General features: G+C 48.3%; 3 protein-coding genes across 6 annotated transcripts; 2 read left to right on the top strand and 1 right to left on the bottom strand.

Annotated features, from left to right (window-relative positions):
* Positions 1-774: 774 nt before the first annotated feature.
* Positions 775-34,331, bottom strand: LOC146337639 (cell adhesion molecule CEACAM16-like). Of its 3 annotated transcripts, XR_014784909.1 has the most exons (4): positions 34,156-34,331; positions 15,542-15,707; positions 2,626-2,997; positions 775-1,288 (listed from the first exon to the last, which is right to left on the bottom strand). XR_014784909.1 is itself a non-coding variant. In XM_084814330.1 (3 exons), exons 1-3 carry the CDS (start codon positions 10,019-10,021, stop codon positions 1,284-1,286), a joined length of 435 nt encoding a protein of 144 aa, XP_084670456.1. In that variant the 5' UTR covers positions 10,022-10,078; the 3' UTR covers positions 775-1,283. The 3 variants fall into 3 exon arrangements, 2 of the variants coding, with proteins under 2 accessions (XP_084670456.1, XP_084670454.1); XM_084814330.1 differs by lacking the exons at positions 15,542-15,707; positions 34,156-34,331 and adding an exon at positions 9,964-10,078; XM_084814328.1 differs by lacking the exons at positions 15,542-15,707; positions 34,156-34,331 and adding an exon at positions 4,812-5,519.
* A 545-nt stretch (positions 34,332-34,876) lies between these two features.
* On the top strand, positions 34,877-62,225 carry BCL3 (BCL3 transcription coactivator). The gene is made up of 9 exons (XM_084815033.1): positions 34,877-36,361; positions 37,953-38,118; positions 41,897-42,005; positions 50,384-50,585; positions 51,950-52,038; positions 55,072-55,149; positions 57,052-57,219; positions 58,933-59,053; positions 59,842-62,225. The coding sequence occupies exons 1-9, from the start codon at positions 35,869-35,871 to the stop codon at positions 60,357-60,359; spliced, it is 1,944 nt and encodes a 647-aa protein (XP_084671159.1). The 5' UTR covers positions 34,877-35,868; the 3' UTR covers positions 60,360-62,225.
* A 24,088-nt stretch (positions 62,226-86,313) lies between these two features.
* On the top strand, positions 86,314-113,121 carry CBLC (Cbl proto-oncogene C). 2 transcript variants are annotated; one of them, XM_084815032.1, is made up of 11 exons: positions 86,314-86,753; positions 89,473-89,619; positions 91,499-91,655; positions 97,220-97,341; positions 100,600-100,737; positions 101,428-101,515; positions 102,878-103,009; positions 108,545-108,718; positions 108,841-108,957; positions 110,673-110,840; positions 111,920-113,121. In XM_084815032.1, the coding sequence occupies exons 1-10, from the start codon at positions 86,419-86,421 to the stop codon at positions 110,811-110,813; spliced, it is 1,551 nt and encodes a 516-aa protein (XP_084671158.1). In that variant the 5' UTR covers positions 86,314-86,418; the 3' UTR covers positions 110,814-110,840; positions 111,920-113,121. The 2 variants fall into 2 exon arrangements, with proteins under 2 accessions (XP_084671158.1, XP_084671157.1); XM_084815031.1 differs by having other exon boundaries at positions 108,470-108,718.
* Positions 113,122-121,896: the final 8,775 nt, after the last annotated feature.

Below are 121,896 nucleotides of genomic sequence, written 5' to 3'. Positions count from 1 at the left end.
CTAGGTGGCACTGTGATATAGCAGAATAGCACAAATACACAAGCAAAGAAACAGTTTCTTTCACTTCAACAATTAAACGCCGCATTTTCCCTGCTCTAAAAAAAACTCACTGAAAGTGCTCATTAGACACAGAAGCGAAACTGGAGGGTCATGAGAACATAAGAAGAGCCATTCCTCCCACATGTGCTTGCTTGGACCCTTTAGTAATCTTCAGAGGCCCTCTTCTGAGTTCCCCCACCAAGGAAAGCTAGGCAGATGGCTACAAGTGAGTGAGGGGGCCTTCTTAGTGGTGGCACCCCACTTGTGGAATAGACTCCCAAGGTGTGCCTGGCACCAATGTTGTTATCCTTTCAGTGCCAGGCAAAGATCTTTCTTTTCTCCCAAGCATTTTAGAGACCTAGTTCTAGACTTTTATAGCTGATTTAGTGATTCCTGTGCTGTTTGTAGTATTATATTGTATTCTTTTACATATTTGTATTGTATTTTATCTTTTTAACTGTTCTATGGGGTTTTAGTTTTTTAACTGTTTGTAATCCACCCAGGGAACATTAGTTTTGGGGTGGCTTAGAGATGTAACAAACAAATGCTGCTGCTTGGAGGAAGTACAAAGAAGCATGAGAAGACAACCTTGAACAGCGAAGGCTGGCTTAGGGAAAGACCCCTCCTCCCAAATGCATCTGCCCATTGGTTGAGATCTTCTTTAGAGGCCCTTTATGTGGTAGCAGAACATGTAGGTGGCAGAGAAAACATTCTTATTCCACTTCTAATGGTTTTCAATATCCGCTTTTAATGGTTTTTAATATTTCAAGGTTTTAACTCTGCTCCTTTTGATTTTAAAGGTGTTCATTTTGATTTGTCATTATTCAATGTTGTTCGGTTTATGAACCACTTTGGGCGTGGGGGTGTGGGTCTTAGCACCAAAAGCAGTATATAAAAATTACTGTAATGATATAATATAATATAATTAATATAATATAATATAATATAATATAATACAATACAATACAATACAATACAACACTTGAAAAATAATGTACACAAATGATCCTTCACAGGACTGTATTCTGAATTGCCAAGGTTGATTTTAATTGGAAGATTATTATTTTTTTATTTTTGAAGAAGGCAAGAAGTGATGAAGAGAGCACAGAGGAAGGTGGCAAAATTGGAAAACAGATTTATCCTTGGGATTTACTGACCCGTAGATTGCAAACCGTGTTTCCTAAGAGATGGGGGTCTTCAAGCAAGGGAACCCATACACAAGATGTAAAATCAAGGTGAGCTTTTTAGCCTGTAAAAACAATGTCAGAGTCAGTTTATGGAATGAAGAGGAAACTCCCTCCAGCACTGGGGTTGCCAACTTCTTTTACTAGCCTCTCCTTTTGTGTCTTTAACGGCAGCTCAATATGCAGCCATGAGTAGGTCACCGCTTTTCTGTGAAAAGTTTCACCTGCTCATTTCTTCCAAGCAAGCCACTATTAAAGACACAAGAGCAAGTCATGCTGTACTTTTTCTGGTCAATTGGCATCCCTGTTGCCCCAAAGTAGGTGCCATATTGTTTTCTTGCTCTGCTCCTGTGTCTTGAGTGATGTGACACACAGACATTTTACTATTCGAGGCTTAGGAGCATGGCCAATCAAATTCCTGGCAAACAAAAGAGATCTGACATGCAGTGGTGTGCAGTATTTGACAACATATGACCTTTCTTGCCTGAGGCCTGTCAACTTTTAGGACAAATAAGAGCCAGCAACAAATCCAGTGTCATTATCACTGGACTAGGATGAGGGAGACTTCGGATCAAATAAATGAAGTGCTCAAAGTTTACATTTCCTAGGTTAACCATTTACAGTCTGAATAGCACTAAGTAGCTGTGAGTGAACTTTGACTATCTGTGAACATATGTTTCATTTCTACAGTTAACAGGCCTACCCAGAGCATGGGGGCGGGGGGGGGGGCAGAGGGTAATTTGCCCTGGTCCCTGTTAAGCAAGGGGGCCCCTGCCTCAGCTCCTGTGCATACCGTCAGCCCCCCACCTCACCCCTACCTCATTGCTCAGCGCAATGAGCTCCTTATTTGTTACATTTATATCCCGCCTTTTCCTCCAAGGAGACCAAGGCGGCGTACACGGTCTTCCTCCTCTCCATTTTACCCTCACAGCAACCCTGTGAGGTAGGGTAGGTGGAGAGGCAGTGACTGGCCCAAAGTCACCCAGTGAGCTTCATGGCAGGGTGGGGAGTAGAACCCAGGTCTCCTGAGGCCCAGCCCAACACTCCCACCACTACACCACCGTGGCTTCCATTATATGGAAGATAATCATTAGGAGGAAGCGGATGAATGCTTTTGCGCACTGAAGGCACGTCGAAAGGGATCGCGAGGTTGCGTGAGCGCCTCAACACGAGGGGGGATCCTGCGCCAATCAGGATCCCCCCCCCATCATGTGGAGGAGCACAATGCACCTATGTTGGCGCACCCCCGCGCCACAGTAGTTCTCTCCTTGTAGCAGGCAGCAGCCAGGCCCCCCAGTGTCACCTCAGTCCCGGGGCCCATATACCCTCTGCGCGGTCCTGAGCCTTAGCCCTGTCGCTCAGAAGAGTCTCCGGTCCACCAGCGCTACCCTTGTGTACTCACCCCGAACAGCCAGCTGAATTACAGCTTCTCCAAGCATTGGGTTATATGGATTATAATTATACAAATCTTCCAGTATGATCATCAGGTAGGGTCCAGAGTCACCCTTCTGCAACCCTCGGATGGTTAAGGAGCAATCTCTGGCCACGCTTTCACGCCCCGTATAGGCTCTGCCTTTTGTCTTCACATTTCCATCCTCGGAGATAACGATTATGTTGCCGTCGTTGTTGCTGGTGCCCCGGTACCAAAAGCAAAGGGCTGGCAACGCGACGTCCCTCACGGAAAGGGTAACCGTTTGCCCCACGTGAGGTTGCGAGGGGACAGGGACAACTTGGAAGGCTCCATTCAGCTGGATGCAGGAGGTCAAGGCAAAGGCTGTAAAACAAAGCCCCACAGAGGTGGTTAGGCCAAAGTCACCCTTGTTGCCAAAGGCCTCTCGATGAACCTAATGGTGCCACCTGGCTAAAGCACACTCCTCATGGCCTGCTCCTATGCTTTTAAACACAGCTCGGTCTGTGGGACATAGTGAGGGTGGGGTTTTTTTTGCAGATCCCATACATTTCAAGGGGGCCTACAGAGGAGAATACCCCAGTAGCTTATGCCCCACGGGTCCAACCTGATGGTCTGTCACTCTGCTTGCTTCTAATCACAGTGAATGGCTTTACCAGGACTTTCCAACCCTAGTCCTTTAGGGGAGGGAGGTTGAAGTAACACCTCACAGGACTGATCCAGTATCCAGTGCTCTTTACTAGTTCTCTCTCTCAGGAACAAGGATTGTCACTAGCAGCAGACAGTCTAGCAGGCAGAGAGAACCAAGGGAAATGAAAATGGGAAACGAAAATGGAAAACAGGGCCAGTCCACCAGCCGTGTTGAAAGGCTTAATTTTTTCCTCTTCTTTCTTCATTTCTTTTTCCTTGTGCGTCGTGTTTGTTTAGATTGCAAGCTTATGGGCAGGGAGTGTCTTCTTTCACTGATTATATGTAAGCCACACAGCCTTTTTGGCTGAGCAGCGGGTTAAGAATACTCTAAATAAATAGATAGATAGATAGATAGATAGATAGATAGATAGATAGATAGATAGATAGGTTTGATGGATTCTGTGGGGCCTGGGAGGGTGTAGCATTGAGTGTTTGCTTGGAAAATGCTGGATGTCCAATTCCTTTTGCCTCTACCACTGTATGGTCCACATCCATCACCCACCGCTATCCTACTGTGAGTTTAGGGCCAACTGGGCCAGAAACAAAAAGTCTTAAACTGCTTTTTTCATTCACTGCAACTCCCAAGACCCCACACCTATCTTTCCGAAATACCGCCTCTATGACATTTGCATACAAATTGCCAAAAAAAAACCAAGGAGGGGGATAAGCAAAAGGGAATCACTATGTCCACCCACCCCCCGCACACGCACACACACCACATTTGAATACTTCTGAAATTTTGCAAGTTGCCTAACTAGGGCCACCTCTGTGCTGCATGTCATTTTCATAACAATTGCCCACAAAGAGAGGGGTGACACATGCATCCTTCTTTGGAAACCTGCAAACTGTAAAGGCTGCTCTTGCACAAAGCTCCCTTGCACCTATTCATCTGAGACTCAGCTGGTTTGATCCCCTCAGAATGGGCAAGTCTCCCTGCAAATTTTATCCACTTCTGCCAAGAAATAAAAAATGTTATCATCTGGCCCCTTTTAATATATATAAATTTAAAGCAGTGGAGGCTGGTAGCTCTGAGGGCAGTGGGCAGTGAATCTTTGGATAGCTTTGCACCTTGGAGAGCTCCTTTAGAGTTCTGACTGATACCCAGAGCAGATTCACTGCCCCACTGACATCAGAGCCACCAGCCACCCCTGTGCATGACAGGCTGCCACTAAACACACAGGACCTGGTTCAGTTAAAAAAAAAGAGTTGGCAACCCAAAGTGACAAGCCTATGTAGAGTTACCAACTTTTTATCTGGCAAGGCTTCTGTATCTTTAAACCTGCTTGACAGACAGCAGTTCATCAGGTGATTTTTCCCCCAGCAGACATTTGCTATGCTAGTGAAAGCTTTACCTAATGAATTTCTGCCATCACTTAGCTATTAAAAACACAGAAGGGAAAAACATGGCAACACAATTAGTCTGTGCTACTCCCCCAGCAGCTGTGTGAGTAGATGCAAAAGGGGGGGGCACCTGTCTTCCTACAACTCACCTGCCAGAACTTGTCCCTTCCACTGCACAGTGGGATGGAAGGTGCTGAAGAGACCCATAGCATACATGGGTGGTGTGGAGTTTGGGGCAAATGCTACCCTGCCAGGATCTTATATACTATGCAGAAGGGGAAGTTCCCAGAGGAGGAGGATTGCCCAAAAGGCCAGTTGAAGAAGGACAGCAGATATCCAAGACTTAAAAGTTATACAAAAGCCTCTCAGAGACAAAAGGACTGGGAAATAGGCAGAGTCCTTATCAACAAACAAGGATTTTCAAGAGGTAAGTCCAGGATATCGCCAAGGTCAAGCACACAGGCAAACAAGCAAGTCTAATCAGAATCCAGAGGCAGTGTCAGGCACAAGTCCAAGGTTGATAATACAGGGGCCCAAACATCAGTTAAGATCCAGACACAAGAATCTGGGGCTGAAAACCAGTGTTATTTTCAGCACACTCCAGACAGAACATGCGGGCTTATATTCCCAGGGCCTCCTGAGCCCTGCCCACAGCTCAGCTGCTGCATATTACAGTCCTGAAGAGTTCCTTAGAATTGGGTACTTCGTTTTAAGGAAGATTTACTCCTCTGCCTTTAAGGCAACAGTGTTCTCTGGGCCTGGGTGGACACTCAGCCTCTGAAGGAGAACTCCCCTATTCTGGCAAGGGCAGAGCCATGGTCTTCTCCCCTGAGGGCCCAGGCTCCCCATGTCTCCTGACAGAGGTGCCTGAATGGCTTCATCTGTCCCACGGAGTTCTAGCTCCTCAGAAGAGGAGGAGGTTCTCACCAGCTGAGGCATGACAACTATGGCAAAGTGTTTCACCCACCTGAAGTTCCAGCCCTGCCAGCAGATGCAGACCCTGTTCCACAGAGGGCGTATGAAAAAATAGGCACTGATCTCTTAATTGGAGTTCACAGATGTACTTGATAGTTACAGATTATTTCTACCTATATCTGGAGATCTGCACTCTGCACAGTACAAGCAGTGTATAAGTGACAGTGGACCTGAAAGGGGTGTTTGCCAGGCATGCATGGAATTCTGAATAAACTCTTTAATGACAATAGACCTCAGTTTGCCAGTTCAGAGTCCAAGCTGTTTGCAAAAGAGTGGGACTTTTGTCATAGTGCCTCCAGTCCCCACGGCCTTGTGGACAGATCTATCCAAACAGTAAAAACCTTAATGGGGAGGGGGGAGCAGCTGCTAGTCAAGGAGACTTTTATAAGGCATTATGGGCATACTGCAGGATACCATTAAGCAATGGATGGTCCCAGACTCAGTTACTCTGAAAGCTTCCTACCATTGCTGAGGAATTACTCATGAGTATGACAATGGGGATGGACAAAGGGAGAAAGTAGCACTAAAACAGCAACAAAAATGGCACTTTGACAAAAAGCATGGGAGCTTCCAGGTCTACAATCAGGTGACAACGCGTGCATGAGAAATTACAGCTCCAGTGTCTGGGATCAGAGGAGCACAGTTGAGCAGATAGTGTGCCTTCGGATTTATCTAGTTCAGACAGATCAGGGTGAAACCTTTCAGTGTAATCATGATCTGCATGCACTCTCAAGAAAACTTAGAAGATACTCAGAAAGTGGAAACTTGGTGTGCTCACAATCAATACCTTTGCTATCTCTGCAAGAGCAAGAATTCCAAACTGAACCTCAGCAAGGCAACTCTGAAGACCATAGGGAGGCGCAAGGCCTCCCATGGTCAGGGAGGAATGTGTAAGCTCCACGTAAACTCACAGAAACTTACAGAGGAGACCAGCAGAAGGTAAGAAAGTGAGTGGTGAAATCTCACTCCAGAATGATGTGCTGGTGATCTCTCCTCTGTAGGAAGTCTTTCTTTCTTTCTTTCTTTCGTCATGTCATGTCATGTCATGTCATCTAATTTCTATACTGTCCAATAGCTGAAGCTCTCTGGGCTGGCCACAAAAATTAAAACCACAAATACTTGGATTAATGTAGTTGTGTGTGTTTGTTGATACTTCCGGTTGGGAAAAGGGGAGATGTAGTGATTTATTTATTTATTTATTTATTACATTTATATCCCGCCTTTTTTTCCTCCAAGGAACTCAAGGCGGCATACATAATTCTCCTCCTCCTCCATTTTATCCTCACAACAACAACCCTGTGAGGTAGGTTATTTATTTATTTATTTATTTATTGCATTTATACCCCGCCTTTCTCCCTCTCGCAAGGAACTCAAGGCGGCTTACATTATCCTCCTCCTCACCGTTGTATCCTCACAACAACAACCCTGTGAGGTAGGTTGGGCTGAGAGTCTGTGACTGGCCCAAAGTCACCCAGTGAGCTTCCAGGGCCAAGTGGGGACTAGAACCTGGATCTCCCAACTCCCAGTCCAGCACTAAAGCCACTACACCACACTGTCAGTGATTGCTGTAATTTAGACACACTTCCTTACAGGGAACATAATGAGGAGAGCTTGGAGACAACCCCTGGAGGAAGGGGGTGGAGCCAGGAGCAGACTGAGACAGGGCCTCCAACAGAAGCTGTTCCGTATAATTCTGCCTGGCAGTAAACGATCATACTAACTTCTCCTTGTATGGTGTGACCATCATATGAGTGAACCCCTAATTTATTACAAATAGAATGGCTGCACAATGCCTTTTGAGTACTAGGGACGGGAGCCCCTCTGTTTGAAAGCACCCTTGAAGTTACACTGTAGTTGTTTGGGTGATCAGATGTCATGGAAACAGTTCAGGGAGAGGAGGAGTCCGATGGAGCTGGTTTCTCAGCAGAGCTGGTGGGTGGCCTCCCGACCTTTGGATTGCTCCTGCAGACAGTCCATCTAGCCCAGCATTCTGTTTCCAGCACCGTGGGCAGCCACTGTTCCCAGAAACTAGTCCTCAAGCAGCCAACAAAGCCTTCCCCTCCCCTCCCCTCCCCTGCTGTGGGGGCCCAGCAACCAGTGCTCAGGGTTATTTGGCCTTTGAACCCACAGGTTCCATGGAGGAAGTAATCCTATGGCATTGTCTGAGGGACCATAAGAGGATTTTCCCCCTCCAAGGTCTGAGATAGTGCTCCGAACTCAGAAGGCGGAGTCAGAGATCACACACACACACACACACACACACGCCACAGCTGGCGCAAAGAGAACCATGCCAGCTGCCTTTCCAAGATCAGAAAAGCAACCTCAGAGATGAGAAAGAGGGGGAGCTTCCATGGGCGGGGCGGGGCGGGGTGGGGCTGGAACTGGAGTGGCCAGGATACAAGCTATCCTGAGGCCTCTCCAGCCTCCTCCCCTGCCCTTCAGAAGCGCCCTTGCTAGATGGGCAAAACATGCAGGGCAGGGAGGCGAAGATGCCCTCCACCATTTCTCCTGCCCTGCACTGGATGATTGGAATCCTTCCAGTTCAGGGGCGTCCGATCATCAAGAATGCAACCAGTAGGGATGTGCCCTTAGTTAGCATAGTCAAAGAGCTGCTGATTGACTTACCCTCCTTCCTGAATTTGTCTCCAGAAGCCCTTTTAAGGCCATCAGAGCCCACGGCCACCAACACACAGATCCAGTTCAAAATGCTGGCCTTAGCCCTTAAAGCAGGGATGGGCAGAAGGGAGATCATGGTGTACCAGTACAACCTTCCCCAACCTGGTGCCCTCCAGAGGTGTGGGACTACAATTCCCACCACCCTCAGCCAGCTAACATCTCTTTAGCTTCATGAAAGAAGGGGCTGACATACAACGTGGCCAGTGGAGGCTAGTGCTGCGATTTCGGTGGGGCTGTAAATCCATTCTGGGCTTTAGTCAGAACCAGCCAGAACTCTAAAGGAGCCATCCAAGGTGCTGAAACTATTTTGGGGGACTGGGTTCAGCACCTTGGATAGCTCCTTTAGAGTTCTGGCTGGTTCGGACTAAAGCCCAGAATGGATCCACAGCCCCACTGAAATTGGAGCCACCAGCCTCCACAGAGCATGGCCACCCTTAGTGCACCTGCTACCGTCTGATGTTCCTTGCCCGCCTCTTGACTTCAGTGTTCTAGGAGTCCTTTTGGACTGAACCAGTGCAGGGAAACCCCCTCCCTGCTCCTTTGCACTGCGTGACTCAAAGGCTTCCCTAATGCTGGTCAATATTTACATTCCCGCTGCTCTCCACCGCCCTCCCTCACCACCGCCGCTCCACACAGACATGTCCTGCCTTGAAACATTCAGGCCCAGGAACCAGAAGATGCCATCGAATGGAGAAAGCTTTGAACGATGGCTCGATCTCCCCGACATATGCGCTCACTTACAGTAGGAAAGGAGGAAAGTTGCGGTTCTGCTGACCCAGGGGGGACAGGACTGCAGTACTGTGACTGGTAGCGCATAAGGGGGAAGTTCAGCAGTGGGAGCTTTTCTCCACTGGCATGACAAGCTGTCCCTGCCCCAAATTCTCTCCCCTGCTTTTAAACCAACTGATTTTTAGGCATGACACAAATATTTGTAAAGTTTCATGTAAGGGTAGTTTTCCAGTTTTGCCTGTTGGAATTACGACAGTCACATCGTGTATTCAAAATCTGCGCTTAGGGATGGGAAAAAATCGCATTCAAAAATGAGAAATGCAAGAGCTTTAAACTTGAAAATATACCTCCAACCTCTATTGTGAAAATACAAAAGAGAAACTGCTTCCTTCTTAGAACAGGCAAATCAGGTGCTTGGCTGGGCAACAACCTCCAAATTTCTTCATGCTCTTGAGAAACAGATTCCTTTCTAGGGCAGGACAAACAGCTCTTCTCCCTCTCTTGCTTAATACTCCACTCCTGTGCTCTCCTCCCGCACAGGCTACTTGAGCAATGCCACTCTTGCCTGTGGAAATCCCTCCCCGCCCCCCCCCACACACACACTCTGCACAGTACATAAGACCAAGCAGGAGACCACTAGCCCCAAAGACAGTGCTCCACAGTCCCCAGGGTGTTCTTTCTGGTACCTTCCGTCCCACAATGCAGCAGACTGGACTGGTAGTTCTGTCAGGTGAGATGCAGGAAGTGGGCAGAGGACAATGAAAGAAGCCAGGAACATATGAACATCAGAAGAGCCCTGCTGGATCAGGCCAAGGGTCCATCTAGTCCAGCATTCCATTCACACAGCGGCCGACCAGCTGTCAACCAGGAACCCACAAGCAGGACACAAGTGCAACAGCACTATCCCAGCAACTGACGTACCTGGGCATACTGCCTCTGATACAGGAGGTAGCACATAGCCATCAGGACTACTAGCCATTGATAGCCTTCTCCTCCCGGAAAGACACCGGATTCCAGTGTCTTTCAAAGTTTTGTAAAAGAGAAAGAATTTCAGCAGTTTTTCTTACCCAACCCGTTGATCAGCTGCACCGGCCCAACTTTCCTGTTCTACATAATTGTTAAAGGTGCAGGAACCCTGATATGAGACCCAGTGTGATGTAGTGGTTGGACTTGCAGATGCCTCTCCATAATGGACTGGTACTCAGGAAATCTGGATTCTAGTCCCCACTACGCTATGAAACTCTCTGGATGACTCCCAGACAAACCCACACAGGGTTGTTGTGAAGATAAAATGGAGAGGTGGAGGATCACTGACGCTGCCTTGGAGGAAAGGCAGGATATAATCATAACAAGCAAACAAGTAATAATAATGTCAATTTGGGAAGCATTTGGAAATTAATTGAATGGTATTAATTAAACAAAGTTGGCAAATAAGTTTTCATTTGTGCAGGGAGTAGGGAGGGAATAGAGTTGCCAACATTTTAACCGGCCCCTGCTCCTGCCCCTTTAGCAGCTTGATCTGCAGGAACAAGGAGGTGATGAGTTTTATTTCCATCTTGTGAAAAGGTTCCCCGGTCCACTCCCATTGATCCAGCTGTTTGTTTATTTCTTTATGACTTGCAGATGCCTCTCCATAATGGAGTATTCCCTAGGCAGCTCAGGAGAGAGCCAGGGTGACCATATGCTAGACAGCTGGCAACTATACTTTCCCAGCTGCACTGGCTGCCAGTCCCTTTCCAGGCCAGATTCAAAGTGCTAGTATTAACATTCAGAGCCCTAAATGGCTTGGGGCCAGGCTACCTGAAGGATCCCTCCTCCTATATGTACCTGCTCCAACCCTAAGATCATCTTCAGGGGTCCTTCAACAGGAGCCCCTCCCAATGAAGTGAGGCAGGTGGCTACCAAGAAAAAGGCCTTTTCTGCTGTGGCACCCCGGTGTGGAATGAGCTTCTGAAAGCTATTCACCTGGCACCTACATTGTGCTTGTTCTGGCCCTAGGTGCCAGGCATTTTAGAATTCCAGTTTTTTAGGTCTGTTGTTTTAAATCTGCGACTGCATTTTAAATCTCTGCATTGCTGCTGGGTTTTACTCTGGTTGTACGTTTATACTGCAGTCTTAAGCTATTATGTTTTATATTGTATTTTATGCTGTATGTTGTGGTTTTAATTTTTGTGAACTGCCCAGAGAGCTTCAGCTATTGGGTGGTATAGAAATGAAATCAATAAATAAACCTTACGGGCGGTAGGAAGGAACCTTGGGTGTGGCATGAATTGAAAGAGGGACCTCTCACCCCAACTTGGGTCCTAACAACTCCACCTGGTCCTTCTCTTGCAGTCTTGGCCTTGGCCTGCGTCCTCCACCCAGCCAAAGCCGTCCACATCATTCCCCTTCCGCCGAGCCCTCGTGTCGGGGAAAGGGTCGCCCTTTCCGTGCAGGATATAAAGCACCAGACAATCTGCCTTTGGTACCGGGGTAACAGGATTAACAAAGGTAAAATGATCATCCAGGCTGAATATGGAAAAGTGATCAAAGGGGGGGGGGGCAACTGCACCTTAGTCATCCAAGGCCTGCAGCCCTCAGACACGGGAGAATGCTACTAGTTCAGCCTGCAAGGGTGGTGCTCAGGTCAAAGTGAGAGAAGGACTCCTCTGGGAAACGTGGCTATGGCTGGAGCCACAGGAAGGTCCACAAATCTTCAAAATTCCCTCACACCTTTGACTTTCCCCACTCAGACTGCAAATGTGAGATTTCCCCCGCTTCACAATGTAAGCATGTTGCGCCCGCTATCTTCTCTTGATTTTGTTGCTCTTGGCAGGCCTTGCGTATGAAATTCTGTAATTGAGGCAGAGGGATTGGGCATGGAACAGGAGATTAATCTGTACTCAGCCCTGGGCCGATCCTGATCCACTCACTTACTCTCATTGTGACCTACCTTGCAGGTTGTCGTGAGGATAAAACAAGGGGGGTTGTGGAGGAGGCAGAGGATAAACATGTAATAAAGAATAAATAAATGAAATGAGCAGCTCATGGTCAAATTCAAAATACCATTGCATGTCAGCTATCTTTGTGGGTGTGTGCCATAACACAGGCCTTCCTCCTGTGCACTGAACAGCAGGCTGTCTTATGGAAACTGAAGGGTGCAATACTATGCACGTTTAGTCAGAAAAAGGTCCTACAACTCCCCAGGATGCCCCATAGTGGCTGGGGCATGCTGAGAGTGGTAGGACCTTTTTCTGACTAAACATGCATAGCATTGCACCCTTAAGCATGTTTGTCATTTATGCCAGGGAAAGGCTTACCTGCCAAGTTCTGCAAATCAAGTGGTTTGTGGCCCAAGGCACAGGAGCAGGGACAGAAAACAAGACAGCAGCTAGTGGCTGGCACATGGGCAGTTGGATTGCTCTTGTGCCTTTAACAACAGTTTAATTGGCAAAAATCACTAGGTCCTGCTTTCCATGGCATGGAGAAAAGTGTTTCTTGGCTACTAATGGCTGCACAGATCATGGCTATTAAAGGCACAGCAACAAGGGCCAGTAAAAATGTTGGCAACCCTGGCAGGTTCAGTGTTAGACACTCTGTAAGAAAATCCGATGCTGTAAAGAACAATATTGTTTAGGAACCTGGAATGTAAGAGCAATGAGTCAAGGTAAGCTGGAGGTGGCCAAACATGAGATGGCAAGATTGAACATCGACATCTTGGGAATCAGCGAACTACAATGGACAGGCATGGGCGAATTTAATTCAGGTGACCATCATATCTACTACTGTGGGCAAGAATCCCTTAGAAGAAATGGAGTAGCACTCATAGTCAACAAAAGGGTGGGAAAAGCAGTACTGGGGTACAATCTCAAAAACGATAGAATGATCTCAGTACGAATCCAAGGCAAACTGTTCAACATCACAGTAATTCAAGTCTATGCCCCAACCACTGAGGCCGAAGAAGCTGAGGTTGATCGGGTCTATGAAGACCTACAACACCTTCTAGAACTAACACCAAAAAAGATGTCCTCTTCATCATAGGGGATTGGAATGCTAAAGTAGGAAGTCAAGAAATAACAGGGATAACAGGCAAGCATGGCCTTGGTGTACAAAATGAAGCAGGACAAAGGCTAACAGAGTTTTGCCAAGAGAACATGCTGATCATAGCAAACACTCTTTTCCAACAGCACAAGAGGCGACTCTACACATGGACATCACCAGATGGTCAATATCGAAATCAGATTGATTATGTCCTTTGCAGCCAAAGATGGAGAAGCTCCATACAGTCATTCAAAACAAGACCTGGAGCTGACTGTGGCTCAGATCATGAGCTGCTTCTTGCAAAATTTTGGCTTAAATTGAAGAACGTAGGGAAAACCACTAAACCATTCAGGTATGACCTCAATCATATCCCTTATGAATATACAGTGGAGGTGAGGAATAGATTTCAGGGATTAGACCTGATAGACAGAGTGCCTGAGGAACTATGGACAGAGGTCCGTAACATTGTTCAGGAGGCAGCAACGAAATCCATCCCAAAGAAAAAGAAATGCAAGAAAGCAAAGTGGCTGTCTGATGAGTCTTTACAAGTAGCTGAGGAAAGAAGGGAAGCGAAAAGCAAGGGAGAAAGGGGAAGATATATCCAACTGAATGCAGAGTTCCAGAGAATAGCAAGGAGAGACAAGAAGGCCTTCTTCAATGAACAATGCAAAGAAATGGAGGAAAACAACAGAATGGGAAAGACTAGAGATCTCTTCAAGAAAATTGGAGATCTCAAGGGAACGTTTTGTGCAAAGACGGGCATGATAAAGGACAAAGAAGGCAGGGACCTAACAGAAGCAGATGAGATTAAGAAGAGGTGAAAAGAATACACAGAAGAACTATAGAGGAAAGATCTTAATGTCTCTGATAGCCATGAGAGTGTGTTCACTGAACTTGAGCCAGACATCCTCGAGAGTGAAGTCAAGTGGGCCTTAGGAAGCATTACTAACAACAAAGCTAGCGGATATGACAGTATTCAAGCTGAACTATTTCAAATCCTAAAAGATGATGCTGTTAAAGTGCTGCACTCAATATGCCAACAAATTTGTAACACTCAACAGTGGCCACAAGACTGGAAAAGGTCAGTTTACATTCCAGTTCCAAAGAAGGGCAATGCCAAAGAGTGTTCAAACTACCATACAATTGCGCTCATTTCACATGCCAGCAAGGTTATGCTCAAAATCCTACAAGCTAGGCTTCAGCAGTATGTGAACCAAGAACTACCGGAAGTACAAGCTGGGTTTCGAAGAGGCAGAGGAACTAGAGATCAAATCGCCAACATTCGCTGGATCATAGAGAAAGCAAGAGAATTCCAGAAAAACATCTATTTCTGCTTCATTGACTACACTAAAGCCTTTGTGTGGATCACAAAAAACTCTGGCAAATTCTTAAAGAGATGGGAGTACCAGACCACCTTACCTGTCTCCTGAGAAACCTGTACGAGGGTCAAGAAGCAACAGTAAGAACTGGACATGGAACAACCGATTGGTTCAAAATTGGAAAAGGAGTATGACAAGGCTGCATATTGTCGCCCTGCTTATTTAACTTATATGCAGAGTACAACATGAGAAACGCCGGGTTGGATGAATCACAGGTCAGAATTAAGATTGCTGGGAGAATTATCAACAACCTCAGAGATGCAGACGATACCACCCTAATGGCAGAAAGCAAAGAGGATCTCAAGAGCCTGTTGCTGAGGGTGAAAGAGGAGAGTGCAAAAGCTGGTTTGACACTCAACATTAAAAAAACGAAGATCATGGCATCTGGCCCCATCACTTCCTGGCATATAGAAGGGGAAGAAATGGAAGCAGTGACAGATGTTATTTTCTTGGGCTCCAAGATCACCGCAGACAGTGACTGTAGCCCTGAAATTAAAAGACGCTTGCTCCTTGGGAGGAAAGCTATGGCAAACCTAGACAGCATAGTAAGAAGCAGAGACTTCACCTTGCCGACAAAGGTTCATATAATCAAAGCTATGGTTTTCCCAGTAGTAATGTATGGCTGTGAGAGCTGGACTATAAGGAAGGCTGAGTGGCGAAGAATTGATGCTTTCGAACTGTTGTGCTGGAGAAGACTCTTACGAGTCCCCTGGACTGCAAGGAGGTCAAATCAGTCCATCCTAAAGGAAATCAACCCTGAGTGCTCATTGGAAGGACAGATACTGAAGCTGAAGCTCAAATATTTTGGCCACTTAATGCAAAGAGAAAATTCCCTGGAAAAGACCCTGATGCTGGGAAAGATTGAAGGCAAAAGGTGAAGGGGATGGCAGAGGATGAGATGGCTAGATAGCATCACCGATGCAATGAATATGAACTTGAGCACACGCCAGGAGAGAGCGGAGGACAGGAAGGCCTGGCGTGCTATGGTCCGTGGGGTCACGAAGAATCGGACACGACTTAACGACTGAACAACAACAAAGAGGAAGTTTGCTTCTCACCCATAAGCTGACCTCATCTTTTCACAGACTGAAGCCGCTCACCTGGGATTCTTCACTCTCCATTTCTGGATCCCCTCCCTCGGAGTTCCCAGCTTGTGTGTCTCAGGAAGCCGAGGCCACAGCCTGCTTGCCAGCAGCGGATCCCAAGGACGAATCAGCTTTCCAGTTTTGCCTTCTTTCATCCTCTTTGCTCCGCTCTTGCCTTTCCCTAAAGAAATAAAAAGCCTCAATAAAATCCACATTGCCAATTCAAAACGTAGTAGCCTGGAGATGTGCTTGAGTCAATGTGTACAATTTTTCAGAGATCATATTGGGAGCGGCTCTTAGGTTGCAAACAAGCAGGACCAAAATGTTGCTGTCTACATGTCCTCATGTTTGGGATGCTCCATTCCATTTCTGCTTCCTCCGATTTTTCCGTTCTCAGCATTTGGCAATATAAACTGCAGGCATGTCCCCCTTCCCTGCCCCGATTTGGATCAGGACCACAGCTTGGGGAGGGTTGAAGCCCCCCTACCCCCATGCTTGGGTCCCAATCTAGTCCCAGCGTTTACTCTAGAGTAAAAAGGGGGGACAGATGTAGCTGCTATGTCTTTAATGTAATGACTGCTTCGGGTGTGACTGCATCGCCTGAGAGTTTGACAGATACTCTGGTTCTAAAACTGTCCTTTCTCTTATCCCAAAGGTTCAAGCCCCATTAAACACACACACACACACACCGCTCCACTGTGTTTAAAATACTCGTTGTGCTTTTTTTTAAAGCCCCCCCCCCATTATTTAGGGATCATTCTGACACCCACAGCAAAGCAGACGTAGGAGACACCAAAGGATATCCCATGGCACAGTATGCAATTTAGAAAGGAAAACTGAACTTAGTTTAAAGGAAATCAAACATGTACATAGCACTGAAAAGAAAAGAAAATACTTCCAAAAGTGGGTCTAGGAAAAAGAGAGAGAGAGAGAGGGTGGGACTGAAGGTTGAAAAATGGCCGATCAGAAAACTGTGGGCAAAACTCATACTCATCAAGAGGAATTCATGTATGTATGTATGTATGTATGTATGTATTTATTTATTTATTTATTACATTTACATTTCTGTACCGCCCCATAGCCAAAGCACTCTGGGCAGTTTGCAGACGGTATTCTCAACTTGTCTGTACATCCCAGCTACGGTGGCCACTTATGAAATGCCAAAAAAGAGGAAATGCATCACAAAAAAAGAGAACAAAAGAGGATGGTGGTTTACATAAATGTTGCCTATGCTAATATAGAAGTATAGATGTACATTTGAGGAATGAAGATTATAATTTAAATACAAGTGTAGTCCATCTCATCACAGCATGGAAAACGGTGACCAGTGGACCTGTGTGCCTGCCTGTTCCGTCAGCTGTCCAGGTGCAAACTGTGGATGGGCAACAATTTTTATGGTTCTTCCTTTTAAAATCAGGCTTGGACTTCAAATAGAGGACAGTCCTCTGTAAAAAAAAAAGACACATGGTCACCCTAATTAGCTGGCTGGGGAATGCTGGGAGTTGTAGGACTTTTTTCTGTCTAAACATGCATAAGATCGCACTCTTATTTATTCTTTATTGCATTTTTATCCTCCGCTTCCTCCAAGGGGCTCAGGTAGAAACAGACTACATCATCCAGTGAGATTAGTCCCCTGGTCTACATCCAACCCTATGACCACAACACCATTCTGCCTCACTTACTGGATTTCATACGCAAGGCCTGCCAAGGTCAGAGACATGAGGAACAGGTAAACATGTGCAGCTCACTCCCATTTTAAATATCTAGGTGAAATATCACTTCTGTAATCTGAGTGGGGAAATCCAAAGGTGTGGGGGAATTTTGAATAGTTGCGGACCTTTCGTGGCAGCTCCAGCTTTAGCCACATTTCCCAGAAGAGTCTCCCTCCCACCACCCTGACCTCGTGTACTTCTGGAAACCTGCAGCCATGCCAAGGCATCTGTCCAATCTTGACCCAAGCACCGCCCTTGCAGAACGGCCAAGTAGTTCTCCCCGGTATCCGAGGCCTGCAAGCCCTCAGCGACAAGGGCAGAGTCATTCCACAAGCTTTCGTGGCCTGTGAAGCCCCCGCTTCTTTGGATCACCGTTCCAACCAAAAGTTGGAAGATCATTTGACCTTTGTCAATCTTGTTACCTCGAAACCAAAGGCAGGTGGTCGGGTGCTCTCCATCCTGCACAGAAGGGGTGACCATTTGCCCCACATGGGGGTTTGGGGTGATGGGGATGATGGGGATGGCTTCAGCTGGTCGGAGGCCAAGGTGAAAACTGTATGAGAAGGATCAGGTGGAGCTGTTAGGAACCAATTTGCGGGGGGGGGGGTCCTCTTTAAATTCATGCCACACACCTAAGCTTCCTTCCTTTGGCCTCTAAACTTGTTAGACGCACTCCTTATTTCCCAATGCTCCTCAAATTCAGATTATCAGTGATTGGGGCACTTCTGCCTTAATACGTATGTGGAAGAGCAAGGCCAGCATCAAGGGTTGGCATGGCCATACACCTGCCAAGGGCCCACACCCCAGCAGGGGCCCACTGACAAGAGCCCCTTGGGTTGCTCCTCCTCTTCACCACTGCAACCTCCTCGTACCTCTGCTTCTCACTCTGGCCCAGATAGCTGTGCTGGCGAGGAGGAGGAGCAGGAGATGCCACAGCCTGCTTGCTCACCGGCTCTCTACCTGTCAAGTGAGCAAGCGGTAGTGTGAAATATGGATTTCAATTTACCCAGGACCACTCAGTTGATCAGGCTTGGGATCTTATGAGGTAGAGAAGAACACGCACACAACCCACGTAGATGAAAGAAAAGGAGATTTATTGAAATAAAGGAAATAAGCAAAAGTAGAACCTCCCCAGAGAGTTGCACGCTCTCTGAGGCTGAAGAGGTCACACACCTGTCAGGCACAAACTTAATTACAAAGAAATCTCAGAGAGTTTCAGGCTGTCCGAAGCTCAAGACTGAAGCGGTTACACGCTTCTTAGGTACAAACTTAATTACGAAGAAATCTCAGAGTTTCAAGCCCTTTGAATCTCAAGAGGTTGCATGCCTCTTAGATAAGAGCCCCAAACCAACAATCCTCAAGAAGTTGCACCCTTCTCTGAGGCTTAAGAGGTTGCATGCCTCTTAAGGTAGAAACTTAGTTACCCAAATGTGGTGCATTAGATGACTAAATATACAGTTAGCCCCTGTTTGTTGCTCAGCTCCAGATTGGTCCACTGCTGCAAATGGCCCACTGAGGCAACGGTGATACAGTGTCAGCGAGACCCAAGCCTAAGCCTGCTGTCTTATATCCTAAACCAAACAGTTAAGCATGACAGAACAAAGATAGCTGCACCCACAGCTAAGCCCTGGACAGTAAAATCCTTTCCATGAATTTTACCCAACATATACTCATCACAACGCTATCAAGTACTTGGCCAGAGCACTTAATACGTGTCCCGTGGATTGAGGGTACTGTTGGTATGTGCACATACGAACAATCCAGATGCAACCCCCCCCCCCCGCCAACAATGGCGGATTCAGGGGTTTTATACTCTTTTTTCCCTTGTTGGGGCTCATGAGATCAAAGAGGGGTTCAGTATGTTCTTTGTTGATAATACATCATGTTCCCAATTCCCAAGATTGACATTTGCTGTAGACCGCCCAGCACCTCCTTCCGACTCCCCAACATCTCTATGGTTATGAAGTGCCATCCTTGTTATCAGAACATCTGCAGATACCCCTCTTTTATTGGCCCATGTCCCTCTTCTGTAACTGATACTTTGGCAATCTTCAGCACATACCAGAGCACCCTCATCTGGCCAATAAAACCATTCACTCTCCATTCACACCTCCCCTTCCTGGTCTGGGCTACTCACATGAAATGGACTGGTTTAGAATGTTGACCTCTTTACATTTCTTAGTGTTTTGAATTAACACTCAGATCTCACAGATTACATCTCAGCATGTTTACAATTCAGGCTTGTATTCAGGGTCAAACTTTGCATTCTACTTCTTTTCACGCCACATCTGTTACATCGCAGAAGAAAACAAGAGTGCATTGTGGCGCCTGAAGTCTTACAAGATTCTCTACTGCCAGCAAGGGGAGGGGCGTTAGAGTGGGAAGCAATTTGCATTGACAAAAAAATCAAGCAAAGGTGGGTTTAAGAAATGAGAGAAATTAATAAAAGGGATAAAATGTTAGAAGTAAATATTTAAGGGAAATATAAGTGGATATGAGGAGACACTGGAAAGACAACTTGAAGAAAAACAGGAAAAATAAAATCACACTGCATCAGTAGCAACTATGAGAAAGAGGACGAGCAAGAGCAGCTGCTGACTATGGCAGTGAGATGGCAGACTCACGGGGGGCTGGGGGGGCTGGAAGGTAACTTATTTTCCATTTATTTATTTAAAACATTTATATCCTGCCCTATATCATTAAGATCTCAGGGCGGCGTACAGATAAAACCAATTCAGGGAGCAATCCTATGCGGATCGACGGTGGCCTCCAACCCCAGGGGCGACCGCCTATCCACGGCAGGGTGGGAGGAGTGGGGAGGAGCACATCTCCTCCACGCTCCCCCCGCCCTGCTTTTGTGGCTAGACAGCTGATTTCAGCCATCTCGCCGCAGGACCTCGGAGCACAGGGATGTGTGGCCAGACAGCACATAGGAAGTGTCACGCTTCCAACCTCCCTGCCCCAGCCCGCCCCCAGGCATGCCCCGTTTCCCCGCTCCACGCTGCTCTTAAGAGCACAGAGCGTGGGGCTGATCCGCACTGCCTACAAAGCGGTGCAGGCAAGGGTGGAGGTCAGTTTTCCAGGAAACGACCTCAGAGCGCGGGCTCCGAGGTAGGTTCCCAGGAACTGACCAATCCTATGGCCATCTAGCCGCTGACTAGCGGCCATAGGATTGCACCCAATAAATAGTTTAAATAGCTATAGCAATAAATGCCTTGCCCGACGGCCCTCCAAAACCTGGAGCAGGCCCTGTAAAAGAGGGGATTTGAGCTAGCGCAGCTCATCACGGGGTTAGCTGAGAAAAACTGCTGAAATTCTTTTCCATTTTACAAAACTTTTAAAGATGCCGGAGGCCAGGCCTCTTTCGCTGCCTCCTTCCTCTTCTCACCTGCCAGGGCTGCTAGTGCTTTCCAATGCATTGTGGGATGGAAGATGCCAGAAAGAGCGCCCGGCTTCTGACTAGCCCTGTAGTCTTTGGGGCTAATGGTCTCCTGCCTTGGTCTTTTATCCTGTGCATGGGGGGGGGGATTCCCTAGGCAAGGGGGACATTGTCCAAGTAGCCCCATGGAGGAAGGAGAGCACAGGAATGGTGCATCCGGCAAGAAAGAATGAATAACTGTCAGTCCTTAGAAAGGAAACAATTTCCCAATAGCATGGAGAACAGAAGCATGCATGTTGATAACTCCCCTAGTCCCTCGCCTCACCACCTGCTGGGCCTATTCTAAGGAGGAAGCCATTTGTTTTCTCCACAGGAGGTCAGAGGCATATTGCTGACTGATGCAGTCGCCCCTCTGCACGCTTCGACTGCCCCCTGCAGGCCGCTGCATCGGGTCTTCCCTTTGGTTGGCCGTGCTCTTGGGACAGCACGCTGGATCAGACCACAAGTCCATCTAGCAGGGGTGTGAATTGGCTGTGGACAAATCCTGAATCCAGTACTGAAATGGGCTGATTTGGAAAGATTCGGGAGATGTCCAAATCAAAGCAGAACTCCTCCAAAGCTGACCGAGCCAAATCTGGACCTTCCTGAAGCTTTGTCAGCAATTTGGAGGAGTGCAGAGACACAGACGGTATGTCTGCGAAGGGCTGATAAAGTTCTCCCGGAGCTGGCTCCCCGTGTTATCAAGCGTTAGCGCTTCAGAACTCATCATTCCTCATTCGCAGTTGTTTACCGGTGCTTTAGACAACATCACCATCCAGTTTCATTTCTGTTTTCTAAAAGCAATTTCATGGGGGGGGGTGTTCTGGGGGGAATCCAGTATTTTTTGCCAAACAAAGTGCGAGTCCCCACCAGTGCAATGGCTTTATTTTGCTATACCACAGTGCCAACTAGAGGTTATGTAGCTGAAAATACAGAAAGGCAGGAAAGGAAAAATAACTTCATGTAGAGCTCCAGTCTTAATTCTGCAATGGAAGTAGAAACAGCAGGTTAAACAGCCTTGTCCAGAAAACTCTGGTGTCTTTGTCATCATTCCCTCCAATAGCGAATTCAGTGCTGCAGTGCTGATAGAATGGGAGCCAAAACAGGGCTACTGAGCTATGAGCTATTAGCAGGCAGGCATCAGCACACTCAGCGGCACCCTGAAGTTTGCAGTTTCTAAGGACATTCCGCATCATTTTATTGCAGGGCCCGTTTCTACCTTTTGTTGTCATTTTTGCAAATATACAAGCAGAGCATAATGCAAGGAAATGGACTCCTACACCACTGCTGCCCAGTTTCAGGTTCCTGGGGACCCAGCATTGCAGGCAACATTTTATCTTCACAATAATCCTGTGAGGTACTTTCGGCTGAGAGACAGAGGCTGGCCCAAGGCCACCTGATGAGTAGGACGCAATCTGCTAGTTCCTGTGCATGGCTGGTTGGGGGTGGGAAGTAGTTGTCCAACACATCTGGAGAGCAGCACTGGGTTGGGTAAGCCGCTCTCTCCTTTCCCCTGCATCAGATTTCTACTTAAGTTCCTTGGGGCAAACACCAATGAATAAGACAGACAGACAGATCCTGGGTCTCCTTAGTCTTTTTTGTACCCTCTAACTTCCCCAGTCTAGTGCACTCCAGATGATTTGTGCTTCATCTCCCATCAGCCCCAGCTAGCATGGCCAATGGTTAGGAATGCTGGTAGTTGCAGTCCAAAACATCTGGGGGAGCATGGTGTAAATGGAGAGGACCGGGCGTGGGGTGTGTCCTCCTTACATACTGTCTTGCCCCTTTAAATAATCATACCTCCCCCATTCCCAGCTGATTGGTCCTGGGAACAGTCCAGGAGCCTATGATTGGTGCTCAGCTGCTCCCAGGGCCAATCTGCCCACAGGCAAGGATTCCACTTCTTCTGCCTTTGGCTCCGCCCACCAGCAGCATGCAGCCACCAACCTGCCCCCACATTGCTGCATGCAGCCCCTGGGAGCAGAAGGATTGCCCACCCCTGGTTTAGTAGCTTGTGGCTTTTCGTTTGCATGGTGGGTGTATTGTGAATGTGTGTGGCAGGTGGCGGGGGTCAAAAATTTTTCCAGCTCATTTTAACCTGCTGGTTTTAATCCCGGCTCCCCACGGCTACCTCAAGAAGTTCCAGGGAGGGAATCGCGGACTGTACTTGCCTTTCCACTGGAGATCCTGCTGGAGATGGACCTCGTCTGGGGGATACCTGCTGTTCTTACAGGCAGAGAGCGCGCGATGGAAGCAAAAGAGCTCCCGGGAAGCCTGCTGGCTTCCACAGCCATTGCTCCAATCAGCCACTAGGTGTCACCACCGCCATTTCCAACCCAAACGCTAGCGGCAGCAGATAGGGTTGCCACCTTTATTTCCTAGCCCTTGCTCCTCTGCCTTTAACAGCAGCCTGGCCCACAGAAATTTGTTCGCGAGGCATGGGGGGGGGGGAGGGCTACGTGGTAGCTCGGTTTCTGCATGTCAGGCGGCTGTTAAAGGCACAGAAGTAGGTCCGATAAAAAAACAAAACATGGCAAGCCTTGAAGAGGGTTACGGAGGCCTCTAACAGTCGCTTCGTTTTCGGACAGAGCAAGCAATGATGCTTATATCTCCGTGCCATGAAAAGCATCACCTGCTGATTCCTGGTGTGAAGCTGGTGTTACAGGCCCAGGAGCAGCCCAGGCCCGTTTTAACTGGTCAGTTGGCAACCTTGTCCTAGCATCTACGCTCGCTAATATCCTTGCTGATCCTTTTGTCTTTTAGCAGGAGCTGGGCAGGCGCTTCCCCCGCAATCGCTTCCTGGCAGGGGCCATGAAACCGTGGAACGGGACTTTCCAAACGTCTGGCTTCTGGGAAACCTGGTGTTTGGGTTTTGGGGTGGAAACAATTGTAGGAACTGGCCCCGCGCACTTACTGCACGGCTCCTTGGGAGCTCGAGGGGCCTCGTCTTGCCGGGCTTCGTAAGGAGAACATGCAAATGAGAGCAATCGAAGCCCCCCCCCCCGCCATGTGACATCCCGCGCCCCCGTCTCTGCTGCTTCTCTCATAATGGGGAAAAAACGACGCCGTGGATTTCTTAATATCTGCATGGATTCAGATCCCATCAGAATGCAAATACAGGAGTCCTGTGCCTTTACAAGTCCAGTCGGAGACGGAATGTCAGTAGGTGGAGATGGGCAGGCAGGGCTGGGATTCTCCAGCTGCTGAAATTCCTCTTAAAGGTACAGCTCTCTCCCCTCCTTCGCACCTCGGAGGCCGAGGGCCAGCTCCCACGTCTTCCAAGGGCCCGAGAGACAGGCCAAACTAGGCGGATAGGAAACTGCCTCAAACCGAATCGGGCCATGGATCCACCTAGCAAAGCATTGTCAGCACCGGCGGGCAGCAATGGCTCTCCAGGGTTTCAGGCTGGGTTTTTCTCCTGCCCTGCCTGAAGATGCCAGGTACTGAACCCGGATGCTGCTGCATGCAAAGCGTGTGCGCTACCACCGAGCCTCAGCTCTTCTCCAAAGATGTGACGTTATGCACATCTTTAGCTCTCACATGGTTGGCTTTTCTTTAATAAACAGCAAGCAGGGGGAGGGGGAGGGGTGACTAGAACAGGACTGCTGGGGATGATAGGGGTTGTAGTCCAGCACATCTGATGGGCACCAGGTTGGGGAAAGTTGGGTTAGAGTTGCCAACGGTGGATCTTCACCCAGCCAGAGAAGTCCATTTCTTCCTTCCCCACTTCGCAACAACACAGGACAAACCACAGCATGCACAGTTAGCAGAAGCAAGCAAGTGGTAAAGCTTTTCCTGGACTGAACCACTTAGAACTTGGGGGGGGGGGGTAAGCAGCAGGTTCTAAGTTTGAATTTGGAAGGATGGAAATACTCCCTGCATATGTAAATATTTATTTATTTATTTATTTATTTAAAAATAGGCTTAGCCTTCTCCCTGACAGTTTTCTATGAACATGTTTTGAGTGTTCTCTGGGAGTATTTAAATCCTAATCCTAACCTTTTGAAGCCTGGAGTGATACAGTCAAAGAAAAGCCTTCCCGCTTCATTCTACCAATCATATAAACCAGGCTTCCCCAAACTGGCGCCCTCCAGATGTCTTGGACTACAACTCCCACCTTCCTACAGTCACCCTGGTTGGTGGCTGGGGAACATGGGCACTGTAGTCCAAGACACCAGTTTAGGGAAAGCTGCTATAAGCCGGCCCAATAATATGTTCATTAATCTCCTATGCATTTCTGAAGGCACAGGACAATCTGGAAGGAAAGAAAGAAAGAAAGAAAGAAAGAAAGAAAGAAAACACAGAATACAACTACATTTCAGCAAGCATTTAGAGATCAGAGACCAGCAGGAAGGTCTATTGTCATTTCATTATAAGATATATATTTTAGCATTTTATTTTCCATTCTGCTGTCTGCCTTGTATCAAGATGGGTAGGGTTGGTTAGAAATCCAAAAATAAAATTGAAATGATAACAGATCATCTTGCTTCCATTAAAAAACAAAACCAAACCATGTTTCTAGACCTCATGACTTTGAAAAAATTTAGACTGAAAATTCAAGGGTAATGTTTGCTCAAGGCTTGGAACAATAGTTTCTGCTACTCTTTTGGCTTTTATCTCTCCAAAACCTTGATTGCTGTAGGACAAAACACAGATATCAAATATGGACATCAGGAAGTTCCTGATGCATTCCTGCCCTTGAAGCTAACCACGTCTTGTCCTGGCTAGTACGTGAAGAGCAGTTGGGAACCTTATCAGCTCCTTGGAGGAAAAGCAGGACACATCAAATGTTGCCATATCGATATCCAGAGATCTGGCTAAGGTTGCCACCTTTCTGGCCCTGCTCCTATGCCCTTAATGGCAGCCTGACACAAAGAAACGGGGCAGGTAACCCTTTCTTCGTCACTTTACCTCCATCCCCAAACAATCTTTTATCAGCTTAATTATTTTGTGCAAAGCTGATGTTAAAGATACAGGAGCAGAGCCAGAGCATACAGCTGGTAATCCTGAATCTGCAAATCATATATTTTTTAAATCCCGAGGCAGGAACAGGAGACGATTCAGCCTTCTGCCCTTGTTCCTCCACCTCTCTCTTCAGCCTCCCTCTCTCTGCCTGCCTTCAGTGGCGTAAAACCAGAGGCCTGCTTGCCACAGCTGCTGGGCAAAGTTGGCTCATTCCCCTGCTTAATTTCTGCCTATCAGGCTGCCGCTAAAGGCACAGGAGGAAGCCTAGAAAAGTAAGATGGTGACTCTCCAAGGGGACATCCCAAGTGTAAGAGTAATGGCTCAGGATGGGCCTTCTGGGCTCAGTTCTTGGTTCCCCAGCAGGCTTCCCTACGTAAGCTGTTAAGTGACTCATGCCCTCTGTTTCCCCTGGTTGCGCTGGAGAAATCTTCCTCCCTGACTCATCCAAGGTTCTCCAGCTTGCAAAAGCAGAAAGCAATGAAGAATGTCTCAATAGGAATGATGTGGGTGAAACCCAGCAGGCCAGGAGTTCAGGCATGAACCCACTTGGTTAAAAAGAGATAAAACAAGATAATTGTCAGCAAGATTCCTCTACTTTTTTGCTGCAGGGAGCAAACAACAGCTCCCCCCAAAGCAGCCCACTTTGCCTTCTCCCTTCCCTTAAAAGGGGGGGGGGGAATCTGTATAGCACCTTTGCAAAAAGGATACCAAGGCCAGTCTTCCCAACCTGGTGCCCTCCAGTGGTGTTGGACTACAACTCCCAGCATCCCCCAGCTGGGGGGGGAATGCAGCCTGTGCTTCAAAGTCAGCAGCACAAGCTGCATTTAGGGAAATGATTAAATGAATCGTCACTCTGGATTTGGAATGACCATGAATTTGGTCACTTGATCCCTTAGTCACATCCGTGTTAACGAGTAGCAAGTAACCTTTGATTTCACACATTTACAGGCTCCCTGGGCAGGGCTGAGTGTGTGTACAAAGCCAGCATAGGCAGTGGTGGAGCTGGAGCCATTCATCCTTGGGGAAGGACAACACCTCAGTGGCACAGCCTGTCATTTGTGAGCAGAAGGTCTCCGGTTGAAGCCCTGCTGTCTCTAATGCCCAGATGTTAAGCCAACCACCTTCCTGAGACCCCGAAGAGCAGATAGCAGCCTGAGTAGACATTTGCTGAGCCAAGGGTAGTCTGACTCGCTCTAATGGCTGATGCCCTCCAGATGTTTTGGACTATAGCTCTCATCAGCCCCAGCCAGCATGATTGGGGATGGTGGGAGTTGTAGTTCAAATCATCTGGACAGCACCCACTGGGGCAGGCTGCCATAGCTGCTCTGGGGTACAGCTGGAGCACACTTTGGTTAGGTCTCAGCTGATGGAAATTGGGATATGCTGATTTTCCAAACCGCCTTACTCCTCCCCAGTACAGCTCTGATTGTCAATAGTTTTCAGCCCTGTGTAAACGGGCCTTTTGGGGAGTGGACAGGCGGGGGAAGGGGAGGGAGAAACAGATTATAAAATCATAGAGTTGGAGATTGCCTTGCAGGCTGTCTACACAATCCCTGCTCAATGCAGAAAATCCAGAACTGAGAGAAGCTCTGCTTGAAAACCTCGAGGAAAGGAGAGTCCATCATGCCCCCCTAAGAGCCTTTCTACATGAGGCATTTGTTATGTGCTTGTGATTCTTTACTCATGGTTGCTTATGGGTTCTTTAGATGACATCATGTGATCCTCCAGTTTCACTTCTGTTTTTTAAGAGCACTTTCCCAGGGTTTTTTTAGAATGTGGAAAATGGAGTATTATTTCTGAAAGCGAAAGGGAGGGTATTTTCCTACTTGGGTAACTGTGATATTCCCCTATGGCACAGCACCACCTACAGGTTAAGTAGAGGAAAAGCAGGAAAGGAAAAGTTCTTTGTGTAGAGCTCGGATCTCAACTTTGTGATGAAACCGAAAGTAGATGTAGCGATTAACAGCCTTGTGTACAAAAGCCCTAAGTAAGTGGTTCCATTGGCAAACAGCACTATCAAGGAGTCCCTCCTAATGTTCAACAGAAATCCACCTTCCAGTAATTTAATGTGTTTTATTATTTTTAATCAAGTTTCATTTATGATCATAAGCCTCGAATGTCATTTTTCTTGATAGAAAGGTGGGGTACAAATCAAAGAAAGAAAGAAAGAAAGAAAGAAAGAAAGAAAGAAAGAAAGAAAGAAAGATGCAATCCTATGCATGTTTAGATGGGAAAAAGTTCTACAATTCCCAGCATTCTCCAGCCAGCCATGAAGGAATTGTAGGACTTTTTCCTGTCTAAACATTCATAGGATTGCACCCTAAATAAATAACTTCAGTACCTTTTGGATCTGCTCCTGCTGTTTGGGGCAGCAGCAGAGGACACGTCGTTGATTTGACTTCATTAATTATTTTTACCCCTTGCAGACCCACGAAGGGGCCTACAGCATCCGAAGCATAAAACATAAGAGATAATTATCCTGAAAATGAACAGTTTGAGACAGCAGGAGAGCAAAACCAAACAACTATTCGCCCCCTGAGCTACCTTTGGAGATGGTGAAATCTTGGAAGACAACACCAAGGACTTGGTACCGAACTGATGTCCGTAGGAACAGGACCGCAACTCCCCCCTGCAAACTGCTACTTGATTGAAGCAAGTTGTTTGAAGCAAGCAGGCACCCTCCAGATGCGCTGGACCACAACCCGGTCCTGGGAATGATGGGAGTTGCAGTCCATCACATCTCGAGAGGGGAACCCGATTGGGGAAGGTTATTTGAGGGCTTCTTTTAAGCTGAAAACAGACCATGTTAAGCAACTTTTGCTTTGAACACTGTTATCACTTCTAGGGAGCAATCCTATTGGGATAGGCGGCCACCTCTGAACACGGAGGCGACCGCCTATCCAATGCAGGGCAGACAGAGTGCGGAGGGGATCTTCTCCTCTGGGCTCCAGCCACCCTGTATTTGCAGCTAGACGGCCGATGTTGGCTGTCTAGCTGCGGGACATTGGAGCGGGAGTGGCAAGAGGCCAGCCAGCGCATGGAATGCGTCGTACCAGCACTTTTGCACTCCCCGCCCCTGGGAATACCCCCTTTTGCCCTACTCCACACTGCTCTTCCGAGTGCGGAGCCCAGGGACGAGCCACACTGCCCACAAGGGGGTGGGGAGGTGGCTTTCTGGGAACCGGCCCTGGAGCACAGGCTCTGAGGTCGGTTCCCAGAAACCAAACAGTCCTATGGCCATCTAGCCGTGGCCATACATTGCGCCCTTAAAGGCTTTTGTAGATGGATGTTTGTAAGCTTATTGTTTAAAGATTTGCTTCTTTTTGGGGGGACCTTTGTCTGTATTGTTTGCAAACCTGAAAAAGAAAGAAGGGAAGAAGAAAACACAAAATAAAACCTGAGGGCCCTTTGGATCCCTTTTAAATGTTGTCATTTAGAGGGAAATGTGCAGCGATACCCTTCTCCTTTAGGGGCAACAACTGGCACCACCCACAAGGGATATCGCATGCACAAAATCAATTGCACCTTTGTGATTCGCACCAGTTTAATCTGGAATAACTACCACCACCTTTTGGTTCTGCGCTAGCATCCATCAGCATGCACTGAATGGTGAATACTTTTACTGCAAGGGTCCAGAAGCTCAGGCCCAGGCAGCAACGCTGGCCCACCTGGGGCCCTGATCCGGCCTTCAGGAGTTCCCCAGAGGGAACTCCTTTGCCCCATACATCAATCATTTTGTGGCTTCCCGGCTTTGCGAAGTTTTCCCTCGCATTCTAAATGGTTGAAATTCCTCTCCAAAGGCATCCTTATTGGCAGGAAGAGCTTGAAGCTAAAATATACTAATACTTTTGGCCCCACCCACCACTGGATCTGGGCCCCGAGAGCTTCTCCAAAATGGAATCTGGCCAACAGGCTGAAAGGGGTTCAACCTCCCTGTTTTGCCATTCCTGTTTTTGAATACAATTTAGCGGGGTTAATAGGTGTTGATTAAGGCTGGGGCTACCTTCCCGTGGAGGTTATCTGTCAAGGGCTACCTGCTGGGGGTGGGCGGAGACAGTGCCACCTGTTTTCTCCCTCTTCCTCTCTGCCATCCCCATCTGACCGTGGGTCCTTCCTCTTTCTGATACTCCCTCCCTGTCCCTTCTCTCTCCCTTTTCCTCCCCGCCCAGCAGGCTGCCAGGAGAAAGACAGATCACTCTGGCCAGAAGTCTGAACAAATTGCTTGCAGGAGGCTTTTGAAACGAAGCCAAGGAAGCTACCTTTGGCCTTAGGACTGCAGGCTGCCCACTCCGTTGGCAGTAAGGGGTTAATCTCTCCTAAGTGATCTTCAGCATTTATCCCTCAGCCATCATTATTTAGTGTGATGAAAACAAAAAGGGATTGCCAGGAGCTCCAAAAGGATTTCTCCAAACCTGGAGAATGGGCATCTAAACGGCAAATGTGGGTCAATGTAAGCAAGTGTAAAGTGATGCACGTTGGGGCAAAAAATCCCAATTTCAAATATAACCTGATGGGATCTGAGCTAGCAGCGACTGACCAAGATAGAGATATTGGGGTTGTGGTGGACAACTTGATGAATATGCCAACACAGTATGCGGCTGCTGTAAAAAATGCAAACTCCATCTTAGGCATAATTAGAAAAAGACTTGAGAATAAAACTGCCAATATCATACTGCCCTTAAACCAATCTATGGTGCGACCACACTTGGGATACTGTGTACAGTTCTGGTCACCACACCTAAAAAAAGATATTGTAGAGCTGGAAAAAGTGCAGAAAGGGGCAACTAAAATGATCAAGGGGCTTGGAGCATCTCCCCTATGAGAGAAGGTTACAACAGCTAGGATTGTTTAGCTTGGAAAAAAGGAGGCCAAGGGATGACATGATAGAGGTCTACAAAATCATGCATGATGTGGAGAAAGTGGATCGGGAGACATGCTTCTCCCTCTCTCACAATACTAGAACCCAACGGGGTCATCCCATGAAGCCGATGGGTGGGACATTCAGGACAGATAAAAGGAAGTCCTTCTTCACACAGCACATGGTCAAACTGTGGAATTCGCTACCACAGGAAGTAGTGATGGCCATCAATTTGGATGGCCTTAAAAGGGGATTTGGACAAATTCCTGGAGGAAAAGGCTATCAGTGGCTACTAGTCCTGATGGCTATGTGCTGCCTCCAGTACCAGAGGTGCTATGCCTATGTACACCCGTTGCTGGGGGACATGGGTGGGAAGTGCTGCTGTGCTCATGCCCTGCTTGTGGGTTCCTGGTAGGCAACTGGTTGGCCACTGTGCAAACAGAATGCTGGACTAGGTGGACCCTTGGTCTGATCCAGCAGGGCTCTTCAAGAGACAACTGGGCAAGCAACACTTTAAAAACCAGGTGGGGGGAGGAATTATCCCTCTGGAGAATGAGGCTGAAGACTGAGCCCTTTGTGTGAGCACTGAAAAATCCCAGCAGCCCCCTTCCATAGTCCAAAAATGTTTGGATCCATCAGAGAATGCAAATAAGGGGCAGAGGTACCATGGGGAAACGAGAGCCTGGAATTGGTGCTGGAGAAGACTCTTACGAGTCCCCTGGACTGCCTGCAAGGAGGTCAAATCAGTCCAACCTAAAGGAAATCAACCCTGACTGCTCACTGGAAGGACAGAGCCTGATGCTGAAGCTCAAATATTTTGGCCTCCTAATGCGAAGAGAAAACTCTGGAAAAGACCCTGATGCTGGGAAAGACTGAAGGCAAAAGGAGAAGGGGACGGCAGAGGATGAGATGGCTAGATAGCATCACCGATGCAATGAATACGGACTTGAGCACGCTCCGGGAGAGAGAGGAGGACAGGAAGGCCTGGCGTGCTGTGGTCCATGGGGTCGCGAAGAGTCGGACACAACGACTGAACAACTGTGATGGCGATATTTAAAGAGCACTATCATGTCCCCCCCCCCCCGGCCTGACCTCAGTCTTCTCTTCCCCAGTCCCCTCCCCACTCTTTCCCCATAGGACCCTTTTCCTTGCTCCTGACCATCTTTACTGCCTTCCCCCAAACCCATTCAGATCTGCCGACATCCTTCTTAAAGGGTGACCCACAAAACTGGACACGCTACTGCAGATGAGGTCTGACTAGTAGTAGTGCAACTAGGTAATGTTAGACCCTGGACTTAAGGCGCAATCCTACGCATGCTTAGACAGAGAAAAGCCCTACAACTCCCAGCATTCCCCAGCCAGCCATGTAGGGCTTTTTTTCTGTCTAAGCATGCGTAGGATTGTGCCTTTAATGATCTTATCGGGGCTTTCTTTTGATGACCGTGTGGATTATTTCAGTTGTGAGGCACACAACGTACATTTCTCTTCTCCTCCCCGCTATATCCCGGGCCAACCACCATTCTTTGCTTTACAATGGCTTCTGCATTCCTGACGTATTAGAACAGCATGACCACTTGCCAAACCTGATTTTTTTAAAAAATAATACTATCGAGCACTGCAGTTTTGCATTTTAAACTCACTTAAAGCATAGCACCATCAGGACTGCAGGTATACAATGGAGTTTGCTTCTTGTGCCCATATCACCTCCTGCTCTCTGAGTGGTCATTTGGGGGAACCCCTGGACTGCAGAGCTCTGGGCTTTGGCCCCAAAGTCCAGCCTTAGCTGCACCAGTGCTGACGCGGGCAGAATAAAGTTGAACTATTACTTCTAATGGCTTGCAAACTATGACCTAAAATCACATTAGCCTTTTTGGCTGCTAGGCCACATTGCTGGCTCCTATTCCACTTGTGAGTGACTGTAATCCCAAGATCCTTTTCCCATGCACTGCTGCCAAGCCAGGTCCCACCCTATCCTTGTGCATTTGATGCTTTGTTTTTTGCTGTTGCCTAAAACAGAGAATGTTGCATTGGTCTCTGCTGAATTTCATGTTGTTAGTTTCATCTCAGTTTTTCATTGTATCAAGGTCGTTTTTAATGTTATGATTAGTCAGATGTTCCAGACTGTTGCAATGCATGGGTTTTAATGAATGGTGTGAGATTCGTAACAGCGTTACAGATTATGAATCAGAGTGGCAATTATTTCAGATTAATTAGTATGTGAACAGTAGGAAGCTGTCATATACCAGGCCAGACTGCTTGTCTATCTAGGGACAGAGGAAGCTGTGTTACACTGAGTCAGATCCTTGGTCCATCTAGCCTGGTATTGTCAACACTGAGCAGATCTTCAGGGATTCTGGCAGGGCTCTTTCCTAGCCCTACCTGGAGAAGCTGGGGATTGAACCAGGGATCTTCTGCATGCATAGCAGGGACAGAGTTACCACTGAGTTACAGCCCCTCCCCAAATAACCCGGTATTGTCTACTTTGACCAGCAGTGGCTGTCCAGGATCCCAACAGAAAGGAGATCTGGTGACCAGCAGTGGTTGTCCGGAATCCCAACGGAAAAGAGATCTGGTGACCAGCAGTGGCTGTCCAGGATCCCAAAGGAAAGGAGATCTTTCCCAGTCCTGCCACCTGATCCTTTTAACTGGAACTGCCAAGGCCTGAACCGTGAACCTTCCATGTGCAAAGCGCGTGCTCTGCCACTGAGCTGCTGTGGATGCCGTGCTGTATATATCTGAACAATATGATAGGTTTGGGTGTATAGCAATTATTGCCAGAGTCTGTGCCAGGACACATGAGTGCCCCATGGAAAAAGTGCCACCACTCCACTGTGACAGATAGATAAGTTAGGCACCTGTGAAGCTACAAACAACCAACGGGGGGGGGGGGCTGACCAGTGCATCTCTCTGTGCCTTACTATGGTGGCCATTTCTCCCCCACATCAGCTGCGGCAGAGGGTTGCATAATCCCGCTGCACCGGGTGGGGAACATGCTCCTGTCAACCATTCCCCACAGCAAGGGCAGGGCAGTATGAGCTGCCCTTAGGGGAGACTTTCTGGCACACCCCTGCAGGAGTCCCTGTGCACCATCCAGGCCTGCTTCCAAACCGGAGAAAGGTTCACGGAGGAATGCGAGAGGCGGCGGAGCTTAGCTGTGGGCAAGCCCTGCAATTTCCCAGCCTCAGAAAGTGGAAGTGTTTCAGGAACCAGGAGGGCCTCCATGTTTCACAGGCAAGAGAGGCATGCGCTTGAGCAACCCAATATTTGGAGAACGCTCACGCAGAAGAAGGAACACAGGCTCCACTCCCATTATGTACGAGGACGTTTCTCAGCAATCCCCCCGCCCCGTTGGCACTAGGGAGACCTCTTCCTCCCACAGTTCCTCTTCCTGAACAAACACCTTTAGTCATATATTAAGCTGACTTTGAATTCCACTTAACCCTCTCGCGCCCGAGCGGCTGCCTCTCTTCCCTCGGCCAGCAGGGGGCTCCGCAGCACAGCTCCGAGCGACCTCGCCTGCCCTTTGGTCCAGTTCTGGGGGAATCCCACCCCGTCCTCCCCCTGCTCCCCCCCCCCCGCCCGCAAACGGCACGTCACTCGCACGCCCATTCCGTGCAGCCTGGGGCATCGTTGTGCCTGGAGAGAGAGAGAACCGGCTGGTCCGGTTTCTACGTACCTCGGGCTCTTCCTGCCATCCTACGCCACTTGCTGGCCAGCTTCTGCCTTGAGGGCTAAGAAAGGCGCAGGTTGCCACCTTTTCTCCTCCCTGGCCCTGCTGCTGCTCCTGGGCCTTTAACAGCAGCCTGCCTGTCATGGAGGAATCTAGCAGACGAAGCTTTTCCTGGCATGGAGACAAACGGAAGCTTCACCTGGTAGCTTTCCGCAGGCCAGGTTGCTGTTAAGAGCACAGTGAAAGAAAAGAAAAAGTTGGCAGCCCCATTTTCTCACCACAGAGCAACCTCAGACACCTGAGGTTTCCAGCTGCACACTAGAGAGTAAGCCTCGTTGGACACCGAGTCTGTTGTTGTTGCTGTTTTAATATATATAGTACTGGGCTGCGCTGGGCTCCAGCCCCTTTACGAGCTTGGTGGCAGGCAGAATTTCAACAGGTGCGGCTTATTCCATCGCTACATGTGGGTGTGGAAAGTGTTAACCTCCCAGGAAAAAAGGGGCGGAGGGGTTGCCCTGCGAAGGCTGCGCAGCAGCACGGCCTCTTTTCTTCTCCGGCCGCTCCTCGCTGCGCGCAATCCAAACTCGGGGCCAAGGAAAGAGTTGGATGGATGTCTCTCGCAGACGCCCCTGGCCTCCTCGCCCTCCCCCTCTGGGGCGTTTCCGGCGGAGAGGGAAGAGTCCGGGAAAAGGGCCACTCAAGCGAGGCGCCGCCTCCAGCCAGCCTGGGAGCTGGCGATGCGCCCAGGGCGCACCTGGCACGGCTGGCAATGCGCCCTGGGCGCGCGGAACGGGGCTCCCTTCGCCACCCTCCTCCTGCGGCTGCCGGGGAAGAGAGGCGCAGGAGGGGCTGGCGGCCAGGAGTAGGAGGGGCTGGAGGCGGAACTCCCCTAGGGAGGGGAGGCTGGTAAGAGGCGTCTGTGAAAGTCCCTACTGTTCAGCTGAGCGGACGGGGAAGTCCCGGCTTCCTTCCTCCTCTACCGCGGAGGGTGGGCGAAGCGGGTGTCACCGCTACCACTCGGGATTCACTCGTGGGCGCCCACGGGGCACTGAGGTCGCTGCCGACCCACCCGGGACCGACGTGTTTTGCAGAGGACTTCTGCCGAGAAAGAAAGCAAGAAAGCAAAAGGATGACTTGGCAAAGGAAGCAACAAGGAGATCGGGCGGAATTGCACTGGTGACTCTCTTCTCAGGAGTACATTCAAGGGACCGGGGAGCCTGGGGGGCGGCGGTTGCGGCTCTCCTGCACACACACGCACCCCCGCTCTCTGCAGCTCTTGGAAAGGACGGGCCTGCCGGCTTCCCGAGAAGGGGATGACACCCCACCCGCTCTCCACACCCTGTGAGGACAGGACTCAGGTGTGATCACATGGCGCGTCTGTGCTGGTAACCGGGAGAGGATCGCCAAGAAATCGAAAGCGGCCCTGGGGTGCTCGGGCAGCCCGCGACACCGGTGCCCTTCTTCTCAGAAGCCGGGGGTCTTGGAGACCGCGTTGAAAGAGGAGGGGGGTTCCTTGGTGGGCGAATTCGGAGCCAGAAGGGGAAAGAGGCTGTGGTTTGCAGAGATGATGAGCTGATGGTGACGGCCCCCTGCCCTGTTTGCTCAGCACCAAGGAAAGCTGACCGGGTGGGCCACCCACACAGTGCTGGGGCTGCAGGAACCTGGAGAAAGTTCGGTCTGGTGGCCCATCCGCTTTGGTGACGAGGAGGAACCGGCACCATGGCAGGGGAGCTACCTGTGGACTTGAGAACCTGGCGGAAGGGCGGTGGCCCAGGCAGATGGGTCACGTCGGATGGAGAGGCTGCTGCTGCTGCTACCCCCTTTGGAAGAGAGCCGCCCGAGGGGGAGGTCTCTTTGGGCTCCAGGGGCCCACTGGCTCCCAGGCACAAGCCCTCCAGAGAGCCAGAGGGAGCGCCGAGTTCTGTCTGCCAGCTCGGCCCCGGGGCCCTCCTGCCAGGAATGCAGACCGCGGCTTCCCCCCAGGTGGGGCTGGAGGGGGAAAAGAAGGCGGAGACGTGCCTGCCCCTGCGGAAACGCCGCTACTGCGCCCCAGAGGGGGCAGGTGGGGACGCGCAGGGGCCGCTGGCCGGCAAGGTCCCCAAAACAGAGAGCGGCGAGGGGGAGACAGGACCCTGGGGCTCCCACTGCAATGGCTACTGCTCCCCTTGTATCCCGGTTAGCTATCCCAGATTGTCAGCTGCATATTATCCAGGTAAGGACTCCAGCACCCACCTGCCCACTGGGCGGGGCTTTATTTTCTTCCCCCCTTCCCTAATTTTCATTTGCACGCACGCACGCACACCCTTGTCGCTTTGGGAAGAACCCCAAAGCAATTCCCTGCCACCGTCCTTCCCAGCAACCACCTGGCACCCTTCACTTTTACAAAATTCCAGCCTTTAGGCCAGCCGCCCCCAATCTGATGCCCTCCAGATGTGTTGGACTGCACCTCCCATCATCCATGCTGGCTGGGGATGATGAGAGTTGTGATCCAACATCTGGCGGGTGCCAGGTTGGGGGAAGCTGATTTAGAGCACCCCTTTTTTTGATAGGAGGGCCCTGTTTACAAACCCCCTGGGGTTAGGAGGAGACCTTTGGCTCCCTGAAGGTAAAAAAAGAAAGAAAAAAAGTTGTCCAGCTGCAGGGGACAGGAAGAAGGAGCCCTTCAGCCAGGAGAAAATGATGCTGGCTGTGAGATACCACTGCAAGGCCGGGAGGGTGGATACCTGTGAAACTGGTAGATGGAAATGTTGATGGTTCTCACTTCTGCCCCAAAACTATTTAGGTGTCCGTAGCCAAGTTGCTATTTCCTCAACCCAGCCCCCTATCTGCAATGTGCTACTAGATGCTATCTTACCAGATGGTTATAAGTATTGAGACAGCATATGCAGAACACTGTCAGCATATAAGCGCACGCACGCACGCACACGCACACACACAATGTGCTATGTAAATGCGTTATGATTATGATGCTGTATTATCGAACCGACCAGCATGGTGCAAGATTCCAAATGCAGAGGACTCTGTCAGGCTTGAGTCTGGCCCAGTGATGTGGTGGACTGAAGCCCTTGCCTCAAGTGGGGGAACTGGAGAGCAGCAAGGTTTGTCAGAAATCATGCTGCCCATCAGACCCAAACTCTCCCAGTATTGTGACATCAGGAGCAGCGCCTGTAAGGCGGCTCTAGGTCTGCAAGCTTCTTCTAGCACGGGTGCTATCTTGACCAGCTTTTTTACCTCAGGTAGCAAAGAAGCCAAGGCTGGACCAAGTGACAAATAGGGCCTAACTCTAGCTGGAGGTGGAGCAGAAATTAATTTTGGAACAACATGGCCCAGGGCAGGTATTCTTGAACAAAGTACTTCTAAAGAAACATAGTTTCTTACCCTCCTTAACTGGCATGCTTTGAGCTTTCTTAGTATGGGTGCCCTTTAGGGAGGGTATTTTTAGACCACATCACCAGGAGCACCTGTATTTCTGGTTCTTCTGAGGTAGCACACCCCACAAATGTTCTTTCACAGCTTTTCAGTGTGACTTATCATTGGCTTCCTGAACTCCTCAGTCAACCTTCTCCAAGCCAGCGCCCTCTGGATGTGTTGGGCTACCACACCCATTATCCTCAGCAGGCTGTGCCTGATGGGTGCTGTAGCCCAACACATTTGGAGGGCATCAGATTGTGGAAGTCTGTCCAAGATTGATAAAGAGGAGTGAGAGTCTCAGATGCCTGGGTTCTTTGGGGTCAGCCTAGCTTCTCATCGCAACCTGTTCAGTTTTTCTCTCTGTCTTGTTTTCTCCCACCACCACATCTCAGGTCTGGCTGGCCCCTTCCTGAGCCCTGAGCTGTCTCCTCTTTTGCACCCCATGACCCCGCACCCATTGGTGGGGATCCCCACGTGCTACTCCCTGCATTGCCCGGTAGAGGCCCAGTTGGCCTTGGACATCGCCACGGCAACCAAGCAAGATGAAGACGGAGACACGTAAGAGGGGAAGTGTCTTTGGGTGGTGTGACTGAGAGAGAGGGAGAGAGCTGGAGGGGAAAAAGCCAGCACCTCTGTTCTAAGGTCCTGGAAGTATAGGGTTTTGGCAATTCTGAAAAGGGGTGTGTGTGTGTGAGTAGATTCCCATGGTCAAAAGGCAGTCTGTGCATGCTCAGAGGCCATTTTTATTTCTCCTTTCCCAAAGGTGAGAGTCTGCTGGCACTGAGGATAAGTCCTGGGCTACGTCCTGGGTGGAAACTGAGTCACGCACACCCCTAGCAAATACAGCCAGATATTAACCCGGCACAGAGCTGTGGATTAAAGAACAGGGTTGAGCGGCCCCATTTGGGGAAGCTGGGGAGTGGGAGGAAGAGGGATCATTGCCCCTACGTGCTGAATCGGGCCTGGTGTAATTATTCATCAGTAGTACCTGTATCTCTGGGCAGTTTGCTGGTTCTGAAGACTAAAGCTGCAGTGACACATTATTGCTGGCAAGCGCTGGTTCCTGGCCTGTGTTTGGCTAAGAGAGAGCAATTGCAGGGAGCAAGAGGCTGGGAAGGGCTGCTTTCCGCCTGAAGGGCTTCCTTCTGGTCTCGGAGCCTGGTGGTTGGGACGTGGCATGCCGGAGAAGGGCTGAGCCTTCTCTGGCCCATTGCTTCTTCTCTGGAAATGCCACAGCCAGTGACAGCCTCCGCCCCTCCTTGGATCCACATCACATACAGTTCCAGCCTCAGTGGGAACATTGCTGTAATCTGTTAAATGGGCCTATGCACTTGCTACCCATGGCAAGGGCACAAAATCTGCTCATTTAAGAAAGAGGGAGAGCGCGACTGTTATTATCCAGCATGGAGAGCGTTGCTGAAAAGAGGGAAATAATTGTAACAAACGCACTTAAAATACACTGGGCTGAATCCAGACTTGGTCATACTTGGAGAAGAGGCCCATTGGAATCCACCGGATATATGTGAGTCCCTGGCTCGCTTAAGTCCTATTGATTTCAGTGGGTCCCATCCAGGTTCGGGGCCAATGAAAAAGGAGCGTTTTCCTCCAAAGGATGCATAATTAATGCATGGAATTAATTACCGCCGTATGTGAGTGATGGCCACGCGTTTGGACCTCTTTTTAAAATAGAATCGACATGCTCACAGACAACTGGTCTATCCGTAGCTGCTGGCCATGAAAGCTAAGTGGAACCTCCCCTTTCAAGGGCAGTATACCAGCCACCAGAGACAAACACAGGGTGCCTATCGCTTCCACACCCCTCATGTGACCTTCCCTGCTGCCAGGGAAAAGCGTGGACTCAACGAGCCTTGAATCTCACCCAGTGAGCTCACTTTGACGTACTTCAGTGTGTTATTTTCTCTCCTTGCTTCCGCCCGGGGGCCATTTGGAGCAGAAAGCATTTCAGCTTCGCTTCTGTTGTCACTCTGAGAGCAGTTCCTGCTGCTCTTTAATCAGAGCCAACTTAAGCTGTGAGGGGAATCCCCTCTCTGCGCTGCCACTGAGCACTCCCCTCCCGCACACACATGCACACGCTCCCCGACCTGCTCCTCCCTGTCTGCTGTTTCCCCCTCAACGTCAGGCTTGGCAGTCCTGCCCCTTTACTGGAATGGGGCAAAGGGAAGATCTGAGCCGTTGCCTGGCCCTGCCGGCGGGAGGGAGAGAACCACAGGCTTCCTGGCCCCTTCCTCCCCACCCCCCTTGAGGCTTTCCATATCCACTGGAGTCCCAAATTAGGATCTTTCTGGAGCACTGCTCAGAAAGAAGCTCGCAACCTCCCGCTGGACCGTGTGAGGGAGCTCCGAGGAGAGGGGAGCTGTTGGCAAAGTGGCTCTTTGGGGACCCGGCTTTCACACTACAGGGAGGAAGTTGCAGCGCTGGGGGCTCCTGCGGTGAGACAGGACACAAAGGTTGCGGTGTTGCCGGCTGTTCTTACTGGAAGTCTGTGCCCTGGGAGCCCTTCCTTTGGCTGTGGGTTTGGCCCCGAGACGATATGGCAGTTTCGTTTTATTGTAAGCGGGGAGTCAGAACGTTTCTGTGAAGTCATATGGAGCTGGATGCAGCATTGATTGACTTGGGGGGGGGGCGGATTTGCAAATAGTTGTGGTGGGGTGGGGGGGACAAGAAAGCAGAACTGTGTCAAAGAGTGAAACAGGCTGCAACTAGGGGTTACCCCTTAATCTTCTTTACACCCCCCTCCTTGACTTCTGAAATAGTTGTTGTTGTTGTTGTTGTTGTTGTTACATTTATATCCCACCTTTTATCCTCGTGCAAGGAGACCAAGGCGACATACACCGTCTTCCTCCTCTCCATTTTACCCTCACAGCAACCCTGTGAGGTAGGGTAGGTGGAGAGGCAGTGACTGGCCCAAAGTCACCCAGTGAGCTTCATGGCAGGGTGGGGAGTAGAACCCGGGTCTCCTGAGGCCCAGCCCAACACTCCCACCACTACACCACCGTGGCTTCCATTATATGGAAGATAATCATTAGGAGGATGCGGATGAATGCTTTTGCGCACTGAAGGCACGTCGAAAGGGATCGCGAGGTTGCGTGAGCGCCTCAACACGAGGGGGGATCCTGCGCTACTCCATTGTGGGCGGGAGCACTATGCACCTATGTTGGTGCACCCCTTGGGTCCCTTCATGTGGCCAGCGTGGGTGTCGGGCGCAGTGGTGGGATGTAGAGCTTAGCCTCTACGACCCCCTCCCACATGCCTTTAATGTGTGGCAGGATTTGGCGGCTTTCCATTAGCCTGGTCCGCTTTTCAGCCTTGTTTTAAGGATTAGTATTTACATTGTACGTCCCACGTTTCTTCCATAATGGAGCCCGGGGCAGGGAGAGTGTCATGGGGTCCTTGGGCCGTCGCCCATCCAGGCACTGACCAGACCCAGACCTGCTTAGCTTCAGGAAGGTCGCCGTCTCCTGGCTAGGCCCTAAAACCGTGATCAGTTATGCATGTTCACTGCGTGAACAGAATGCTGGACTAGATGGTCCCTTGGTCTGACCTGGCAGGGCTCTCCTTATGTCCTCATGCAGTCCCTGTGCATAGCATGTTACCTTTGCAGGGTAACATCAGCACTCCAGAAATGAAATCCCTGAGTCAAGGCATTTGCAGGCTAAAATGTGGTAAGTGAGGGTGGGAGGGAAGGATAATCAAAAGAGAGGGGAGGGCAGAGGTTCCACAGATCACCTTGCCATGTCGCTGCCAGTGGCCACCCCCTCCTCTGCAGACCGCCCATGCCCTGTATGACCAGCACAAAGAAGCCCTCTCTTCCCCCTTCCTGCATGACCTCAGGGCAAACGGAAGAGAGCTTTTTCCTGCCTCTGCTTTGGGCTTTTGCGGAAGGCAGGGAAGGCAGCCAGGGCGCAAGACGAAGGCAGCGAGAGGGACACCCCCTCCCCTCTCTCCCAGTCCTCTGAATGCACCATAGGACTCCGAGGAAGGGGCTGCGGTGGATAGTGAGAGCCACAAATCTAGTCTAACTTGATTTTATCTGTATGCTGCCCTGAGATCTTAATGATATAGGGTGGGATACAAATGTTTTCAATAAATAAACAAAATAAAATACATAAGCCAGGTGGAAATGCATGGGCCTCCTCTGGAGACTCAAAGAGTAACAATGAATAAAAACTGTGAGAAAATGTACTCATGGAATTCCTTCTGGATTGGCCAAAGGCTGGCATCCAGAGTTTGTGAAGTGTTTGGAAGAGCTGGGGACGAGCTGCAGCTCCAGTCCGGAGAAGTCCCTCTTTGACTCCCTTTCTCTGCCCTTTTCTAGGCCCCTCCACATTGCCGTAGTCCAGGGGAATGTTCCAGTGGCCCAGCGTTTGGTTGCTCTCTTCCGTCAGGGACAGCGGGACCTGGACACCTTCAACAACCTGCGTCAGGTAGGCGCGTGGGACAGGGAGGGCCATTGCAGGGGATGCAGGCTTGAGGGCTGCAGGCCGGGCTGTTGGGAAGTGCTGCTCCGTGGCAGAAGTGATCTTCCTTCCCCGACTGATGGCGTCCTGTGGGACCCCGCTGAGGTGGCAGGAATCTCACAGGCAAGGCATGATAGTGATACCGCCTGCTGTTTGTCCCCTGCATCTGAGATTCAGAGCTATACTGCCACTGAATATGGACACTCCATTTAGCTATGATGTCCGAGTGGACTTGGAGGAAGGGCTGGCCCTACCATTAGGGAGAGTGAGGCCCCTGGTTTTAGGTGTTGTGAAAGGGCAGCAAATCACTGTATTTAATTTAGGACTATTCTATTTGTATTGCAGGAGGGGAGGGGAGGCACTTATGGGATTTTCTGCCCCAGGTGTCAAAGTAATTTGACTGGCTTTAGGTACTGTGCACTTTGTAGCAGGAAGGTGGGGGGCAACACCCACTGCTCTGCCTCAGGCAGCAAAATGTCTTGGGCCAGCTCTCCTTGGAAGGTTCCTCCGTCTGGATGTTCACAGCTTGAGGGCATGAATCCCCCTCTGACGCAAAGCCTGGCTGGCTTCTCCCAGGCGAGGTCCAGTGGGCACGGTATTGTCTGCATTGACTGCCAGTGACACTCCAGGGTTTCAGGCAGGGGGGCTTACCTGGAGACACTGGAGATTGAACCTGGGATCTTCCACATGCAAAGCGGGCTCTGTGCTGAGCTGCAGCCCTTCCCACTGCTCGTCGGATGGGAAAGTGGATTCTTAAGGTGTAGAGCCCCTGGAGAAAGCCGCTCGCTTTCCTCTTTTTAATCACATAAGACCATAAGAAGAGCCGTGCTGGATCAGACCAAGGGTCCATCTGGTTCAGCATTCTGTTCCCACAGTGGCCAACCAGCTGTCGACCGGGAACCTACAAGCAGGACACGAGTGCAACAGCACCCTCCTGCCCATGTCCCCCAGCAGCTGATGCACATAGGCCCACAGCCTCTGGTACTGGAGGTAGCACATAGCCATCAGGACTAGTAGCCATTGCATGGCAGGCTTTTACATCCCAGCGTGGCTCCAGGAGGGGATGAGGGGAGGAGAAAAAGAGATGATTTAAAAAATAAAAAGTAGCAGCTCCAATCGTTGGTGGTACAGGCAGACTGAGGACAATCCCTCCAGGCCAAGTGGCTTTCACACTCTGTTCTGGGGAAACCTGAGTTTCCCTGGAAGCTGGTCAGGCTTCCCTGAATGGTTGGCAATGGCAGATGAGCATCCCTGGGAGGTGGCTTGCACACAGCCATGGAGGAGTAGTGGGTGTGCTCCAAGGGGAGAAGAGAGGCCAGGATCTACCAGTAAACTGCCGGATGGTTTGCAGCAGATCAGCTAGGTTGACTTATTTCATGACAGCAGCAACACAAAGATGTGTTTCCCCCACCCCCCACCCCATTTCTAAATTAGGCCGTTACTCTCATCCAGTGGAGGCTGGTGACTCCGATGTCAGTGGGGAGGTGAATCCCTGCCAGGTTTCAGTCAGAACTCTGAAGGAGCTCTCCAAGGTGTTTAAGCTGAAACAGCTTGGAGAGCTCCTTTAGAGTTCTGATTGAAACCCGGAGCAGATTCATCGCCCCACTGACATCGGAGCCACCAGCCTCCTCTGCCCTTGTCATTCCCAGCCAGCATGGCCGTCTGGAGGGAGCTCACAGTTGGGGATAGCTGGTGTGTTAGTTTCCCTGATCTCTACTAACACAGATTCCTAGCCATGCGGCGTATATTCCAGTCATCCCAGTGGGGTGCAAGAGGCAACTGGCTCCATTTTGCATCCAGCTGAGCTGCCCCCCTCCCCCCCCACCAGCTATTCCTATTGTATCTAGCTCTGATTGGTGGACTTCAGGGATCTAGTACAATTGCATATTAGATCCCACAAGTCTGAAGTCTGCCTGTGCCTGTTCCAGGGTAGGCTTTTACTTCATACAGGGTAATGGCAAGGCCCGCTTTGGAAGGAACACACACTTTTCACTGCCTCCCAGAATCCTCTGCTACACATGGAGATGGTTCCATGGCAGAACACGCAGGGATCCATCAGCTGGCTCATTGCTGGGAAGAGAGTTCCATGAAGGCTGCAGTGCACGCTTGAAAATGGAGGTCAAACACACCAAAGCCCTTCAGCCTGTCCTCATAACTGAAGCTGTGTGCATCCTACAAATCTTGTCAAACACAGGGCGGTGGGGAGGGGAGAACCCAACTTTGAGCATTTGGAATTGAGCACAGAAATCAGCTTCCTAAGAATGGATTCTGTTCATTTTTTAAAAAAGCAAGTTTCTAGCCCTTATGGCTGAGAAGATAAGCTTAACTGTGTGCAGGCAATGCCTGAAGTCTCAGTGAGGGTAAGGCATTGGTACTACGCTTAGCTCCTTGCCTCTCCCCACAACGAGTGGAAGCAAACCAGGAGTGATGCAAAATAAGCAAACGTAGGCAAACGGGCTTCACTTCTATAATCCACAGCGGTTGCAGAATTCTGCTTTCTGCGCCGTGGAAGTTTGGTTTTAAAAACAAACCCGACACAAACGCGAAGTGTGAAGGCAGGCCCTTGCCAGAGCAGGGAGAGGTGAACTCGAGCAAGGTTTTCTCTCATCCCAGGAAGGAACGGCTCGCTTGAGCCATACGCAGCAACAGCAGAGGGACGGTCGGTGTTTTCAGAATTCCGAGTGGAGGGTGAGGGAGGGGGGATTGTGGCTTAGCAGCAGAACTTAACCCATTTGGTGGAGATGGGACTCTTGGGCCACAAGCCAGCCGAGGAAGCTCCCAAAGCCTGAGGCTCTTGGCAGGCAGTGACAGAGAGGAAGAAAGAGATGGGTTAATTCCCGGCAGCCACTTGGGCCTTCACCTCTCCCGCCCAAGGGACTTTCCCTCGCCCCAGCTGGCGGCAAGCCCCGGGCAACTTCCCCAATGCATTACTCAAGAGCGACTGCTCTCCCTGGTCACTGCTCTCCCTGACTCAGAACAGCAGGAGCGAGTGGTGCAAGGGGAGGAAACGGGGGTTGTTTGTTTATTTTGTGTTTGTGTCGTGCATTAGGGCAAGCCCCCACCAAGGCAGCACATCACACTGGGTCGTGGATTTGGGCAAGCCCCCACCAAGGCGGCTTACATCAACAACAAAATTGAAAACAAGACAGGCAAATGTTCTAAAAGCAGCATCAGATGGGAAACATATGTGGGGGGGGGCACAGTAACATCGGTAAAAAGCATGATAGAATTAACAAAAAGTCCTTCGGGTCGTGTATTTAAAGGCCACAAGATAGGAGCCCTGCAGAGTTCTCAGGGGAGGGAATTGCATGAGTGTGGGGCCACCGCTGAAAAGGCCCTGGAACCTACCAATCTTAGTGGTGGGCCACAAAGCAGGCCCCTTGTGGTCGACCTTTGGGGCTGGGAAGGTTCATACAGGGACAGGGCAGTGCGAATCGGCAAACCTCGACCTCGCCGATGTGCTCCAAGTTCCACCTTGAAGTTCATTCTGACTTGAGTCCATATCAGATTGCGGGCTCTGTGTTTTTTTTCTTTTTGCATGAAAATCTGTGTGTATTTTTGTGTGTGTTATTCCAAATGTACGCAACCATTGTGCGCATCCTTGAAATGTACGCATTCTTCCCCCATTGATTAAAGTATATTTGTGCACATTTTTCAAATATATGCAGCTTGTCGAATGCATTTTGGGGTGGGGGGAGGTCTGAAAATCACATTTCAAGCTTGGAAATGTATGGACTTTGACTGCAGATTGTGTCTGAATCTGTGTTCAGTTTGGAAGGTGCGAACTGGATAAATCCTGATTAAAAACGGACTGAAATGAATTTCTCATATATCCCTATGTGGGGATAGGTGGTCTTTCAAAGAATTTGGTCCCAAGCTGTTCAGGGCTTTAAAGGTTAGTATTACAAAGAGAGAGAGAGAGAGAGAGAGAGCGCATCAGGGCCTAGTGGCACAATATGTGTTCACATGGACACATCCCCAGCTTTGCCTGTGTAGCTTTCAAGCTGTTGCAGAAGCACTTTCACACCTTACATTCCTTCCTGCCAGTCTGTGACTGAGGACCAGGTATTTCATATCTATAAGACAAGACTTGGGCCTCACTCAGGCACTGGTAGACAGGTATCTAGGTTGCAAAGGTGTTTCCATAATAGGTAGAAAGCTGGAATTGTGTACTCATTTACTCCAAGGCAGGGGTGAGTAACATGTGTTATTACCTTCACCTTAAAAAGCTCACAGTGGCGGTGTTCAGTCTTTCGATAAACAAAGTAGCCCATCCTCTCGCTAGGGCTCAAGGCAAGTGATACTATTTTTCAAAAACTGGAGGGACGGAGGCAAAAGAATAAGATACTCTTCAAATGCCCTGGACCAAACCTCCCAATCGCTTTCGGCACCTGTTTAAGCCTGTCCCCTCCCATTCCTGCCATAAAGTCTGGCTGAAGAAGAATGACTTCTAAAAGACACTTGGGCCTGGCTTTGTAGGACCTCCAAAGGAAAGAACTATTTATAGGAACAATCCTTCTCTCTCTTTCTCTCTCTCTCTTTCTCTCTCTGGGTGCTTCCGGACAGACGGCTTCTGGCACTACCAATCAAAAAGCATAGTGCAGCTATTCCATCTTTTCCTCCATAATGGTTTTTTTCGGGGGAGGGAAAAAGACGGATGAAGCACTGAGAATATATGGGAGGGTTATGCATACAAGAAGACGTCTCTGCCGCCCCCCCCCCCCCCCAGTAAAATTCCATGCTTGGGTGATTGCAGGAAAAAAGACTTGTCTCGAGGCCTCCCCCCTCTCTCTAGAAGGCTCTTCTTTTGTGCCAGCATTTTTGGAGGCAGCAAAAAGCACCGTTCTGGGGTCAGGTTATCCTGATCATTGGAGCAAATTCTGTAGAATTGTTTGTGTTGTGTGAGTCAACCGGGGCAGGGGGAGTGTGTCCTGCCCTAGCATCAGGGCTGCGCTGCCCACGTCTCTCTTCTTGATGCTCACAACCTGTGCCTGACCTGTTGTCATTTCCTCATCTGTTTCTCATAAACCCTGATCTCGAACCAACCCCATCCCTTTCTGAGAAGCGTCTGATGACGTCCGCCCAGGCAGGTGCTGGTAGATGCGGTTTCTTCTGTGGGAATCAGCTGGGTTTCCTCGGTTAGCTGGGTGCGTAAGAGATGTTGAGCTTAAACCCCGCCTCCCCCCCCCCCAGCACTTGAGAGTCTTTCTGCACTTGTTCCTAGCCACAGATGTCACTGCAGCAGAGTGTGTGCGTGTTCAATTTTCTCTGCACTTGTTTGCCTGAAATTACCCAGAAATGACCTACAACAAGGCTGTAGGATTTCTCTCCACGCTCAGCGGCGCCCGCATGGGGATGCCTTCTGTCTCCCACCCACCCACCTGCCCCCAGCAGTAATTTAAATATGTATGTCCAACTGGGAGATCTAGTAGCGATCATAAGAAGATAATAATAGCAATAGGACTGATTATATGCATGCATATAAACAAAGATCAGGGGTGTTGGCTTGTGAGCCAAATCTGCCACACCCCTTTCCTCCAACTGCTACTTGTTTGGTGGTTTCCTGGTTTTTAGTTTTGCCCATTCTGAAAGGTTGAAATTTCAAGAGGTTGAAATGCCTCTTGAAAGACTTAGTTACTGGCTGTAACTAAGCTGTAAGCTAAAGTATGTTAGTATTGGGGTTGGGGGGTACCCATTTGGGCTCTGGCCATGCCCACCACTGCAATGCAGGTCCCGAGAGTTTTTCTGAAACTGGATTTGGCCCTCGAGCTGAAAGAGGTTTGGCACCCCTGATATATAGAAAGGGAGACAACAGAGAAAGGGAGAAGAAATAACCGGGGGAAATAGGTGTGCGCTTCAGTTTTCTGAACTGAAATTTAGAATACAAATCCTTATACTTGAATGTAATAGTACAGAAATATTACTGGATACCTGTCATGCCCCAACTGGAGAGGTCCTCCTCAGAGGAGGAGCTAGAGGCCCCAGAAGCCCAGGGCACCCCAGACCAGGGGCTGCCACCAGACCCACAGGAGCCTGAACCCTCAGGCCATCCCTGTCAGGAGAGAAGCAGAGGCTGAGCCACCCCCTGATCCCCAGGAACATCATCTCCTCAAGTGACAGGCCAGCAGGGCTCCTGTGCGAAGGAGTGCTCGCCTCCAGAAGAGGTCTCCTCAGGAGAAAGGGACTCTGCAGGAGTAGGCTCTGGGAAGGGACCTCTGATTGCTGCAGCTGAGCTCTGGGTGGGGCATGGCTGGCTGTGGGCTTAAAAGCCTTCACTGGAAAGCCAGTTGGTGGTGGAACAACTTGGTCCATCCAGCCTCTGCCGTGTGCCTTGTCTTCCGAATTGTGCCCTGCGCCTGATGCTCTGTTTCCTGACCTTTTGCACTGCTCAACGACCCTGCTTCTGGGCTGCCTGATGTACCTGACTGATTTACTGTGTTTGACTTCTTGCTTGTTGCCTTGACTACTCCTGCTGCTGCCTGACCCTTGTTGCCTGCCTGCCTGCCTGCCGGTGTTCTGACCTCTGCCTGGATTTTGAGCGCTCCCGCCTTAGCTTAAACCTCCTTGGACTGAAACCTGCGTGCTTGACCATTTGCTTGCCGACTTGACTGCTCTGTTGCCTCGCTCCCTGTACTCGCTTGCAAACAGCCAAGACTCGATCTAGAGCAGGACAATAACATGCTGGATAACGTACATAAAATACAGGATAACAACAAGAAGAGTGCCATTGGTCAGTGAAGATAGTTTTATTCCAGCATGTATCCATTTACCCCACAATCCTATGCGGATAGGCGGCCACCTCCAAACATGGAGGCGACCGCCTATCCAATGCATGGTGGGAGGAGTCTTCTCCTCCGCGCTCCAGCTGCCCTGCATTTGTTGCTAGATGATGACATTTTCAGCTGTCTGGCCACAGGACGTTGAAGCGGGGCGGAGGCCGGGTGATGCAGAGGAGGCGTCGTAGTGGCACTTCTACCCTCCTCGCCCTGGGAACGCCCCCTTCTGCCCCTCTCCGCGCTGCTGTTATGAGCACGGGGATGATCCACACCACTTATGAGGCAGCGAGGGAGGGGGCAGGGAGGCGGTTCTCTGGGGACCGACTTTGGAGCATGGGCTCCAAGATCAGTTCCTGGAAACCGACCAGTCCTATGGCCATCTAGCCGTTGTCTAGTGGCCATAGGATTGTGTCCTTCACTGACTTTTTCCTCTCTTACAAATACTGTCAATGGCTTCTGTTTACTTGTGGGTTTTTAAAATTTTCATTTTATTGTCTGTTTTTGTATTGACGGTCTTAACTGCATTTGTGAGTTCCAGTTGAGTGCACTTGTGGCATAGAGATGGGAGAGAACACCTTGTAATGAGTAACAAGAATAGAAACCTACCCTAATGTCCAATCACATGAATGTTAATTTACTTCTAAACCTGAAATATCGAATTAAAATCTGATAACAAATAGATATTGTTCAAAAGAATCCTTTCTTTCTTTTTAATGAAAAATTAACGCTTTGAGGAATCCAATTAATGTCCAGAGCTTTGTACTGGAAGCCTAATGGAATGATCCTGAACAGGTTTACTCCAAAGTAAATTGGACTGTATTAAATGGGGCATACCCTCTAGTTTGGCCTTCTCCCAACCTGGTGCCCTCCAGATCTGTTGGACTGCAGTTCCCATCATTCCCAGTCAACATGGGAATTGCAGTTCAACACATGTAGAGGGTGCCAGGTTGATGGAAGACTGGACTAGTTAGTGGCCTGGGTCACACGTAATGGGAAACCATGGTTTTTTGCTATACGAATGAGCTACAGCAGTCCTCACAGCCATTTTCTCCCCCCCCCCGCCCCCATCCCCTTTCCTCTTCTCTTTTGTATGCCAGAACGGGAGATCAGAAATTTCCTCTTCCAGTTTTAAGCTACTCACAGTTCTCCATGACATCCGAACAGAAGGAACTGTGGTTTGTTTAGACTATGGTTTGAAAATAAGGCAGGTTGTGAAACCAGGGTTTGATCCTGGATCATTCATGCTAACCAGAGTTTAAACAAGCCAGGGTTTCCCGAATTCAGACATTACAGGAGCAGTAGTAGTTACTTTCTGGTGCCCAAAAGAGAAGGAGAGGGGAGGGGTGAGCGTTTGAGCTCAAGGGCTGCCACAGTTCCTTCACATAGTAGGAAAACCTGGTTTCCCATTACATTTGGACCATTCCAATGGTTTAAGGTCTGCAGCCTCAGTCTATTACAGAGTAAGCCAGGAGCCTCAGCGATAGGACTTTGGCTGCTGTAAACATCCACATATACAATCCCCACCAGCGATCAATATTCAAGCGAAGTGTTTTGTCCCCCACCCCCCAGACTCCCCTGCACTTGGCAGTCATCACAGCCCAGCCAGCCCTGGTGAAGTTGCTGCTGTCCCATGGAGCATCGCCAATGGTGCTGGACCGGAACGGGCAGACCGCCCTGCATCTCGCCTGTGAACACACCAGCCTCCATTGCCTGCAGGAGCTGCTGGATGGAAGCCCTGCCCCACTCGATCTGGAGGCCCGCAATTTCGAGGGTGAGCACAGACGGGTCACAGAGGTGTCAGGCTGGTGCGGGGCAGCTCTCCCCAACACCTAGCACCCTCCAGATGTTTTGGATGACAGCTCCTATGAGTTATCGTCCCAAACATCTGGAGGGCACCAGGTTGGGGAAAGCCAGTGTGGGGGAAACGCATGCACGCACACGCCCCTCTCGGGTGAAGGGTGGTGGCTGTGATATCAGTGAGGCGGCTTCAGTCAGAACTAGGTGGAACTCTAAAGGAGCTATCCAAGGCATGGAGCCTCACCGCCTCCACCGTCTACATCTCCAGTGGAGTTAGGAGCTTTCGTTACTGTTCTTTACGCAACGCCATCAACCTCTGTGGTGCTTTTCAGCTTCAGCACGATAGACCTGTCCTTATCCCCTCTCCAGGAGCTTATACTTTAAAGCAGGATACGGCCCTCTAGATGTTTCTGGACTCTAATTCCCATGAGCTGCAACCAGCAAGGCCAGTGGTTGGGATGATGGGAATTGTAGTCCAACAACATTCAGAGGGTCACAGTTTTCCCACCCTTGATTTAAAGATTGACACCAGTGAGGATTAAACGGAGGGAAGGGGAGAAACAAAAGGTGACGAGGGCCCAAATATGAGCTTTGTTCCCCTCCACGTCACCCTGACTGTGGCTGCATCTACACTTGCAATAGGATAAAGTGGTAAAGTCCTGACATCATGTGGCTGTACCACTGCACGTTGCCGGTGAGTTACACTTTTAAAAAAATGTTCGATCACGTAAACAAACTACTCCCTGCAGACAGAAATGTAGCACATCAGGGAGGGAGGTTCTGGTCCAGCCCTATGCCAGGAACCTTTCACATTCAAAAATGTGGACCCACCACCTGCGAACTGATGCAGCCCGTTCAAGTCACCTCCTTTCCACCGAATTCTGGTGCAGTGTGCATGTCCAGCCTGTGCCAAGCCCTTCAGCAATGTTTGTGCTCCACGCTTCTGGCGCTTGTTCCTAAAACTGGCTATGCTGAGTAGGGCTGATGGGAGTTGTAGGCCACAGCATCTGGAGGTCCACAAGTTTGCCCACCTCTGAATTATACGATATGATATACAACATCTGAAGGGCCACAAATTTGCCCACTCCTGCTCTAGAGTAACACAGATGTTAATTTCAAACTGCTAATAACTACCTAGGTGAGCCTTCCCCAACCTGGTGCCCTCCTGTTGGCTGGGGTTGATAGAAGTTGTAGTCCATCACATCTGGAGGGCATTGGGTTGGGAAAGCCTGATGTAGAGTTTGTTTTATGATTGCCTGGTTGCTGGGCATCTCCCTGATAAACTCACAATGGTATTTCCATCCTTCAAGTGTCCCAATTCTCTCTCTCGCTGACCAGGTTTTACCTCACTCCACGTGGCTGTCGGAATCTCCAATCGTGACGTAGTTCTCAGTCTGCTGGAGCACGGGGCTGATGTAGATGCTGTGGTAAGTACAAGGTTCGAGAAGAAGCAAAGACTGTGTGCTTTGATGGAGCAGGGGGGGTGGAATCAAACTTCCCCAAGTGAAATTGAATTCTGCTGCCTAAGCAAACTGTAAATTTAAGCAAATGAGCACCTATTAGCATATCATTTATTTCTATAGCACCATGAGCATGTTCACAATGACTTACAAAGTGGACGAGAACAGGCTCCTGCCCCAAGGAACATGCAATCTAAAGCTCAGGGACATAGGGAGCTGCTTTATATTGAGTCAGACCATGGCTCCATCTAGCCCAGTACTGTTGACATGGACTAGTGGAGGCTTTCCAGGGTTTCAGGCAGGACTTTTGCATCTCTACCTGGAGAAGCTGGGGATTGACCTGGAACCTTCTGCGTGCTAAGCACCTGCTCTACCACTGTGCCAAAGCCCCTCCCATGGGATGTGGGTTAACGTCAGGGGATTTAAACATTCTGTCTGCGATGATGAACCTGAGCTCAGCGCAGGAGGAGGGAAATGGTGGCTGGGGTGAACATATGCTCAGGATGGAGACTACAGGGCTACACCCCAGGCTCAGTATTTTGAAGGAAGCAGGAGAAATGGCATGAAAAGGAGGAAGTTCTGTGCACAAAAGGCAGCAATGGAGGTGTCTGAAGAAGCAGGGGAGCTTCAGGTGACTGAGAACAGAGGGTTCTTTGCTTCTGCAAGCCGTGGAGGGGCAGTTGGCGATGCCGGGTGACCGCGTCTCCTCACCTGCTAGCCACCAGAAGTCCTGTTCAGGCTCCTTTCTGGTCTGTGAGGTCTCAACATTGTTCAAAGACTTTTGGCCCTGTGGGCGTGTCCCTCCACGAATGTTCATCTCCCATCAAGACCTGACCCGCTCATGTGAACGGCCCAGCGCAGGTTCATCGCCGCAGATGGAACGTTTCAACCCTCCGACATTAACTCGAATGCAGTGAGCTTCTGATTGGCAGAGGGGCGTCGGAGGGGCAGCCCACACATTCGGCTGTCCGTCAGCCAGTGCTGAGTGACCACGTTGTGAGCAAACATGTTGGAACCAGCCCTTCCCTCACAGCTTTTATTGTTGTTCATAAAGCGCCTCGAAGCACTAAGCACTGTACAAAAATTAAAAATAAAAAGGCCCTGCCCTGCCAGCTTGCAAACTAAAACAAGCAACAAAAAATATTGGTTCCCCCAAATGGCCACACCTCTTTCCCAGTTTTTGCACAGTTTTTCACCATTCAAAAAGGTTGAAATGCCTCTCCTAAGGCTTAGCTACTGGCATGAGGAGCTTTAAGCCAAAATATCTTTGGCATCTTTCCCTGCTCCTGTTGCCTTTGGCCGTGCCCCCCCAACTAGAATGTGGCCCCCGAAAGCTTATATGAAATGAAATTCAGCCCTCAACTGAAAGAGGTTCAGCACTCCCATTTTAAATGGGAGCTTCTGCTCTCCCGATTCTTAATCCGGTCCTTCTACTTCTGCAAGATTACAGAATATATAGATTTACTGCTCAAAGTTCTTTGTCTTTGCCCATGACTAGCAGAAGAAAAACACATTATGTGAAAAACACATTCTGTGAAAAACACATCTGCAAACTTGCGTGAAATTTATATACGGATATTGTTTTTTGTTTTATTTTAGTTGAATTTTATTGGTATGTTCTTGGGGTACAACAGGAGGTATAAGCATACAAATAAATGGCATACGCAGAAAAAAGAAGGCCTGTTCAGCCATGGCCACTAAAAATGTGCAGGGGGAAAATACCCAAGCCCCACCCCCAATGTTCCTGGGTTCATGGGTTCCTCTTCAGACCTTCGGGCATTTGGTGAAAGTTCTGGAGAGGGTTTCTAAGTGCGTTCAGCTGAACATACTTAGAAGCCTCCATGTGATCAGGAACTCTGCCTTATGGTCTCTACAGTTCTATAAAGCCCAATGTTCCTACTGTTCCTCTGTCTGTGTTTTTATTTTTCTTGTTAGTATCCTAGTTTCTTGCTTCCCCACCCCCAGAGATCAGAAAGAAGGAACTAGTTTCTTTTTCTGCTTAATTATCCCCTTTCCCTTTCTGAAACAAACTTCCCCAACTATTGTGAATCTTCCCCAATTTCATTCAGAAATTGCCTTACTTTCACCAAAAAGAAAGACAAGATTACATCTAAGTAACCTTATAATTCACCGGCATTTCACCACTCTTCCTTCTTAATTGTTCACAGCCATAATGAATTGCTTTGAGTCTTCCTTTCCACATTTCTTTCCACCCTTCATCAATGTACTTCATGTATTCAAGAAAGCGGTGGGATCAATTGCAATACTTTCAATCAATTATATCAATTTCAGCAAATATTTCCTATCCTTCTGTTTAACTTAATCAGAGGTTCAGCATAGGGGGTAGATAACCTGGTTCCCTTAATGTTTTGGACTACAACTTCCATATTCCCTGACCATTTATCATGTTGGCTGGGACTTATGGAAGTTATAGTCCAAAACATCTGGAGGGTGCCAGTTTGCCTATTCCTCCTCCTCCACCCCTCCCTCTTTCTCTTTTTTCTTCTTTCTTTCAGACACTTTAGCTAATCTTGGCTTATTTTGGTTCTCCATTTTCCTTCCTTATTTCCCATGTATATACACAAAATTAATCCGTTCTGTGGTCATAATCTTAGAAGTTGCCAGTTACAAGCTTTCCCTAATATTGTTAACGCTTGAGCTTGCTTCATGCACACTGCCTCACTGGGTAATGGGATAGTTTGAAGAACGGATGAATGGAGTAAAAACGATTCAGCAGACTTCCAGCAGGACACCTTTATATGCTTTATTATGGTTACAATTCAGGAGAAGACAGAAGTATTTGTGGGGAGAACGTCACATTTCATGGGATATGGAGATCCTGGAGAAAATTTAGTAATGTTCTGAGCCCACCACAATCACATGCGGCGGCCTCACCCAACTTGGTGCTCGCCAGAAGGGTTGCCTTGCAACTCCCATCATCCACAGTCAGTGTGGCCATAGATTTGGCTCTGATCTGACTTGTTGCACCCTCTTTTTCAGGATATTAAGAGTGGGCGATCCCCACTGCTTCATGCTGTGGAAAATAATAATCTAGAGATGGTGGAGCTGCTCCTGCAGGTAAGGATGTTCTTCCGCCTCACTCCTACCCATCATTCATGATCTTGGCTAGACTTGTGCACCCTTGTCAAGATCACCCCATGTTGAAAATGGGGGGACCCATACAAGGCGAATGCAGTGGCAGCATTTGCACATCACGCTAAACCAGGAGTAGGCCACAGATGTTATAGACTACAACCCCCATCAGCCCCAGGCAGCATGGCCAGTAGTGAGCAGTCATGGGAGTTGTAGTCCAAAACATCCAGAGGGTACCAGGTTGCCTACCCTGCACTAAACCATACTGTAGTGTGACGTAAATGAGTGGGACTGAGCTGCAGCGAGCCTCAGGCGCCCATACTCCCCGCTTCCCCTCTCCTCCTCCTCCCCCCTGCTTGGCTAGAGGGAGGGGTTCGCAAACTTAACCACAGCTTGCTGTGTCATCTGGGCCAATAAATCATGGTTAACGTTAACTATGGGCAATTGAAACAAGCCGGCTTCAGTAACTATAGTTTGATGTTTGCTTGCTTGTAACTAACCAGTGTAGTTACCACTGGTTAGAGCCAGTGGTAACCAGTGGTAACTAACCAGAGAGCCAGTGTAGTGTAGTGGTGAGAGTGACGGACTGGGAGCCGGGAGATCCGGGTTCTAGTCCCCACCTGGCCATGGAAGCTCACTGGGTGACTTTGGGCCAGTCACAGACTCTCAGCCCAACCTACCTCACAGGGTTGTTGTTGTGAGGATACAATGGTGAGGAGGAGGATAATGTAAGCCGCCTTGAGTTCCTTGCGAGAGGGAGAAAGGCGGGGTATAAATGCAATAAATAAATAAATAAATAAAAAACCATGGTTAATGTGAGCCACACTTTGTTGGTCTGAATGACACGACAAACCGCAGTTTTGTGAATTCTGAATTCCTCCCAGCTGCACCACCAGAGAGGGGGAAGGAGAAGCCCAAGAGCCCAAAGCTTTCTGTGACTCATTCCTGCTAATTCATGCCATGCTAAACGATCGTCTAGCATAGCTTTCCCCAATGTCATGCCTTCCAGATGTTTTGGATTGCAGCACCCATCAGCCCTGGCCAGCATGGTCAGGGGTGATAGGAGTTGTAATCAAAAACATCTGGGGGGCACCAGGTTGGAAAAGTCTGGTTTAGCTTGATGTTCAGATGCCTTACCCTCTGAGGGTAAAACTGCACATTACATTAATTCCATAGCATGTAGTTGAGCCTTATCTTCCTTTTTACTCTCGAGAAGGTGTGTGCAGCCCAATTCAGATCAGGACCACCATGCACCATGAGCCGCTGCTCCACAAACCAGTTGCTTCTCAAAATTCTCCACACCTGCACAGGGTTAAAAAGAAGAAGAAAATCCTCCATTGATGCCAGTTGAGGCTTTTCCCCCCTTTTTTTAACCCTCACATCAGGGGGTGGATTTTGGCACACAAATGGCTGGGCGGCGGGTTGGGGGGACGTTTAATCATCTCCTCCTGGTGTACTGTGGTCCCAGTCTGAATCAGGGCTGCACGCACCTACTCCAGAGTAAAAAGAAAGATCAGACTCAGCTTCAGGCTAGGTAATTTATATAAGGTGTAGTTGGACCTTGAGCTGCCATATACCCCAGCTTCAAGAACCCAGACCTCTGACGCAGGCATGTTCCTGAATCACAAGGGCTAGAATCTTTTCTTCTAACATTTTAAAATGGGAACTATGATGTTTCACAACTCTGAATTCAGCACTAGAGGGTCACCTTCTCCATGTGCTGAACTGCAGATAAACAAAGAGGCCTGTCTTTGAACTAACGTCGGCGCGTCCTGACTTTTTCTCGCCCAAGTGGATCCTTTGTCTCGTGATCTTTTCGGACAGAAGCATGGGGTGTTGTATCTCCCCAACCACTGTACAAATGTGTGTGTTTTCCCCACAATGCAGCACGGAGCCAACGTAAATGCCCAGTCGTACGGGGGCAACACGGCTCTCCATGCAGCCAGCGGCCGGGGCCTCTTGGACACCCTGCGGCTTCTGGTGCGCAGCGGGGCAGACGGCAGCCTCAAGAATTACCACAATGACACCCCCTTGATGGTGGCCAAGAATAAGAGGGTGAGAGGATTTGGAGAGAGAGACGGAAAGAGGAACATCATAAGGCCGCAGTTAGAGCTCGGTATTTAGTTCTGGGCACTGCAGCCCAAGAATAATAACACGTAATTTGTTATGCCATTTTCGGAGCATTCAGAGCATGCCACATCCATCATCCCAGGTGTCCCCAACCTTTTTAGGTCAGTAGGCACATTTGGAATTTTGAAAAGGTGTTGTGGGCTTTCTCACAAAATGGCTGTCATGGAGAGTGGTCACCCATTCATAGAAATGGCTGGAAACTCATTTTTCAGAAGGCAAAACCACTCTTTTGAACCCATATAAAGATAGTGCTGGGGAGTGGGGGCAGCCGTTTCCTGTGCAGCATGCCAGCCTCTTTTAAAATTAAAAAATCTTAAGAAACAGAAGAAAAATCAGGAGGGGCAGGAAGCTTGGCAGCCACCAAGAGCAACATCCATAGGCTCCCTGGTGCCCACTGGCCACACTTTGGAGACCCCAGCGTTATCCAGTGCCTCTGCAATGTCCGTTGGTGTTGCTTTCCCCACGTTGCAAGTGGGAAGGCTTTCTTTTTAAGCCAAGAATTTCAGAATGCTGAATCCTGTACTCAGTAATCCCCCTTTTTCTGTGTTCACACATCATAATCACAGGCCACCCGGAGCTCCGAGTTTTAGGGCAGGCCGAATGCTGAGATATAGTTTGCCAGATGGTGTGTGTACAAGGAAAGGCTAGCGGGATTAAGTAATGCATGCACCTGTCCATCCGTGCATGTATGTGTATATATTTAGCCTCGGCGAAAGATTATGAAAGGAATGTGGACAGGGACATCCGGAAAGATGAGACAAAACTTTTGCTCGCCCCGTGCACTGAGGACAGGAAGAGAATTCAGACTTTACGATTACAGGAACGTCATTTCAGGTTGAACTGGTTGAACAATATCCTTGAAGTGAACAGCAGTTCAGTGGTGTGCTAGTGGTGTTGCTCAGCTTCCAGTTAATTCTGGCAAGGCCTGCAACATCAGGTTTTCCTGGTGGATTGTTCCCTGTGTTCCTATATGAGTGCTTTCTTTGGGGGCAGCTGCCACCCAGGTCCTATTACTTTCCCTTAGGCGATTAGAATCAAGGGAGGGAGGATGTGATGAGCATCACCCCTTGAAAGTCAAGGTTCTAGATCATGCAGGGGGCCTGCACACGAGTCGAGCGAGCTCCCTGCGGCAAGCAGTTGTCCTCAAACTCATGGAAGGGAACGGTGGGGGATGGAGTTAGCACCCTTGTCCCTGCCCAACCTCTCTGTGCAGGGGACTGAGAACGCCTGAATAGAGCTTTAGGTTTTCCTCACCTGGCTGTCCTCTTGTCAGGCAAAGGATGGTCCTCACCAGTGGAAATTGGCGGCTCTGATGTCAGTGGGGCAGTGAATCCACTCCGGGTTTCTGTCAGAACTTCTGCACCTTGGACAGCTCCTTTAGAGTTCTGATTGGTTCTGACTGAAACCTGGAGCAGATTCACCTCCCCACTGACATCGGAGCCACCAGCCTCCAGTGGTCCTAACTTGAGGCATTTGTGACCTCTTGGCCTCCTCTGAATTCAGGGGGAGGATGTTTGCATTATGCTATGGGCACAGGGCGCCCCAGATTTGATCTTCAGAGCAAGCTGAGCTATTGGGGAACGGGAATTGCAAGCAGTCTCACATATGAAAGCCTCTCCTTGTCTCTCCAACCACCAGGTGATCGACATCCTGAGAGGGAAAGCTTCCCGCCCCGGACCGCCAGCTGACAACATCCGTGACGGGTCATCCCCAGCAACCAGCACCGCCAGTTCTCCTGGCATCCGGCCTGCCCATGCTGGTGAGTGAGCCCTCTCCGAGCAAGAGAGCGGCATCCATCTTGTTCTGCACCCCAGCAGCCAGCTCAGTCTGAATTAAGATGGTGCACATGAGGCAACAGATCCATGTGCATATGTCAAATTGGGGGAGGGGGAGATAGCACGGCAGGGGAAGAACTGGCTTCAGGGACTATCTCACATTTAGGGCCGCACCCTTTAATCTCAAGGTAAATCAACGAAACTTGTAGTTGATTAATTGGTGGGAGACCATTTTTTAAAAACTGCCCTCACCAGCCCTTGGCGGGAGAGCGAGTTAAGGACATACTTGCTTGGTGTGATTTTGGTTCTGGTGCGAGATTTGTAATAGCGACATTGGGTAGTATGTTAATGCTACGTAGAGTAGACCCATTGAAATGAATTGGACTTATGTTAGTTATGACTAAAATCCCATTCATTTTAACGGGTTTACTCTATGTAGGACTAACATTGGATACTACCCAGTGCCTTAATATTTTCTACCAAAATATAGTAGTGTTTAGTAAGTACCAAGTAATTTACTTATTTAAACTGATCTTGAGGCTGCCTTTCGGGATAGCACTCTTAATCTTACATTTCCTTCAGCACCTCAGAAAGGTATCTATGTTGAGGTTTTGGTAAGAGACAAATTTACTTCTGTTTATTTTAATCATTGAATGTATCCATCTTTAACCAATTAATCGTCAAGTAAAAGTTATTTCGGGCGCAAACATGCATAGGATTGCGCCCTGAATTGGTTGACAGCCTGACCCACGGTGCTTCTGCCTCCCTCCAGGTTTGCTCCGAGCTTCGCCTGACTCCTGCCCCACCACTCCCAGCCCAGCCCGGACCCCAAAGCCCCTCCGGGCAGCGCAATCCCCCAACTCCACCATCCAGAAACCAGACAGCATTATATCAACCAACGGGCCTTCAGCACCCGCCTCCTTACATGGAGTGAAACTGGAAAGGAGCCCAACTCCGCCCACGCTGGAGCAGCCAATGGGTTTCCCGGGGACAGCCACGTACTTCCTGCCAGTGGCTGAGAGCATGATAGACCCCGCCTTCCATCATGCTGCCCTCTACCCTTTTCCGACGTCCGGCCATAACCTCTCCTCCCATCACCTCCAGCTGCTTCCAATTGGTATGAACCATTCCGTCCTACCCCTGCCCCCAGCGTCCCTGGCCAATCGGATTCACCCGAGGGGCACGGAGATGGACCAATCGCGGACGCTACCGGACTCTGAGAACCCGCCAGCTACTGACCGTGAAGGGCAATGGCTCCATGGCCACGACAGCGGGCCTGGTAGTAGCTGACAGGAGGAGATTAAGGGACTCCCGTTGGCTTTCCGTAACTGGGAGACTTCCCAAGGAAGGCTGTGCTTCACAAGGCCGTAGGGCCAGGCAGAGTGCCAAGGATTTTAGACTTTGCTGCTATGGATTCCCGGCACGAATTCAGCACTTCTTGGCTGCTTTGGAATCCAGAATGCCCATGCCTCCTGTGGGCCTATGTTCCTACCCCATACCTTTGTGCATAGCAACACATGACAAGCCTGAGATGATGCTTCAGGCTGTGCTAAGCCAGGGGTATGCTGGTCTGCTTGATCCACCAACAGTCCCACCCCCACACACCCCATCTGCAGGTCCATCCTCTTCAGGTTTTGCTTCTTCTTAGGTCACTAGCTAGGGCAGGTTTTGTTTGGGGTGGGGGCACATTTCTAGGAAAGGAAATAGCAGCAGTGGAGCCCACGCGCACTCTCCTCCCCCCCTCAGCTCAGCACTAGCCGCGGCTGCTAGTGTGGTGAGCGGTTGTGGTGCTATGTCTCCCTCCAGTGGAGGGGTGTTGAATTGCACTCCTAGTAATCAAGTAGCACTATTGCCTGAGATAAACCAGCACTTTCGACGTGGGAAAATTCTTCCATGTTAAGAGCCAGGAGACACGTGTTTAACCCTTCTTCCTTCCCTCCCTCCCTCCCTCCCTCCCTCCCCGCCCCCCAGTATTGCCAGTCTTCCTACTGATTACAAAATAATAAATTTCAGGAAGTACAGTTGAATTGGTGTGTTGTTGCGGTGGGGTGGAGGACAAAAATGCCACGAGGTGTGTGGGGTGGGGGAAAAACTTGGGGATTTTCTGAAAGCTTGAGCAGGCCAAGAGGAATGTTGGGTACATTTGTAAGGATGGAAATTTCAGAAATTCCCAGGCAGATCCTCGTCATTAGAGGAAGTTGTAGAGGTGGAAATGATTAGTCAGCGGGGTGAGATGGTTAGAGGGGAGTATGAAGTGTAGCCTGCGGGGGGGGGGGGGGGGAGGTCCTAGCTAAGAGATCTGTGGTGTGTGGAACCTCCTCCTTCCGACCCAGCTTGGGAGTGACAGTTTTTTCTTAAAATCTCTCCCTTTGAAACCCGCCTCTTAAGCACAGGACAGTTTGTCATGCTTTCTGCTTGGGAACGGGGGGGGGGGGGCTCAGCGGTAGAGCACATGCTTTACATGAGAATGGTGGCAGGTTCGATCCCTGGCATCTCCAGACAGGGCTGGGACAGAAAGACTCCTGCCTGAAACCCGGGAGAGCAGCTGCCAGGCACCTTTCCCAAACCTGGTACCCTCCAGATGTTTGGGACTGCAATTACTAGCATCCCTGCCCATTGGCCATGCTGGTGCTGTAATGCAAAACATCTGGAAGGCACCACTCAGGGGCAATGGAGGCTGGTGGCTCCGATGTCAGTGGGGTGGAGAATCTGCTCCGGGTATCAGTCAGAACCAGTCCCAGAGCAGATGCACCAGGTCACCGGCATCAGAGGCACCAGCCTCCATTTTATAGGGGAAAGCTGTGTTAAAGCAGAGCCCCCAAGACCCAGTGGATACCAGGTTGAAGAAGGCTGGTGTGGATGATACTGCGCTAGATGGTCTGACTCAGTACAAGGTGGATTCCTATGTTCCACCTCACTATCATTGATATCAACCCTTCTACCCCCGCCCCCACCCCAGAACAGGAACTATGTCTCTGGTGTGTGTCCCCCAACTATGTCCCCCCCGCAATTTTCTTGCCAGACATTCTCTCTCTGCTTTTAAGGGGAACAATACTTGAAAAGTAGCACCCTCTAATCATTCCATGGTAGGAAACAGCGGATGGAGAGGGGTCTTTTTTTTTTTCTAATTTGTCAATAAAGTATTTTTCTACTTTCGAGGCCTGCATGTGTGCGTTATTATGGGTACAAAGTTAAGACAGCCCTCAACATGGAGAAAGTGGGCACAAAATTAGGGATCTTCTTTTTCAAAAGGCTTGTCTTGCTGTTCCTACAGTATTCAGTGGAATGACAAGCCCACCCGCCTCCCACACCCTGTTCGTTAAATTGGCCGGTCTTGTCTGGGAGCCACCCACACCCATGAGCACATTCACAGAGTCATGCTGCGTGCAAGTGTATGCCACACAAGTGTGGTGGGGCTTGACTCCTTTGAAGAGATGCAAACCCAGAACATGTTGGGGCTACTTGCATGACATGACGGCCCCCCATGATGTGACAAATGGTGTGTACCCACCATTTTATTTATTTGTTGCATTTATATCCCGCCTTTTTTCCTCTTGCAAGGAAGCCAAGGCAGCTTACATTATCCTCCTCTCTGTTTTATCCTCACAACAACAACCCTGTGAGGTAGGTTGGGCTGACAGTCTGTGACTGGCCCAGAGTCACCCAGAGAGCTTCCATGGCCAAGTGGGGACTAGAACCCGGCTCTCCCGGCTCCCAGTCTATCACTCTCACCACTACACTGGCTCTGTAGTGTAGTGTATCTGTAACCCCCACTTGGGGTTGAATCTGTAACCCCCACTTGGGTTACAGTGCGAACCTGGTGACTGTGGGGTATGTGAAGATTAAACCACCCGCAGTCTGTTTTGAGCTGTGGCGTATCATCTGAACCCTGTTGTTGCATTACTGTTTCCCCACTCTAAAAGGTTGAAATGCCTCTCCTAAAGCTTCGATACTGGCAGGAAGAGCTTCAAGCTAAAATATGCTGTCATTTTGACTCTGCCTCTGTTTCCTTCCTCACGGCCCACCACTGAAAGGTGTCCAAAGCGTCTCCAAAATGGAACTCAGCCCTCAGGCAGAAAAAGGTTCAACACCCCTGATATGCAATATTAAAAAATCTCTTAGTGGTCTGTATATTCTTATAATGAGTCAGTGGGAAAACAGTGGGGAGTATTGAAATACTATATGTAATCAGTTAAATACAGTCACCAAAAGAAAAACAGCGGATGCAAGTTGCAAGGCAAGCTTCCCTCACTATAGAATTCCAAAGAATGGGAGCCACCACCAGGAAGGCTCTTCCCTTCCATCTATCTTCCAAAAATATTAAGAAGATATTCTGCCCTCACAAGACCCACGCACCCACTTACCGCACACTGCATTTCTACGCAAATAGCTATTTTCCATGTTCCCCCTGATTGGATGGAGGCAGACCCCGAGCACTGACTCACACAGAGAAGCACTGGGCATACTCACCAAGCATGAGTTATCCTGCTACACCAGGAGCAAGTGAACATTACACTCCATGCAGAAATGCAGTAGACTTGCCCACTCCTCGCAGAAGCTGGTGGGAGGCTCAAACAGCATATCATGTACAGAGTACAAGGGTGAATGTACTTTGCACACAAGCTGGCGATTTACTGTTGCAGGCCTGTTGGTTTGACCCAAGCTATGAGCAGGGTGGAAAATTATCATTATTATTATTGTGGTAGCGCTGGTGCTTATTACTGGCCTTTTGTTCTTTAAAAGAAACCCTTGGGCTAGCCTCTCTCAGCTCGCCTGCATCACAGGGTTGTTGGGAGCATGTAATGAAAGCACTCTATGTACGCTACCCTGAGATCCTTGAAGAAGCAGGCTTAAAAAAAAACCTTTGTGAACTTTGCTACCTAGAGTCCATACAAATTCTGTAATTGGCAAGCTGCTTCCTCCTTGCAGTTCTGCATGCAAAACATAGCCATTTCGGAGAGTGTGTTCTCCTATGTTAATTTAGTTATAGCTAATCTCCCCTTCACTCCCTTTGCTGCTGTTCATGCAATGAGTGTGGTTGACTGTGGTTGATAATAATAAACCATGGCTAAAGAGGTGGGCTGCTGTGAACTGGGTACAAATTCTACCTTTCTGAATTTACACCATGCAACACTGGGGCTTTTTTTCTCTTTCATACTTTTTCGATGGACCTAATAAAGGTATCGTATCAGTATTTTGATATTTTTGTTCTAACAGTCCAACACAGCTGCAAATCTTATAAATGGACCAATTCACTTCAAAGCTTTCTTTTTCTGGCCATTTTCATTCCAAAACCATGAATTCTCTCCTCAAAGGCAATTTCTCTTGCAAGTTCACATTTGATAGACAAGATAGATAGGTGCCAAAACCATTAAAATGCCTTCAGTTCTGATGAGTGCTAGCTGGCTGAAACGTCTTTCAGCTTCTGCCAGTCATTGGCGATGTGCAAACAAATTCATAGGGCTATCCACACTTCACCGAAAATTAGTTCCAGTTGTTTTGTAAATCTCTTAAGAACATAAGCCGAGCCCTGCTGGATCAGACCAAGGGTCCATCTGGTCGAGCATTCTGTTCACACAGTGGCCAACCAGCCCCCTGTGGGAAACCCACAAGCAGGACATGAGCGCAACAGGACTCTCCCACCCATGTTCCACAACAACTCGTGTACATAGGCATACTGCCTCTGATACTGGAGGTCGTATATAGCCCTCAGGACTAATAGCCATTGATAGCCTTCTACTCCAGGAATTTGTACAATCCCCTTTTAAAGCCATCCAAAGTGGTGGCCATCAGTATCATAGAATCACAGAGTCACAGAATCATAGAACTGTAGGGTTGGAAGGGGCCTACAAGGCCATCGAGTCCAACCCCCTGCTCAGTGCAGGAATCCAAGTCAGAGCATCCCTGATAGATGGCTGTCCAGCCTCGTCTTCAATGCCTCCAGTGTGGGAGAGCCCACCACCTCCCTAGGTCATTGGTTCCATTACCATATTGCTCTAACAGTCAGGAAGTTTTTCCTGATGTTCAGCCGGAATCTGGCTGCCTGTAACTTGAGCCCATTATTCCGTGTCCTGCACTCCGGGATGGTTGAGAAGAGATCCTGGCCTTCCTCTCTGTGACAACCTTTCAAGTACTTGAAGAGTGCTATCATATCTCCCCTCAGTCTTCTCAAGGCTAAATATGCCCAGTTCTTTCAGTCTCTCCTCACAGGGCTTTGTTTCCAGTCCCCTGATCATCTTTCTTGCTCTCCTCTGAACCCTCTCCAGTTTGTATGCATCCTTCTCAAAGTGTGGTGCCCAGAACTGCACACAGTACTTAAGATGAGGCCTAACCAGTGCTGAGTAGAGGGGAACTAGTACTTCCTGGGATTTGGAAGCTATACTTCCATTAATGCAGCCCAAAATAGCATTTGCCTTTTTTGCAGCCACATTGCATTGTTGGCTCATATTCAGGTTGTGATCTACAACAATTCCAAGATCCTTCTTGCTTGTAGTATTGTTGAGCCAAGTATCCCCCATCTTGTAAGTGTGCATTTGGTTTCTTTTTCCTAGGTGCAGAACTTGGCATTTATCCCTATGAAATGTCATTCTGTTGTTTTCTGCCCAGCACTCCAGCCTATCAAGATCTCTCTGAATTTTGTTTCTGTCTTCCAGGGTATTAGCTATCCCGCCCAATTTTGTGTCATCTGAAAATTTGATAAGCATTCCCTGCACCTCCTCATCCAAGCCATTAATTAAAATGTTGAAGAGCACTGGGCCCAGGACTGAGCCCTGCGGTAGCCTGCTCATTACCTCTCCCCAGTTTGAGAAGATCCTATTGATAAGCACTTTGAGTCCAATTCTGTAGCCAACTGTGGATCCACCTGATAGTTGTTTCATCTAGCCCACTTTGAGCTAGTTTGCTAATCAGGATGTTATGGGGCACTTTGTCGAAAGCTTTGCTGAAGTCAAGGTATATTATGTCCACAGCATTCCCACAGTCCACAAAGGGAGGTTACCTGATGAAAAAATTAGATCAGATTCATCTGGCAGGATTTGTTCTTGACAAATCCATCTTGGCTTTGAGTAATCACTACATTGTTTTCAAGGTGCTTACAGACTGATTGCTTTATAATCTGTCCTGAATCTCCCACCAGTCAGTTTCATGGGATGACCCCACTGGGTTCTAGTATTGTGAGAAAGGGAGAAAAATGTCTCCCTATCCACTTTCTCCACTCCATGCATAATACTGTACAGCTATATCACGTCTCACTCGCCTTTTCTCTAAGCTAAACAGTCCCAGCTGTTGTAACCTTTCCTCATAGCGGAGTTGCTCCAGCCACTTTATCATTTTAGGTACCCTTTTCTGAACTTTTTCCAACTCTACAATGTCCTTTTTTAGGTGCGGCAACCAGAACTGTACACAGTATTCTAAATGTGGTCACACCATAGATTTGTATAAGGGGACTATGATCATTGCTCACTCCTAATTCCGGATGATTTATGAACAAAGTGAAAAGCATTAATCACAATGCAGATCCCTGTGAGACCGTACCTGATGAGCAAACTAGCTCAAAGTGGGCTAGATGAAACAATGATGTGGTGGATCCACAGTTGCTACAGCGGACTCAAAGAGTGCTTATCAATGGGACCTTCTCAAACTGGGGAGAGGTAATGAGTGGGGTACCACAGGGCTCAGTCCTGGGCCCAGTGCTCTTCAACATTTTTATTAATAACTTGGCTCCCCTCTCCGTCTCTCTCTCCGAATCCTCTCACCATCTTATTCTTGGCCACCATCAAGGGGGGGGGGTCATTGTGGTAATTCTTGAGGCTGCCATCTGCCCCGCTGCGCACCAGAAGTCGCAGGGTGTCCAAGAGGCCCCGGCCGCTGGCTGCATGGAGAGCCGTGTTGCCCCCGTACGACTGGGCATTTACGTTGGCTCCGTGCTGCATTGTGGGGAAAACACACACATTTGTACAGTGGTTGGGGAGATACAACACCCCATGCTTCTGCCCCTTCATGGATCACTGCCTTGTTGTGGTGAAGGGGCTTGCGTAACTCAATGAAGCCATAAGCTATGCCGTGAAGGGCCACCCAAGACGGACAGGTAATGGCAGAGAGTTCTGACAAAATGTGGTCCACTGGAGAAGGAAATGGCAACCCACTCCAGTATTCTTGCCAAGAAAACCCCATGGAATGTATCACAAGGCTAAACGAGATGACGCCGGAAGATGAGCCCCTCAGGTCGGAAGGTGTCCAATATGCTACTGGGGAAGAGCAGAGGGTATTTCCAAGTAGCGCCAGAAAGAGTGAAGCGGCTGGGCCAAACCCGAAAGGACACTCAGCTGTGGATGTGTCTGGTGGTGAAAAGAAAATCCGATGCTGTAAAGAACAATATTGTTTAGGAACCTGGAATGTCAGATCAATGAATCAAGGTAAGCTGGAGGTGGTTAAACATGAGATGGAAAGATTGAACATCGACATCTTGGGAATCAGCGAACTAAAATGGACAGGCATGGGCGAATTTAATTCAGGTGACTATCATATCTACTATTGTGGGCAAGAATCCCTTAGAAGAAATGGAGTAGCACTCATAGTCAACAAAAGGGTGGGAAAAGCAGTACTGGGGTACAATCTTAAAAATGATAGAATGATCTCAGTACGAATCCAAGGCAAACCATTCAACATCACAGTAATTCAAGTCTATGCCCCAACCACTGATGCCGAAGAAGCTGAGGTTGATCGGTTCTATGAAGACCTACAACACCTTCTAGAACTAACACCAAAAAAAGATGTCCTCTTCATCATAGGGGATTGGAATGCTAAAGTAGGAAGTCAAGAAATCACCGGGATAACAGGCAGGCATGGCCTTGGTGTACAAAATGAAGCAGGACAAAAGCTAATAGAGTTTTGCCAAGAGAACATGCTGATCATAGCAAACACTCTTTTCCAACAGCACAAGAGGCGACTCTACACATGGACATCACCAGATGGTCAATATCGAAATCAGATTGATTATGTCCTTTGCAGCCAAAGATGGAGAAGCTCCATACAGTCAGTCAAAACAAGACCTGGAGCTGACTGTGGCTCAGATCATGAGCTGCTTCTTGCAAAATTTCGGCTTAAATTGAAGAACGTCGGGAAAACCACTAAACCGTTCAGGTATGACCTAAATCATATCCCTGATGAATATACAGTGGAGGTGAGGAATAGATTTCAGGGATTAGACCTGATAGACAGAGTGCCTGAGGAACTATGGATGGAGGTCCGTAACATTGTTCAGGAGGCAGCAACGAAATCCATCCCAAAGAAAAAGAAATGCAAGAAAGCCAAGTGGCTGTCTGATGAGGCTTTACAAGTAGCTGAGGAAAGAAGGGAAGCGAAAAGCAAGGGAGAAAGGGGAAGATATACCCAACTGAATGCAGAGTTCCAGAGAATAGCAAGGAGAGACAAGAAGGCCTTCTTCAATGAACAATGCAAAGAAATCGAGGAAAACAACAGAATGGGAAAGACTAGAGATCTCTTCAAGAAAATTGGAGATCTCAAGGGAATGTTTTGTGCAAAGACGGGCATGATAAAGGACAAAGAAGGCAGGGACCTAACAGAAGCAGATGAGATTAAGAAGAGGTGGCAAGAATACACAGAAGAACTATACAGGAAAGATCTGAATGTCCCTGATAGCCATGATAGTGCGGTCACTGAACTTGAGCCGGACATCCTAGAGAGTGAAGTCAAGTGGGCCTTAGGAAGCATTAGTAACAACAAAGCTAGCGGAGATGACAGTATTCCAGCCGAGCTATTTAAAATCCTAAAAGATGATGCTGTTAAAGTGCTGCATTCAATATGCCAACAAATCTGGAACACTCAGCAGTGGCCACAAGACTGGAAAAGGTCAGTTTACATTCCAATTCCAAAGAAGGGCAACGCCAAAGAGTGTTCAAACTACCGCACCATTGCGCTCATTTCACATGCCAGCAAGGTGATGCTCAAAATCCTACAAGCTAGGCTTCAGCAGTATGCGAACCGAGAACTACCGGAAGTACAAGCTGGGTTTAGAAGAGGCAGAGGAACTAGAGATCAAATCGCCAACATTCGCTGCATCATGGAGAAAGCAAGAGAATTCCAGAAAAACGTCTATTTCTGCTTCATTGACTACGCTAAAGCCTTTGATTGTGTGGATCACAACAAACTGTGGCAAATTCTGAAAGTGATGGGAGTACCAGACCACCTTACCCGTCTCCTGAGAAACCTGTACGAGGGTCAAGAAGCAACAGTAAGAACCAGACATGGAACAACCGATTGGTTCAAAATTGGGAAAGGAGTACGACAAGGCTGCATATTGTCACCCTGCTTATTTAACTTATATGCAGAGTACATCATGAGAAATGCCGGGTTGGATGAATCAGAGGTCGGAATTAAGATTGCTGGGAGAATTATCAACAACCTCCGATATGCAGACGATACCACCCTAATGGCAGAAAGCGAAGAGGATCTAAAGAGCCTCTTGTTGAGGGTGAAAGAGGAGAGTGCAAAAGCTGGTTTGAAACTCAACATTAAAAAAACTAAGATCATGGCATCTGGCCCCATCACTTCCTGGCATATAGAAGGGGAAGAAATGGAAGCAGTGACAGATTTTACTTTCTTGGGTTCCAAGATCACCGCAGACGGTGACTGTAGCCATGAAATTAAAAGACGCTTGCTCCTTGGGAGGAAAGCTATGGCCAACCTAGACAGCATAGTAAGAAGCAGAGACATCACCTTGCCGACAAAGGTCCGTCTAATCAAAGCTATGGTTTTCCCAGTAGTAATGTATGGCTGTGAGAGCTGGACTATAAGGAAGGCTGAGCGCCGAAGAATTGATGCTTTCGAACTGTGGTGCTGGAGAAGACTCTTACGAGTGCCCTGGACTGCAAGGAGGTCAAATCAGTCCATCCTAAAGGAAATCAACCCTGAGTGCTCATTGGAAGGACAGATAATGAAGCTGAAGCTCCAATATTTTGGCCACCTAATGCGAAGAGAAAAGTCCCTGGAAAAGACCCTGATGCTGGGAAAGACTGAAGGCAAAAGGAGAAGGGGACGGCAGAGGATGAGATGGCTAGATAGCATCACGGATGCAATGAATATGAACTTGAGCACGCTCCGGGAGAGAGCGCAGGACAGGAAGGCCTGGCGTGCTATGGTCCATGGGGTCACGAAGAGTCGGACACGACTGAACGACTGAACAACAACAACAAATGCTTCTGCCCGAAAAGATCACAAGACAAAGGATCCACTTGGGTGAGAAAAAGTCAGGACGGGCCGACGTTAGTTCAAAGACAGGCCTCTTTGTTTATCTGCAGTTCAGCACATGGAGAAGGTGACCCTCTAGTGCTGAATTCAGAGTTGTGAAACATCACAGTTCCCATTTTAAAATGTTAGAAGAAAAGATTCTAGCCCTTGTGATTCAGGAACATGCCTGCGTCAGAGGTCTGGGTTCTTGAAGCTGGGGTATATGGCAGCTCAAGGTCCAACTACACCTTATATAAATTACCTAGCCTGAAGCTGAGTCTGATCTTTCTTTTTACTCTGGAGTAGGTGCGTGCAGCCCTGATTCAAATTGGGACCACAGTGCACCAGGAGGGGATGATTAAACCTCCCCCCATTTGGTGAGAAATGTTGTCAAAAGCCTCTCACTAGTGTCTCATTCAGTAAGATAAAGTAGGGTGTAAAGTTCATACTCTTTTCCAAAAGTAGACCTGAATATATTTTTTTTTTCAGGTGCAACATTTCATAAGGAAAATATTCAGAAAGATATGTAGGATACTTGTGAAGCAGACACTTACTCACATTTATTTTAAGCCTGTGAATCCTACCAGCAGAACTGGCTCTTACTGTCAGTGGGATCAATGTCCCTGATTATTATGATGCTACAAGTTCCTTCTGGGACTTGTAATTCTTGAGAGAGCATATCACACAGGGAAGCACAAGTCTGCTTGTCTCTCATGCAGGTCCTAATTTAACAGCACAAGCAGCACAAACTCTCTCTTCTAGAGAAGCACCAGAAACTCACTCTTCAGAAGGTTGCTTGTTCTTCTCTAACGCTGCTCGGGATTGGCTCCAGGAAATCTCACAAGGTTTGGGCAATAAGTACATAGATACAGGGAAATCAGTTTCCATAAATACCCTCAAGCAATAATCTAAAATTTAGCCTAATCTCCCCTCCCCCCTCATTCTGGTCCAGGGGGCCTGGGATCTCTGGGCTCTAGTAAAGTTTACACTTCCCTGCCACCTGATGCTTGGGGCCTTGGATTTGATCAACTGAAACACGTTGTATAAATGCTTAGAATTATTGTTAGAACTCTTCGGCTATTTACAGAGTTCCTGAATGATGAAATCCATAAAAATTATGAACACCCAGCAGTGCTTTCATTAATCCAAAATAAAATTGCTGTCTTGAAAATGCTCCCTTTTGCTCCCTGGTGAAACTAGAGTTAAAAGTAATAATGTTTTACCCTGAGCTAATTGCTCGTGTGTCTGTTTAGAGTAAGCTTGTGAAATCTCTTTCTTTTTTTTTAAAGATTCTAAAGAATTCTGAAGTTTAGAATAAGTGGGGGGAGTCTAGACTCAACAAAATAATATGTTGTCACATTTCAGTGGAAGTTACTGGCAGCAGTTCAGAGACAAGGGGCGCCAGACCTATCAAATGCTGAACACACGACATTCAGCCTCAGCTCCCTCTTAGCATAATGCTTTGCAGGTTAAACCAAGAGGAGGAAATAACTGGGTTGGGTTTTTTTAAGAAGAGAGAAAAGAATGCGATTGCATCTAAATCTCAGTTTATGAGATTGCATCTAAAAAATGCATTGCAGACATGGTCATGAGAAAGAATACATCCTAACCTGCTCCTGCCTAGTACAATCACAATGCAGTGGAATGTGCAGAACTATTTCAGGCTCTCCAGCTGCCAAGGACAACTAGCAACTGCAGGCAATCAAGATTCTACAACAGGTAAGTCAGACTGATGAATCAGTACTACGCACCAGGTAACCAGGACTGATGCTACAAGAGAGCCACTGTGGTATAGTGCAGTGGCTCCCAATTTGTTCTAGAAGCAGTTTAAAGAGGTTCAGGCAGTGGAGGCTGGTGACTCTAATGTCAGTGGGGTCGTGAATCCACTCTGGGTTCAAGTCAGAACCAGTCAGAACTCTAAAGGAGCTATCTAAGCACCTTGGATAGCTCCTTTAGAGTTCTGACTGCAACCCAGAGTGGATTCACCACCCCACTGACATTGGAGCCACCAGTCTCCCCTGGGTTCAAGGTACCAGAGGGTGCCTCCTCCCATATTACTTCTCTCTTTCCCCCCCCCGCCCCAGTTTATGGGCACTGGCCGTGGCTTTGCTCTGGGTTCTGCCATTGTCTGAGGTCAAGCTGGTCGGTAGCAGAGACAGAGCCCTCATTGTGGTGGCCCCCTTGTGGTAGAACTCCATCCCTGGAGAATCTCATTGGGCCTGCATTAGTAAAGATTATTCAGTTCAACTCCACATTTGGAGCAACTGCTTGAATTTTTAAGATTTGACTGAATTTACCACACATGTGTTTGAGGTCTTAATGTGTTTAGAAATGTTTTTATTTTTATTTATTGATCATATATTTTAAGCCACCCTGTGGGTTCTTTTCAACCATTTGGTGCAGTAACGGTGCTATGTTGTTGTTGTTGTTGTTCAGTTGTTCAGTCGTGTCCGACTCTTCGTGACCCCATGGACCATAGCACGCCAGGCCTTCCTGTCCTGCGCTCTCTCCCGGAGCGTGCTCAAGTTCATATTCATTGCATCCGTGATGCTATCTAGCCATCTCATCCTCTGCTGTCCCCTTCTCCTTTTGCCTTCAGTCTTTCCCAGCATCAGGGTCTTTTCCAGGGAGTTTTCTCTTCGCATTAGGTGGCCAAAATATTGGAGCTTCAGCTTCATTATCTGTCCTTCCAATGAGCACTCAGGGTTGATTTCCTTTAGGATGGACTGATTTGACCTCCTTGCAGTCCAGGGGACTCGTAAGAGTCTTCTCCAGCACCACAGTTCGAAAGCATCAATTCTTCGGCGCTCAGCCTTCCTTATAGTCCAGCTCTCACAGCCATACATTACTACTGGGAAAACCATAGCTTTGATTAGACGGACCTTTGTCGGCAAGGTGATGTCTCTGCTTCTTACTATGCTGTCTAGGTTGGCCATAGCTTTCCTCCCGAGGAGCAAGCGTCTTTTAATTTCATGGCTACAGTCACCGTCTGCGGTGATCTTGGAGCCCAAGAAAGTAAAATCTGTCACTGCTTCCATTTCTTCCCCTTCTATATGCCAGGAAGTGATAGGGCCAGATGCCATGATCTTCGTTTTTTTAATGTTGAGTGTCAAACCAGCTTTTGAACTCTCCTCTTTCACCCTCAACAAGAGGCTCTTGAGATCCTCTTCGCTTTCTGCCATTAGGGTGGTATCGTCTGCATATCGGAGGTTGTTGATAATTCTCCCGGCAATCTTAATTCCGATCTCTGATTCATCCAACCCGGCATTTCTCATGATGTACTCTGCATATAAGTTAAATAAGCAGGGTGACAATATGCAGCCTTGTCGTACTCCTTTCCCAATTTTGAACCAATCGGTTGTTCCATGTCTGGTTCTTACTGTTGCTTCTTGACCCTCGTACAGGTTTCTCAGGAGACGGGTAAGGTGGTCTGGTACTCCCATCACTTTCAGAATTTGCCACAGTTTGTTGTGATCCACACAATCAAAGGCTTTAGCGTAGTCAATGAAGCAGAAATAGACGTTTTTCTGGAATTCTCTTGCTTTCTCCATGATGCAGCGAATGTTGGCGATTTGATCTCTAGTTCCTCTGCCTCTTCGAAACCCAGCTTGTACTTCCGGTAGTTCTCGGTTCGCATACTGCTGAAGCCTAGCTTGTAGGATTTTGAGCATCACCTTGCTGGCATGTGAAATGAGCGCAATGGTGCGGTAGTTTGAACACTCTTTGGCGTTGCCCTTCTTTGGAATTGGAATGTAAACTGACCTTTTCCAGTCTTGTGGCCACTGTTGAGTGTTCCAGATTTGTTGGCATATTGAATGCAGCACTTTAACAGCATCATCTTTTAGGATTTTAAATAGCTCGGCTGGAATACTGTCATCTCCGCTAGCTTTGTTGTTACTAATGCTTCCTAAGGCCCACTTGACTTCACTCTCTAGGATGTCCGGCTCAAGTTCAGTGACCGCACTATCATGGCTATCAGGGACATTCAAATCTTTCCTGTATAGTTCTTCTGTGTATTCTTTCCACCTCTTCTTAATCTCATCTGCTTCTGTGAGGTCCCTGCCTTCTTTGTCCTTTATCATGCCCGTCTTTGCACAAAACGTTCCCTTGAGATCTCCCATTTTCTTGAAGAGATCTCTAGTCTTTCCCATTCTGTTGTTTTCCTCGATTTCATATAACGGTGCTATATGTTATCCTATATCTTCAGGGGCTCTCCTCCAGGTGCCCCCACCAAAGGAAGTTAAGTGGTTGGCTACAAGAGGGAGGGCCTTCTCAGTGGTGGCACCCCGCTTATGGAAAAAACTCCCCAAAAAGGTTCGCTTGGCACATACACTGTTATTTTTGGATGCTGGGCAAAGACCTTTCTTTTCTCCCAAGCATTTTAGAGACCTAAGCTATTATCAGTTCCTGTGCTGTTTATTGTTTATTATATTGTATTTTATTCTTTTAAATATTTGTATTGTATTTTATATTTTTAACTGTGGTTTAAAATGGCGTTTTAGTTTTTTAGCTGGTTGTAATATACCCAGAGAACATTAGTTATTGGGCAGATTAGAAATGTACTAAATAAATAATAAATATATCAACCTTCCCCTTCATTGAGATCTACAGATCACCGCTTCCAGGTTGTTCCTTCACCTGCCCAAGTACATCTGATGGCAACCAGGGAGAGGGTCTTTTCTGCTGTGGCACCCCACCTTTGGAATTTTCTCCCCCTGCAGTGTGGCAGGCACATGCTGGTTTTTAATGCTTCACTTTGTAGATTTTCTGTTTTCTATTGTGGCTTGGTTTATGTTAATTGGTGTTTTGATTAATTCCATAGATCGCCCTGTGATTTCGTAATGAAGACCAGTATATAAATATTTTAAATAAATAAAATAATATGTATCCTTTTTAAAAGAAGTTGACAGAGTATTGGACTAGAGTGATGTGGGTTCAAATCCCTGCTTGGTCATGAAGCTCACTGGATGACGCTGAGCCAGCCACTCCCTCAGCATCACCTACCTTGTAGGGTTGTTGGGAGCATAAAACCAGACAAGATCTTTGGAGAAAGGACAGGATACAACTGTGGTAAGTATCAAGAGCCTAGAGACAGTGATTTACATAATAATATGTAGCATGTATATTAGGTGCTTTACGCTGCAATCCTACATCCACTTTCCTGGGAGTAAGTCCCATTGAACTCAGTGGCACTTACTCTGAGTAGACATGCATAGGATTACACTCTTAAGAGTGTTCAAAGCACTTCCTATGGATTATTTCAGTACTCTTTGCAACAATCCTGTGAGGTAGAACAGTGTTATTATCCCAATGGGGAAGGACAGCCCTGAGGCTGGGGGGCGGGGCGGTTGCATAAGGTTAGTTCATGGCAAAGGTGAGATTTGAATGTGGGGTGGAGGGGGACTCTTTGGGATACACAGCTCTGTTCCTCAGTCACTATATATTTCTTCAACATGCAGTGGAGGCTGGTGGCTCCGAATATGTATGGCTGTGAGAGCTGGACTTTAAGGAAGGCTGAGCGCTGAAGAATTGATGCTTTCGAACTGTGGTGCTGGAGAAGATTGTTAGGAGTCCCCTGGACTGCAAGGAGGTCAAATCAGACCATCCTAAAGGAAATCTGAGTGCTCATTGGAAGGACAGATACTGAAGATGAAGCTCAAATATTTTGGCCACCTAATGCGAAGAGAAAACTCCCTGGAAAAGACCCTGATGCTGGGAAAGATTGGAGGCAAAAGGAGAAGGGGACGGCAGACGATGAGATGGTGAGATGGCGAGATAGCATCACCGATGCAATGAATATGAACTTGAGCATGCTCCGGGAGAGAGCGCAGGACAGGAAGGCCTGGCGTGCTCTGGTCCATGGGGTCACAAAGAGTCGGACACGACTTAACGACTGAACAACAAAAATTAATCCATACTGGGTTTCAGTCAGAACAGCCAGAACCCTAAAGGAGCTATCCAAGGTGCTGATCCTATTTTGGGGGTAGGGTTCAGCACCTTGGATAGCTCCTTTAGAATTCTGGCTGGTTCTGGCTGAAACCCAGAATGGATTTACAGCCCCACCAAAATCGAAGCCACCAGCTTCCACTGTCTACATGCATGTGTTAATCAGTCCAACACTGTCTCTGTTGTAGATTATTCGTAAAGTTGGCGTGATAGTTTAATTAGAGATAAAGAGATAATCCGGCTAGGAGTTTAAGATCACAGGAAATTTGCATCCCTTTAGCAAAGGCCATTTACACTGCTTTCTAGTCAGGGAGTTTAAAGTTGTTTTAAAACAAAATAAAACAAACCCCTAGCATTTCATGATCTAGGACTGCTTTAGATCAATTCCATCACACATTTTGCTGTGCAGCAACCAAACTTTGGGAGAGATGATCCCATCCATGCTGCGGGGGGGGGGGGGTAGAAGAACAGAACAACATCTCCCCCTGGCGGGCCCTGCGATGCATTTATGGCCTTTTGTTGTTGTTTTGAGCCTCTTCCCTCCCTCCCTCCCTGGCCTCTGCAAATAGTTTTTGGGCCAGACACCAAGGTGAGCCAAGAAGGGTGGGGCTCCCAGGTGAGCAGCTGGATATACGGGTACAGCGAGTCACGTCCTCCATTTCCCAGCAGCTCTTAAGCCTGCTGCCACCTCCCACCCCCCCCCCTCAGCTATGTGAACCTCTTCCAAAAATGTCAGTCAAAACCTGGGGAGGCCCCCGGGATGGCTCCATGCAAAGGAGAGAGCGCAAGGTAAGCGTGCCGTTCTGCTCACTCCCAAGGTGGGGGATTCCTGCCATTCAAGCCCTCTGGCACCATCCCAATTACCCCTTGGCTTGGGGTTCCTCAATTTGTAACTCTGGAGTAGGGTGTGAATGCAGACCGCGTTGTGCTTCCTCAGCCAGCTACCTTTAGCCTAGCCTTATTTTTTTCTTCTCTGTGCAAACACACCTGGTGATAATCAACTCACACACCCTCACTCGCTCGCTCTCCCCTGTTCCTGGCTCTGCCAAGATTGCCACCCTGATTTCTGGGTCTGGCACTGTTCCCGGAGGCTTAAGAGATGCTCGACCAGGAAATATAACAGGTGGGCTGTCCCATTTTCCATCACATTTAGTCTTGGAACATGGCGGGGGTGGGGGAGGAGAGAATTAATTGAGGACAGAGCATCTTTAGGCATGTACAGAGTGCCTTTCCTCTCCTACTCACCAACCCCTCCCCTTCCGGGCACTAGGGGGAGGTATAACTTGCACAGGGAACTTCCCTCACTCAAGGTCATCTTGTAAAACTGGTGAGGAACGTGTGGTGCTCCTGATGATGTTGGACTGCAACACCTATCAGCCCTAGCCAGCATAGCCGATGGCTAGGGATGACAGAAGTTGCAGTCAGTGTAGGCTGATGGCTCTGATGTCAGTGGGGCAGTGAATCTGCTCCAGGTTTCACTCAGAACTCTTAAGGCTTTATACCTTGGATAGATCATTGAGAGTTCCGACTGGGAGCATCTCTACACCAGCCTAAAATCCCGTATTTAAAATGTGGCTTTCTGCTTCCGTTTTAAATACAGGATCACAATGGACTCCCTTTACACACGCTTCCTTTTCCCCCTCCCCTTCTCCCCCTTATCTGAGTCTTCCATATGTTTCATTGATCCCGCTCCTTGTCTTGCGGCTCTTCCTTTTTCACAGGGGGAAGTCAAGAAGAACATAAGCGGGGTAATTTGATAGCTCATTATCTGCAATCTATTTAAAAATGGAATACAGGTCACTTAGTGCAGGAAGCGCCCTGGAGGTTCACGACGTCATCTAAAGGGCCCACAAACATCCCTGAGTGAGCAAACTCAATAGCAGGATAAAAGCTCTGTGTGGAGAAGCCCCAATTCTGACTAAAACCCAGAGCGGATTTACCGCTCCACTGACATGGGAATCACCAGCCTCCAGTGGTGGCAGCCCAACAACAAAAATGTTCCCCAACAACACGTTCCCCATCCTTGTCAAGTAAAAAAGAGAGGTAGCCAGGTTCAAGCCAACCTGGAGCAGTTACCTCAGGGCAGAGGGTGTTGAACCTCTTTCAGCCGGATGGCGGCATTCCATTTCGGAGAAGCGCTCGGAGACCACATCCTCGTTGTGGGCGAGGTCAAATGCAAAAAGGGGCCGAATCAGGAATACCAGCGTATTTTAGCTTAAAGCACTTACTACCAATAAGCCTTAGGAGAGGCATTTCATTTTTCCGAGGGGGACGGGGGACTGTGCAGAACTGAAGTCAGGAAACTATCCAGCATGTAATATGTTGTCCTTCTTGGATCCCAACAGGAATATTTCTTGTGAAGTTTTACTACCTGTGCCAGCCGGGGTGTGGTTTATATTGTTAGATGTCCCGGCAAACTAATATATGTAGGAATAACTGCCTGTAAGCTAAAGATAAGAACTGGAGAGCATTTTAATAATACAAAACAGAAAAGAGAAGCTGAACCCTTAGTCATACACTACTTACAGCATGGACATAAAGCAGGGGATATTTTATTTTGGGCCATAGAGCAGATTGCCCTGGAAAAGAGGAAAGAGCTTTATAGAAAGAAACTACTTAGAAAGGAAGCAATGTGGATCTTGAGGCTTGGTACTATAACCCCTTCAGGCCCAGGGTTAAATATTGATTATGTCGCTCTTGGAATAAGCTGTAGAATATACTGATTCTTGTTTATATCTTGAAATTGATCACAAGATAGGGGGTAGTAAGTCAACAGAATTTTTACGGTTCTGTCTTAAAGCTGAGGCCTGGAAAAAGAGTTTAATTAAGCCCAATTTAATTTAGTTACAATCAGCTGTTACCCTACGTATGCCTTGAAAGGCAGAATACTTTTCACCTTGGTTTGATGAAGCATGGATCTTACGTTCTTAAATAGAGAGTGCCTCTGAGTATATGCAGAATGCTTTTCTTTCACCACTGAGCACTTACATTCTCCCCCTACCAATTCTCTTCGCCCTCCATGCAACCATCCCTCCTCATCCTACCATCCTCCAGCAAGAGTTCATAAAAACAGATGTCTTGTTTTGTGCAACTCTCCTTTACCTCCTCCTTGTTATGCATAAGCTCTTATTGTATCTTCCTCCCCATAACTTCATTTGTGCCAAGACTTCACCAGGATTCAGCCAATGAGTCTGTTTTCAAAACTAGGATTAAGTTATGGAGAAACGCTAAGCGTGTACTAACTGCCTTTCCCTCACCACTGAAGCTAGAGTTCATGCAACACACACACACACACACACACACACACACGACAAAACATGCATAGGACTGAGCTGAAAGGGTAGTCAATCCATTAGACGGAATTAAGTAGGCACTGTATGAAGCCTGCTGTACCATGCTCACAACTCAGGACTTATTCCTGAGTAAACATGCAGAACATCAGGGTGCAAACCGCCCTGCAAAAGTAACTTGTGCTGGAATTAAACGTAACGGGTCTTCTGAATAGGCATACATAGGCTTATATAAATGAGCAGTATTGATCTCCCCTCCGCTTAAAAATCAAACCCCAAACTCCTATTTTTATTAAAGCTTTATGTTCATAGGAACACAGGAAGCTGCCTTATACTGAGTCAGACCCTGGGCCCATCCAGCCCAGTTTGTCGACACTGACTGGCAGCAGCGGCTCTCCAAAGTTTCAGGCAGGATTCTTTCCTAGCCCTACCTGGAGATGCTGGGAATTGAACTGGGACCTTCTGCATGCCAAGCGTGTGCTCTGCCACTGAGCTACAGCCCTTCCTATTGCTGGATAATGGCAACCGACAAACAAAGCAGCCCCAGATTTGTTTCTCTGCAACCACGTGAACCCACTTTTCTCCAAGAGTTGAGTGAGAAGGAGAAAAACCAACCCTCTTGTCTGTTTGTATAAAGTCAAATACAGTGCAGAATTTTTCTTGACCACCAAAGAGAATTCTCTTTAAGAATTCCCCACGATATGCTCTGGGTAGAATAAAAAGGAGAAAGAAAGAACAGGATAGGGGAGGGAAGAAGAAAAGGAGAATTTGTCAGATTATAAAACATATGTATTTATATAGAGAGAATTTTAACATTATTTTTTGGATAGTTTAGTATGTTTTGAAGATGTTAATTAGTCAATACATATTAGTCAAGAATTCTTTTGGAAACATGTAAAAATGTATTTTAAATGTTTTGGTGTACATTATATATCACTTATGTATTTTATATTTTGTATTCTTCAGTTCCCTTGATAAAGACCCAGTGTCAAAATGCTTTGGGAATTCAATTGATGCAGCTGTTTCTTTTTAAAACGCTGGAGGCCACATTTGACCTGCAGCCCACAGGTTCCACACCTCTGCCTTAGAGGCTCCGGTATTCCTCCTTGTAGTTGTGGTTATGTTGTGAGGGAAATATCAATGCCCATGATCAGAGATGGATTCTTTATCTTTGCTTCAGTGGTTCTTGGACAGCACTGTGCCTTCTCACTAGAACCCAAGAACTGGGGCAAAGATTGTGTAAGCCTTCACCCAAACATTAAGCCCAACATAGTCCCAGAGCAGCCTCTTGCCTTATACATTTTTGTATCCCAGTTTTTATCAAAGACACTCAGGGTGGTGTCCATGAATCTCCCCACTCCTCCATTGTAAGAGCAAGTGACTGAGGGCCCCAAGGTCACTCAGTGAGCTTCACGGCTGAGGATTTGAACTCAGTCCCTGGTCATAGTCTGACACTCATAGAATGTGTGTGTTTTGCCTGGAATATTTATGTGGTATTTGTTTTACCTGATTGTGTGTGTGTGTGTTTGCATGGTTTTGCATAGTATTTTGGTAGTGGAGGGGTGGATGTGTTTTGTGCATGTGTTTCTCTACCGCCATTTTGCCTTCTATGAAATGGTATTTTGTTTTGCTTTGTAGGGGAAAATATGTGATTTGGCATTTGGGGCTCAGACCCCATTTCTGCCTTGCACCAATTTTTTGGACAAGTTACTTATCTCTGAGCCTCATCAGTTTGCCTTCTGTGAAATGGATGCTGGAGCAGAAATCTGTGGATTAAAAGGAACGGTTTTGTATTTAGGAGCTGAGACTCCACCTCCATCTTGTACTTAGGATCTTGAACAAGTTACTTTTCTTTAGGCCTCAGCAGTTTACCTTCTGGCAAATGAGTGATTGTGACTGGCTGTGCCCACCATGGCAGCCATTTTGTGACTGGGCAAGCCTTCCCATGGCAGCCATTTTGTGGGACCGCAAACAACACTCCCTCAAAAATGACCACTGACCCAAATTGGTTTGGGACCCCTGCATTACCACGTAATGCAGCCTCCCTCGACCTGATGGCCTCTGGATGTGCTGGGCTACAACAACCGTCATCCACAGCCAGTCTGGCTGGTGGGGCTGATGGCAGTTGTAGGCTGGCACATCTGAGGGGAACCAGATTGGAGAAGGCTGTGACTTTTCTCATCCTGAAGTCACCTCCAGCGCAGCGCACTGTGCAGGTCCTCTGGATCATATGAACACTTCCCCTGTCAGCTCTGCTCTCCCTCGTCCCTCCCAGGATACCTCCACGGTGCCAGATTTGAGCTCTTGACTTTCTGAAAACCTCTTCCCCAACCTGCCTTTTCTGTAATGGGGTGGTCAGGTGTCCTACTTCACAGCGGACAGTCCTCTATTTGAAGGTGTACTCTCTTTGATAGGCCACGCAGTCCAAGTCTGGTTTAAAATGGAAGAACCCTAAGAAAGGAGAGCGGCGGGGGCCTTGGAGCTGCCCATCAAGAGTTAGCAGCACCTGGACAGCAGACTGAGAGCAGCCACACAGGTCACCGAGGGCTCCTTCACACAGGGCTTTTATCCTGCAACTGAGATTGCCCTTTCGCGGAAGTTTGAGGGCTCTTTACATGACGCTGTGACTCTGCCGTGACCCTCCTGCACGAAATGCCCTTTGTTCCGCTTTTAAATAGATCGCAGATAATGAGCTATCAAAGTACCCCGTTGTGTTCCGTTTCAGTTTCCTCTGTCAAAAGAGTTAAAGCGGGAAGAAGAGGAGCAAGATCAATGAAAGATCCTGGAAGAATTAGATACGGGGAGAAGGAGGGGAGAAGGGAAGCGCGTGTAAAGGGAGTCAGTTGTGATCCTGCATTTAAAACGGAAGCAGAAAGCCCTGTTCTAAATGCAGGATTTGGGGCTGGTGTAGAAATGCCCCTAGTCACCGTCCTCCATGCTATGGTGAGGTGTGTGTTGTCTTTCTATTTGAATTACAGTTGTCACTTCTAAATTAGCATGCATACGTATGCAATTGCCCTCTTGCTTTGGGTGATTCATTTCCTCTTTTTTGGCAATGCATAAGTGGCCATCCTATTGGTGAAGCAGCCTTTGGCTAACAGCGGTACCTCAGTCCTCATCCACAACCAAAGCAATGCCCAAGTCATGTTCCGCTCCACAATTGCCCCGATTCATACTTTGCCTCTCCTCCCTCTGTTTACCCCCTGCTCAGTGGTGCACCCATGATGCACAATCAGCTGATTATTCACCTTTCTGTCCTGCTCCCAGCAATGCAGGAAGGGACAACTCCACCCACTTCCCCTTCCTGCCCCTGATGCCACCTCTCTCTTGCTCTTCCAGTGGATCCCTTAACTGTCATCTCCTTTTCCTCCCTCCACCCTTCTTGTTACCCTCGTCTCTTCCACCCCCGCCTCCAGGAGTGGACAGAAGGTAGATTGGGAGGTGCTAGTAGATTTCTGGGTGATTTGCAATGGATCAGCAAGAATTTCTCACTCTCAACTGTTTCACAATGCAATAATAAAATGACCCCCCCCCCCCCGCCGCCCAATTTATACTATTGAGATAAAGAGGGAGGGTAATCAGGAATGGATTTTTGCATGAACGGATAATTAACTTCACACCGTGCATATTTATACTATGGAATTCACTTTGACAAGATGTAGTGAGGGCCAGCAATTTAGGGCTTTAAAAGGGGGTTGTACAAATTCCTGGAGGAGAAGGCTATCAATGGCTATTAGTCCTGAGGGCTATATATGACCTCCAGTATCAGAGGCAGTATGCCTATGTACACCAGTTGCTGGGGAACATGGGCAGGAGGGTGCTGTTGCACTCATGTCCTGCTTGGGGGTTTCACAGAGGCAGCTTGTTGGCCACTGTGTGAATAGGATGCTGGACTGAATGGAACCTTGCTGTGATCCAGCACAGCTCTTCTTATATTCTTATGAGCTCTGTTCAGTTCTGGTACTCAAAGCAAACAGACAAAAAACCCAAACCACAGATTCCTGGGCTCAGAATTCTTTAATTCTAAATGATATGTTTTTTTCCCACCTGGCTCCAGTTCGTGGATTTGGGGTTCTACTAAAAAAACTTAGATCGCACAAGATAGAAGTGTGCCCACCCCAGTCTAAATGTACACTGTAACCACCTTGATGCAGGAACCTTTTGCTTAAAGTACCCTGTAAAGAGCCATGTACGCTGAAAAGATGATGATATAATTATGATGATGATATATGGAGAGGGGAATTACTAAAGAGAAGCAGTTTGAGCTAAGTGAAGTGATATCTCACTCGCATCAGGGCCAATGAAAACAAGGATGGGGAATGTGTGGCCCTCCAGATATTGTTGGACTGCAAATCCCATCATCCTTCACCATTGGTTATGCTGGCTTGGACTGATGGGAATTGCAATCCAACATCTGGAGGGCCAGACATGCCCCACCACTGAGCTCAAGCATCGCAAAGTAGTAAGAGTGCTTTTAGTTTCCCTAGAAAGGAGGTACAGGGCATCTCTACACAGCCTAAAATCCTGCATTTAAAACTGGGCTTTCTGTTTCCATCTTAAATACAGGATCACGATGACTCCCTTTTTCACCCACTTCCTTTCCCCCTTCCCCTTCCCCCCTCCTTCTCCCCATATCTGAGTCTTCCATTATCTTTCATTGATTGCGCTCCTCTTCTTGCCACTTTCCCTCTTTTCACGGAGGGAACTCAAGCGGAACACAACGGGGTAATTTGGTAGCTCATTATCTACAATCTATTTAAAAACGAAACAAAGGGCATTTAGTGCAGGAGACGCCTTGGAAGTTCACGGCGTCATGTAAAGAGCCCTGATGGAGCAATCTCAATTGCAGGATAAAAGCTCTATGTGTAGACTGCATTGCTAAGCAAAAAGTAAATTAATAAATAAAAGGGTGAGGGGTGGAGAGAGAGAGAGAGAGAAGGTTTGTAGGCAGGGTGAAAACAACAAAAAACTCTTTAAGTCTGCCCTTTGTAAGATAGAGTGGAGGAGGTGTTAGCAGGTGCTGAGCTAATCTGCCTCACCTAAAGACGGCTGCATAACAAACACCTCCTCCATCTTACAAAGGGCAGACTTTGGGGGCTGTTTCACATGCTCAGAAACATCTTTTTTCTCTCTCTCCACCCACCCTCTCCCCCTACTTCCCATTTAGGGAAGGGGTTTAACATCATGTCTGATGGATCGTTCTGAGGACCGTGAAGCCTCCTCGTTCTGTGACATTTCAGTGGGTCCAGAGCTTTCCAGGTGCGTTGGACTACAACCCCCATCATGCCCACCTGGCAGGGCCTGTAGTCCCAACACATCTGGAGAGCACCAGCTAGGGGAAACAGCTGTAAAGTTACCTTTGCAGGGGTTTGTAACTGACCGATGCCATTTTTGTCTACTTGGGATCATGTTTCCTTTTTGAAACCCTCTGGATGAATATGATGAACGTTTTCTACACTTAAGCTAAAGAGTGTTGGGGCACCTTAGAAGCTAACAGAGTTATTAGGACAAGAGCTTGAAGTGATGCATGAAGTTGGCCTCAGTTCACAGAAATATACAAATGGGGAGAGGGTTGGGTGGGGGGTAAACATGATAAAAGCGTGGAGCCAAATGAGGATGACATGCGAATAAAGCGGACTGTGAGAATTCAATGAAAGCAGACTTTACCAACCTGGGGCCTTCCAAATGTGTTGGAATATGACACCCATCATTCCCAGCCAGCATGCAGCCTGGGAATGATGGGAGTTGCTGTCCAACACATCTGGAGGGTACCAGGTTCAGGAAGCCTGGCTGAAATTTATGTCAAAGAAGCATTGTTAAGAATATAAGAGCATGAGAAGAGCCCTGCTGGATCAGACCAAGGGTCCATCTAATCTAGCATTCTGTTCACACAGTGGCAGTGGCGGACCAGCTGTCAACCAGGAAACCACTAGCAAATGCAGGCCCCTCACTAGGCCTGGGCGCCTGAAGCCGCAGCCCCAATCTGTTTCCCATGGCCCTGGATCTATTCCCCAGAGTGTTCATTGGTGCCAATAATGGAAGTGGATTTTTCTCAGCTTAATTGCCATGTGGGGGGCAGGGGGGCTTCAGGGGGGGCTACAGCTGGGGAGAGAAGGGTTAAGCCCCCTCCCCGCGTGCTGCAATGCTCCCCCAACCCCTGGCACCTTTCCATGCCAATGGAAAGATTGGGCCCCGCATGTTTTCAGTGCCTCTGTCCAAATAGTTTTTTCTTGTCTGGCAGGGCTCCTGCACCCCGATGGTCAGAAACATAGCTGAGATGAAAGAGTGGGAGAAGCTTCTCCAGTGACGCTCTGGCATGTGGGCCATCTGTGACAGAGCAGGAGGAGAAAAAAGACAAAAACCTGGCAAGCCCTCCTCTGTAGGCTGTACAGCACCTAGCACGCAACGGCAGCAAAGAGAAGTCCTGTCTTGTAGCGGGAGATGTCTCATCAGCACACTGGGAGCTGTGCTGTGCCCTCGGGCAGACAAACAAACTTGCTTCGTGCAGGCAGACGCCTGTCCACTGCTGTTGCTGAATTCTTCCCCGTGTTTGTGGCCAGTGCACTGCAGACGGTGCAGTGTGTTGTCAAGGCCTCTTGCTCTTTGTTGTTTCCTTTCGAGGATTTTTTTTCTGGTCGGGTTTTTTGTTTTGTTTTTTTGCTTTCACTGCTCTTTGGCTCTTGTTTTTCTACCTTTCCTTCTTCCGTCTCCTCCCTTGCTTGCTGGCTTGCTTACTTTTCTCCCTGATTCAACACAGCGCCCTCTCAAACCGGCCGCCCTGGCTCTGCGGCTGGCATTGCGGAAGCTCCGGCTGAGTTAGGCCTCACCTGGGCGGCCTCGCCCTGTTTTCTGCCCCCCGCCCCGCCATGGCAATCCCGCTGGGGCCTGCCCGAATCCCTCGGTGGGTTTCAGTCCACCGCTCTCTGGACAAAGCCCTGGAGGGCCTGACGAAGCTGCAGCACCTGGTGAACCAGCCGCGCCTGGGGCTCCGGAACAGCCCGCCTCACCTGCCCTACCTCCTGCCCCAAACCCACCAGCATCTGCGGCTTATTCGGGAGCAGAATGGGTCTGGTTTGGCCCAGCTCTGGGAGGAAGGGTACTTTCACGTCTACCTCACCAACTTGCTGGAAAAAATTAAACAAGCCATCCGGCTCTTCAAGAGGGAGAAAGATGAGATCTTCCAAGAGGGCTCGACTGCCAGGTAAAAAAAAAAAAAGCTAAAAAAATATTTTGGGGGGGGCAGGTTTGCCCATTGAAGGGGATGCTACAGGATGTTGCTATGCTGCCTTACATCTGCTACTTCTGGCTCAGTCCTACATACCTTGGACCTAGGGGGCAAGGGTGTGTTCTCCCCCTCCCCTCCTCCACAGAACTCCACCATGGTGGTAGAAAGTGGCACCCATTAGATTTCTGCCTATTACACAGCAGTTAACAGCACAAAATACTGGCCAGATTTTTTTTTAAGTAGCAACCCTACTGATGCTGTGGAATAAGGCAGCACTGTTAAAATGGGGAGCACTGAAATTATCGACAATTCTTTTTCCCCTGATAAATGCCCTATTAACAGCAGCCTGGTTGGAATGATTAAACCAGATGCAATTGTTGCCAGCAGTCTGTTTCCAAGAAAAGCTGCACCTCTTTAATTTCTACCTGGCACCTGCAGCTCTTAAGGGCACACAGTTTCTGTCATGGTAAAATATGGGATGGGGTCACGAAGAGTCGGACACAACTGAATGACTGAACAACAACAACAAAATATGGGATATTATTATTATTATTATTTATTGGCATGCTTTAAAATCAAGGGCATGTCAAAAATGGGATAGGTCAAGATAGTTAAGAATCTAGGGCTTTACTTTTTATTATTAACGTTTATATATTGCCTTATTTGCTAGAAAGCTTGATTAGACTTTAAAACAATCCAACCTGGGTGAGGAAGGTGGGTATGAACCTTTCCCCATCCACCTGGTTATTTATCTTCCAGACAAGATTTTATCATGCAATTGCCCCGTCTCTTCCATAGAATTTTATTTTGGGTGTGTGTGTGTGTGTGTGTGTGTGTGTGTGAAGACAACCAAAACCTCCATTTGTAACCCGTCTTCCATCTTTTCTTTCTACACACACAAAAATCCATTAAAGAGGGGCAAAGATAGAATAGCTGCAGAATGTCTCTTGTGATGGATAGGTGGTAATGCTAGGAGCTGTACATCTGGAAGCTCCCCTGGAATTCCATAATCCATCCCTGCAATGCACCCTTGCAGCAGTCAGCTTCTTATTCTGTACAAGTTGCTAAATACACCCATGCCTCCAAGTGAATAACTGGGGACTTTGGGTTAGGCCTGAAAGGCGTGCAGAGGTAGCGCAGCGGGAAGGCCAGATCAGAAAGTCTTGTGTGCAAAGGGTGTTTGTGATCGACAAAGCTTATAGGTTTCAGCAGAACTGGATCTCCACCCTAAGGTTGCCAACAAACCAGCAAAAAACCAGCCAGACCTAGGCCTGTTTAATATCACCTACATGAACTGCAAAAATCAGCAGGCAATGCTGTCGTGGCACAGAGAGGATGACAGCCTGATAAGGTATCCAGATCAAGCTGCTGTTAAAAGCAGAGGAGCAAGGACCAGTAACAAAGTTGGCAACCTTGCCCTCCACTCCTCCACCTGCAACTCCAGTTATTGTTGGTCGGACTTTGGTTCACCTTTGTCATTTGCGATAGGACTGGTTGCTCAGAACATCTCCCTGAGTCCCCTCCTGTATGTCAAACCCAGTACCAGGCTGCTTTGAGACCTTTATGGAAAAAAGCAGAGTTCCTGGACACCAAGAAAAGGTTGGCGCGATTTTGAAAGAGGTTTACCACCTTTTGAACCCTTCATCTCGGCCTCCCCCAAACCTGAGTCCCTCCTGATGTTTTGGCCTACAACTCCCATCATGCCTGGGCATTGGGCCCAGCTGGCTGGGGCCGATGGGAGTTGTAGTCCAAAACCATTCTGGAGGGACTTAGGTTGGGGAACTCTGCTTTATCAGCACCTCTAACAGCCATTTGATCTGCAGCAATTAGCAGATGAGAACTTTTATTCACAGACCTAGAAAAGCTTCAGTTGCCATCATCCATACACAGCAGGTTGCTATTAAAGTAGGGATAGGACATCAGGCCTGGGGTTCCAATCCAGCTCTCTGATGTTCCCCAAATAGTCGCCTCCTTTCCCCTGACCATCAATCATTTGGTGAGTTCCTGGCTTTTGTGAAGTCCCCCCCCCCCCATTCTAAAAGGTTGAAATGCCTTGGCTGCTGGCAGTAAGAGCTTAAGCTAAAATATGCTGGTATTGTTGGCCCCACCACTGGAATTCGGACCTCTGAAAGAGGTTCTGTGTTCCATGTTAAAGGAAGAAAAACAGGCCAGGCTAGGCTTTTCTGGTCAGTTGGCAATCCTGTTTTAACCCCACCGAATACCATATTTCCCACCTCAACTGTTCCTTTCCCTAACACACCAGCCCCCATATCAGAGAGGCAGAAACAAGGAAAGGACTTCACCTGTTAGATGTCTGCCTGCTCTGTGGCTGTTAAAAGACAAATCTCAAATCTCCTGGCCAAAAGAGGGGGCGGGGGTCAAACCTAACAGCCAACTCTTCTTTTCTGGCAAGGTTCTTGTGCCTTTGACAGCTGAACATGTAGACCAAAGTTTAACAGGTAAAGCTTTGCAGTTGCAAATCATGCAGGAAATTTTCTTAAAAGCCGGTGCTGTTATGCCGACTCTTATTTGCAATTGCAGGGTTGTGGTTGGGTTGGGGTTTTTTTAACTATCTCTCTTGGATAGTTCATGAATCATTATAGATGTGTACATCTGCAGTAGCCTACAGCTAAGACAATGCTATCCGACGACCGACAGACTCAGCCTCCGTTGTTGTTTGCTTCTCTCACTACAGGAGGAATCTCACCAAACTTTCCCTGATCTTTAGCCATATGGTGGCTGAATTGCAGGCCCTGTTTCCTGGAGGGCAAGACCAGGGCAGCACGTACCAACCCAGCAAACCAGAGGCCCAGTCTTTCTGGAGAGAGACATGGGGTGGACGGTGAGACATTGAAATCCCATTCTGCAGGATGCCCTAGCCTGGTATTCCCACCCCCATGCAAAGGCTCCCCCACACACATCCACACATCCTCCTCTTTTTATACCCATTGTGGCTGGGTTCACACAACACGCTAACCCACGCTCAGTGGTTGAGTGTGGGTTGCTGCTGAATCGTGGGCTGACATGTTGTCCAAACCCAGGACATTTTCTGCAGGGTGGCGTGTTAACCATGCAGTGTGGCTTATTTTTCCGCCAACAAGCCACCTTGAGAAGCCATGGTTTGTTGTTGGGTTGTTCAGGGTGGTTAACAAGCCACACTGTTGCAAACGAGCCACACTGTTACCCAAAAATGTTAAAAATATGACAAAATTTTAATATAAATGCTGGTATTTCACACAAAATTTAAAACAATTGATCAGCAGTCCATCAATACATCACATACACATAGTTACATCACTGATTTCCAAATCAAAAGGCTGTACAAATATACAAAAGAAAATATCTGGTAAACTGATTTGTTATTAGTTTACGTTTATCTGATTATTTGGGTGAGGCATATTATCCCAGGTATCTCTAGGTTTATGTATTTTGTTTTACAGGTTCCATGTAGGATGTTTAACATCATGAAAACATTAAGGGCTGTAACTGCTGTTTATATTTTTGAGCTGAAGAGGACCAGTTTGGTCGAAATGCATTTGGGACATAGGCCCTGTACAGCCTTTTGAGTTTGGAAATCAGTGTTGTAACTATGTATATGTGATATATTGATGGACTGCTAATTAATTGTTTTAAATTTTGTGTGAAATATCAGTGGTTAAGGACAGAATTGGTTTACTGGTGATGGTTACATATTGCCCATTGCTCCAGGCAGAGGTCTCGGAGCAGTGCACTTACCCAAGTTTGGTTTCCTTTGGAAACTTTGGAGGTCACTGGAGGCTTATTGGAGTTTTCAGGGTGGCCATGTGTCCTCTTTTACAGAGGACAGTCCTCTATCTGAAGGGCTGCCCTGTCCAGTTCCAATGTAAAGATAAAGAACCATAAGAACTGTTGCCCAATCACAGCACCTGGACAACAGACACCAGTCACCTTTCACACAGTGGTTACAGGCATTGTATTTCTATTTAAATTATAATTATTATTTTCTAAATTTGCATCTCTACATACACAGGAGCACATGCTCATTTTATGCAAATCAGCACCCTCTTTTGTCCTCTTTTTTGGTGATGCATTTCTTTTTTTTTTTGGCCTTGCTACCCTATATGTAACATTTGCATCCCTTTACAAGTGTACAGGCTGAAGACAAGTGGAGCAAAAGAGCTGATTGTACCAAAGCCTCTGGCCACACACAGAAGGCTGTGGATAGATATTCTTGGAAAACTTTTGTTTCACTCCATTCGACTTTTGTCCAATGGTTGCTTTTTGCAACTATGTGCATATTATTAGCCTGACTGTAACTATGCTTCCTTTTATTTCTTCATTATTAAAATAATACTAAAATAATTTGTTGAAAAGCATTACTGTCCTTCCCCACAGCTTGTGTGGTGAATTCCATAATAGCCTTCCAAAGCATTCTGTACCTGCCACACCCAGGGCATAGCGACACCACTGATCTAAAGTGCTTTAATAATAAATCCATGTTCTCAGGGAACGCTGGGAGCTGTAGTTCTGTGAGAAGGGCTGGTCAGCTCTTATCAGAGAATTTCCATCAGCACTCTCACCAGACTACCATTCCCTGGTTTCTTTGGAAGGAGCTCAAATGCGGATGAAACTGCTATGGGTTTCTAGTGCCGATATGCCTGCATCAAAACAAATGCCCCTCAACCCCTCCTCCAAATTTAACATGCTGATCTGTCAACCCCTCTCCCTCCTCTTTTCCACAGGAGCCTGGTATCCTGGGTCGAATTTCGAGAAGGGCTCAGTCGAGTCCACCCTGTGGATTCTGGCCCAATGGCCATAGCATTGAGATCCACCATCGACCTCACCTGCAACGGGCACATCTCCATATTTGAGTTCGACATTTTCACCCGCCTCTTCCAGGTACACCCCAGGAGTGGACAGGAACCTCGTATGGAAAGGCGTGGGAGGTTAACGCCAAAAATGAAACATTTTGCCAAGTTTCTCGTCCTCAGATTCAAAATAAAATTGAGGCACAATCCTATTGCAATTATCACAAGCCACCGAACTTGGGGGCTTATGGTCATCCTGTGCAGAGGGGAGGAGCGGAGGAGGCGATCCGCGGCTCCCCGTCCTCCCGTCCTGCATTTTTGTTCGACCGGCTTTTTTGCCCGTCTGGCAAAAATGTCTCAGGGGGGAGGGAAAGCTCATATCCTGGCCCCCTCCCCGCCCACCAAAATGCCCCCCTTTCCCATTCTCCAAGGTTGTGTTCCCCACATTGGAGAGGCAGCCAGTGCGGTTATTTCTGCCCCGAGGGGGAGCTGGAGGGGGCCAGAGCTCCGATTCCCAGCTCCGAGGTCAGAGCGCTGTCTCTGACCTCGGATCTGGGAATCCAAACTATCGTATGGCCCCTCAGATGCTGTCTAGGGGCTGTAGGATCATTCCCTTAGGGTGCAATCCTGTGCATGGTTAGACAGAGAAAAGCTGGCTGGGGAATGCTGGGAGTTGTAGGCCTTTTCTCTGTCTAAACATGCATAGGATTGCACCCTCAGAGTGTTTTTTACAGAGAAAAAAATGACACTTTTAGGAAACACCCTTGGTTTGGGGTGAACGTGGCAACCAATATTGAATTTAATTGTATTGGTATGGAATTTCAAGTTTTCATCAGCCTCATTTCGGCCTTTACAAATCCCGGATCTGCCGTCAGAATTCATTGGTAATGAACCACATATCTACATGCTACAAATGTAAAATGAATCGAGCCCACTTTAACTGTCATGGCTTCTACCAAAGAATCCCAGGAATAGTAGTTTGATGAGAAAATGCTGAAGATTCTCTGTTAGAGATTTTTAATGTCTGTCTTTCCCAGCACTACAATTCACAGGGATCATGCAAAGAAAGAATGACTGTGAGATTAGTGTTTAACTCGGTCGTGTTGAAATGCTGTAAGGCTCGGAGCACCACTTTTTAATTACGGGCCTTGCTGAACTAACAAGAATATTACTTTGCAAATGAAGCTTGTACTACCATTTCCTTCCACACCAGGAAAACCTTCACCTGCTAAGCCTGCAATCATAAACCCACTTACCTGGGAGGAAGCCCCACTCTGTGCAAAATACTTCTGAGTAGACACAGGATTGCACTATAAAGTTTTGCATATCAGGCTAAAGCAGGGGTGGAAAACTGCAGGGATCCTCAATCTGGCCCTCTGGGTTTCTCCAAATGGCCACACACCCTTTCCCCCCAACCACTGATCGGTTGCTTGTTTCTTGGCTTTTGTGCCATTTGTTTCCCTTTTCTAAAAAGGCAAACTCCATGTTAAGCATGATTAGGAAAGGAACGAAGGATAAAACTGCCGCCTTGGAGTTCCTTGGAGGAAAAAAGGTGGGATGTAATTGCAATTAAATAAATAAATCATACTGCCCTTATACAAATCTATTTTACGACTACACTTAGAATATTAGATATAGTTCTGGTCACCGCACCTAAAAAAGGGGTATCGTAGAGCTGGGAGAAGTGCAGAAAAGGGCAACTAAAATTATCAAGGAGCAACTGGAGCAACTCCCCTATGAGGGAAGGTTGCAACAGCTGGAATTCTTTAGCTTGGAAAAAAGGAGGGTGAGGGCAGACATGATAGAGGTGTACGAAACAATGCATAGTGTGGACAAAGTGGATAAGGAGACATTGTTCTCCTGTTCTCAAAACTCTAGAACCCAACAGGGTCATCCTATGAAGCTGAGTGGTGGGAGATTCAGGACAGATAAAAGGACGTCTTCACACAGCGCATAAACTATGGAATTCACTACCACAAGACGTGCAATGGATTATATGTTTTGCACCTTGGCCAGCTCCTTTAGAATTCTGACTGGTTCTGACTGAAAGCTGGAGGGGATGCACTGTCCCACTGACATCAGAGCCACCAGCCTCCACTGCACCAGCTATGGGTTGTTTCCCGGCTTTTGTGCAGTCATTTTCCCCATTCTTAAAAGGTCGAAATGCCTCTCCTAAGGCTTCATGACTGGCAGTAAAAGCATTAAGCAAAGGGGGGGTTGGCCCCACCCAGCCACCCACCACTGGAATGCAACCCCCAAGTGCTTCTCTGAAATTGAATGTGGCTCTAAGGCAGAAAGACATTTCCCGCCTCTGGGCTTAATGCACAGAAGCAGGGCTGGGTTTTTTTTTAAAAAAAAAGTTTAAAAGTTAGCATCTAAGGCATGAGTCTTGCCATTTCAGAATTTAGAAAACAGAAGAAGGGGAGCATCCAAAGTAGATCACAGAGAAGAGAAATGGGTTCTCAAGATGCAAGATAGAATTAATTATAAGAAGCCCAGTGCATTTTGGCCTTGTTTCTTATTTTACGCCTTCTTCAGGGGGTATTCGAGGGAGCAACTCCCCCTATATATGCCTGCCTGAGGATTGAGATCTGTTGGAGGAGCCCTCCTCTTTGTCCCACCAGTGCGAGACATGGGAGAGGGCCTTGTCTGCTGTGGCACCCCGGTGGTGGAATGGCCTCCCTTTGGAGGCCCAATTGGCACAGACACTGGTTTCATTTCGGCGCCAAGTTAAAACTTTTTACCAAAGCCTTTGAGGGCTAACTGGATTCCCTGAGTGTGCACACTGTTAACTGTTTTATTGTTTTAGATTTTAAATTCATATTAGCTAGCTTAATGATTTAATATGTTTTAGCTATTTAAATTATTGCTTTATATTGTTTAAATTGATTTTATCTGTATGCTGCCCTGAGATCTTAAAGATATAGGGTGGGATACAAATATTTTAATTAAATTAAAGAAAGAAGTAGAATTTTTTCAGGAAAAGATTGTCTCCTGTGTCATTCTACTGCACAGTTTATCTGTATGCCGCCCTGAGATCTTAAAGACATAGGGTGGGATACAAATGTTTTAATTAATTAAATGAAAGAAAGTCTGCAGAATTTTTTCAGCAACAGATTGTCTCCTGTGTCATTCTACTGTGCAGTAGAATGACACAGGAGAGAATCTTTTGCTGAAAAAATTCTACATACTTCTTTCTTTCTTTCTTTTATTTAATTAAAATATTTGTATCCCGCCCTATATCTTTAAGATCTCAGGGCAGCATACAGATAAACTGTGCAGTAGAATGACACAGGAGACAATCTTTTGCTGAAAAAATTCTACATCTTTCTTTCTTTCTTTTATTTAATTAAAATATTTGTATCCTGCCCTATATCTTTAAGATCTCAGGGCCGCATACAGATAAAATGTGCAGTAGAATGACACAGGAGACAATCTTTTCCTGAAAAAAATTCTACATACGTCTTTCTTTCTTTCTTTCTTTCTTTCTTTTATTTAATTAAAATATTTGTATCCCGCCCTATATCTTTAAGATCTCAGGGCGGCATACAGATAAACTGTGCAGTAGAATGACACAGGAGACAATCTTTTGCTGAAAAAATTCTGCAAACTTCTTTCTTTACTCCCTGAAGAAGGGCTAAAATAACGGGGGAAAGGCCGTTGGGCTTCTTATAATAAATTCTATCTTGCATCCTGAGAACCCATTTCAGAACTTAGTCTTTTGTGGGAAGGAGAAACTGTTTTGACAGTGAGCCTTGCAAATGGGACAGAGTCGTTGGCTGCTTCTGACAAGTGAATGTTTCTTTACCCACAGGCGCGCACGCATCCCCCCTTCTCCCCCTCCATGGATGAACGTTGTCTTTTTGCTAGTTTGCTCTCTCGCCTCTCAGCAAGGAGAGCTGCTGACCACACAGCAGGATGTGGGTTCTCTAAGTCCATCGTTCAAGGCTGCCATGTGTGGGTGGGGAGAGGGGGTCAGCAGGTATAGGTTGAGGCCCAAAGTTTCCATTTCTGAAAGGCTGAGAAAGGTTGCAAGTCTCTTCGTTCAGTATGGGGCTGGGAGGGAGCAATGCAGTTCTTTAACAAGCAAAACTTGCTGCTGAACATGCACAAGTAACAAATAATGGCATATGCATGCAAAAGAGTGTGTGTGTGTGTGTGTGTGTGTGTGTCATTCCCTCTAATGGCAAACTCAGGTGGTGTCGACAGCAATAGAGCCAAAACAGGGCTGCCACAAAACAAAGAGGTATTAATGTGTTCGGAGAGATGGCAAGTTTTGCAGAAGGACAAAAAGAAAGCTTTTTTAAAAACCCAGGGGGCAGCCCCACCCCCACAAAATAGCCCAATGGGGCCTGAGCATGCGCAGTAGCCACAGGATAATGGGTGTCGCCTGGAAAAGAAAATCAGAAAAGTGGTGAGGCAAGAATGGAATGGAATATTGGGCAGTACAGAAATGGGCAGCTATTAGGCAGTATAGACCTCCAGCTATTGGGCGGTATAGAAATGTAATTAATTACATGTAATTAATTAATCTTTAATTAAACATATTAATTAGTTAATAGCTTTGAGAAGGGCATGGCTGGCCGGCTGGCTAGAGTCCTTAAAGGCACAACCCCATGTGTGTTTAGACAGAAAAAAAATCCTACAACTCCCAGCATTCCCCAGCCAGCCATGCTAGCTGGGGAATGCTGGGAGTTGTAGGACTTTTTTTCTGTGTAAACATCCATAGGATTGCAACCTAACAGGAGCATGCCTGTTGAAAAAAGGTGAGGATATAATGCAACGTTTTACTGCAGGTCCCCTTTGATGTTATTGATTAGCATTATTAGTTACACCACTTTTAGGGGATCATTCAAAGCAGTTTATAAGCTTAATAAAAACAAAAACCCCACAAGACAATCCATAAAAAATTATAGTTAATTACAAGAAACTGCACACAGGTAGCATCATATAAAAACCTAATGCATTCAAGACAACAGACAAAACTCTGTTCAAGCAGCAGATTTAAAATTCTACGAAAAACATCACGGTCATGGTCTAATATGTGAAATGAACCTCATCAGGTATAGTGTGCCTGTGTAAGGATAGGCAACACACAATTCTCACGATCACTGAGTTTCTTTGAACTCCAGCTTGAAACACGCTGCATTTCCCATACTTGATTGTTCTATGTTTTTCGTTTGTTCAAATGAGGTTCATTCGTTCAAATGAGGAAAGTGCATATCTCGAAGGGGGAAAATGGAGCCTTTTTAAAAGAATGCACCCAAATGCACAGTTTTCCCCCATAGAGTAAAGCATGAAAACACACATTTTGGGGGGAAATGTACATTTTATAAAGTGCGCATTTTCCAAATATGAATGCAAGTTTGGGAAACTGCAAAAAAATTCCTGAAAATGCTCTTCCTCATGTTCGGGATTGCAAACGGGACATGTTCACATGATTTGTGAACATAAATGAAATTCTCGTAATCCCTACATGTGCGTGCGCCGTAGTGTCCGTTTGAGTACCTTTCTGTGCATGAGCACTGAAACGATCCCTAGGGACAGTCCGAAATATTTTGTCACAGGTCGTCACTTGTTGTATATGCCCCATGTTCTTCTCCTGATGTTCGTCTCCTGCTCTCCTCTCTCTCTCTATCCACCCCCCGCCCACAGCCTTGGCCAACACTGCTGAAGAACTGGACGTACCTTGCAGTCACGCACCCAGGGTACATGGCTTTCCTTACCTACGACGAGGTGAAGGCGCGGCTGCAGGCATACATCAGCAAGCCTGGCAGGTAAAATGATGCCCTTTGTGAGGACTAGCTGATCTCCCTCTGTCATGAAAAAACTGAGCTGCTCAGGCCCAAAGTAGACATGACACAGGAAGATGTGTGCTTGGGAACTCAAACAGCCCAGAGAATCCTCATACACTGTCAAATGCAGCTCTCTGTGTTTACTGGGAGTGGGATGGGGGGCACTAATCCAACCTTGGCACCAGTAGTGCAGCTAGACCTTTGGGCCCACGTGACTTCAAGGACCGCTTTCTCCCACACCAACCTACCTGAAGTCTGGAGTCATCAACAGAGGCCCTTCTCAGTTGCCCCCTACGAAGGGCAGTTAGGCTAGTGAGTACAAGGGCCTTCTCAGCAGTGGCACCACTCCACTGGAATCACCTTCCATAAGGGGTTCATCAAGCCCCCTCCTTTTAGGTCTTCAGGAAGGCTCTGAAGACCCATTTGTTTTTGCTGGCCTTTCCATAATCCCTGGGCTGCAGATTTTATTGGTACAATCTTTATAGTCTTTTAATGTTATTTTATTGTATCGTTATTTGCCTGTTTGTATGCTTCTGTATTTTTTAAAAATCCTGGACCCTGGTAAGGGTTTTACCCCTAAAGGAGTCCTAAAAACATTTTAAATAAATAATAAATGAAATCCAGGGCCCCACAGCCCCCCACCCAATAACCATCCAGTGAGTGGCAGAAGCTGGAGACAACAGCGAATGGGTGCCATATCGGCCCCAGAGCCAAAATTGGTATTTCAAGGCTCACTGGAGCTGACCCAGCTTGCTGAAGTATCTTAATTTAAAAAAAAAAGAAACATTATAGTCAGGGGATGGCCAAGAGAGCCTGTATATGGTTACAGATGCTCCTTTTAATATTTTTTCTTTTTAAATATATTATCCTTTTCTACAACCAAATGGTGTTCATTGCCAAGTGAATGTGTTTAGCATCAGCGTGGCCAAAGCAAACTCCATTTTAGTCCTATAGTCATGATGTTGCTATGATTGAAGTGAATTTAAAATGCAAAACTGCATGTGCTCAGAGGTTTTGTTGTTTCTGGCAAACAGGGTTGTTTGTTTTGTTTTATTCTAACCTATCAGGAATGTTGAATCCGTTGTAAACCATGGAATGACAGGGAGGTGAGGGCGAAGAGGAGAATTGTTAACTGTGTGCTTCAGTAATACAACTTGGCTGTCCAAAGTAGGGGTCCCCATAGGGGCATGGTCCAAGGTTTAAAATTACCTAGCTGTATGAGGGGTGTATGAGGAATTCATTTCAGTTCATTTTTGATCAGAATTTACCAGTTTGCACCTTCTGGCCCAAACACAGAGAGCCTTTCTACATGAGGCTTTTATTGTGTGCTCGTGATTGCTCACTCACAGTAGTTGATGCATCCTTTACACAATGTCATCATCCTCCAGGGCCTCTCTCGTGCTTTGAAACATTTATCATGTTTTTTTTCCTAACAAAGAAAGTCTGGTATTTTTTAGAAATGGCAGAATGAGAGTCTCGTGTATTTGCGTAGTTCCACTACACCAAGGTGCCATCTAGTGGTTGTATAACAAAACATATAGAAAGGCAGAGAAAGAAAATCCCCGGGTGGGGGGAACACCTGTAAAGGAGCCAATCTTAATTGCTCAAAGAATCCAGAAGCAGAAGTCTCGGTAAAGGTGCGGGATGAAAGCCTCATGTAGAAATGCCTAGATTCTAATGCAATCTGCAGTCAAAGTCTGTAGATTTCTGAGCTTGCGCTGTGATTTGTGGGCCCAAAAGAATGTGTTGGACAGCATGCATAAAAACAAGCATGAAAAATGCGTACGTTGGAAAAAATGTGCACAATCAAGGTTTAATCCATGAGAGAAGAATGCATACATTTCAAAGATTTGCACAATTGATGCGTACATTTGGAGAAATATGCCCCAAAACACACACAAGCTTTCACGCAAAAAGAAAAGAAAAAAACCCAGAGATCGCAATCTGATAAGCACATGGGATGGAACAGGCTTTGTGGTGGTATTTGGAGAACTTCAGCAAACTCGAGTGCTTGTACACTCATCCCTCGCTGCACCACCGCCTGGTATTAGACTACAACTGGGCATCTGAGGTCCCCTCCTAAAACCAGCCGAAGGAAGGAAGGAGGCTGGATGAGGGCAGAGGTGTCACTGCTGTGGCCAGCAGCACGTGTTATCTTCTGTGCCTCTCTGCAGCTTCCATGGTTAGCGTAGCAGTTTGGGTGGCTGCTATGCCAGACCTCTGCTGGTGGAGAAACGTGCTTCTGGGTTGGCCTGTGGCATAGTCCTCCATCTCCGTAAAACCAGTGGAGGCTGGTGGCTCCGATGTCAGTGGGGCGGTGAATCCACTCTGGGTTTCATTCAGAACCCGGCAGAACTCCAAAGGACCTATCCAAGCACCTTGGAGAGATCCTTTAGAGTTCTGACTGACACCTGGAGTAGATTCACCATCCCACTGACATCGGAGCCACCAGCCTCCACTGCGTGGAACGTCTCCCACTCCCCTGCCGTTCCTCCCCCCGCCCCCCATTTGAAAATCACTTCCCCCTAAGAATGGCCACAGCTGTGTAGCGCAGTATCGCCGAGCTTGGCGTTTTCCCACTTCCACGCTTGTTCCATCCTGGTTCCGTACAAACTTCCCCAGCCCCCACCCTGCACAGCAATTCGGACTTCGTGTGCAAATGTTTTCAAATGTACAGATTTATTTGTGCGCCTTTTTCAAATGTGCATATATTCAGGCACACACACACCCATGGACTAAAATGGGTTTGTGTGCATTTTAGAAACAGACACAGTTTTCTTCCCGAAGTTTTCAAATGTGCGCGTGTTGTTGAACATCTTAAAAAAAAAAAAAAAGGTTTGCAGAAGGCATTGCAAGCTCTGAAATGTATGGATTTCCAACTGCAAATTGACTTTGAGTCCCTATTCATGTCCGGGAAGCACTCATCAGGTAAATCCATCCAGAAAACCTGGAGGGACAGAATTTCACACCCATCCCTAGTGGCAACAGTACCCCGCGTTGTACCCCCGCAATACTGATTGCCAGGTTCTGCTCCCCACATAGGCATGTAGGAAGCTGCCTTATACTGAGTCAAACCCTTCGTCCATCTAGCCCAGTGTTGTTGCTACTGACTGGCAGCCGTGGCTCTCCAGGGTTTCAGGCCGGAGTTTTTCCTGCCCTAACTGGAGATACCAGGGACCTCCTGCAATCAAAGCAAGGGCTCCACCACTGAGCTACAGCCCCCTCCTTTCTCTTTCTCAGCTACATCTTCCGACTCAGCTGCACCCGGCTGGGCCAGTGGGCCATTGGCTACGTGACGGAGGACGGGAGCATCTTACAGACCATCCCGCAAAACAAGCCCCTGTTCCAGGCACTGATCAATGGACACAAGGAGGGCTTGTGAGTGGCGGGACTTGGTGGGGGCGAGGGGGAGTCACTTTTGCAAGAACTCATAATGCAATGAACATCAGGCTTTACCTCTGGCTTTTTGCATTTTGAAACTAAACAATTGAACGATAGCTAAAAAAAATACACACTCCAAAAGACGTCTGACCAGGTTGGATCCAGACGTCGCCATGCTTAGAGAGGAGACCCATGGAAATCAATAGCACTTCAGTTAGTGATGGCTAACATAAGTCCCACTGACCTCAATAGGTCTACTCTGTAAGAAGGATGTCTGGATTGAAGCCACTCCATGCAGTGGGGCTGGCTCCCAGGTCACAGTGCATACGATTTGCAAGCTCAGTCTTCTTGTAAGCCTTGCTGAAAAGGCTTAAAATAGTAATGCTTAAGTTAAATATCACCATGCCAATTCTAGTTCTGCACCAGTATTCTGTAATGTGGTGCCCTCCAGATGTGTTGGATTGCAATTCCCATCATTCCCAGCTCAGAGGATACATTGGGAGGACTCCTGCTTGGGGAAGGCTGGTCTAAATCTTCAGAATATACCTTCTGTTACAAGCCAGAAAGCATATTGTTGTTTCGTTTGACATGAACGTGTATGTTTTTATTGCCACACAAGACTGCACTGCCCCAATAGTACTAACAGATTGCAAGGAACATTCCAACAAGCTCCATCTCATCCTGCAGCTACCTGTATCCCGATGGGAAGAATGTGAATCCAGACTTATCAGAGTTGATCGAGGTGTCGGCACAAAACCGAATTAGGGTCTCACAAGTAAGTCCACCCACAAGTGCATACATCTTATGCCTAAGGCTCCACCACAGCCTTCTGCTCTCGCCCGACATGATTAGGCCACTGAGATGCTGGACTTCAGAATTAGGTAGAAATGTCCTCTGAATGGAGAGAGACCTCAGGGGCAACATTTCTTGTCAGATTAACGGGGTTTGGGCATAAAAAATGAACCTACCCATTTGTTAAGATCATCACTGGATCCCTTGTTTCCAGTGCCCCTATCTTCAGAGGTCAGGTGGGTGCAGACTGGGTGCAGGGCCTTTTCTGTGGTGGCATCTCCCCAGAGAAATGTGTTTAACACCATCTTTTTTTTGCCATTTAAAATGGCAGATTGAAACTGTTCTATTTGTCTGGATCTTTGGTGAATAAGTATGATATTACCTTGCTGTTTCTTTTTTATGTTTTGGCATTGGTATTTTTGTCACCTCACCCGCACCCCCTGGCATCTTTGTTGTATCATTTTATAGATTGTAAGCCCCTTGGGGCAGGGATCTGTCCTTGCATTCTTTGTAAAGTGCTATGTATCTGGATGGCACTATAATAATCATAATCCCTTCCGAATGTTATCATGATAGTTTTAAGTTTTCATCGCAAGCCACCTTCGGGGGGCCACTGAGATAAATAGGCTGGATATAGATTATAAATAAAGTAAAAAAAATCTACTTTAAAAAATGAAATTATTGTTTAATACAGTGTTCCTGTATTAAAAAGCCATCTGGAGTGGGGTGGGGTGGAGTTGATGAATCGACATGTTACCTGAGCAAACGCATGTTCCAAAATCCATGCTTGCCAAGCTAATACGAATGCAAGGAGTGCTGGTGGGGGTGCTTTAGCCCTCCTGTGCCTGCAAATCTCCTTCTCCACCCCAACCCAAGACCATCTCCCCCACACACCCCATGCACATCCCACCCAGATTCACTTCCAGTTTGGAACCCAAATGGTGGGGTGGAAAACGGGATTTAAAATAGGTGGGAAAGGGCCATTTGCAGGGAGGGAAACTGGTGCCAATGGAAACTTTGAAGACCCCCATGGCTCTCACCTGCTGATTCTTCCCCGTAAATGTCTCCGACAGCCCTGGATTTGGGCTACAAGGGGTTGGGAACTTAGCATTCTTCTTGTTACACATAGTTCCACCCTGAATGAGCATTTAGGCTACCCTCCTCCAGGTGTTTTGGATGGCAACTCCCATCATGCACATTCAGCAGGGGATGGTGGGGGTTGTAGTCCAGTGCATCTGGAGGGCGCCAGGCTAGAAAAGCTGATCTAAGCGCCTATTTCTCGCAATCAGGTACAATGAGAAGTTATAATTTCAGTCCTGCATCCCTTCCTCTGCATTTTCTGCAGGAACAGTACGAGCTGTACTGTCAGGTGGGATCCACTTTCCAGCTGTGCAAGATCTGTGCCGAGAATGACAAGGACGTCCGGATCCAGCCGTGCGGGCACCTGCTGTGCAGGGGCTGCCTCGATGCATGGCAGGTGAGTTCCTGACCCCCTTAACTCCCCTGGGCCCCACACGGCTTGGCCTCAGTGCGTATTTAGCGGGCATTAAATCAATCTGAACTTCTCTTTTCCTTACCTCTTTCTTTAGTTCTAGACTATCCTCTAATGCTTGTACCGAGATGACTTTCTTTTAGATACGTACAAAAGGGAAAGGCCCGTCACTGGTTAATATTCAGTTCCTGCAACTGTTTTGTAAAAGGTCTGAAAACACCGTCTGCTTGCTAGCGTTCCGGGTGAAAGATCTGCCAAAGCTTTGTGTCTTATTCCCTTTTACCACAGAAACCTCGTTTTCTGTTGATTGTGTTCCACATGACTTGTCTCGTCCTAAAATTCAGGCATCGTACAATTACACCATTGGATATGTTTCCTTGTAGTATTTCTGTCCTATTCTGACAGATTAGGAATGTTCTTCTTGATTTATCCCCTAATTGCTTTTCCCATTTCCCATGTCTATCATATGTTTCCTTTTTTTAAAAAAATGCTGAATTTGGAAACTTTACATGAATGTTTTACATCTTCTGAAGTAACTCAACTGGATTATCAGAAAGGGAGAAAGAGAGATCTTCTTGATTATATCTTACCTAAACATTGATTCATGGGGACAGCAATCCAGAGAGACCCAAAGGCACAGGAACCACCTTCTTCAAAGCCCTCCAGGGTTTACACCACCTTCTTTTCCCTATTCCCCCCTTTGTCTTAAACAAGAAAACCAGTGGAGGCTGGTGGCGCCAATGTCAGTGGGGCAGTGAACCCGCTCCAGATTGTGAAGCACCTTGGATAGCTCCTTTAGAGTTCTGACTGGTTCTGTCCTGGAGCGGATTCATGGCCCCACGGGCATTGGAGCCACCAGCCTCCACTGAACAAAACCATGAACTATGAAAATGCTTCAACTATACCAGCTCAAGGGCTGGCACAGATTCCCCCCTGTGTTTGGGGTGGTGGTGGTAACGTCTTGGGACTGGGAAGGCTTTGGATCCTGCAAATCCATAGCCTGCTTGATTGGCCCCCATCACACGCTCGATCCACCCACCTTTTGCCACTTCCCAGTGTCAGAACTCCGTCATTGGGAAAGTAAGTGCCACAGGGGTTTCTGTGGGGGCTGGGAGGAGGTATCTGAGGTCAGATCTCCTCCTCTGAGGGTAGACCTCAGTCAGTGGACAAGGTGCTTTCATCTGTAAGGCCAACCACCTGCTTACTTGATCCTTGCCCATCTTGGCTCATTATGAGCTGCAGAGAGAGACTGGGTGAGGGGATCAAGGCGGTGGTGAACGCCTCCCTTGAGGAGGGAGTGATGCCATCAGCCCTCAAGGAGGCAGTGATAAGACCGCTCTTAAAGAAGCCCTCCTTGGATCCTCAAGTTCTGAACAACTTTCGCCCAGTCTCAAATCTGCCATTTTTGGGCAAGGTGATTGAGCGGGTGGTGGCGGTGCAGTTGAAGGCACACTTGGAAGAAACTGATTATCTAGACCCATTTCAGTCGGGCTTCAGGCCTGGGCATGGGACAGAAACGGCCTTGGTCGCCTTGGTGGATGATATGAGGAGGGCTCTGGATAGGGGTGAATGCTCCTTCCTTGTTCTCCTCGACCTCTCAGCGGCTTTTGATACCGTTGACCACGGTATCCTCCTGGACCGCCTGGAGGGGTTGGGCATTGGAAACACTGTATTGCGGTGGTTCCAGTCCTTCCTCTCTGGCAGGTACCAGAGGGTAGCACTGGGAGAGGAGGTTTCGGACCCGTGGCCACTTACTTGTGGGGTGCCACAGGGTTCCATCCTCTCCCCGATGCTATTTAACATCTATGTGAAGCCACTGGGGGCTATCATCAGGAGGTTTGGGGTGCAGTGTCATCAATATGCGGATGACACTCAGCTCTACCTCTCATTCAAATCTTCACCAAGGTTGGCTGTAGAATCCCTGTCCAAATGTCTGGAGACGGTGAGTGGCTGGATGGGGAGGAATAAGCTGAAGCTCAACCCTGACAAGACCGAGGTACTTTTGGTGGGAGACAAGAGGAGGCTGGGGGATGTTGACCTGGTGTTGAATGGGGTACGGCTACCCTTGAAAGACCAGGTCCGCAGCCTGGGGGTCATTTTGGACTCCCAGCTGTCCATGGAGGCTCAGGTGTCAGCTGTGAGCTGGACAGCGCTGTATCAACTCCATCTGATACGGCGGCTGCGCCCCTACCTTCCTGACCATCTGCTCCCATCGGTAGTACATGCCCTGGTCTCCTCTCGTTTAGACTACTGTAATGCGCTCTACGTGGGGTTACCCTTGAAGACGGTTCGGAAACTGCAGCTGGTACAGAACGCGGCGGCTCGCCTGATTAAAGGCAGCCGCCGGCGAGATCACATCACTCCAGTGCTGAAGGAGTTGCACTGGTTACCAGTTGTTTTCCGGGCCAAATTCAAGGTGTTGGTTTTGACCTTTAAAACCCTATATGGTTCCGGCCCAGCCTATCTTAAGGAGCGCCTCCAGCAACACCAGACAGGCCGCTTAACAAGATCAGCCTCGGATGGCCTTCTCTCTGTCCCATCAGCCAGGACAGCTAGACTGGTGGGGACGAGGGAGAGGGCCTTCTCTGTGGTGGCCCCCACTCTGTGGAACTCCCTCCCTAGGGAACTCCGTCATGCCCCCTCTTTAATGAGCTTCCGTCGTGCATTAAAAACGTGGTTGTTCAGGCAGGCATTTGGGGTGGGTTAGGGTATTTTTTAAAAAAAATTTTATGGTAAAATTTTATTGTTTTAAATTGTTTATGGTGGGTTGTACATCGCCCAGAGTGGCTGGGTGACCAGTCAGATGGGCGATTAATAAATTTAATAAATAAATAAATAGACCTCTCTATCTCCACCCTTACAGGGGCAGATCTGAAAAATCCTATGGCCCCTGGGATAGGAATGTAGCCTTAAGCTCTTCTTCCTAATTGTATATGTAGGAAGAAGCGGTTAGAAATGTTGTATTGAGATAGGATCTTTCCCCAGATCACTCAGGAAGCTTTTAAGAACTCATTAAGAAAGCCCAGATACCTCATTCGAATTTGAGATAGCTTCATATTATTTCGAAAACTTGCATCTGGCCTTATTTCTGAAAATGAACCCAAGGCAGCTCAGTGATGCAAACCATTTACAAGTTCGTTCCCAATTCATTTGAGTGTAGCAGTTCAATCACATTTAACAACCCATTTACATTCGCATTGCATTAAGATCTCTCCTGCAGCTTCTCATTTCAAAGACAATCACCCCTAATTGTTCCACCATCCTCTATAACCAATTCTGTCTTGTTCCGTGACAACATTTTAACAATTCATCACAGAGGTCTTGCATATTTCCTTCAATATATCCAATAGTCTGTTCATATCAATAACAAATCAGTCTGAAAGCCAACATGGCATAGGGATGGCGGAGAATTCCGCCACGGATCTCAGTAAGGCCAAATGCCAGTGCATTCGGCCCCCTGAAATCCATGGTGGAACGAAGCCCCCCCACCCTACCACCCCGTGAAAGGTGCACGAAACGGAGCACCTACCTGGTGCCATTCGCACTGCTTTGCGAATGGCAGCCGCATCTGCGGCCACCATTCACGTCACGATTTTTGCCATGATAGGCTACGTAAATACTTACGCAGGGATGCCATTTGTGTCCCTGCGGAGGCCGTGATAGGCTATGTAAATATTTACGTAACCTATCACAGCAAAAAAGGGAACACAAATGGTGGCCGCCATAGCCGCCGCCATTTGCATTCCCTCTGTTTCACTGTGATAGGCTATGTAAATATTTACGTAGCCTATCACGGTGAAAAAATGGGACGCAAATGGTGGCAGCTATGGCAGCCGCCATTTGCGTCCTTTCGCAGCCCAGCAGTGGCCGGATGTCGCTGTGGGCGGCCCCAGCCGGCCGGCGGCTCCATAGAGTCACCGCGGAGTGGAGCCGGCTGGTGAGGATTTTCGGGGGAGGGACGGAGCGCCTCCCCCCCACCGCGGAAGTCATGAAACAAAACAGGTGAGTCATTTCATACATCCCTACATAGCAGTAAGAGACCTGGATGCAGACAGGGTGGTTCAAAATCCCACTTAGGCACAAAATGTTGCGGGTGATCTTAGGCCAGTCACCACCCCTCAGCCAAACATACCTCACAGGGTTGTTGTGAAGATACAGGGAGGGGAAACCATGTATGCTAGTCAGAACTCTTTGGAGCAAGGGCAGCTTAAAAAAGAATCTAGCACTAAAACAAACAGTCAATAATTGAATAAATACATTAATTAAAACAACTGGGGTTTCTGGTCTGTGACAATCCCCATCATTCCCGGCCACATCAGCTGGAGATGATGGGAGCTATAGTCATATCTTTGGTGTTCTGGTGTGAACTGCAGAAGGGATGGGCAGAAGGTAGATCCCCAGATGTTTTGGAATCACTGGGAGTTCAAGTCCAGTAAATCAACACCACAGATCTACAAAAGAAGAGCCGTGCTGATCAGACCAAGGGTCCATCCAGTCCAGTATTCTGTGCACACAGTGGCCAACCAGCCCCCTGTGGGAAACCCACAAGCAGGACACGAGTGCAACTGCACCCTCCCACCCATGTTCCCCAGCAACTGGCGTACGTAGGCATGCTGCCTCTGATACTGGAGGTATCATACAGCCATCAGGACCAGTTGCCATTGATAGCCTTACTTTCTGCCCACCCTGATCTAAAGACCAAAGGCTGCATTCCCTAAAATGGACCCAGGAAGAAAACAAGCCCCGCTCTCTCCTCCCTTCGAGCGACCAGCGGCACTGCCAGGTTTGAGGGGGCCCTGTGCAAGGTGCCTTCTGGAGAGGGGGCCTGCCCTGCATGCGCTCCCAGAGTCCCGCCCTGACACAGTCACTGTCCAAAGACGGATGGGTGGTTGTGCTGAGTGTGACAGCCAGGGCAGGGAGGCAGGGTCAGTGTTTTCAGCTCCACCCGCTACCTCTGCGTTCTAAGTCACACTGTTCCCCCTATTTCCGATGCCCAAGCTGTGAATGTCATGTCTTTTGTAGCCAAAATGGCACCACCCACACACAAGGGGGAGAGAGCAGCAGGCTTTGGGAAACCCCAAGGTATGCAGAAGTATAAGAAATCTTTAGGGAGGGAACCCTATGTGGGCAGGGGGCGTGGAACAAAGTCGTCCGGTGAGAACTAAGCATGCTTAGTGGCTGTGGAATGCTGATTGTCTTTTGTGGGTGTGTGGGGGCAGCAGGAGAAAACCTGTGGGGAGTGGAATGGAATAGCTAGAATCTTGAACAGAAGCGCTCCACACTGTAACATTTTGTTGCAGTACTCCATACTGTAACATTTTGTTGCAGTTGCCACTGGCTAACCTTATTGACATGTGGTGCAAACAGCCTGGGCAACTCTAGTGGGCTCTGACCCTCTACCACTCAGGCCCCCCTCCCCAAATTTCTCCTACCTCCCCTCCTTAGGACACACATTCAACCTTGCCTCAGTCTGGGTGGCAGGCAGCAAATCCTAATGGAGCCCCCTCTGCGTCCCGCCAGCTCTCGGAAGCGCACACCTGCCCCTTTTGCCGCCGGGAGATCTGGGGCCACGAAGAGATCGTCATCGACCCTTACAAGGACAACCCCAGCCTGGAGGATGACGGGGATGAGGGGGACCTGGAGGACGTGGAGGACGTCCTGCAGCAACTGGCAGTCATGCGTCAGGCTAAAGAGGTTGGTATGAGATGCAGTCTTGGGTTCACAGCAGTGGGGGGAAGCGCAAAGGTGAAGGAGGAGATCTGGATCAATTCTGTTCTTTCTTCCTCCCTTCTCCCCACCCCACCCCACCCCACCAGACAGCGAATGCCGTTTCCTCTCCATGCCTGGACCCTCAGTTGCAAACCCCACCGATACCTCCTCGGGTCAGTCTCCAGCAGCAGCACAAGGCCCCCCTACCCAATCCTGACTATCAGGTGAGTGGGATGCCCACTGTGACATGGCACCAGTGAGGCGTGGTGGGCAGTTTGGCTTTCTACCATTTGAGAAGGAGGAGGAGGAGGGCACCTCTGCCTGCTACACGGAGCGGATCTGTGTGGCTTCTCCTTCCTATCTTCCCTCTGTGCATTGCAGAAAGGCCCCTGCATGCACACTTGCAGTTTAGCAGCCAAGAAATGGCAGCCTTGGTGCCTAGCCTTGCATTGGCTGCCAAACCCAACACTGTGTAATGGTCAGAGTGCCGGGATAGGACTGGGGAGGCCCAGGCTCAAATTCCCACTGAGCCTCACTGGTTCAGGACAAACGTAAGAATGGAGAAATGAGAAATGGAGAGAAACCAAAACTGACAGATCATCCAGCCCTCATGTGACTGGGGATGTGTGTTGCCAGGAAATCCAGCCCTTTCGGAGCCTACCAGAGTTCTACAGCATGCCTGACTCGAACTCCGGAGGCTTTTTGCGTATATTTTTTATGTGTTGGATGTAATTTGTACAAATAGAGATTTGCTCAAAACAGGGCTGAAATTTGCGTAATTTGCACAAATTGCGGGCATAATTTGCACAAATCTGCACAAATTGCGGCCATAATTCTCACAAATTAAAGAACACTGAAAATCTGCTAGCTGGCCTGACTCACTGCAGGCCGAGTCAGGGCCAGCTAGCAGACTGAACTCTGTGGGGCAGAGCTGATGAAAGATTCTTTCAGATTCTTCTGCCATCCCTAAGTGTGCTGTGAGTGAGTGTCTTACTCAGTGCAGTGGCATGACTCCCTGTTTGCACAACAAATGTGCATAGAATGAATGCATTGATAGGGGGAGTGCGGCCCCAACCTCTGACCTCTGCACATTCCTCGGAAGGTCAGGCAGAGTCTATGTGGCTTCATGTGCAGGCTCTGCTCCAACCAGGGCCAGTGAGGGTGGTGCCGGCAGGCATGATCCCAATCCCCCTCCCCCTCCATGCTTCAATTCTGCACACAGTTGTGCAAAAAGGGCTCTTGTGTGCAATGGTGCAGCTAGGGAATTTTAGGCCTTAGACTGAATGGTCTTATCGGGGCTTCTCTTTAGACAGCCACATGGATTATTTCAGTTGTGAAGCACACAACCTATGTTTCTCTTACCCCGCCCTGTAACCACCATGCCATGCTTTACAGCAACTACATTAGAGCACCCACACGCCTCCCCGCTTGCAAACCCTGTTTCCAAAACCTGCTTTTTTTTCTTCTTCTTTTTAAAGGCAACATTCTTACTATGTGCAGTTTCACACTTTAACCTACTTATATCATAGTTCCATCACGGCTACAGGAATAAAATAGTGTTCGCTTCTGCTGCTCTGATGCTAAACTCATTTACATGGGAATAAGCTCTGTTTTGTTATAGAAAAGGAATAATATATTTTTAAAGTAAAAGAATAAAATGAGCATCTGTAACCATGAACGTGCTGGGTCAGCCACCCCAACTATAAAATGTTTCTTAAAATAAGAAATCAAAGATGCTGCATTGAGCAGCGTCAGCCCTGGTGGGTCCCAGGTGATGACGCCAGGCCTGCTTGCCATATCTGTTTGCCATCACCTGCCACTCTCTGGGTAGTCATTTTGCCCCACCCTCCCGGGCGTGGGCCCCTGGGTTTTGGCATCTGCATATGTACACCAAACGCCCATCTCCCAGCTGACACCTTCTCTTCGATTCTGTCTCCAGGGCGGCCCTTCTGTCCACTGGATCCACCAACGCCCCTTGCCAAGCCTCCCCCAAGAGTGCCCGCCTTCATCAACCCTGTGGGATACCCCAGCACCCTCCCCATTTGACAGACGTCAGCGGGAGCCACAACAGCTGAGTTGATTACAGCAGAGACAGCAGCGGAGACAGGTGAGTAAAAACCAGGCAGATGTTTTCCATGGGTAGATTAATCAACCGAAGCTTTAAGTGGATTCATTGAGGAGGAGATCAATCATGTGTTCAATAGTGAACTAAACTCAGAATACTGGAAAATATGAGATCTGCCTTGCTGGATGGGACCAAGATAGGATGGGGGGGGGGGGGAGAAAATCTTTAAGCTGATCTCTTGTATTGGTGCAAGGAGGCAAGCTTTTCAGGTTACACAGAATCCTTCAGCAGAATCCATTCTGGTCAATTATAGTTGGCCTATAGTATCTGTCTCTTGGCTTCATCCGCTTCACAGGGTTGTTGTGCTGCTAAAATGCTGCTCTAAGCTCCTTGGAGGAAAGAGCAGGATAGACTTTATGAATTCCTGCCACACATTTTCAGTATGAAAAATGCTTTATTATTCTTGCTGTGTTTGTTCCCCAACAACAGTCCAGTAAGGCTGATTAGTCTGAAAGAGAGTGACTGAACTGCCTGGCTGAGCAGAGGTTTGAGCCCCCATCCCGTGTCCGCTCAGCATCATGTGTACCTTCCCTGTTACTAGCCAATTAGCGCCCTTCGATCTGCAGGAGAAGTCCTGCTCGCTGCCCCCCCAAACCCCATAAATAAAGCGGGGAGGGTGGAGACATGAGATAGGTCATTCCCAGTGGTGCCCCACCCATTGCCCACCCCATTTGTGGGACTCCCTCAGAGGAGAGATGCAAACAGCCCCTGCGGTTAATACTTTTAAACGCAAGTTAAAGCCCTTTTTTCTTTACATGAGCGTTTGGCTCCTTACTCGTTTGTTTGCACGTTTTTAGGTTAAATTATTAGCATTTTGTTTTACATTGTTTTACTGTGATAGTCGTATTTTATTGTTGTTGTACTGGTACTTGCTTTATTAAGATCATAAACTGCTCTGTGGTCCCTTTGGAGGAAGGACAGGGTATAAGAATTTTTAATAATAATAATAATAAATATTATTAATAATTATTATTAATAATAACTCAAAAGTTTACAGTCTTCCACTCCAAGGGAAAAGGCCAGGGACCAGATGTCATCTAACTTCTTTTATGTTTGCACAGCTACAGCCATCTGTACCATTCCCTTAGCTCCACTGGCATTACACCTCTCCCTGGCCTGCAGCATCCTGTACCCAGCCTGGATTGCATAGGTTGATTTGTGGAGATCTGACAGCAGGATGGGCTCTCTTGTGGTAGAAGATTGAACTCGGTGTCATGCTTGCTCTGTGATTCCATAAAGGGAAGGAAGAACGGTTCACATATCTCCAGTTCTTCAACTTACCGCCTTGAACTACACAGATGTCCCCACCAAGAATGATTGGAGCTGACAAAACAGAGCCAAGTGGTTGGTTTTTTGCGGGGGGCAGGAGGAGTTCAGCTACTTCTAGGAGCCTTTTCCAACAATGCGGCATTTCCCAGGAGAACGGTACAGCCATCGCTATCACCCAAGCAAGTGCTCCTGTCAGAGTGACATCACTCCGTGCTGCTAAAATTCCACTCTAAGCTCCTTGGAGGAAAGAGTAGGGTAGACTTTATGAATTCCGCCACACATTTTCAGTATGAAAAATGCTTTATTATTCTTGCTGTGTTTGTTCCCCAACAACAATCCAGTAAGGTTGGATTGTTATGGCTGAAGCGTTATGGCTGGAAATGGTGATGGTTGCTCCAGCCATCACAACTATCATGGCTGCTCTTTTCCTGCTGTAGGGATGACAGGTGTGCTAAGGTCAAGGGCTCCTATTGGACAGTGTCTGTGTCATCACTGCTGAGTACATCATGAGTCCATTCCTTGCCTGGCCACATCATTTTCAGCAGATCACTGATTTCATATTGTTTTTCTTCCTCCTTTGGAGGCTGGGCATGCTCACTTTCCAACAGGAGGAATGCCATTTTATTTCAAAAATTCAGGGGCCAGAGCAGAATCTGGCCTGTGAGAAGCAGTAAAGGTTAGTTTTTACAGGCATTTCAAGCCACAATGCTAGCTGTCTACAATGGTGTTATCGGCTGGATAGGTGATATGCTGGCTATGTCCGCTGGGTGGTGCCAATGCTTTAGTGACATGGGCTGAATAGCTACCGACTGCAAAGTCTTATTCAAACTTGCAGGAATATGCCTTTATAGTTTCCTTTTGTATTTTTTTTAACGTTCTTTGTTTATTATGGATCCTGATGAATGTAGGGATCTTAGAAAAATAAATAAAATGTGGCAAGCTGATACTTGCCATTACAAGTTCATTGCTATTAAAAAGTCATCAAGAAAAGTCCAGGTTTTATGTTACACCTAAATTTCAAAAGCAGCATGCCAAAGCGTTCAAGGTTTAGGGTCCTCCATCTTTTGGACTGCGCCTCCTCCTGCGCGTTTGACAGCAGGGTGAGAGATCTGCCAGGCGAATCTCCCGGCCCTGCGTTATCTCTCCCCTTGATCTGCGTGGAGGATGTCTCCCCCCACACACGCCCTCTCCTGCCTCCGTTAGCAAAGGTATTGATCCATTTCCCCTGGGCGGAGGTGGCTTCTGCCTCCGGATGGTTTGCTGAGATCAGCTCCTATTCCGGGAACTGCCGAGAGCTCCGATCAATACTCTGTGGCGGAATGGGATACAGCCTGCATGCCGAGAGCAGGGGAGTCCAGAGAGTGGGGATGGAGAGCCCCATGGCAAATAGACAGGGAGTGCAGAGGCCATGCAGCCATACAGACAAACGGAGAAGGCCTCCGTGGTCACGCGACCCCTTCTCGGGGTTGCCAAGGCAGACGGTGGCCACGAGGCAAGGTCGGGCGGTGGATTTGATGCCCTACGAAGGGCAGCAAAGTGGGAGACAGATGGATCTGGTCCCAGTGGGGGACCAGTGGTGGCTCCAGTGTCAGTGAGGGGGTAAATCTGCTCTGGGTTTCAGTCAGAATGGGTCAGAATTCTTCTTGTGACTTCACACCTCGGATAGCTCCTTTAGAGTTCGGACTGAAATCCGGAACGGATTCACCGCCTCACTGACATCAGAGCCACCAGCCCACACTGGGCCCATTCTAAGGGGGGAGTTCTTCTGTGCCAGCCCTGTTGAAATGAAGAGGCAAATTCCCCCACGAATTGTGCCCGTGCTCATTAGCGTGTGAGAGGGTTGCCCAAAATGGCTCAAGCCGTCCTGGAGTCTGCCCCTCAAAAGCCACAGAGGCCCTATCAGGTGTGTGGGATGTGAACCATTGGGAAGCAGAATTATCTTTTATTTCATTGTTTATTATTACATTTCTATCCCGCCCTTTTCCCTCTTGCAGTGAACACAAGGCAGCTTACATGGTCCTCCTCCTCTCCATTTTATCCTCACAACAATCCTGTGAGGTAGGTTAGGCCTAGAATAAGTGACTGGCCCAAGTCACGTAGTGAGCTTCATGGCGTAGTTGGGTCTAGAAGCCGGATCTCCCAGTCCAACACTCTAACCACTACACTACACTGGTTCTTTTATACCAGCTTTCCCCAAACCAGCACCTTCCAGATATGTTGGACTAAAACTCCCAGCATCCTCCAGCCAGCATGGATGGCTGGGGGATGCTGGGAGTTGGAGCCCATCATATCTTGAGGGCACCAGGTTGAGGAAGGTTGTTCTATACAGCTGAGTAGCTCTGCCTCTTACACCTCCTTGCACCTCAGTGAAAGGAAAGACCTTCTGCCCAAGACCCCAGAAAGGCACTGCTAAGTCAGTACTGGGGCTAGATGAACAAAGACTTTGGCCAGATTAGAAGGCAGCTTCCTCTTTCCTCCATGTTCACACTCACACACCTTTTGGGCCAAATGAGACATGGAGCTTTTCTACACGAGGTTAATCCACTGTATCTACTTTCAGTTTCGCCACAGAACTGAGATCCCAGCAATACACAAAGAGCTTTTCTTTTCCTGTTTTTCCACTACATAACCTCTAGGTGGCACTGTGGTACAGCAGAATAGTGCAAATATTCTTTCTTTTGCCATCAGAAATAATACCGCATTTTCCACACTCTAAAACCCCCCTCATGAAAGTGCTCTTTAAAAAGAGAAGCAAAACTGGAGGAGCACAATGTTGTCTAAAAGACCGATAAACAACCATGAGTAAGGAATCACAAGTGCACAATAAATGTCTCGTGTAGAAAAGCTCATGCTGTGAATGGCACAAATACAATCACATGCAGGTTTGTTTTTAGAATGTAAACAGCAGCTAGGGAAATGGGAGCAAGCAGGATCGGAGGGGGAATTTACCCCTTCCTCCCCCCCCCCCAAGATTGTAATGTAAATCGCCTCCAGGCCCCAGGTGCTATTCAAAGGAAACTTCACATGGTGCCAAATGGCAGGCAGATCCCTTCCACCTACAACTCACCCCAGCACCCCATCTGTAGCTGATGATGTGGGGAGGGGAGGGGAGGGGAGGGGAGGGGATGGTGTTTTCACAGCTCTTGCCTCTTCTTCCTGTTCTGGCTGTTGCGCTGTTATTTTTTTTAATCTCTCAAGGCATCCTGCACCCACCCTCCGGACTCTTGTGCCAGCTGTAACCACGCTCCATTTCCCATCCAATTTCCCCTTCGCGAGAGCTGGAAGCAAGGGGGGGGGGCTGAGTGAGGCTGTTTGGGAGATGCAGGAATGGATGAAACTGTGGCCATTTCCAAATCACTTCCTCCCCAAACTGCACATCCAGGCATCAGGATGGAGGTGGGAACCGAATCTGTAAATACAGTCTTCAGAAACTGGACTCAAGGTCTCCCCGCCTGGTGTGATATAGTGGGTGCTGCACATTGGGAGAAGGTTTCCAGCCTGCAAAAGAGAATGTGATGAGAAAGCCTATATTTGGGGCAGGGTCCCCTATCCCCCCCAACTCCAAAGAAAAGCAGCACTCTCTGGTGGGCCTCCAACTACACATGTACCACCCTTGCCCCTCATTGCATCCATAGGATTTGGTCCAGTTGGCAGGGAGAGAGGAGGAGGAGGTGGTTTCTATGGCGACAGATGAAGCGTCTTGCTTGGCCAGCTGATAGTGAGGTTGGGATAGATGTGGTGGGAGGGAGGAAATCAGAGGGGTAACATTGCCAGGGGGAAAACAGCACAGAGGAGAGTCAGTGAGGGGGAAAGATGGGGAGTGACAGAACTGGTGTGTCTGTGTGCGTGTGTGTGTGTGTGTGTGTGTGTGTGTGTGAGGGGAAGGTGGCCATCGTATAGAGATCACAGCCTCAGGCTGCTTGCCACATCAAGCACATGTTTCCAGATGACCCCAGTCCTGCCTCACACAGACCACCCCCTGCTGCTGCCTTCCCAAGGGGGCAACAGACTCCCCTCTCCCTCTCATCCCATAAACTAGGAGAAACCTTGTCACAGGCCTGTGTGAGGTGCCCTGCCAGGGAGCTGTATATAAACCTTGTTAATAAATCCGTCACATTATCGACACCTGTTTGGACCCTAAATCCAGTGGTCAAGTTTCAATAAATGTTAACTGCCTCTGCCATTAACAACGCCTTCATGAATCCCCCCCTTGGGTTCAATCTTTTATCCCTGCCAGAGGGAAAAGCGACTGCAACCCTCATTTCTGAACTGTCAGTGAGCCCCACACTCTAGCCACTGGGAAAGACTGCCTCTCCCTTTCGCCATTGCCCCCTTAAGGACATAAGACCATGCTGGACCAGACCAAGGGGCCATCTAGTCCAGCATTCTGTACACACAGTGGCCAACCAGCTGTTGACCAGGGATCCACAAGCAGGATATGAGTGCAACAGCACCGTCCCACCCATGTTCCCCAGCAACTAGTGCTACCTCTGATACTCTAGAGGTAGCACATAGCCATCAGGACTAATAGCCATTGATAGACTTCTCCAGGAATTTGCCTAACCCCCTTTTAAAGCCATCCAAATTGGTGGCCATCACTACATCTTCTGTAAGGGAATTCCATAGTTTAACCATGCGCCCTGTGGAGAAGTCATTCCTTTTATCTGTCCTGAATCTCCCACCAATCAGCCTCATGGCATGACCCCACTGGGTTCTAGTATTGTGAGAGAGGGAGAAAAATGTCTCCTTATCCACTTTCGCCACACCATGCATAACTTTGTACACCTCCATCATGTCTCCCCTCAACTGCCTTTCTCTAAGCTAAGCAGTTGCTCCAGCCCCATGATCATTTTTGTTGCCTTTTTCTGCACTTTTTCCAACCCCCCTTGCGTCCATGCACAAAGACGCACAAATCCAGGACATTAGAAATGGGGTCCCACTGTGCACATGCCCGTCCCTGCCACCCAAAAGTCAACACCAGAGCCAGAGTTTTACGTTGGCATTTGCTGTCCTACCTCCTGGTAGTTCCTTCCTTAGGCCTGGCTCTGGAGAGAGGGGGCGTTATGGCTTAGCCCCTTGCTAGATCAGCTCCAGGAGCCCCTGGGCCTCCTCTTTCTCTCTCTGTTGTCACACGCGGGTAGCCCCATGTGATGCTGAAGGGCCGGATGCTCGCCAGCATTTATGAGGCCTTAATCAAGTTTTGGCTCCATTTGGCGGATGCTCGTTTTCTTTCAGAGTCCATTAAATTGAGCTGGCTCATTACCCACGTTCATCAGCTTCCCCTGTCTGCTGTTCCAGCACACAGAGCATAACCACCCACTCCTCTCCAGCCCGGCCTCCTCCTTTCAAGGGTAGCCAAACCTCCCCCCCCCCCGTCCTCTCCAGTTCTCTCCCCTTCTGCTCTGGCCCAAGGATGTACCCAAAACATGAGCCAGAGGTGGGAGAGAGAGACGCTTAAGTCCTGTCTCCTGTGGCATGCAGCTTGGCTCATTTCCTCGAGCTGACCAATACAGTCTAATCTGCAGTGCTTTGCTCGTTCCCTGACGTCAAGTTAGAACACAGGAACACAAGAAGAGCCCTGCTGGATCAGACCAAGGGTCCATCTAGTCCAGCATTCTGTTCACGCAGTGGCCAACCAGCTGCCCACAGGAAGCCCACAAGCAGGGCATGAGTGCAACAGCACCACCACCCCCATGTTCCCCAGCAACTGGTGTAGATAGTCATATTGCCTCTGATACTGGAGGTAGCACATAGCCATCAGGACTTGTAGCCATCAACAGCCTTATCCTCCAGCTGTGTTACATGAGAATCCAGGTGATGGGTTGCATTCTGATGCTTATTACATCTTCTTTCCATCCTTCCTTCCAGGTGTTCAGGGTAATGAACATGTGGTCTCACTTTCCCTACCCCAACACATACCATCTTATCTTCACAACAACCCTGTGAGGTAGGTGAGGCTGCAACTGGCCCAGCATCAGTTACAGTCTGACTGGTGATTTTGAAACCAGGTCTCACCAGCCCAAGGCTGGTTTGGGAATGCATTATTGGACAACTGCCTACTTCAAGGGATGATTTGCAAGTCTGAAACAGCAGGTGGGTAATCATCCCAGGCCGAACTTTCATGGCGCCCAAAGAATGCCAACTCAGACGTTGTGCTTGGACACGCTGGTGATTCCCACCATCTGCTAAGCCTGCAGAGTGATAAAAAATAATAAAATGATGTACACCCATGATCAGAGGGGGCAGGAGAGCTTCACCTGTTGAATGTCTGTCTGCCCTACAGCCACACTTTATTTCCTTTTCTTGTTGCTCGCTGGCGGAATGTAAAAAGGTAGCAAGCATAGGCTTGCCTTCTGAACTGTTTTCATCTACCGCAGGGGTGGGCAATTTTGGTATGTCCAGGTGGGGCAATTTCTACTCCCTGGATGCCCCTGCCCCCCACTGCCCTAGATCACACTCCTGCTGCCGCACTGCATCAAGGGTGTCAGCAAAAAAAGTAAAATTGGCGTTTTGCCACCTAATTTCAGTGGCAAATAGCCACAGAGGCTTAAAAGGGACAAACTTGGCTTGTTTGCTATTTTGGCGGTGGGGAAGAGGGCCACACCAGAGGATGCAGGACACAGGAGGTATGTTGCCCATCTCTGATCTACGTGCCACAACAGTAAGCGCTGAGGGTGATAACATTTGGAAAAACCCAACGATGTAATGATAACCACTCACTCAGTTTGCATTTTAAAAGGGTTGAATTAATGACAGGGAGGGTTCATGGCTAATCACCTGCAACAGACCTAAAAATAAAACTTCCATGGTCAATGACAGTGTACCTCTGAACACCAGGCGTTCCAGGCAAACAAGAGGGGGGGATATGTCTGTCTCTGGCCCTCCCTGAGACAGCTGGCTGGCTACTGTTGGGAGTCAAGGAAATGGCCTAGAAATGGACCTTTGCTCTAACCCATTCAGGCACGCTCTTGAGTCAGGGTAATGGATACTGGGTGAGAGACCTCTTCCATATGCTATTCTGGAGGTCAGGCTTATGCCCAAAGGGAGGTCTGATTGCCAGATGTCCCTTCATTGAAAAGGCATGGCTCATTGCAAAGCAATGTCCCCCCTTTTCCCCCTTGAACATCACTGCTCCACAGAAAACATACATATAATAAACGACATCCCCTTTAGCGAAGTTTACGAAGTATTCTTGCTCTCTGTGCGTCCGCCACCACTTGGCTTGGAGCTGGATTTAAGCTGGATCCACTAGGTTGTCGGGAGTTGGGGTCCAACTCCCCACCCCTGTTCTGTTTGAAGGGCTGTCGAGTCCAAGGCTGAAAGGCCCAAGAACCCAAGGAGGGAGAGCAGCAGGGGCTTTGAAGCTGACCATCCACAGCGAGCACCTAGGCGGCGGCAGGCTGTGGAGCAGGTACACAGGTCCCTGGTCACGCTCTCGCCTACCATCGTGAGGTGCCTTTCTATTTAAATTATGGTAATTGGGTTGTTTCCAGACTTAAGTCATACGTGGAGTAGACCTGCTGAAATCAATGGCCCTTACATTAGTCATGCCTCACTGAGGTCCCATTGATTTCAGTGGGTCTATTCTAAGTATGACTGAATCTGGATCTAACTCATTAGTTCTACCTGTGCATCTAAACCTACATAAGATGATGAGAAGAGCCCTGCTGGATCAGACCAAGGCACCATCTAGTCCAGCATTCTGTTCACACAGTGGCCAACCAGCTGCCCACAGGAAGCCCACAAGTAGAATACGAGTGCAACAGCACCCTCCCGCCCATGTTCCCCAGCAACTGGTGTACCTAGGCATACTGCCTCTGATACTGGAGGGAGCATAGAGCCATTAGGACTAGTAGCCATTGATAAAAAGGCAAAAGGTAAAGGTGTCCCCAGCCAGTCGTGTCCGACTCTAGGGTGCGGTGCTCATCCCCGTTTCTAAGCCGAAGAGCCAGCGCTGTCCGAAGACGCTTCCGTGGTCATGTGGCCGGCATGACTGAACACCGAGGTGCACAGAACGCTGTTACCTTTCCCGCCGAGGCAGTACCTATTTATCTACTTGCAATGTCTTGCTTTTGAACTGCTAGGTTGGCAGAAGCTGGGACTGAAGACGGGAGCTCACTCCGTCACGCAGCACTCGGGTCTCGAACTGCTGTCCTGCCGACCTTCCAGTCTGCAGTTCAGCGTCTTAACCACTAAGCCACCGCGGCCCTTGATAGCCATTGATAGCCTTGCCTAAGCCCCTTTTAAAGCCCTCCTAATTGGTGGCCATCACTACGTCTTGCAGTAGCAAATTCCATAGTTTAACTATGCACTGTGCGCATACAAATTTGCATACAAATCAGCAAATTGTATGCAAATCTCTGTCCCCCTTTTTTGACAATGTGTAAGTGGTCAACCCAGCAGTTATGTCTATACTGACTGGCAGAGACTCTCCAGGGCAGAGACAGGCAGAAGGCAGATCAGCCACTGGTAGATCTCGGGATGAGCTTTAAACAATGCCCAGTTGTTCGAGCCATAACAAAGGTGGTGGATTCCCCCCTAAATCAGGCTGCTGAAATGGAGAAAGCTCACCCCGTAAATTAGGAGAAACTGACCCTGCTGCAGGCTTGTGTTAGGAGGACTGCCAGGAAACTGCACGTGGCTTTATAAATTAACTGGTTATGTAACCAACAGCTGTGTGTGTGGAACAGCTGGGGCCGGCCCTACTGCACGGCAAGGTGAAGTGAACTGCTTCATGGTGCGGGGGGGGGGGGCAGAATAGATGGAAGCAGGAACTCGTGGATGAATGGTGCGGCACCCTAGTTTTGGCCCTAACAGGCGGGCAGCATTTGGGCTCCACTTGAGGCTACAAAATGGGTCCCACACTGGGAGCGGCTAAATCCAACAGTCAAGTTTCGAGACAGACAACGTGCGCCTCTCCCACTTCTGTGGCCATTGGGTGCCTGTACGTGGGCATAATGTTTTAGGAGATGCGCACCCAGGCAATCCAAACATGCACAGGCCTGAATGGCACGGCCCATGCGGCGCCCGGACGAAATCCAGGAGCGTGCCGTGCAATCAGGGCCTAAACCCAAATAAAACATTACATGCATGATGCGTGCGCATCTTTTACCTCAGAGACAGGGCAGGCGCAGTGGGTGGGTGGAGAGGGACGGAGCCTGATGTGCTGGGGAGCGACTGGGTAACAGTATCAGCCAATGGGGACCAAGGGCAAAAGAGGGGAAGGGGAAGAGAGAAAGGGCAGGATGAAACAGCGGTACAGCTAGGTAATGTTAGGCCCTGGACTTAATGGTCTGATGCTGCAGCGGGGGGGCGGGGGGCTTTAAATGGCTCTAGGCATTACTTCAGTTGTGAAGCACACAACTAGTGTTTCTCTCTCCCCCTGCCCCACACTGCCATTCCACACTGTACAACTGCTTCCTCATTCCTGATATGTTAGAACAACAAAACTGTTTCCCATCCCTGTTTTTAAGAAAATCTCTGAGCATGTGCAGTCTTGCATTTTAAACTCATAAATGGCAGCACCGTCAGGACTACAGGAATAAAATGGAGGTGGTTTCCGCACCTGATGCTCTCTGGGAGGGCATTTGGAGCCCTGGAGTTTGCTCCCAGGTCTGGGCCTAGTGGCACCGCTGGGAAGAAAGGCAAAGAACACGCAGGAAGGCCCTGCCAAGGTGTGGCCAAGGGCAGCTCGCTTTTCGATATGAAATAGCGAGTCCCACAGGCGTTGACGGTGCTGCCCCCCGTCATGAAGGGGAAGTGTCCTCGC

This window comes from Heloderma suspectum, chromosome 10 (genome assembly GCF_057233095.1).
Source record: "Heloderma suspectum isolate Gila_16-S chromosome 10, 16-S_ref, whole genome shotgun sequence".
Taxonomy (NCBI): Eukaryota; Metazoa; Chordata; class Lepidosauria; order Squamata; family Helodermatidae; genus Heloderma; species Heloderma suspectum.
The sequence above is the reverse complement of the archived record's forward strand: the minus strand, read 5'-3'. Positions and strand labels throughout refer to the sequence as shown.

Excerpts from the sequence above, each read along its gene's own strand:
- LOC146337639 (XM_084814328.1), bottom strand. The coding sequence starts at position 4,878 with ATGTATGCTATGGGTCTCTTCAGCACCTTCCATCCCACTGTGCAGTGG. Across the intron at positions 2,998-4,811 it reads GAAGGGACAAGTTCTGGCAG|CCTTTGCCTTGACCTCCTGC; the intron begins GTGAGTTGTAGG and ends TTTGTTTTACAG.
- BCL3 (XM_084815033.1), top strand. The coding sequence starts at position 35,869 with ATGGCAGGGGAGCTACCTGTGGACTTGAGAACCTGGCGGAAGGGCGGT. Across the intron at positions 42,006-50,383 it reads CCTTCAACAACCTGCGTCAG|ACTCCCCTGCACTTGGCAGT; the intron begins GTAGGCGCGTGG and ends CCCACCCCCCAG. Across the intron at positions 57,220-58,932 it reads TGGTGGCCAAGAATAAGAGG|GTGATCGACATCCTGAGAGG; the intron begins GTGAGAGGATTT and ends TCCAACCACCAG.
- CBLC (XM_084815031.1), top strand. The coding sequence starts at position 86,419 with ATGGCAATCCCGCTGGGGCCTGCCCGAATCCCTCGGTGGGTTTCAGTC. Across the intron at positions 101,516-102,877 it reads ACCGAATTAGGGTCTCACAA|GAACAGTACGAGCTGTACTG; the intron begins GTAAGTCCACCC and ends CATTTTCTGCAG. Across the intron at positions 103,010-108,469 it reads GCTGCCTCGATGCATGGCAG|GACACACATTCAACCTTGCC; the intron begins GTGAGTTCCTGA and ends TCCCCTCCTTAG.